At 37.3% G+C, this 144,179-nt stretch overlaps 1 protein-coding gene across 2 annotated transcripts; it reads left to right on the top strand.

Annotated features, from left to right (window-relative positions):
* Positions 1-28,804: 28,804 nt before the first annotated feature.
* On the top strand, positions 28,805-128,277 carry CUL3 (cullin 3). 2 transcript variants are annotated; one of them, XM_081242231.1, is made up of 16 exons: positions 28,806-29,011; positions 49,436-49,633; positions 72,661-72,774; positions 89,757-89,917; positions 90,939-91,053; positions 93,186-93,414; positions 97,713-97,858; positions 98,596-98,772; positions 100,191-100,361; positions 100,966-101,073; positions 105,663-105,787; positions 106,381-106,477; positions 107,963-108,097; positions 115,005-115,191; positions 124,932-125,077; positions 127,809-128,277. In XM_081242231.1, the coding sequence occupies exons 1-16, from the start codon at positions 28,946-28,948 to the stop codon at positions 127,938-127,940; spliced, it is 2,307 nt and encodes a 768-aa protein (XP_081098357.1). In that variant the 5' UTR covers positions 28,806-28,945; the 3' UTR covers positions 127,941-128,277. The 2 variants fall into 2 exon arrangements, with proteins under 2 accessions (XP_081098358.1, XP_081098357.1); XM_081242232.1 differs by lacking the exon at positions 49,436-49,633 and having other exon boundaries at positions 28,805-29,011.
* The last annotated feature ends 15,902 nt before the right edge of the window (positions 128,278-144,179 follow it).

Raw genomic sequence — 144,179 nt, 5'->3', positions numbered from 1 at the left:
TAATAGTGGTGAGAGTGGACAACCTTGTCTTGCTCCTGATCTTAGTGGAAATGGTTTCAGTTTTTCACCATTGAGAACAACTTTGGCTGTGGGTTTGTCATATATGGCCTTTATTATGCTTTGAGGTAAGTTCCCTCCATGCCTACTTTCTGGAGGTTTTTTATCACAAATGGGTGTTGAATTTTTTTGAAAGCTTTTTCTGCATCTATTGAGGTGATCATATGGTTTTTCTCCTTCAATCTGTTAATATGCTTTATCACATTGATTGATTTGCATATATTGAAGAATTCTTGCATCCCTGGGATAAACCCCACCTTATCATGATGTATGATCCTTTTAATGTGCTGTTGGATTCTGTTTGCTAGTGTTCTGTTGAGTAATTTTGCATCTATGTTCATCAGTGATATAGGCCTGTAAATTTCTTTCTTTGTGGCATCTTTGTCTGGTTTTGGTATCAGGGTGATGGTGGCCTCATAGATTGAGTTTGGGAGTGTTCCTTCCTCTGCAATTTTTTGGAAGAGTATGAGAAGGATAGGTGTTAGCTCTTCTCTAAATGTTTGATAGAATTCACCTGTGAAGCCAACTGGTCCTGGGCTTTTGTTTGTTGGAAAATTTTTAATCACAGTTTCAATTTCAGTGCTTGTGATTGGTCTGTTTATATTTTCTATTTCTTCCTGCTTCAGTCTCGGAAGGTTGTGCTTTTCTAAGAATTTGTCCATTTCTTCCAGGTTGTCCACTTTATTGGCGTATTGTTGCTAGTAGTAATCTCTCCTCATCCTTTTTATTTATGCAGTATCAGTTGTTACTTCTCCTTTTCCATTTCAAATTCTATTGATTTGAGTGTTCTCCCTTTTTTTCTTGATGAGTCTGGCTAGTGGTTTATCAATTTTTTTTATCTTCTCAAAGAACCAGCTTTTAGCTTTATTGATCTTTACTATCATTTCCTTCATTTCTTTTTCATTTATTTCTGACCTGATCTTCATGATTTCTTTCCTTCTGCTAACTTTTGTGTTTTTTTGTTCTTCTTTCCCTAATTGCTTTAATGTAAATTTAGGTTTTTTATTTGAGATGTTTCTTGTTTCTTGAGGTACGATTGTGTTGCTATAAACTTCCCTCTTAGAACTGTTTTGCTGCATCCCATAGGTTTTGGGTCGTCGTGTTTTCACTGTCTCTTGTTTCTAGGTATTTTTTGATTTCCTCTTTGGTTTCTGCAGTGATCTCTTGGTTATTTAGCAGTGTATTGTTAGCCTCCATGTGTTTGTATTTTTTACCATTTTTTCCTGTAATTGATATCTAGTCTCTTAGTGTTGTGGTAGGAAACGAAAATTGCTACAATTTCAATTATCTTAAATTTACCAAGGCTTGATTTTTGACCCAAGATATGGTCTATCCTGGAGAATGTTCCATGAGCACTTGAGAAGAAAGTGTAATCTGCTGTTTTTGGATGGAATGTCCTATAAACATCAGTTAAGTCCATCTTGTTTAATGTATCATTTAAAGCTTGTGTTTCCTTGTTTATTTTCATTTTGGATGATCTGTCCATTGGTGAAAGTGGGGTGTTAAAGTCCCCTACTATTATTGTGTTACTGTCAATTTAGCCTTTTCTGGCTGTTAGCATTTGCTAACAGCATTGAGGTGCTCCTATGTTGGGTGCATAAATATTTACAATTGTTGTATCTTGTTCTTAGATTGATCCCTTGATCATTATGTAGTGTCCTTTGTCTCTTCTAATAGTCTTTATTTTAAAGTCTATTTTGCCTGATATGAGAATTGCTACTCCAGCTTTCTTTTAATTTCCATTTGCATGGAATATCTCTTTTTATCCCCTCACTTTCAGTCTGTTTGTGTCCCTACATCTTAAGTGGGTCTCGTGTAGACAGCATATATATGGGTCCTGTTTTGTATCCATTCAGCCAGTCTATGTCTTTTGGTTGGAGCATTTAATCCATTTACATTTAAGGTAGTCATTAAAATATATGTTCCTATTACCATTTTCTTAACTGTTTTGGGTTTGTTACTGCAAGTCTTTTCCTTCTCTTGTGTTTCCTGCCTAGAGAAATTCCTTTAGCATTTGTTGTAAAGCTGGTTTGGTGGTGCTGAATTCTCTTAGGCTTTGCTGTCTGTAAAGGTTTTAATTTCTCCATTTACTCTGAATGAGATCCTTGCTGGGTAGAGTAATCTTGGTTGTAGTTTTTTCCCTTTCATCACTTTAAATATGTCCTGCCACTCCCTTCTGGCTTTCAGTGCTCTGCTGAAAGATCAGCTGTTAACCTTATGGGGATTCCCTTGTATGTTAACTGTTGCTTTTCCCTTGCTGCTTTTAATATTCTTTCTTTGTATTTAATTTTTGATAGTTTGATTAATATGTGTCTTGTCTTGTTTCTCCTTGGATTTATCCTGTATACAACTCTCTGCACTTCCTGGACTTGATAACCTATTTCCTTTCCCATATTAGGGAAGTTTTCAAGTATAATCTCTTCAAATATTTTCTCAGTCCCTTTTTTTTTCTCTTCCTCTTCTGGGACCCCTGTAATTGGAATGTTGGTGCATTTAATGTTGTCCCAGAGGTCTCTGTGATTGTCCTCAATTCTTTTCATTCTTTTTCCTTTTTCTGCTCTGCGGTAGTTATTTCCACTATTTTATCGTCCAGGTCACTTACCCTTTCTTCTGACTCAGTGATTCTGCTATTAGTTCCTTCTAGAGAATTTTTAACTTCACTTATTGTGTTGTTCATCATTGTTTGTTTGCTCTTTAGTTCTTGGTCCTTGTTAAATGTTTCTTGTATTTTCTCCATTCTATTTCCAGGATTTTGGATCATCTTTACTATCATTACTCTGAATTCCTTTTCAGGTAGACTGCCTATTTCCTCCTCATTTGTTAGGTCTGCTGGGTTTTTACCTTGCTCCTTCAGCTGCTGTGTGTTTTTTTGTCTTTTCATTTTGCTTAACTAACTGTGTTTGGGGTCTCCTTTTCACAGGCTGCAGGTTCGTAGTTCCCATTGTTTTTGGTGTCCGTCCCCAGTGGGTAAGGTTGTTTCAGTGGGTTGTGTAGGCTTCCTGGTGGAGGGGACTAGTGCCTGTGTTCTGGTGGATAAGGCTGGACCTTGTCTTTCTGGTGGGCAGGTCCACATCTGGTGGTGTGTTTTGGGGTGTCTGTGGACTTATTATGTTTTTAGGCAGCCTCTCTGCTAATGGGTGGAGTTGTGCTCCTGTCGTGCTAGTTGTTTGCCATAGGGTGTCCAGCATTGTAGCTTGCTGGTCGTTGAGTGGAGCTGGGTCTTAGCATTTAGATGGAGATGTCTGGGAGAGCTTTTGCCCCTTGATATTACATGGGGCCGGGAAGTCTCTAGTGGACCAGTGTCCTGAACTTGGCTCTGCCTCCTCAGAGGCTCAGCCCTGACACCTGGCCAGAGCACCAAGACTCTGTCAGCCACTTGGCTGAGAAGAAAAGGGAGAAAAGAAAAAGAAAGAAAAAAAATGAAATAAATAAATAAATAAATAAATAAAAATTATTAAAATAGAAAAAAATTGTTAAAAATTAAAAAGGAATATAAAAGAAGAGAGCAGCCAAACCAAAAATCAAATCCACCAATGATAACAAGCACTAAAAACTAAACTATAAAAAACCCCAAAAACAAAAATGGACAGTCAGAACCCTAGGACAAATGGCAAAAGCAAAGGTACACAGACAAAATCACACAAAGAAGCATCAACATACACACTCACAAAAAGCAAAAAAGGAAAAATATATGTGAAAAAAAGGAAGAGAGCAACCAAATCAATAAACAAATCTACCAATGATAATAAGCTCTAAATACTAAACTAAGATAAACATAAAACCAGAAACAAATTAGATGCAGAAAGCAAACCCCAAGTCTACAGTTGCTCCCAAAGTCTACCACCTCAATTTTGGGATGATTTGTTGTCTATTCCAGTATTCCACAGTTGCAAGGTACATCAAGTTGACTGTGGAGATTTAATCCGCTGCTCCTGAGGCTTCTGGGGGAGATTTCCCTTTCTCTTTTTTGTTTGCGCAGCTCCTGGGGTTCAGCTTTGGATTTGGACCCGCCTCTGCATGTAGGTCGCCTGAGGGTGTCTGTTCCCTGCCCAGAGAGGACAGGGTTAAAGTAGCAGCTGATTCAGGGGCTCTGGCTCACTCAGGCCAGGGGGAGAGATGGGTACAGAATGCAGGGTGAGCCTGAGGAGGCAGAGGCCAGTATGATGTTGCACCACCCTGAGGCACACAATGTGTTCCCCCCAGGGAAGTTGTCCCTGGATCACAGGACCCTGGCAGTGGCGGGCTGCACAGGCTCCCAGGAGGAGAGGTGTGCATAGTGACCTGTGCTTGCGCACAGGCTTCTTGCTGGTTGCAGTAGCAGCCTTAGCATTTCATGCCCATCTCTGGTGTCCCCACTGATAGCCACAGCTCATGCCCATCTCTGGAGCTGGTTTAGGCAGTGCTCTGAATCCCCTCTCCTCACGCACTCCAAAACAATGTTCTCTTGCCTCTTAGGTAGGTCCATTCTCTTTCCCGGACTCCCTCTTAGCTAGCTGTGGCACACTAACCCCCTTCAGGCTGTGTTCATGCAGCCAACCCAAGTCCTCTCCCTGGGGTCTGACTTCCAAAGCCGGAGCCTCAGCTCCCAGCGCCCACCCGCCCCGGCGGGTGAGCAGGCAAACCTCTCGGGCTGGTTAGTGCTGGTCAGTTCCAATCCTCTTTGCAGGAATCTCTCCACTTTGCCCTCTGCACCCCTGTTGCTGCATTGTTTTCCGTGGCTCTGAAGCTTCCCACCGGCCCACCCTCCATCTCCTCTGGCAAAGGGACTTCCTAGTGTGTGGAAACATTTCCTCCTTCACAGCTCCCTCCCACTGGTACACGTCCCATCCCTATTCTTTTGTCTATGTTTTTCCCTTTTTCTTTTGCCCTACCCAGGTACATGGGGAGTTTCTTGCCTTTTGGGAAGTCTGAGGTCTTCTGCCAGCGTTCAGTAGGTGTTCTGTAGGAGTTGTTCCACATGTAGATGTAGTTATGATGTATTTGTGGGGAGGAAGGTAATCTCCATGTCTTACTCCTCTGCCATCTTGAAGACGCCCCCTGGTAATTCTATTTTTAATTTTATAAGGTACTGCCATATTGTTTTCCACAGTTGTATACCATATTACATTCCCACCAACAGTGCACAAGTATTCCAATTTTTCCATATTCTCACCAACACTTGTTATTTTTTCTTTTTTTTTTCATAGTAGCCATCTTAATGGGTATGAGGTGGTGTCTCATGTACCTTTAATTTGCATTTACATAACTATTAGTGATGTTGAGCATCTTTCTGTGAACTGACTGGTTATTTGTATATCTTCCTTGGGAAAATGTCTATTTAAGTCCCTTTGTCTACTTTTTTTTTTAAGAGTTTTTTTGACGTGGACCATTTTTAAAGTCTTTATTGAATTTGTTACAATACTGCTTCAGTTTTATGTTTTTGTTTTTTGGATGCAAATCATGTGGGATCTTAGCTCCCTGACCAGGGATCGAACCTGAACCCACTGCTTTGCAAAGTGAAGTCTTAACCACTGGACCACCATGGAAGTCCCCCTTTGTCTACTTTTGAATTGAATTGTTTAGTATTTTTCTTTTTGGAATTCTCTATATAATCTCTATATTAATCGCTTATCATACATATAATTTGCAAATATTTTCTCCCTTTCTGTGGATTGCCTTTTAATCTGTTAATAACATCTTTTGATGCACAAAAGTTTTATTTTCATAAAGTCCAATTTGCCTATTTTCTTCTTTTATTGCCTGCACCTTTAGTGTCATACTCAAGGAATCACTGCTGGACTTCCCTGGTGGCGCAGTGGTTAAGAATCTGCCTGCCAATGCAGGGGACATGGGTTCGAGCCCTGGCCCAGGAAGATCCCACATGCGATGGAGCAACTAAGCCTGTGTGCCACAACGACTGAAGCCCACATATCTAGAGCCTGTGCTCTGCAAAAAGAGAAGCCACTGCAATGAGAAGCCTGCTCATTGCAACCAAGAGTAGCCCCTGCTCGCTGCAACTAGAGAGACCCTGCATGCAGCAACGGAGACCCAATGTAGCCAAAAATTAAATTAATTAATTAATTAAGAAAAGAAATCATTGCTAACTCTAATGTCATGAAGATTTGTCCCATGTTTTCTTCCAAGAATTTTGTAGTTTGTTCATATTTTCCTCTTGACTTATTATTTTTTTATTTTGTACATATTTTAATATAAGTGTAGATGAGCATTTCTTTTTTTAAAACAGATCTTTATTGGAGTATAATTGCTTCACAATACTGTGTTAGTTTCTGTTGTACACCAAAGTGAATCTCCCATATGCATACATATGTCCCCATATCCCCTCCCTCTTTAGCCTCCCTCCCATCCTCCCTATCCCACCCCTTTGGGTCATCACAAAACACCAAGCCGATCTCCCTGTGCTATGCTGCTGCTTCCCACCAGCCAACTATTTTACATTCGGTCGTGTATGTATGTTGATGCTACTCTCACTTTGCCCCACCTTCCCCCTCCCACTCCGTGTCCTCAAGTCCATTCTCAATATCTACATCTTTATTCCTGCCCTGCAACTAGGTTCATCAGTACCATTTTTTTTTTTTTTAGATTCCATATATATGCTTTAGCATACGGTGTTTTTTTTCCCTTTCTGACTTACTTCACTCTGTATGACAGACTCTAGGTCCATCCACCTTACTACAGATAACTCAATTTTGTTTCTTTTTATGGCTGAGTAATATTCCATCGTATATAAGTGCCACATCTTCTTTATCCATTCATCTGTCGGTGGACATTTAGGTTGGTTCCATGTCTTGGCTATTGTAAATAGTGCTACAATGAACATTGTAGTACACATCTCTTTCTGAATTATGGTTTTCTCAGGGTATATGTCCAGTAATGAGATTGCTGAGTCATAGGGTAGTCCTATTTTTAGTTTTTTAAGGAAACTCCATACTGTTTTCCATAGTGGTTGTATCAATTTACATTCCCACCAACAGTGCAGGAGGGTTCCCTTTTCAACACACCCTTTCCAGTATTTATTGTTTCTAGATTTTTTGATAATGGCCATTTTGACCAGTGTGAGATGATACCTCATTGTAGTTTTGATTTGCATTTTCAGCTTTATTTTTCCAGATAAAATCTGCAGCCTAAATATGCCCTGGGTAAAATATACACAGATGTGTTACTCATCTACAGAACCCAAAGGTAATTAGCTATTGTGTCTGCACTTGTGTGCACGAGTGTACTCAAGTACTTGCACATGTGTGTTAGGGTATCACTTGCTGCAAGAAATAACAAAAACATTTAACACTAGTACAGGAAAATACGGGCATATTAGATAGGGTAGGCTAATGGCTAAACAAATAAGCCAAAAATTTATAACTGTTCAAACAAGAAGTTTATTTTTTGTTTATGTAACATCCAAAGCAAATATTTTTGATTGATGGCAGTCTTTCCTCAAAGTCATCATTCAAAGACCCGTGCTCCTTCCTTCTTCCTTCTTGTGCCATCTTTGACAGGCTGCATGTCCATTTGCATCAAGCTGGTGAAAGTGGACAGAGAGTGAAGAAACCACGTCTGCTTCTTAACCACCTTGGTTTAGAAGTGACATACATAACTTCTATTCCCAAGCTTTTGGCAATACCTAGTTACTTGGCCCTTCCTAGATGCAAGGTAACTAGGAGATGAAGTCCCTGAGAGCATAGCTACTTTCCAGTGATTGCTCTATCTTTGCAATCCAATATGGTGGCCAGCAGCCACATGTGGCTATTGGGCACTGGGGATGTGGTTCATCCAAATTGAGATGTGCTGTAAGCATAAAGAGCACACCAGACTTTGATGACTTAGCATGAAAATAAGGATGTAGATATCTGATTGGTAATTTTTAGAGTGATTACAGGTTGAAATGGCAAGATTGTGGATAACTGGGTTAAATAAAATATATTATTAAAATTAATTTCACTTGTTTCTTTTTACTTTTTTACCAAGGCTACTAGAAAATTTTAAAGTACATATGTGACTTGCATACTTGTGTTCTATTTCTATTGGATAGCCTTGCAATGGAAACTACCCTTCTCCGTTACACAGGTTATCTCATAGGATTGAGATAGGGAGTATATCTGGGCCATTCACAGAATCAGAAGAAGAGGAATTGGAAAGCTCTCTGGAATCAAGGTGTGTGTGCTCTCTCTCTTTCTTTCTTTTCCCCTCAATGGAGTCACATGGTCACTGGTCTCTCTGTCTATACCTACTGACTTGACTCTTCTCTCTCTGTCTTTCTCTTTCTCCCTCTGTCTCTTTCATTCATGTTGCAATCAGCTGGGGTCAGGAGGCTGGGGTCAAATGGCTTGCCGCCCATTCACTAGAAGCAATGGAAACAGGTTCTCAGGGAAAGGGCACAAGTAGGTCAGACAAATTGACTGATGTGTTTGCTCAGTATGCAAATATGTAAAGGCTACATGGACTTGGCAGCTGTCAACATTCCCCAGTTTTTACACTTAAAAGACTATATTTACTCTGAGGCCTTTTGTAAGAACTCTGTGTTGAATAGATGATTAAATTTAATCTGAGAGTATACTATTTAACTCATGTCATCACTAATGAAAACATGTAACTAATCTTTATTTCTTGGGGTTGTACCAGTGCCCAGAAATAATCAACCTCATTGACAAGGCTTGAATTTCCAGCAGTGTACATTGGGCCCAATATATATTCATAGAATGTCAATTTAGCCCATAGGACCAGGCTCATTAAACCATATGCAGAAATTATGTGAGAGTACAAAGTTAATATATGGGTGATATACCCCCAAATATAACTCTCCTGTAGGGCTGGAACCTTTACATTTTAATGCCATTCTCTGGAGCTTAAGAAATATCACCAGCCCCTGTTAGAATATGTATATATGACCTAGAGAGATTACCAGATGTGTTTATATTCTCAGGAAGAATTTATATGTCAGACACCATCCTAAATCCACTAACAATTTATCAGAAATAGGTTTTTCAGATTATTATCTTCCACCTAGAAAAAAGGGGGTCCGTAAGGAATGGAATTAACTTTTGTTAAAACGGGATTTGGTTAGCTTCAAAATATGTCCAGGGGTCCTACAGAAGTTGGATGGCCAGTATGTGCACTAGGATCTTAGCCATCAGGGAGGGAAAAGGAGGTAGGGGATGGTGATGAAAGAGGGGACACAAATGTCACCAAACACACATTTTACCTTCTTTATTTTCCTGATGAAACTAGAGCTTTGACAATGGTAGTCCTTTTGCAGGTGCAATTTCACAGCCCTGTTTTGAGGCTATGACCTTCAAAGTTGGTAGGAATCTCCTAAGCCTCTGAGGTTCTTTTGGACTTGTCTTAGTTAGTGGATGAACTTCCAGAAATGAGCTGACATTTCCTGTGGCATTTTTAAGATTCTGAGTGGGACTGGCTGTAAGCTGAGCTGTTGAGGATACATGCTTTGCCTTTTTCTCTCCTGCAAAGCTTATTCCGAGTCCATTGGGGGTGTAGGTCTGCCAGGAGATGGCCTCTACTCCACCAGTGTACTGAGCTGAATCTACCGTTTCCCACTGACATAATGACCTACCTCCCAAGAAGCCTAGCATATTCCTAAGGGGGATTCTCTTACCCTTTCACTAAGAGGAGATGGGGTACAGTTGCCAGCTGTACTCCTCTCTCAGCTTGGAAACTAGACAGATTCTAGAGGGGTAATTTTCCAGGAAGTGGGAAGTAGTAATGCAAAGAGCTTAGGTATCTTCCACAACTTGTGGATGGCTTTGAGGGCTACCCATAAATCTTGATGGAATCACTGGTCTTGTAATTTATATAATGGATAATAGTTCTTAGCTTGTGTTCTTTCTAGTACACGTTCCTGAAATTAAACACATATCTTAAGAATGTTCATAACGTTTGACTACTAGAGTTAGATTATTAGTTCTATGAAGGCAGGGACCACTTCCGTCTTTATTGTCTTGTTTTTCCTAGTGTCCTTAGAGCTAAACACTGATTTAATGAAGGAATGAATGAATCAACAATGAATTTACTTATACTCTTGGTGTTATGTTATTTGTTGATTGTGCATCTTTGTTATAGTCATTCTTTTAGGGAAGAAAAAGATGTTTTAGTTTATTCTGTGTCTTGGAGACAGCTTTATCAGGGAACCACCTACTAAAAATTATTTGCTAATAAACAACTGGACAAGAACATTTAAAAAATTTTATCCATAGAGAACAAGTAATCCTTTTCTTTAAAGCATGGACTTCTTTTTTCCACTTCCTATGTGAAAATAAAAAATAATGGAGGCCACAGAGAGATAATAAATAGTATCTGCCCCAAACTCTATCACGTGGAAAAAAACCCACTTTCACATACTCTGTTTCATTTTATTCTTAGAGCAATCTTCTCAGAAATAGAACTGACAGTATAATCTGTTTTATTAATAAAAGAGTAATTAAGATCCAGATAGTTGTAGTGTGTAGCTCCAAAAAAAACTAGAAGAGTTGGGGTCAATAATTATAACACGTGGCTTACTTTAACTTTGAAATCTGGACACAGAATTCTGTATATTGACTCTTAGGTTAAAATCGTTATTTTATGTCTGATTCTTACACATCCCTCAGATCTCAATTCAAAGGGATGAATTGAGATTCATTTCTCTTCCTCAAGAAAGTCCTCTCTGTATTCCCCAGGCTGGGTCTGGTCTCCCTAGAAATGCTCTCATAGTGCCTGGTAACTTCTGTACATGTACTTATCATACTTGTCTGTTATTGGCTGTTTTGGTGGCTGTATTTGATTACTATATTTTCTCCTTAACCAGGAAGCATGCTGTTTTACCATGGTATTCCTGGAGCTTAGCACACAGTAAGCATTCAGTAAATACCATAGCATTAATAAGTAAAGGAACAAGGACCTACTGTATAGCACAGGGATCTATACTCAATATTTTGTAATAACCTATAAGGGAAAAGAATATGAAAAAGAATATTTATATTCTGTGTTATACACCTGACACTAACATGACATTATAAATCAACTATACTTCAATTTAAGGGAAAAAAAGAAAGAAAAAAAATAAGTAAAGGAACAAATAAATGTTGACTTTTTTAAATGGAGTTTAAAGTCCTAGGAGGAATTCAAAGAGAAAGTAAGAATTGAAATTCATTTTCAGAGGATTTGAATTGATGTTTACATTTCAGAAGAATTCAGAATAATTTAAAAAATTTAAATAAATGTAATAGCAAAGAGATATTTCAATCAGTTATTACTAAGATACATTATTTTTATAATTATGTATATGCACTAAGACTATTTAAATCATTCAAAATAACTTCTAAACATCCATAAATCTGTAATACAATTTGAACTGATTTTTTAACCTGACCTATTTTATGCTTTCTTTATAAGACCATAGCTTAAATCATTAATTTTGTTAATTTTTCCTCCTTAATGGTCTGTTTTTAAGATAAAAACATTTGATTCATATTATCTATAACAATATATTTTATTAAAATGATGCTTAGTGAGGAAGAAAATGGCTAGAAAATGTCAAGAAACAAAAATAATGTCGTAGTATGTATGAATTAAATTTATAGGAAACTTTATCCTACCTCCTATTTAGAAAAGTTTTATAGGGCAGTAAGACATCAAAAAGTTTAAAAAAAGAAAAGTTTACTAATGGAAGAAAAGAAAGTTTACAGGTTTTTCTAACTTTTCCTGGTCTATAATGAAAATAAGCACCATTCAATAGAATTCAAATGTAAGACATTTAAATGTGGAGAAAAACAGTAGCTAAAAATAAAACATGTCTTATTAAAACTGTCAAAATTTTAGTGTGAAAAAGTATGGTTAATTTTCTTTCAGTCTAAACACTAATAAGATATTTATAGAAAGATTATAATTTTAACCTTTTTCATATTCACATATATGCACATATATGTTGCATTAAGATATCCTCAGATTTAGACAAAGAAAATAATACCTAAATTAGCAACTGCAAAAATGAAAAAAGGATTTTGGGGAAAACTCTTGAGACAATTTCCTTAATATAGAGATTTAATATAAAAACATATGTCTTAATATAAAGATGTATAAATACACATATAAAGGTGAGTGAGTTCTCTAAGTAAGAGATTAAAAGTCAAATCAGAGCAAGCCAAGAGGACTGCCTGGGAAGACTAAAAGGGAATGGAGGTTGGAGATTTTATTAGAGTAGGAAATAGGCAAATCTATAGACCTTTGAAGAGCTGGTTTCCATAAATATGTCACTTCCTTGGTAAACTGTAATTTCTACTCGTGTGTTTAGCTTAATAGCAGAATTTTACCTTAATCATAAGTTAAGTAGGCTTACTAAAATGCTTGAGTGTTTTGTTTTCATGAATTCCATAGTTACTGTGACACTGACTCACAGGAGTCTAACATAAATGATACATAATGCTAGAAAATTGAGTTTAAAATACACTTCTCTTTTATATTCTCATTCCCATAATAGAAGAAGAGAAAACTAAGTTTAAAGCTGCTGTGTTACTGACACTTCAAATAAGATTTAATTAGTTTCTCTGACAAAGCAGTAAATCTTTAAATTAAAGAGTTCAGGAGTGCTTAGCCCCATAAATTCTCTAAGGAAATTTAAACAGGAATAATAAATTTTAAACACATCTTTCCTGATGCTTCCCATGAAGCAACCAGTGTTGGCCCTTGACAAATGGCAAATATAAAAATACCTTGAATCTATAAAAGTCCATCACAGGCATTTACTAAAATAAGACTTCTTGATGTTCAGGAATTAGAAGCCGACCTCCAGAATACCAGAGAATGATATAGATGAAATATTAATCAATCAATAAATTCATCTTTTTCTATAACAATAGCCAACATTTACTAAGTGCTTATGAAATGTTATGGCCTACTTTAAGTATTTTACATGGATTGAATCTTTACTCCTTCTCTCAGTCCTATGTGGTTGAAGTTATTATTATTTCCATCTTATAGAGGAGGAAACTAGATCTTAAACAAGATGAGTGACTTCCTAGGAATATACTGATAGAGGATGTCTGTAGCAAAGGCTGTGGGTGTGCCAACTATATTCCCTTGGCCTTATCAATGTAGTGCACACCCAGGCCTTACTTCTAACTGCCAGGGCCTGCTGCAGGCCACTTTGTGTATGTTTTGCTGTATGCAAGACAGACCAGAAAAGCCAGAGTTAGAATCTGCCCCAACCTCCTCCCAGGAGCCCTCAATCAATGACAGATGGGCTTTGGTATAAAATATCTCAGGTCCCTCACCCCTCAGGTAGGGTAGCTTAGAGGCACATGTTCTATATTGCCTACTAAGAGTTCCCAAGTGGGATTAAACTTTTGTTACTCACAGTTATAACTTACTTAAGAATTCGTCATTTATTGGCTGCCTTCCCTTGCCTTTCTTATTTCCTTAGTCTTTACCAATGATTTCTGAGATTACCTCCCAAAATAAACTGTCTTCTCTCATATCCTTATCTTAGAGTTTGTTTCTAGAGAAACCCAAACCAGAAAGAGACCTAGACATGATTAGAACCCAGACAGTCTGGCCACAGAGTCTAAGTATTTAATTCCTACAATATGCTGTCCATTCTCCCCAAAAGAGGACATATATTTTGTAAAAATGGTCTCAAGAGATGATAGGAGGAAGAATTTTTGTCTCTATTTTACATCCCACCTTCTTGTCAAGAACTGTGAAGGGTCTGAGATTTTACTCTTCTTGCCAACAAAGAAATTAGCTTGCTTTGAAGGCTGGTAGACGACATGAGACTCCTGGGTCAGAGACGAGAGACTCTATTATAAACAGCAGTAGCAGTAGCTAAAGAACCTACATTTGTACCAGCTGCCCAAGGCCCATTTCTAGGATGACACAGACAAGCCCAGATGAATAACTACACATGCAGTGGATTGTGTTATGGGAAAGAAACCCTGAGGTTAGGGAACCCAAAACGTTCATACAGGACAATAAACATGCCTGCTCTTTGCTCCAGAGAGAGACACTATCTCTGTATTTCAAGGCTGTTAGCTATACCAAAATTTTTGAAAAGATAGTCCATAATAAAGGCAATCAGTGCCTCACCTGAAAGGTGTGCAGCTATGCAAGACACCCATGGAGAATTGTCTTCTATGTTCTGAAATCAAGAAATATGTTCATAGTTTCATCACACTGTGGAAACATAATTATGCCTTACAGAAAATGGCAAAAACGAACAAATGGCAAAATTTAATCATTGTTTATTGTGTTGTTCTTAGTTTTTATGTTTTTGTTGTTTTGTTTTCAAAGCATAAACACATTTTCCTTTGATGCCCACAGTAATCCTGTCAGGCAAGTATTTTATGGCTGATGGAAAAATGACTCAGAAGATAAGGAGCTTCACTATACTCATCTAGTGAGTGGTGGACCCAAAAGTTAAATCCAGGACGTCTTAGCCCAAAGCCACCAAACATTTGACCAATAGCGCTAGAGAAGATGGACAACTGCTCAGAACTTAAAACCTAAAAGCTTTAGTGGGTTTCTTCATTTCTTCGATGCTGCCACACTCCCAGGTCAGAATTTTGGGAGCAGAACTGAAGACATAAGCTGGAGGGTGCAAAAGGGGGAAAGGGCATAAATATGCCCTCTTTGTTTGTTGATGTTCCACTTCTATGTTCATTTTTGTTTTAGGTGGTTTGCACTGTGTAAATCAGTCACTGCTTAAAAAAAAAAATCCCAGAAAGTCATGGGTTTGGAACTGAGCTGTGAAAAAAACTCCACAATCAGCAGAATTACAGCATTTTCACTCAAATGGATGCAATACATATTTATTTCAGAATTTCGTGTGTTTTTCCCACCAGGGAAATATGCACAATTTCAGTGCATTCAAAAACTCAAGCTAATGCTACACTTTTGGACATACTGTTTATAGCATCAGGGTGCCATTGTTTATGATATACGATACCTGAAAAAAGTATATAGATCAAAGTCTGCTATATCACATTATGGTTGAAGTACATTACGGAAATGTTACTTAGAGGAATCCTATAGTGAATCCATTTTGTAGAAAACAACTGTAGTTAGAGAGATATTATGACTAGTGGCAAAAGCCTTGACCAAAGAGTAAAAATTCTGGGATTCTAGTGCTACTGCTCCTTTGTGTCATTTGTACTAAAGGAGGGGGAAACTCGATAATCTCTAAATGCCTCTAATTTAAATTTCCCTTTCCTGGAGTGTAGTGACTGACGTGGTTTGACTCTCAGCTGTGCCACTTACTGGATACACACTTTCCTGCAAGTTATGTAAGCTTTTCATAACTTTTCCTAACTTGTGAAGTAAGGATAATAATATATACTTCAAACAATACTTGTGAGTATTACATTAAATTAGATAACACTTATTAAGCAGTTTGTACAAAGACTGGCACATACTAAGTACTAAATAAGTTGCAGTCCATATCATTAATTCTACATTTTCATGTATCAAGTTCACTTACTGTGAGACTTCCTATAATACATGCACATTCTGGACTCTTCAATTAAATATGACTGTAAGTAATTTAATCCATACATTCATGCTTTTTTTCTAACATTTTATTGAAAAATTTCAAACCTGGTATAAAGTTGAAAGAACTATGCAATGAATACCCATCTACCTACCACCTAGATCCTACAATTAACATTTCCCTAGATTTGTGTTAACATATGTCTGTCTACTCACTCCGATATCCATTCAGCAAGCCTTCTTTCTTTCTTTCTTTCTTTTTTTTTTTTTGCGGTATGCGGGCCTCTCACTGCTGTGGCCATTCCCATTGCGGAGCACAGGCTCCAGACGCGCAGACTCAGCGGTCATGGCTCACAGGCCCAGCTGCTCCGGGGCATGTGGGATCTTCCCAGACCGGGGCACGAACCTGTGTCCCCTGCATCAGCAGGCAGACTCTCAACGACTGCGCCACCAGGGAAGCCCAAGCCTTCTTTCTTGATGTATTTCAAATTTAATGGAAAATGTCAGCACACCTTTCCTAAACATATCAGCCTGCTTATTGTTAAATAGAATCCAGAATTTGTTTGGAAGCCTTTTTTTTCCCATTTGAGGTAAAACTTTACATACAAGAAAACCATGCATTTATTTTTATATTCTGGGGTGATTTAAATATTTCAAATTGATTCTTTTGTAGTGACTTAAATATTCAAAATTAAATCACCAATTATGTTTGCTATAACCTGTAACGTAATGCATTGAAATGCCTTTAAAATCCTGGCGTCAAAGAGCAATCTTACCTTATAGGTCAGCTAAACCATATCAAGTTTCTCTTTGGTGGTTGTTTTATTTGGGCACATTCAATTTGACCTTGGTGTCATATATCCAAATCCATTTGGATATCCATTTGTAAACTATATAAAAAGATGTTCCACGGCAGAAAAAAAATTTGTAACTATGTGTGGTAATGGGTGTTAACTAGACTTATTGTGGTGATCATTTCATAATATATACGTATATTGAATCATCATGTCAGACACCAGAAACAAATAGAATGTTATATGTCAATTATATCTCAATTTTTTAAAAAGAGGAAAAGTAAATAAATCTATAAGTATGTAATAAGACTTCAAAAAATAAAAAGAAAATGAATACTGCAAGTCAATAAAATTAGAATGACATTCTAATTCACATTCTGGTTTTCCAGCTTTTGTTTGATTCTACCATGTTGAAGCACTTAAACTCAATAGTTCCCACATGTAACCCTAAGGGGAAGATGCCTGAAGAGATCCCCTACCTTAGGAAGGGCTTTGGCAATTTTAGTATTATTGGAGATACTCCAAGAAAAAGGATTTCAACAAAATTATCCCCTAAAGTATACCTGTTCATCTTGTTTTATAATTCACACCTACTCCCTTCCCACTTCTCATAATGTATGTATCTGATGTACAAAGTAAACCCTGGACAGAAAAATAAATTCCACTGCAGTTACTGAAAAAAAAGCAACAATTAATCATAGCTGGGACCCTCAGATATATCTGCATGTTCTGGTGAACTAAAGAAATTCATTTAGCTCCAAAACCTCTGTGGAAACTTTAGTTCCTTTCTCTAATGTGTGAGAAGAACAAACTCAGCAAAACTCATTTTTTCCTAGCTAATTTATGTCTTAAAGTATATAGAGATGGTCTTCATGAGTAAAGATCACAGTAACATGGATAGAATATTATCACATTGTCAGGCCATCACTCAAAATGGCAGCAAAATACAGTCATCCCTCAGTATCCAAAGGGGATTGGCTCCAGGACCCCCATGGATACCAAACTCCGTAGGTGCTCAAGTCCCTTATGTAAAATGGTGAAGTATTTGCATATAACCTATGCACATCCTCCTGCATACTTCAAATTATCTCTAGATTATTTATGATACCTAATACAATGTAAAAATATTTGCAATGTGTGGCAAATTCAAGTTTTGCTTTTTGGAACTTTCTGGAAAAAAATTTTTTTAAATTAATTTATTTATTTTTGCTGTGTTGGGTCTTCATTTCTGTGCGAGGGCTTTCTCTAGTTGTGGCAAGCGGGGGCCACTCTTCATCGTGGTGCGCGGGTCTCTCCCTATCGCAGCCTCTCTTGTTGTGGAGCACAGGTTCCAAACGCGCAGGCTCAGTAGTTGTGGCTCCCGGGCCTAGTTGCTCCGTGGCATGCGGGATCTTCCCAGACCAGGGCTCGAACCCGTGTCCCCTGCATTAGCAGGCAGATTCTCAACCACTGCGCCACCAGGGAAGCCCTGGAATTTTTTTAGCCAAATATTTTCAACCCTCAGTTGGTTGAATCCCCAGATGCAGAACTCATGGATACACAGGACCAACTGTAGTTTGTCAGGGTCTTAGGCATAGACTATCCGTCTATTGGTCATTCAGCAACATCCACTTTTTGCCCTTTAAGTGCAGAGCTCTCAGGAGGATACCAAAAAATTATTTTTGATCTCCAACTTTTGGGGAACTTTGTCCTATTATTCTGTGTGGAATAGAGTATTTGAAATAGACATTCAGCAGAAATATGACATACTTGTTAAACAGGCAGTCTGTAGAATTGGATAGACCTGAAACTAGATAAAAGCCTTTAAATCCCTCTCTCATGATTTATTAATGTAGTGACCTTAGGCAAATAAGCTCTCTCAGATATGACAAGTTACTTAATATCTTTGATATACAATTTTCTGATCTACAAATTAAGAAAAATAATAAAAGAGCAGATATTTATTAAGTGCTTATTATTTGTAAGGTGCTGGACTAAGAGCACTGAAGGTTCCTTAACTCATTTAATCTCATAACAATCTCATGAGGTAGGTACTGTTATTATCTCCTTCTTATATGGGAGCACCCAGGTCGTTCAGCTCATGAGTACAGTGCCTGAACTTGAACCCAGAGCTCTTCATCATGATGCTAGTGATACTGAACTGCACAGGATTGGTTTCAAGAGAAGTGAGCAAAGTTGAGGCATGAAAGACATGTAGTAGATATTCAATCAATGCTAACCTCCTCTCCTTAGCAATAGTGTACCTAACTAAGAACACCCAGAACCTACACTTCAGATATTTCCTTTATTTATTTATTTATTTATTTATTTATTTATTTATTTATTTATTTTAAAGAAATGTTATTTGTTGAGTTTTTATTTATTATTTATTTTATATATTTATTTTGACTGCTCTGGGTCTTAGCTGCAGCACATGGGACCTTCATGGCAGCATGTGGGATCTTTAGCTGAAGCATGTGGACTCCTTAGTTGCGTCATATGGACTCTTAGTTGTGGCATGCATGTAGGATCTAGTTCCCTGACCAGGGATGGAACCTGGGCCCCCTGCACTGGGACTGAGGAGTCTTACCCACTGGACCAACAAAGAAGTCCCTTTATTTTTTATTGAAGTATAATTGACATACAATATTATATGTTACAGTTGTACAATACAGTGATTCATAATTTTTAAAGGTTAGATATTTTCTTATTTTTAGGAAGTTAGTGAATGTAAAACAAACAAAACAACAATAAATTAAGAATCGATTTGACGTAAATAAAAAAGATACTAACTTCTATTCCCAAAGGAAAATTTCTTTGTTATACCAGTTCTTTACATCTTTGGGAGACACCTTTGCTACCAAAGAGCAAAGACAGGATCAAAAGCTGAAGGGTTTCAGAACGATTAATAAACGTTTTGGCATCAATCAAGTATAAATATTTCTGAACTAAACATCCCAATACAAGATTTTCACATACCTACTCACTCCCTTAGAAAGGTTTAAAATGAACCCAAGGTCATACTTCATTCTTGGGAGATGTCTTGATTAATTTCCATTGTAATGTGGAAAGGAGCCAATCGCTCACCAACAAACAGGAAGTGGAGTGAAGAACACAATTCCAGGATTCCCCTCAGGAGCCAAGGCAGGAAAAGGGGAGCTCCCAGAGGGCCACAGGCCCCTCTCCTGAGACTCTTAGTCCCCAGTTTCTTCCTCATACATTGGCTCAAGTAGGGCACATGTTTGAATCTCATTATCACATTATTTTCCTATGTGTTTTACACAGATATGTTTGTCTATTGGAAATCTAAGCAAACGGATAAAGAAGTTGCTTCTCCCTTTTTAAAGATCCTGCCCATCTTGGGAATTCGCTTGTTTCCAGGTACACTTAGTTTCTATGATGTAGCAATTAACTCTAAGCTGTTGGTGGCTTAATGTAGCCTTCTTCCCATAAGCACTTACTTTTGAAAAAACGTTAGACATGCTTTATCCAATAGTGGAACTTGATGACTTGGAGCTCAGAGTGGGGTGCTATGGGGTTTGGAGAGACAGCACAGAACCTTCCACCCTCTATCCCATAGGTAACTATCCTGTCTACCTAAGCAGATGGCTAGTTAGGTCTCTCTGTGTTTTTGTGCATTCGGTTTGCTTTGTTTTGTTTTTAAAGGGGAGCATTTTGGAGGGTAAAGAGGCCTCTTCATCACCTGTCAAGTTGCTCTGTGTGGGCACCCACCGTGTCCTCATTTGCCTGTGGAGGTCCTGGTCTATAGAGCCCACAAAAGCAGGGAGCAGAGAATAAGATTTCTCCAGCACCTCTGAGACAGAAGACTGTGACCCCTGAGAGAAGTGTGCAGCTGTCTGTGCATGCCCACAGTATCTTTTTTTTTTTTTTTTTTTTGCGGTACGTGGGCCTCTCACTGTTGTGGCCTCTCCCATTGTGGAGCACAGGCTCCGGACGCGCAGGCTCAGCAGCCATGGCTCACGGGCCCAGCCCCTCCGCGGCATGTGGGATCTTCCCGGACCGGGGCACGAACCCGTGTCCCCTGCATTGGCAGGCAGGCTCTCAACCACTGCGCCACCAGGGAAGCCCCACAGTATCTTTTTGAAACAAGCTGCACCTTTCTGTGGGTCCCTGGCTGTGATGCACTTCTCTTTGATCTCCTTACCTGTGTTTGAGAGCTATCCTTTCATTGTAGTTTGGGGCCTGAGATCATGCCCCTTCATTAGTCAAAAAACCTATTTTTCACACACATACACACACATACACATACACACACACACACACACACACACACACTTCCCTTTCCCTCAAACTTAATCTCCACGTAAAATCTCTTCAGAGATAAATAAATGTGCTCTGTACTAACTATTGACACCCCAAATCTATTCTACCCCAATGATAGCATAAACTATGGTCACTCCCCTTACTACTGAATGGGTTAAAATAGACACATAACCTAGTCTTGGTCAATAAGCCACAAGAGTCTCCTGCTTCTGGGAACAGCTTCCTAGCTCATTACACAGAGCCATAAGAAAGAGACAGTCTCTCTCCTTCCTTTAGTCTGGACTTTGTTGTGTCTGCAAGTGATACCTATAGTGTCTGCAGCCACCTTGCCATCAGCCCAAGGCCAGGGCCAGGAAGACTGTCACAAAGCTGGGCTGGAGCCTTGATGTACCATGTCTGGAAAACCACACTAACTTTGGACTTCCTATTAGGTAAGATAATAGATTTGATTGTTGCATATGCCAGTTTGAGTTGGGTTTTCTGTTACTTGCAACAAAACTTAATTTAGCTGATTCATAAAAATACTATTTTTATGGACAACCTTAATTGTTCTATTGCTTTGATATAACCACTTGATAACTGCTAATATTCTTTGAGTTCAGACCATATGCCAGATATTTATGTAAAGGAGAGTCTGCTGGCTTGTTTTTAAAAGTGATATTGCTTATAATCAGTTCATTTGTAATCCTTCTCCATCCCTACCCATGGTCACTTGTTACCACACTGGTTAGTATAACATTAGATGGTAGATGTGTAAATTCACCAAAAACTGATGGTGAATGAGTTGATCAAACTAGAGCCACGTGAACCATTTCTTTTACTCCTAAAAGTCTGGACACAATTATGGAAAGAACTGCCTCCTTAATCAATAGATACAAAAAATACTTTAGATGATATAGCATCATGCTTTCAATCAAAATCTTAAGGATGAATTTAATTTGCCATGTACTTAACACTGACATGAGACTCCTAATTTTTCAGTTGTTGTAATGATGTAAGGTCCAGCCTTGCTGCCTTCTTGTGCATGACAAAGGTGACATGACAGTGGGGAGAGGAAAGCAGAAGTGGAAATGATAATGAATTGCACCACAGGTAATTTACATATCCAAAGTTTATACTTTGTATGTTTTGGAAAGAAAGAACACAGCCTAAGACAGATCATGAGAAGGGACATTCGGGTTACATTGCTTCGCATGCTTATTTTCTAAAGTCCATTGTGGAACCTTAAAGCAAGCATCATAGATTTAAAGTTTTAATCCTAAAATTGTGGTACAACCCAATCTTAAACTACAGAGAGGATATCCTGACAATTCAAAGGCTGTTGAAGATTTTGATGCGGCTTGAAAATCAAAGCAGAGTTCCCATCACTGTTTCTTCTTTTTTAGTCTTTTTTAGGAGGCTTGCTGCTCCTGAGTCTCCCTGGAAGGATAGATAACTTGGGAGCATCCTCCACAGATAACAGATGGCTAGGATGTAAGCCTAGAGAAGCGAATGTTGCAGGGAAAATGAATGCTGACTGGAAAGTGATGTGATCGAGAGGATGATGGAAGTATAGGTATCAGATACAGATGACAGGGAGGCCACTGTGTAAGGGGTGGTGGGACTGGGCAGTGGGGAAGAGATTAAGCACACAGGATGTTGTGGTGGCTGCAGGAATGGAAGTCAAAAAACGGTATTGGAAATTGACCATAAAACAATTGTTCATGTTCTTGGAGTTCAAACTGCATGCCAGGTGTTGTGCTAAATGCTTTATCTCTACCGTTTCATCTAATCCTCACACTAGCCTTGTGAAGTCGGCATTATTGTTAACCTAATTTCACTGATGAGAGTAAATGGCACATTTTTCGATACACTGCAGAACTCAGATGAGAATCCAGGTAGTCTGATTCCAGAGCTGGCATGCTTAACCAGATGCTATATTATTTCATAGTTTAAAATATTAGTGCATGGGTGACATACAGCCACTGCTGGTCTATATGGTAGTTTTAATGCAAATTAGAAAAGACCAAAGGGCCCTGCCCACCACCCAGTGAAGTCCAGCCCCCTAGCTGCACAGTTTAGAGGGCAGTTGGCATCTCTGATCAAGGAAACACGTGCTCCATCCTTCAGGTAAGTACAGCCCTTGCCTTGGATATCAGCCTCTATTGACCTTCTCAGCAAGGCACCTCCTTACAGCGCACAGACTTTACAACTATACGAGGGGGCTTTAAAAAAAGAAAAAAAGAATGTATACGTATATTTTAGTTTTATCAGTCAAGTCTCATTCGCAAGCACTCTACACAGATATTCCCTGTTCCCTCTCCAGATCTATTCTCTACCCTTCTCCATTCTGCTCTGTGTTCTGAAAGGCTGACCCTTATGGGCTCCACCAATGGGCTTCCTTGCCTTCTGGCTTCCAGGTAGTTTCATCCAATGGGAGGCACGAGCCAGAAGTCCGAGGGAAGGAGAAGAGTGAGGCTGGGGTATTTTGTCCCCTGGCTGCCTCCCTATTGAGCCAGGAGCTTGGGTCCTCTCCTAAGGTCTCAGCTTGTCAGGCAGCCCTGTTCCACAGCTACAGAGAGAATTCTCTCTCCAGGTTCCGGTGGCACTTCACCTCATAGCCCTTCTAGCCTAGAAGTGGTATAAGGCTTCCTGCTGTTGCTAGTCTTGAGGTGCTTCATCATCCCTTGGTCACTCCCTAACTCTACTCACACTTCTGTAAATAGTCCCTGAATTAAAGTCCCCTCAATTTCCCTGTTTGAGTGAGCCAACTGTTTCCTGCCAGGACCCTCTCTGATACACAGCGGAAACAAACTTTGACCATTTTAAGCAAAAATGGAATTTAGGGAAGGCATTTTAGGAAGCACAGAAATGAAGGAAGATGGGAGGACCAGGGTTGGAGAACAAGCAGGAGCCCAGGGACCTCTGGAAAGCTGAAGAGCAGGAATGACAGCTAAAGTCATTCAGTGGGAGGAGGGCCACCCACTGCCACTGTCCCCATGCCCACCAACTGTCCCTGTGTCCTTCAGCCACCTGCTCAAGAGTGTCGAGGAGAAGGTCCGCTTGCCTGAGTCTACATCATACATCCCCAGGCTGAGCTGGGGAGTAGAGATGGGGGGAATCAGGTCCCTCTGGCTATTGTGATAGGAATGGACACCACTACCCACCAAGACCACACCCAATGGGTGAATTCTTTAAAACAAGAAATCAGGATGCTAATAGGAAGCACCACTCCCCAAACAAGGACAAACATAGCTGTAAAAATTAATAAAATAATGTGAGTCTGCCTTAACAATCCAATCCAAGCATCTGAAGTAACTTTTCCCAAAAGACGAAGGTTCATGCAAAGACAGGCACTTCTCAACAAGGATTCCAGTAGCAGAGAAGTACCATATCTAAAGGTCTTATAAATGAAAAGTCTTTATAAGGTTTTAAACTGGGTTAGGTATAAAGATGCTGGTTTCATCTTAACAAGATGCCATGTTGTTCCTTTCTTAGAACCACCCATTCAATGGGTCTTCTGCCCAATAACCAGACACTCAAGAACTAGAATATTCAGATACCAATAACTTGAAACCAACTTATTGCTAGGAATTAATTGATTATATCAACTTGGGGCTAGAAACTGGCCCCAACATTTTTTTTTTTAAATCTGTTAGTCTCTTAAAGGTTATTCTTCTTCTCTACCATCACCCCTTTGCTTTATGCAGATGTTGATTTTTACTAGTTGAAGATGTAAGAATAAAGAATACAGGTTTACTGTGAACTAAAGACAAGCAGCTTATTGAAGAAGTTTAAAGATAATACTATTTTATTATATTTGTTGACTGTTGTATTTATAATTCACACAATTACTAAATCTAGCATAAAATTTAGACTATTTACTTTTATAGCTCTCTGGAACCATGCTTTATCTCATCTCCAAAATTAACTTACTTCACAAAGACAGAGCTGATGAGTTATAAATTTCAACATATGCTTTACTTGTCACGAATGAAAGCAATACATATTCATAATTGTCCCCCAGAGGTTTCTTCATATAGTTACTGTTACCAGAAAGAGGAAATTATTTTTCTACAAAATAAAATTACATGAATGCAATGCCTATAATTTTTAATTGAGACTATGTATTCTGGTAAATTAGGTTTGTTGGTTGTATATATAGATATTTTTATTTCCAAAATATTAATTTATTGGATAAATGTGGAGTAAACAGAACACTGTCCAGGCCAACTAGAAGGTTTCCAGAGCTGCCAGTGAGATGCTTTTGTTTAGCATGACAATGTGATAAAAAATTGAGGTGGGTTTTTATGATACAATGGGCGTTTAAGATTTTCTTTAATTCAAGATGTAACTTGTCGCATATGCTCATAGGTCTTATAAACTTCTTGTCTTGATGACGTACATTTAAAAAAATAGTAAGAACAAAGTAGAAAAGATCTACAGTTTTTATATATGTAATTGTCTGTGGTTATGTTCTCAATCAAATACTCCTATAATATGTCATCTTATAAAGCAAATATGAATGCTACTGCTCTAAATATGTACAAATTTAATGGCCTACAATACTTGCTAGTTGCCTAGTGGAGACAAGGAAGAAAGTAGATCTAACCCTTCTTTTCAAGGAAGTGATAATATCTATAAATCTCCCTCTTCCAATTTCAAAAACATGCATCTTTCCCTAACGGTCTTTGTTGTTCAAAGCCATTGACCAGATCTTTCTAAATGAATTGGGAGGCTGTCAGCAGTTTTAATAACCAATATCTGCACAATCAAATCACCAGGTACGATACAGTAATTAATGTGGCTTGGTATCCTGGATACCTAGAAATTCATGGCCAAGAAGAAGCTATTGCCTTTCACTGGCTTCTCACAGTCTGTACTGCCCATTTCTAAACTGGGATGTAGAAAAGAGGCTGGTCCACTCAGCCTCCTGACTTCTCTGACTGCACGTGCACCATGCAAATAAATGGAAATGGGGCCACTGTTCTCCTGTGTCAGGACAAGGTCAGCGTAAGTAGGAATACCAACTGGCAGGCATGTAACATCTAGTGAGTTCCTAGTCCAGAGCTGCTTTCTCTGCTAGATCAGGTGGCAGGTGACAGGTGGCAGAAAAAGAAATATCCTGAAAGTTCATTTGCTATTTGCAAGTCAGGGAATACTACTGGACTAGAAGAATGCTCTACTGCTGCTTTAGAGAGTATTTCATAGACATTTTGAGGATGCTGATTTCCTAGAAAGGAAAAGCTCTGAGTTCTGTACTGCAGTATGTAAAAAGTTATTGCCAAATTCAACCTGGGTCTGTGGTTTACAAATTTTTTTTTGTGGGGAGCGGTGGGGAGGAAGAACTACATATTCTGTGATTGCAGGTCTCATCTGCAATCTGTGAATAAGGTGAATAAGACAGATGACATATAGCAACCATTAAATAAATGTTTCTTAAATAAATGAAAAAGTAAATGAGCAGTAGATTTTTTTTTTTATGGCAGTGGCAGACAAATTCATTTTGAAGAATTTTTCTGGGTCTTTGTGGTTAAAAGCCTAAAGGAAGACCGTTGAAAGTGATTCTTTTAAATGCAGCTAAATTTTGCTTAAGCAAAACCAAAATATGAAAATCTGGGTTCACAAAACAAATTAATTAAAAGGTGATTATATGCTTCACAATTACATGGGAATATGACTTAATGCAGGGTATTCCTAAATGCTGGCCCATGGTGTTTTCTCAGGTTCACGCTGACAGGAGAAAAATCAGCTCAGTGTATTGTTCTAAAGAACTGTCCTCTGTTCACAAATTGACCTTCCTCCATTTCTGTGGTTAAAATACTTAACAACAACAACAACAACAAGATAATGAAACTAGTCTCTACTTCCAGTTAATTATTCCTTTTTAATGCTCTTAAACTTGCCAAAATAAAGTTGCCAACCCTAAATTGGTTCCCCAGCTTTTTGAAAAATACTTCATTCGTTTGTGAAATCCAAATAAGATTCATTTTATAAAAGCATACAGCATTTTTAAAGAAACCTACATATTGAATAAAGAAGGATAGTGTAACCTGGGCCTTAATTACCCATGATAATAACAGCCAACAAGTTTTGAGTTGGTGCTGAGTACTGTTCTCAGGCCTTTTAAAAATGGTGTTAATCATCTAACTTTCACAGTAGCCCAAGGAGAAAATATTATTTTTATCCCCATCTTACAGATGAGGAACTCTAGACACAAACAGTCCAGTCCTTGCCCCAAAAGACAGAAAATACAGCCAGTAAAATGGTAGAGATGGCCCCATATATTCTTAAATTACAAAGAAACTGAGCCATGTGACACTACAACCAATACAAAAACATTCGTTGTTAATATAGTCTAATGATTATAGAAATGGAGTTTCAGCCAGCATACAGATTATAAACTCCTATCCAAGACGCACAGTATTTTATATTTAAATCAGAATCCTCCCAATCTTACCTTATCAACAAAATTCTTGACCTATTTTTAGCTTCAGTACACAGATACTGCTTCAAGCAACATCCTTGTTTCTTAAGCTCTGTTCTATTAGCAAATACCAGAAAACAAAACAAGAAAATATGATGTTTCTAATGGGGCATTTCAACCAAGTCGGGGGTAAAAACACAACACTGGTAAATCTAGCTATCAGGATTAAGCTAATTTAGGGAAAATTCAACCTTATAGCGAACAAATCAAAAGGTATATTTCAGTCCACTTATTTTTTAAAAAAGTATAAAAAACCCAGTTTCCAAATGCTACAAAAGTATTACACTCCATATTTTTTTAAAGGCTTTAAAAAATAAATTTAAAAAGTATTACTACCCTAGATTCCAAATGTAGGGTCTTATTTAAAATGAGATCACAAACTTTAGTGGGAACTCACATATTCCTCTGCAGAGTCAGAAATCCAAATATAACATCAATTGGGCAAAGAGGTAAATTAGTAAGTATAATCCATAATAAATGAAAAGCAAAACTAGACTTTTTGATCACAAGGCCAAAACATTTTTTTCCCAAGTTATCCACAAACTGGAATCAAAGACAAAAATTTTGGCTTTCAACGTCTATCATACTCTTGTAATGGTATAAATGATTTGGCAGGTTAAGGATAGGTTTCTAATCATCCTATCTTCTACTTAACACCATCTACCAAAATACTGCACTGCGTTAAGGGAGTTATCTCAATGGCCACGAAAAAGAGATCTTAACACTAATAACTTCTGGGTCCCTCCGAAAATATCAGTGAATCTAGAGCTTATGCAGTTTAAGGAAATTTTGTGGATTTCTACCCCTCAATCGTGACAGCTGGGGTGTGCACATCCGATCTGAATACTTTGTTAGGCATACAGGAACCGAATTTCTGACACTGCAGGTAACTCCTGCACAAACTCTTCTTTCAACTTCTGGCATCTGGTCAAGTACCCATCCCTAGTCCACATGCCCTAGAAAAACACAGGAACCAGTTCTAGGACGTGGTTATCCACCTAGCACCCCACGCTCCGCCCCGAGACTACTCGCCTCTCGCCCTAGCTCAGCCCACCCCGGCCTGCCCAGCCCAGCGGAGCCGGACCCAGCCTACTACAGTCCTACTGCTCCGGTTCTCCGAACTTCCCCCGCCCACTCCGTCCACGAGAACAGGACCCCGTCCCTCCCGCGCCGCGCTCCACCAATCAGCAGCCACCTCGCCCAGGATCCGGTCTCCAACGATACCCTTTCAAAAAGTCAGCTTACACCTCCCGCCTCAGTCCCGCCCCTTTCCTACCTCCCCGCCCCTCTGGCCCCTCCCACCTCCCCAACTACCGGTTCCCCTCCTCCCCTCCCGCTGCCCCCTCCCGCTCCCAGGCTTCGCCCCGCCCCACCCGGGACAGAGCACTCGCTCTCTTCTCGCGAGATCTGAGCGTCCCCGGCAGCGGCCGCTCGCTTCCCCTTCTCGTCCTCCCACCCCCCTCCTCCCAATCTCTCCACTCTCCGGCTCTCTTCCCTCCCTCCTCCCCCCTCCACCCTCTGGGCCGGATCTCGTCTCGCTGAGGCGGAGGAGGAGAAGGAGGAGGAGGAGGACGTTCGGCCTGCGCAGTGAGATGTTTGTCCGTCGCCGCCGCCGCCGCCATCGCGGAGGAGCGCGATAAAGGGAGCCGAGCCGGGCGTGAGGGGCATCCCGTGGAGCCGCCGCGCCAGCGCAGCCCCCCAGCCAAGCACGAGCCGCCGGAACCCGAGCCGCCGCCGCCACTGCCGCGGCCGCCCAGGGGCCGGCCAGGTCCCCAGCCCAGCCCGGGGGCCGCGCCGCCGACACCAGCGTCGCCCCTCGCTTGCCCGCCCGCCTTAAATGTGACACCGGCGCCTCGGAGTGCGACCCGAAGCCGCCGCCGGGGAGGGGACGAGCACCATGTCGAATCTGAGCAAAGGCACGGGCAGCCGGAAGGACACCAAGATGCGGATCCGGGCCTTTCCGGTGAGTCTCTTCTCGGCGCCTGGGACCCCGGGTTGGGGGCCCGGCCGAGAGCCGCACGCGAGGCCCGGGCTGAACTCCCCCAACAGGCCGCAGGCCCGGCCTCCCCTCCCCCACGCCGCCGGCCGCGGGGCGCTAGCCTTCCCGGCAACTGGGCGGCGCGGGGCCCCGGCGCGGCCGCCCTCCCGGGCCGTTCCCCGCGCCCGTCGCCCGAGTCTGGCGCCGCTCCCCCGCCCCGGAGCTGCGCCTCCGGTCGCCCTGCAGGCGTCGGCTGCGGCCGGGGCCCCCTTCGCTGGTCCCAGAACCTCCCCACGCTCCTGGGGTGTAGGCCCAACCCCTAGTACTCCGCTCCCGCTCGGTTCCCGGGACTCCCAGCCCTGCAGGGATGGGGACTGTCCAAGTCCTCCTTGTATGGGGCGTGTGTGTAACTTCTCACGTGGGGTTTCGCTGCGGTTGAAAAAATCACCCAGCCTAAAAGATGACCAGCCCAACGATGAAGGGGACTGTCCTCTCCCGTTCTTCCCCTCCTCAGGAAGGGCTGTGCCATCCACCTGCTCCCCACGCAGTGACAGTGGTTCCACGTAATGCCCCATACTAATATACCAACAACGTCCTGTGTGTTTACAGCATCTTTTATCCACAAGCTTCCAAAGCACTTTACAAACTCTCTTGTGCAGGAATTGCCTTGCCAATCAAGGGGAAATAAGAGAAAACAAATTGGACGATTGGTTCTCCATTTCTTAGCCATGGAATCCCAAAAGAATGAGTAGTCACCACCCTGAGTTGCTTTACTCTTAGGGACAGCAAACGTAGTCTGTTTAGAAACTTTTTCTTTTTTAGCATTACGTTGAGTCATACTCTTGCAGTGTTTAGTATATAGGGTATAACTTTGGATGTCATATCTGATTCAGATAGCCAATGGCAAACAATTAAAGTGTACTGTTGGAACAGAGGAACTGGACATACTTGCTCATGTCGCTACAGTAACAGGTATCTGTCAAGATTGACAAACTAGCAATGGAACAGAAGATTTTAAAACAGTAAAACTAGAGAAAGATCTTGGGTTTCCTTTCTTAGAATCACAAACACAGTATATCATGCGAGGAGGGAAAAGAGGGTTTGTATTCACTTCATGAAGCATGCGTTTTCTAAAGTGTAGTTTGCACTTTAGAGGGAAGACTTATTAATATAATTGTCCTAGTTGAGTGAGAAAGCGACCCAGAGAACTTGAGGACCTCTCTGAATTCTTAAAATGTAGAAGGAAATACACCTTATGCAGAACTCTGAAGTTGTAATAACATAAATATTAATATCAATGTGAAGAGTCTTCAGGCTTTATGTAAATAAATGTAGGATATACTCAGGAGAATTAAATGTTTTGATGCTCATTAAAGGGATATTATATTTTTGAAGTTTTTATTCCTAAGTAATCATGAGAAAGTACAAAGAAAGTGAGAAATGTTGACAGAAGAGAACTGATGAACTTCATGTGCACGTTTTTCCTTATAATGAAACAATGAACTGGGTTTATGAATTTGTGAGTAATGTTAGTACTCCTGCTAAACCAGTGCTGAATATTTTTAGCAGAATCTAGAATTACTCAGAATTTTAAATAGTTTAATACAAGAATTTTTAAAGAAAAATTAGCCATTCTTAAAGTCTGAGTTCTTCGAATTCACATTATTACTAAAATGTGGAGTAGTTCACATCTGACATCAGCTTACTTACGTGGATATTCTGATTAACCAGTTGTACCTTTATGTGTAGTCAACTCTTTGATCTCTTGGTTTTGCCTGTTCCTACCTGTTCTTCCATTCCTTCATTCATTCAACAAATATTACTGACGACTGTGTGCCAGGCACTGTCCTAGGATCTTGGGATATATCGGTATAGTTTGAAAGACCAGTATCCCTCCTTTCTGGATCTTGTATTGTTGGGAGGAAGTGGTTGGAGAGAATTTCATTATTCCTTTAGCTGAAGAGTATAATAGTATGTGACAGGTTACCACATACTACTGAAACTGATTTTTTTTTTAAGCAGCATTATGTTCATGAGCTAATTTAGACCCTTTCTGTCTATAACTTGTTGCCCTCTATGTTTTTCTAAAATCCTTAAATGAAGTTTGTTAAGTGGCTAGTGTTTGATATTCAGTACTTAATATCTGCTAATTTTTAAAAGCATTAAGATGTTTTTTTATTTCTTAAGTATTAACATCACTCATAAGTAGTTCCTACTGAAAAGAACCATTATATTTTTTAATGTATAAATTTTGAAGTCATAGTTCTTTGAACCTTCATTAAGGATGGATACATACCTCAGTGGTGTGGTATTTCACTGATTAATTTGGTAACTGAGTGCTTCTAGAACTTCAGAATTTTTTTTTTCTTCCAGGTTAGAAGTCTTTTACAGAACTATAGTCTGCATGGATTGCTAGTCAGAAGTAGTAAATGCATATTATTCCATAAAGAAAATAATGTGTTTATATGTACTCTTGTGTGCATACTTAAAACTATTGTATTTTACATTACCATTTGAGATAGACAGTTACTCTAAGGGAAGTTACAATGTAATCGAAAGCCTCAAGTGCTCTTTTCAGAGTGTGTTTTATAAAATTGATGTGTAAAAAGTATAAAAATATGTTTCGGGATTGTTTTGTTTTCATTGCAAAATAGTAAGTGAAGGTACAGGATATTTTGTAAATGTGTAAACCTACTCCAGCTATAGTCCCATCAGTAGAATCAGTTTCTGAGAAATTGGCTCTTTTTAAGGTGGGAAACAATGAAGAGCTTTCTGTACTTACAGATGGGTGATGGAGGAAATATTTATTCCAGTTTGTAAACTTCCCTGCAGTGGACAAAATACATATCATTTCACATCCTTTGGGGGTTTTTAGTACTCAAAGTAACAGCAAGGGCCACAAAACTTTTTTAAGGAAGAAGTCTGTGGTTGGGAAACTTCTGGAAACGATATGGATTTGGACCAAAGAATGCTGCCCCCAGAAGTTCCTAGTCCTCTTTCCTTGCTGTTGCCGTGTGTCTCACTCCTGAGCTTTTATTCCACTATGTAGGATTAGTTGCTGTCAGGTGAACCTTTTGTCCTTATCTTTGAAAAGCCATTACTCACCATCTGTACTGTACACTGTTTGTCCACATGGGCTTGAAAAGCCTGATTGGTTTGGAGGGGATATGGTTGAATGGAAATACTGGTCTCCTCTGATTTGCCTTCTTGGCTGAGCCTTCAGAGTTTAGGAGACGTGTTATGAAAGTGATTGTCTTTAGAGTGTGATCTGGAAATGGTTTCAATCATTGGTTTATAGAAGCATGCTAAATCATGATAATGAATCTCTGGTTGTGATGTCCACTCCATAGTTCTAGATGAGCTTCACAGAGCACCACCTGTGTGGCGTGAACAGTTGCTGATGTAGAAGTTATTGTTAGATGGAACCCGCAAAATGACTGAGATTAGAAAGAGATGAATTTTAAGATCATTTGTGATGTACTTAAATACTTAAGAGCACAAGAATTTAACGACACATGGGGACAGTTAATGTTTTTTTTCTTTTTCCTGGCTATAGTGATATTTGCTAGATATGGGGGAACAGCTTTGATCTTCAAAATAGGTTTCTCTTACTTAGGGAAAGTAGTTGTTGCCTAGAACTAGCTGGACTGTACACATAGAGAAAGGCTGAATAATAGTTTTGGAAATCACACAGGGCGGGGAATTAACTATAAGTTTGTTTTTCATTCTGGTATTTTGTTACAGAGATGTTATGGAGTAAGATATAACATTCATTAAAGTGTTGCTTTCACTTAGACTGATTTTGTTCTATTTAATGGTTTTAGGACAGTCAGCTGTGTTGTAGCTGTTAGAACCTCTCAAGCTTTAGAAGTTTAAAAATAAAAAGATAAAGTAGTTACCTATGAAAGTGTTTATTTTGCGTTATCTCCCTAGAAAGTTCACAGGAGCCAAGAAAATTATTACTGCCAAATTATTAGTACTAAAGTGACTGAATTTGAAACACTTTTAGCAGTATAGAATATAATGTGAGAATTTGGCCTTTTAAATAATACACTAGTCACAAAGTCAGTTCTTTCAAACAAAATAGAGAAAGTGTCATTTGTGTGTACATCATTCATTCATTAAATGTAGCTAAGTAATAATAGCATTTCTCTATTTCAACAAGAATATATAATTAAGACTAGAAAAAGTAGTATTTCTTCCCTTTGTGTTATAAATTGGGAAACCTTAGAGATAATTTTTTGCTGTTATCTTTATTCAAGAGTATCTGGGTGTTAACAGTTTTGTTAGATTTTTATAAAAGTTATTGGACAATTTGTAGTTTTAAATAATGGAACTTTGAAAATAGTTCTTGTTTGTCCATTGTAAAGTCAGCAAAAAAAGTAAAAGTGCTACTAATAAGAAATCACTGAGATAAAACATGAAGTACAGTTAGTGTCTTTATTGTGGAAACTATTCAGTAGTAGTCTGTCAAAGCTATGAATTCATTTTAGTAGCTTTTCTAATTAGAAAAGTGATGCATATTCATGATAGAAAATTTAATAAATATCTAAACTTATAAGTAAGGAAATAAATATCACCTGTAACCCTACCACTTGGAAATAAACCATATTAACATTTTGATGTGTTTCCTTTTAATCTTTCATAAATGTGTAAGCACACCGTAAAATTGAGGTACGACCTTTTCATATGCTGCGTTTTAAAAAATATATAGTATCTCACTGTACATTCATTTCCGTGTTAAATATATTGAAAACATGATTTTGAATGACTGGGTAATACTCTCCAGTACCTTGGCTTATACATTTCCCTACTGACAGGTATTTTGATTGATTCCAGTGAATTCGTATTTTCTCTATTATAAAGAATGCAACTGTGACTATTTAGGCACATAAATATTTGAGCCCATCCATGATTATGGAATTACTGGGCTCGACATAATCGATACATATTACCAAATGGACCTCCAGAAAGGTAGGAGTAATAATAATACCACTCACCGAATGCTTATCATATACCATACACTTGTTCTCTGTACTTTGCATGTATAAACTAATTTCATTTGCACAACTCTATAGAATACTACTATTATCATCTTTCTTACCTAAGAGCCCTTGAGAGGTTAAGTAGTTTGCTTAAGATCCCTTTGCTTGTAAGTGGCAGAACTAGGGTTCTTTCTAACCTAGGCAGTCTGGCTCTAAAGTGAATGCTTTAAGAATTAATTACATCTCTCAGGCTTGTATCAGTAATGTCTACCATGTAGCAGTGTCTTAGCTAACATAACTTTAATTTTATAGGTGAAAAAAATTGTACTTCAATGCTTTATTTTGCATTTCTTTGCCTACTTGAAAGAGTAAAACTATGGATAGTCTGTAGGGAATTTTCATTTAGTTTTACAGTAGAGTATTCAACATATGTTTTAGAAGTATGACTAAAAAGTAAAGAGACTGAGAGCATAATAGTTAAGAGGGTGGGCTCTGGACTGTCAGAGTTTGAATGTCAGCTCCACCTCTTTCTTGTTGTGTTATCTTTAACAAGTTACTTAACACTTCTAGCCTCAGTTTTCTCCTCTGTAAAATTAGAATATTTATAAGACCTATCTTACAGGGCTGTTGTGAGATTTAAAAAAAAAGTATTAGAACAGGACCTAGCACACAATTAATTAACTATTGTTATACCAACATTTAGCCATGATTATGCCACAATTTATATATTAAAATTGAATGTTATTTTTGTAACTTTATTTACTGTACAGTTATTTTAGTGATGCCGCCATTTTTTGGTGCTTACATTTTTAGAACTTAGATTCTGAAAAGCTTACAGAATCAATCTGTGAACCACATTAAGAACTCAGTGTCAGAGGATATAGGTTTGGTACCACTGGGGTGCTTCGAAAGAATGCCACTGGCTCTTGGGTGGGGGGTAGATTCAAAAGAGAAGATCCAATAGTGATTATCACATAATCATTAGAATAAGTATGTAATCTTTCTGGGGTAACTTTACTGAAGGAGTAAACACTCATTGGTGTGTACATTCTAATATGTACATTAAGTTTTTATCTAAAAATACATTTTGTTTTTATTTCCTTCCTTTTTTTCTTCCACCCTCTTTTTTGTTTCACTCATGAACTAGGCTGTGCTCCCTGCCCAAAGCTTATACCAGACACCCTTTTGAACCTCGAAGTACTTAGCATAGTATTAGACACAGTGTGGGTGGTTAGTGAATGATCGATTAAATGAGAAACTAGTCCTTTAAGACAAACCATAGAAATTCATTACTTAGGTAAATCGATGCAGGTAGTACTCCAAAATGTTTGAACTCTTTTCAGCTGTAAGTGAAGTCTTAATTTGTAGGTCATTAATGATCATGTGGCTCTTCCCTTAAAGGTTAGTCAGCCTAATCTCCTGAAACTGTAATGACTTGAAAGTAAAGGTAGTATGTACTGGCAGTAACCTTGGATTTGCGTGTCAGAAGACTTAATCTCTGGCCTAGTCTTTTCTGTTCACTAGCTGTACTCTACATTTTATTCCTTCCACCATGACACCTTCCTCCCAGCCTGTTAACTATACATGGTGATCCCCTACTTCCACTGCAGGTTGACTACCCTGTATCATCAGCCTGTTCTGTGAATTCTTTTCATCTGAAATTTACCTTTGCCCTGAGGATACAGGCTTATATTCTTGAATTGAGGTGTCTTTTTTCCTTATAATCCTTGAATCACTGGGCCCAGATGCCAGTTATTGCCACATTTATGATCCTCTTGTGTCTTGGGCGCTTGTGAACTATTCTTTGAGTGCTTCTTGTGACCATCTCCTAAGTTCGTACACGTGCTCCCTCAGTCACTGAAGACTTCAATACCTTATTCACAGACATTCTCTCTAGCTTAACTTGTAACTTTATCCAATGCATGTGGGCAGAGTCATTCTTTTATTCATTCTAAAGTGTATTTATTGCGTGTTCCTACTAGAGGTCTGGCACGAAATATACAGTGATGATCAAACAGATCTGGCCTCTTTTGTATTACAGTGATCTTCACTTTGTGTTGGAGCTTGTCATCCCGCTACTTTAGAAATCTTAAACTTCAATATGACATTGTATACTAGCTCCTTCATTTATTAGATGTAGGACTTGAACAAGTCACTTAACTTCTGCCTGTTTTGTTTTCTCTTTTGTAAAAGGGAGAAAACAATATAGTACCTACCTCATAAGATGGTTGTAAGGATAGAGTTAATACATATAAAGCTCTTAAGTGTCAGGCACATAGTAAGCATTATAAATAAACACAAGCTGTTATTATTTAATTACTCTATCCTACTTGTTGCTTGTTTCCTTCTCACATTAAATGTGCTCTTGGATTTCAAGGAGACCACTTTCATTCTCCCAGGCTGTGGCGCCTGTTGCTAGTTGCCCCTTCTTTCCTACTGCCTCCCCAGAGCAAGGCCAGAAACATCAGCAAAAAGCATCTTGAACCATTCCCTTCATCTCCCTTCACTGCTCATATTTTTTAGACTATTGTGCACTCCCGGAGAAAATTCCAAGACTGTGGTCTCTAAGCTAGCTGGACTCTCAGTGCCTCTGGGCGATATTTTTGTGTCCCTGGTAAACTCCCTCTCCCCTTTCCTGCATGAGCTATTTCAGACTTTCATCACTGTCCTTAAGCTCTTTATTGAGAATTCTCTTATCTCTCTTTTTCAGGAAACTTAACTACTAAAGTTATCTTGTGTAAGTTCCTTCAGCTTGCTTCTCTTTCAGTTATATTCATTAACCTGTATCTTTACTCATTCTCAACTCCTTCCCTTGGGTCTCAGAGAAGGAAGATGTTCCTTTTTCTGTCTTCCCTACCATGGTAACTACCATACCATCTCCCTTCATAGCCAAAATTCTTCAAATAGTCAGTATCTCCTTTATTAGAACCTGATTTTCTTTAGAGGAAGCAGCAGGTCTTTTTGTATTGATCTTTGTCAGTGCTGCACAGTAGTAGCCAACAATGTTGAATGAATAAACTGACCAGACTCTGGTTTGTTTTCTCATCCTTAAGATGGGAACTATGGCAGTCTTTCTCACAGGTTAATTGTGAGGGTTAAAAGAAATAATGTCAGAAAGTGCTTGCTAATAAACAGTGGCATCATTGAGACAGTTAAAATGATTTTCTAATCATAAAGTTAGTATTTTCAAGTAAAAGTAATCTGTTTCATGTAGGACATTTATTTTCAAACTTGTATAGAGTCTCCAGGACCCAGGAGGCCTAGGAGGAGTGGAGTAGGTATCTTCAGAAGTTTCCCTCTCTAGTCATCTAGAACAGTTTGTACATTGTTCTATGTGTAGAAGATTTCTTTTTAAGAAAGTTCTCTATTGCTTTAAAATCAGTCATTAGTCCAGCCTTTTTAAAGTTGAGGAGAGTCCTACTTTCCCATGTTGGTAACATTAACCAACTGGGAAATTGAGAACTGATCCTGTAGTTGTTGTAACCACTAATCCAGAGCTTTTGCTACTATAAGAGCTTTTGCTCTTTATTTTTTTAAGTCAATTTTAAAGTTGAAAATTAAGTAAAATTTCTTAATTTGACTTCCATTTATCTAGTGATCATTGAGAAAGGAATGGACCTGAATTTGCTCTTTAAATGAGAAAGGTTACTGCTAAGCAAATGAATAAAGACTTCAAAGGGATATCTTTTACCTACTTTAAGAAAATACAAGATTCCTTAGAGACGGTTTTCTGTAAAAGCAAGCCGTCATTGCTAAGAGGAATGCTTTAACGTACTGATTGCAAGTCATCCTTATCTAAAGCAGCTCTTAACGGAGCAACACTTAGCCTCTTCTGTTTGCCCTGTCCTCTTGAAAGTAATCATGAAAAATTCTTTTTCTCCTTCCCTTTTCAATTTATTTAATAGTATGAGAAGTTGCTTTATAAGATGAGTAACTACAACTTGTTCAGTGTCTACCTCGTGTTAGGCTCTTTGAACTATAATTATCTCAAATTCTCAGAACACTCTTTAGATGTTACTTCTGTTTTAAATCTATCCTGGGGCTCAGAGAGACATAGTAAAATATGTGTATTACATATATACCTATGGAAGGACAGAGCTGGAATTCAGATCCCAGGTGTATCTGTCTCAAAAATTCATGTTCTTTTCATTACACCACACTGCCTTAATTATATTCCGTTAAGAATTTGCTAGATTCTGAAATATTTACTTTCATAATAGGAATATATTGGAAAGTTAATTTTAAGCTTGCCATTTAAATGATTACCCAGGGGCAGATCCAGGGCCCCTGAAGCTTATACACTGCAGTACTCTTTATAAAAAGGATTCAAAATTAGTTTCCAGATCTTGGAAGGAGCTTTTGCAAGCTTTAAACCTCACTAGATTCAAAGTATATGCACCTCTCATAAGAGAATACAAGTTATAAAAACTTTGAATCGATGGATGCCTATGTTGTTCAGTAAAATTTGAATATATAAATTGCTTAAGGGGGTCATAGTGTGTACTGACTTGAATAAAGCAGTCAGAATCATAATCAATAGGAAAGATATATTAGTTGATGTATTTCTAAGTTAACAGTTCCCTTTTTAAGTTAAAGACTGATAGCACACATTTTTTAACTTTTTTCAGTTAGAAATTTATCTTGTTAAATATATGTTTAGGGCCTCCCTGGTGGTGCAGTGGTTGAGAGTCCGCCTGCCGATGCAGGGGACACGGGTTTGTGCCCCGGTCTGGTCTGGGAAGATCCCACATGCCGCAGAGCGGCTGGGCCCGTGAACCATGGCCGCTGATCCCCCGTGTCCGGAGCGGGGGAGGCCACAACAGTGAGAGGCCCGCATACCGCAAAAAAAAAAAAAAAAAAAAAAAAAGTGTATATATATATATATATATATATATATATATATATATGTTTAGAAAAAAGTGATTTTATGTCTTTCAGAATGTATTAAGAAGTAGTATATTCAACAATGAAATGAATTTTGAAGTACAAAGATCAGGTAGTTTAAAATAAGCAAATGAGACACGAAAGAAGTGTATTATTTTTGATGAATGTTATCATTAGCCAAAAAAGCAAGTAATTTATTTGCTCCTATTTGTTTTCCTATTTAATTTTTAAAAGCCAGAAAGGACTTTAGAGAGAATATGTTCTAATCTTATTTAATACATGGGGAAGTGGAGAACTCCAGAGGGTGATTTTACCCAAAGGATACTTACGGCTTGAATTTATGGAAGAACACGACTAGAAGCCTGATTTCTGGTTAAAAGCTCTCTCCTCTAGACCAAACTGAAATAAGCGTATAGCCTTAATAATTCAGTGTTAATATTAGCCTGTTAATTATAAATTGATTTTGTAATATCAGACACTCAGGTGATTTGAGTTGACATGGTGTAACGGAAGGGTCCTTAGCTCAGGACACATGGATTCCTTCATTGCTCTAACTAGCTGAGTGATCTTGGATAAGCTCCTTAGCTTCAGTTTCTTCATTTGTAAAAGGAAGAGATTTTAATTTGGGGTTTTCTTAGACTCATTTCCACTCTTAAAATTTCAGTCTAGAAAGCGAATGCTGGTGTGTTCTCCTTTGCTCTAAAACATTTTGTGATGTTGCCAATGTCACCTATCTTTAAAGCCTTAGAATTTTCTTTAGAATAAGAATGGTATATTTCAGTGGTGATGATTAAATGCTAATATGAAGCAGTGGAAAAGTTAGCTGTGTTCTTACATGCTTCTTTTTGTGTAAGTTGGTAGTTTTAGAGAAATTCTGAGATTTGATATCAGATTTTTGTAATAATTTCACGTTATAGGCCTTTTGCTGTCATATCACATTTAGTTTATGGTGAGGTTCCTTCAAAGACAGAGCAGTTGGTGGCAATTTGTATTGTTTTACATGTTTTTTTCTCTTTGGAGTGTGTGTAGCTGATTCTGGTATAAACTACTTTGTTACTGTCCAACAGTTCTATACATCTTTACACTTTATCATAGCTTCAGAAAAACTGGGTTTATCCATTTCAAAAAAAAAAAAAACCACAGCGATGTAAGCTAAATAGAAGAAAGTATTGTCATTTTTTATTAAAATTCATAGTTTTAGATTGTAGGATAGAAATATGGAACTCAAACATGCACTTAGATATGAAGTATTTTTTGTCTGTAGCATTACTACTACTACTTTGAGATTCCATCCAAAAATATATGATTCTTGCTTTTCTGTTATTTTTGTTTTCCAGATGAATGTTTAAGAGCTAGTTTATACACGAGCCCTTACTATTATTGGGATTTAATAGTATATTGAGAAATACAGCAAATGTTTTTATAATTTTAAAGTGTTGATCTTAGAGACATAATAACTAATCTTCATAATAGGGAGAGTCTCTATGTTTGAAGAGTTCTAGTCAAGATGATTATTGTATTCTCTGGATCAAACGTGTTTCAGGGTGCCAATAGCATCTCTTCATATCAGCGAAAATAGCACCAATAGGACAGTGACAAACTTCTTGACTCAGAGAGAATACTTACGACTGCATATTTTTTGTGGTCATCATCAGACTATGAAATGTTACATATACATTTTTTCACATATGTAAAGATCATTCACAGAGATATAGTTGAAAGAATATTGTTAGTACTCTTTTTTTTTTTTTTTTTTTTTTTATTGCGGTACACGGGCCTCTCACTGTTGTGGCCTCTCCCGTTGCGGAGCACAGGCTCCGGACGTGCAGGCTCAGCGGCCATGGCTCACGGGCCCAGCTGCTCCGCGGCATGTGGGATCTTCCTGGACCGGGGCACGAACCTGTGTCCCCTGCATCGGCAGGCGGACTCTCAACCACTGCGCCACCAGGGAAGCCCTATTGTTAGTACTCTTAAGTCAGTTGTGACTTAACTGGACTTTAACAGGCTAATGTGAAAGCTTGAACTTAGTTTGTCTTTGAAAGAAATTGTTCCAAATTTTTAAATTGATTTTTGAACAGCCTACTCATGTTGAGAACTGAAATGCAGATTATAATTGAACCGTCTATTGATGATTTAACTTTCTCATTGTAAATGTTACTGTTCTGTAATTTAGTGATATCAGAGGCCAGTTGAGTGTAGCTCATCCTTAATTTGTGATTTCATAGCATTTTCCCAGGCTACTCTGCTTTTCTAATTGATAATTGTCATTATCAGTCATTACTTTTGGCAGCACAATTCCAGCACAGAAGGCTGTATGTTTCTTCCTTGTAGTAAAGAAAAAGAAATTTATTGAGCAAGTGATGTGTGTTGGATGCTTTCACAAACTTTCTTAATTGCCACACAATACACCATCTTCTCCCATTTCTCTTGTTACAAGCAGATGAGGAAAGTGAAGTTTGGAAAGTTAAATAACTTGCCCAAAATCAGAATGTGTCCCACTGGGCTGTTTCCTCAAAGCTTGGATCTTTGGCTGTCTTTTGATGGTTGAGGATGTTTAAAGATTAACTGATGAATAAATGGGATTATTGGAGACCTCATAAGTCATTGTGTAGCCTTTGGTCATCAGATAGGTTCATCATCATTACTAACTCTAACGGGACTGCATTCAAAATCATCTAAGAATCATAACATGTATTAAAGAGGATACAATAAAATTAGGGAACAGAGACTTGATATCAGTCTAAGGTGCTTATAACCTGGGAGGGAACTTCCTTACAAAATTTATGGCTTAGTTGTATTTATCTAGAATACTGCCATTCCTCAGATACTTGTGCCAAAGCAACTATTTTGAGGCTGAAGCTCAAAATTAAGATCAAGCATTTTTCCTTGTTTATTTTTTTCTAGCTGTGTCATTCTGAATTGCCTGGAATTTCAAATTCTCACCCTTTTCCCCCACCCACCCTGTTCTAAATTTCTTGTAGAAAATTATTCACAGGGGACTAAAGACTTTTTGTCCTTTGTATGTAGTGGATGTGAAGAGTACAGTTCTCTTCCTTTTAGTTTTAATTGGCTCATGCTGTAGTTCTCCAGCTCTCAGTAATTACAGAACCTTCAAGATGTGTAAGTGTATAATAGACTGACATCCTTTTAAATGCAGCATTTTGAAGGTTTATGTTTTTGTATCTTTTAAAGTAATGTAGATGAAAAACCAGAGGTGTTTGTGAAAGAAAATAAAGATTGTTAGTGTTATTTTTGTTATTGATACTTACTAACGAGGGGATTATAATCCTGGATTGGGGACAGGGAAGTGGGCAAAAGTCACTTTTAAAAAATAAAGTCTTGATTTGGTTTCTGAGAGGTCTCACTAAACCATGGACATTTAAGAATACTCAATTATATCTTTCCTTTGAAAAAGAGCTTTTGTTTCTTTTCTTGCTAAATGAATTTACTTTGCTGAACACTTTGTAACTTGAGCTTGTTGGGGAAAGATGCAGTATATATTTAAAATAAGCAGACATTAAATGTTTGTGTATATATGTAAGTGTGCATTTTATCATTTTATTGTTTTGCTGAAGCATTGTTGCCAGATCCATTCCTGAGTGTATTTGTAGTTATTGCAACCTGAGTAAGTCAGTTTCATCAATGGGATTAAAATCCTGCTCAAATACTTTGGAATATTACTTTAAAGTGTTAGGGCTTTTTTTTTTTTTTTTTTTTTTTTTTTTTGCGGTATGTGGGCCTCTCACTGTTGTGGCCTCTCCCGTTGCGGAGCACAGGCTCCGGACGTGCAGCCCCAGCGGCCATGGCTCACGGGCCCAGCCGCTCCGCGGCATGTGGGATCCTCCCAGACCGGGGCACGAACCCGCGTCCCCTGCATCGGCAGGCGGACTCTCAACCACTGCGCCACCAGGGAAGCCCTAAAGTGTTAGGGCTTTTAAATGACTCTGAGTGAAGTCTAGACTGATGTTCTTAATGGTTAACATTGATGACATTAGAGTTTATCATCTAGTCCTTTTAACTTTCATTGACAGTTAATGTTGTATTCTGTATCAAGGATGGGTGAGAAATTCACCCATCAATTCATCAGTAATGTAATTATTTTGCCACTGTTGTTAACATGTTCATTTGATGCCAGGACCAAAGCGGGTATGTAGCAATATGTACTTGAAGCCTGTTTCCTTGGGTGTATGGTTTTTGGACTTATTTGATTTAGGGAAAGACTGTAACTTGTAGATCTCCTCCTGAATGGCCTTTTTTTATCTACTATTATCCTCCTAGTTAACATTTAGTAATAAAGTTAATGATTAAGCCGCCTTTTGAAGCATTTAGTTAGGTGAATGTGAAAATACTACTTGATATATGAAATTTGAGAGTCTTTTGCTTGTACATTATTGTACTTTATTTTTGTTTGGAAAATATATTTTTATTTTAAAATTACATTAATCGTTATATAAACACATTAAATTATTTTTCAGTATCATTGTGCTTAGTAATTCAAATGTTCATGTTTTCAAAATTGCATTGGTATAACATAGGTAAAACAACATTCCCCAGACATTTGTTTATGGCCTTCTAAGTAACATTGAAGAAAAATGCACAATGCCTCGACTATCTCATAGTCTAATGGAGGAAAAAGATTCACAAACAGATAATTATGCAGCAGTATGGTAGTGTAGTGATAGATATAACCTGAGTATTGTGAAAGAGCGGAGAAAGAGTTGTTAGCTTTGCTTGAGTAGGTCAGGGAAGGATTTTTGGAGGATGTGACACCTGAGCTGTGTTCAGAAGCTATGTAAAGAATCAAAGAGGCAGAAGAGGGGTGTATAAAGAAGACATGAGAGGGTGGTGTGTGGAGGGGAGGTGTGACAGTGGACAGGAATAACCACTGGTTTAATGTTGCCAGGAAGTGAATGTAAGATAGGTAGTAGTTAGTGAAAGATGAAGTTAGAGAAGTAGGCATAGACCGACTAGATCATGAAGTGTTATGTTCCCTTTTAAAGCGCACCCCCCCCAGTTGCTAATGAGAGGTAGGTTTTGAACAGGGGCGTGATGCTGATGTGGTTATTTTAATGATTTTGAGGAAGATGGATTCCAAGAGGTTATTAGAGTTCATGGTGGCTGGAAGGCTGTTGCAGTAATCTAGATGAAAGTTTTAGGGCAACAGTATTCAGGATGAAAGATTGGGAGCATATTTGAGAAATCTCTTGGGCCTGATGTTGGTAGCACTTGATGATTGGATGAGAAAGGGATGAGAGAGAGGAAAGAAGAAAAGTTAAGGCTTACGCTTCTAGCTTGTATAACTAGGTGGTTTGTGTTGCCGCTACTGAATTAGAGAATACAGAAAAAAGATTTGGGTGTGTTTGGAGAGTGAGTTTACCAGAAATTTTGGACATGATAAGTTTGATATGTGTCTGGAAAATTTGGTTGGGCATATCCAGCAGGTGGTTGAATACAGTAGTTAAGGCTTTGGGGAACTTCTGGGCTGGCAGTATAGATTTGGGAGCAATTAACATGTAAGCCACTAATTTATCTTCTTTGAGATGAGGACCAAACTTCTTGGGAAATCTGATAAGAGCTAGTGACCCACCATCTAGAAAAGAAGTGCATACACATTATATTTGCAAAATTTTACATGCAGTTTTAGGAGGCTCCAGAATCCCTTGCCAATCTAGAGCCTTGTAAATTTTAGAACCCTAGAAGTATATATAGTAGTTGTAACTCTGATAATGAATGGAAATGCAGCCAGTGTAGAGTGAAAAGAAGAACCAAGGACAGAGCTCTGGGGATTAAAATGATTTAAATGACACTGGAAGAATAGGAGATATGAAGTAGGGGAATATTGTTTCTGAAGGAAGGCTACATTTTACTGACTTTCATTTAGCATAGTTGTCCTCTTAAGGTACTTTTGTTTTAGCTGTTTATTTGCTAAGCCTAAAAACTGTATTTTTTTTCCTGACATTTGATGCCCAGAGATGAGAGTTCAAGAGATTCTGTCACTGTTATTCAGCCTGTGAGGGATTATACCGTAGTCCCTCGGGATCCGTGGGGGATTGGTTATAGGGCCTCTTCAGATACCAAGATCTGAGGATGCTCCAGTCCCTTACATAAAATGGCACAGTACAGTCAACCCTGTATCTGCGAGGTCCATGGATATGGAGGGCTGACTGTACTGTGCCCTAGGCTGGGCTGAATTCTACTGACATTTGCATTTAATCCTCATGATAGTCTTTTGAGATAGGTATTGTTATTAAACCCACTCTTTTTACAAGTGAGGAAATAAATGTTTAGAAGAATTAAGTAATTTGCCCAAGGTTGCGTGGCTTATGAATTTAGCAGAGCCGTGATGCAAATCCAGGCCTGTCAGACAGCAAAATCTATATTCTCTACTAATATACTGTACTGTGTTTACCAAGATAATCAGTGATTATACTCTAATATTACTTTACCCTATTAGCACGGTGGGATGGGAGGTGAGTTCAGTGGTTTGTACTGGATTTGAGAATATGAATTCCGATTCCAGCTCTGTGATTTTGGGTAAGTCATTTAATCTCTCTCGGTCTATTTTGTTCTCCTTTGTTTGAATATTTTTATACCTGAGCAATCACCAGAAGAAACATTTTTGCTCTCTGTCTTCATTTCTATCTATAAAGCACAAATACTGAGGAAAATACTACATACCATTTTGGATTTTAAAATAACCCTTGATTTATATATGTGAGAAATGATTGTTTTATTACAGTGTAAGAGTATTTGTACAATATTTGAAGCCTCTTAGTTTATATCTTTAAAATACTTTAGTTTCTAATAGAAAATTTAGTAATTCATGCTGAAGAGAGACTTTTTTTATGTTTTCTAGCTTTCATGGGATCTTATGTTACAGAGCCTGAAAAGATCATTTTAAGTTCTTGGTCAACTATTAGCAGTATAGTTATCTCTGGAGTTTTTAGTCAGCATTAACTTTACTCTTTTTTGAAATTGGTTTGAACGTTCTGCTTTATATGTTCGTTATTTAACCGCAGGGATGGTGTCTTAGCCTGCTTTGTTGTAACCTCTACATATGCTGTCAGCAAACTAAAACCACATTGCACATACATGGAGTATTTGAAGCCATCATTATCACGTTGTCTTGTGGGCTTTATTTGTGAAAAGTTGTAAATAGCTACGTCTTATTTATATTTTATATGGATGGCATCCTCTGTATGAGAATATCTGATAAAAATAGGTAGTAGTTTAGATGTAAGGGTAAATTCTCTTAAGGCCATTTCAGAGAAGTCTCTGATAGACCTGGATTTGAATAATATTTGAGTAACAGGAAAGAATTTGTTTTCTGAAGAGTTCCTTTTTAAGCTCTCCAGAAAAGATTAGAATAATAAGACTCAGTTTGAGTCACCTGCTTAAGAATCCTCTTGATTGGGAGTTGAGCTTGTTTGACTGAATGAACTGTTTTGCCTACCTACGTCTTCCTCTTTCACATTCATACTCATTGTACAGGACTTGGAGAGGATTCTTTTTTTTTTTTTTTAACCACTTTATTGAGGTAAGCTGTACATATTTAATGTACGCAACTTGACGAGTTTGGAGGTAAGTATTCATTTGTGAAGCCATCACAATCTATGCAATAAACATATCCATCACCTCCAAAACTTTCTAGCTGGAGAGGATTTTTTTAGCTCAGTATCTTTTATCCATTTCAGGTCAGATGATGAGTAATTGATGCATTGTTTCCCTGGTTGTGAACTTGGAACGTGTAGGTTTTCTGAGCATGAAGAGGGCTGCTTAGTCAGAGATTAGAAGAAAATCAATCAGCAGGTGTAAGTGCTTGTTATATGCCAGGTATTGTTTTGGTGGCTGAGGTTATTCAGCAGTGAAGAAAATCCCTGCCTTCATGGAGCTGACATTTGACTGGAAGGAGAGAGGCCAGGAAAAGAAATAATGTGAGGTTGGAATTTGAGGGTCACTAGTAGGAGGAGGCTGCTGTTGTAAATAGAGTAGCTAGTTAAAGCTTTATTTTAAGGCGACAGTTGAGCAGAGTTTTGAGGTTGATCAGTGAATGAGCCACTTAGATATCTTGGGGAAGAGCATTCCAGACAGAGTGAGTAGCAAATACCAACTTGAAGTGAACTTGTTTGCCATATTCCAAGGAGTAAAAAGGAGGCTGGTAGGGCTGGAGCAGAGAGAGCAAGGAGGAAGAATAGATGAAGTCAGAGAGATTATCAGGTCGAATAAGGCTTTGTAGAATAGCATAAGGACTCTGACTTTAACTCCAAGAGAAATGAGAAGTCACCGAGGGTTGTGAGCTGCTGAGTGACATGCTTTGGTATATGTTTTCAGAAGGTCACTCTGATTGCTCTATGATATTGGGCCAAGAGCAGAAACAAAGACCAGTTAGGAGGCTGTTGTAATAATCTGAGAGATAATTGTGGTTTAGGAGCAGTGGAAGAAATGAGGAATTAGGTTCTGGGTACATTTTGAAGGTAGAGACAACAGAATTGCCTTTTGCTTTACAAGTGAGGTGAGAGAGACTATAGAGGACTTGATTACAAACTTTTTGGCCTTAGCAACTGGAAGGGTGGAGTGGCTATCTGCTCAGTTGGAGAAGATTGCAGGGGAAGCCAACTTAGGGGAAAAGATTAGGTTTTCTGTTCTAGACTTGATTGAGATGCCTAGCAGATTTTCAAGTAGAAATATCGAGTAGGTAGCTGAACATAAGACTGTGGTACTAAGGTGGTGAGGGCTCCAAACAGGGTATATAATTTTGAGGTTAACTTAAAGCCATGAGACCAGGTGAGTTAACTTCACCTAAAAGCCGAGTGTGGATAGGTAAGAGGTTCAGACAAGAGGTTGGAGGTTGTGGTGATGAGTTAGAAGCAGTAAGCAGGCTGACAAATAGGAGCAAGTGGAATAGGAAGAAAAACAAGAGATTGTAGTGCTTGGAGGGCAAGTGAGGAATCTGTATCAAGTGGTAGGAGTGATCAGCTCTTTGAATTACTGCCAGAAAGGTCAAGTAAGATGAGAAGTGAGACTTTGTTAGATTTAGCAGTGAGGAAGTCACTGGTGACCTTCTCAAGAGTAGTTTCTGTGAAATGGTAGAGATGAAAGCCTTATTGGAGTGGATTCAAGATACAACGGGAAAAATGTGACTTGGAGACAGTGAATATAGAAGTCTCCTCCATAGCCCTGTGATTTTGTTGTAAGTGAAAAGGAGAAAAATTAGGTGGTGCTGGAGTAATATGTGGGGTTGTGAGGATTTGTTTGTTTGTTTTCAGGATGGGAAACTGAGGATATTAAATGCAGGTGGAAATTACCTAGCAGGGAGAAAAATTTTGATGATGCTGGGAAGGGAGATTGCTAACGGGAGGTCCTTGAATAGGTGAGTTGGGATGGAACTAGAGCAATACTTGTTAAACTTCATTTTGTATAGGTATCACCTGGGGTTCTTGTTAAAATGCAGGTATGGTTCTGTAGGTCTGGGATGGGGCCTGAAATTCTGCATTTCTAACAAGTCCCTAGATGATGTCTGTGTTTCTGGTCCCTGTGCTATAATTTGAGTATAAGAACTTGGCACTTCGAGCACAAGAACTAGCAGGTTATATTGGTATACAATCAAATAGGTTAGTGGATATGGCCAGAGTTTGTGCAGTGTCTCATCAGGTTATTTCTGTTTTTTCAGTGGAACAGGAAGCAATTCATTATCCTAGAGTGGACGGAGGAGATGGTGTAAAATCATCTAGGAAAGTAGAGTCCGTCTAGAAAAGTAGGATTGTGGGGTTGTACTAAGGGCCGACTTGTGGTTAGTGGTTATGAATTTAAATTCAGATGGATTGAATATGGTTGTATGTGTGTTATTCTGTAGTTGCTTTCAGCTGTGTGGGTGCATGTGAGGCGTAGGTGGGCAGTTGGTGTTTAGAATGGCAAGTATTTTGGAGGGGGGAAGGGGGCAAGTTATTTATGGGTGTATACAAGGTGCTTAGAAATGACGGACCATGGAATCTAAAGTGGGGAAGGAGGAAAATGAGAGAATGCTAGGTTAAACAAAGAAAATGTGTGGTTTTATTGTTTTTTAATTACAGATCTTCTCCTCATCTTTAATTTGCTAAGGAGCTCTGCACATCTTCAGGAGAGGAAAATAGTGTTCATGTTCCCAATTTTGTTTCATCAAGGAACCCTTTCTGTCTCTCTGAGCTTGTATTCTACTAAATGAACAGGGAAAATATGTCTTACACTTTTTGGCTAAAGCAAGTATTAGCATCAGGGATTATGATTTTATTTAAAGTGGAGGGTTGTGCTGCAGATAAGAAAGGAGGGAGGTGTTAAAAGGATTTGTTAAAAATTGCTTCTATCAGCTCTAAGAACTATTTTAAAATGTATCCCTTTATTTCTGTTAAAATAGATTGTTAACATCCTTGTAAGTCATGCAGATTTATGATCATAGCCATATAATAAAATATTTACTATATGGATAAATACAGAAAGATTTTCAACCATTGGTTTTTTTTTTTTTTTTTTTTTTTTGTCTCTTTCTCTCTTTTGGATATTACAGATGACCATGGATGAAAAATATGTAAACAGCATTTGGGACCTTCTGAAAAATGCAATTCAAGAAATCCAGCGTAAGAATAACAGTGGTCTTAGTTTTGAGGAGCTCTATAGAAATGCATATACAATGGTTTTGCATAAACATGGAGAAAAGCTCTACACTGGACTAAGAGAAGTTGTTACCGAACATCTCATAAATAAGGTATCCAACTTTAAAGGACTGTTGCTAACTATATTGAATCTAGAAGTATTATTTTTAAAGGTTCCTGGAAGCCTATAGAAATAATAATCAATTAGTAGCTATATTATGAAACGTCACTTAAAACTTATAATCAGCTAAACCAGAATTTTTGATAATTGAGAGAAGGTGAAGTTTGTGATCTTTGATAGATATAATCTTGGAAGCAAACTTTTAATTTACATATGCTTGTTTATTAATATGTTAATTACAGATCATTATTTCTTTCTTTAAAATGCTTAATCAGACCATTTTAGCTTTCTCTTCTTTATATATTTGAAAATAATAAGACTACATTGTTTAAAAAATATTGTCTAAGTCTTTTCACCAAATGAAATTAACTTTATATAAAATTTTTAAGATAAATTAGTGTTGGACTATTAACATTATAAAATGGTTCTTTGGTTCCAAAAAGATGTATTTGTTTTTTTAGAGCAAATGTTTTTATAAAGCAGACTCTTCCACTGAAAGTATGTCTTGCTTTAAGATTGTCAGATAAGATGTAAAATACCACAGATAAATAAAAACTTCTCTAAGTTTTTGTGTGGTATTAAGGTATTTGTTTTTTAAATTTTATTTTGAAAAAAATGGAAAGTTGCATCAATAGTACAGTGATTTACCAGTTGTCAACATTTTGCCACATTTTAGCCAGTCTTTCTATTGGTACTTGTTATTACTGTTACTGGTATTATTATTATTGCTGGACAGTTAAGAGAATAAGTTTAAGATTCATTTACTCTTAAATACTTTGGAATGTTTCTCCTAAGAACAAGGAAATTCTCTCACTTAACCAAAGAACAATGTTCAAAATCAGGCAGTTTAACATTAATATAAAACTGTTATCTAATATGGTCCACATTCAAATTCACCAGTTGTCCTGTGTGGAGGTGATGTCATTTATAGCAGTTTGTTTTCGGATCCAGGATCTAATCCAGGATCACACACTCAATTCCTCAGCCTTTCTTTGTCTTTCAGCACATTGACATTTTTGAAGAGTATAGGTCAGTTGTTTTGTAGATTGTCCCTCAGTTTTTGGTTTGTCTGATTGTTTCCTCATGACTAGTTTCAGGTTATGCATTTTTGGCAGGAATAATACATAAGTGATGTTGTGTCATCAGTGCATCACATCAGGAGGCACATGATGTCAGTTTATCCCATTATTGGTGATGTTAACTTTGATCACTTGGTGTCCGCCAGATTTCTCCACTGTGAAGGTACCTTTTTTCCCTTTGTAATTCATAAGTAATTTGTTCAGATATATTTTGAGACTGTATAAATATCCTGTTCCCCAAGAAACTTTCATGTGATGGTTTTAGCATCCATTGATGATTCTTGCATGAATCATTATTGCTACGATGGTTACAAAATAGTCACTTTCTATTTCTACTCTTCCTTCTGTAATTCTTTTCTCTTAAACGGGATTACATGAGCAGGTAGCTAGTATCTCATGAAGCAAGGTGATTATGTTCTTCATGCATTCAACAGTTTTTTGTTAAGTGCCTGCCATGTACAGCTTTCTAAGAAAATCTAGTAGATGCAAAGAGATATAATGCTGTCCCTTCCTAGGTTTGTTTTTGCTTTTATTCTGATGGAGAGATGATACACACATTTAGGTAACAGTGTCAGGCATTATATAATTCAATGGCAAATGAGTTGTATAGGCAATAAATGGCTTAGGAATTCAAATGAGGAGAGATTACCCTGGGCTGTAAGATTTCACGGGAAAGGATGAAATTGAACTGAGCCATGAAAAATTTGGGATATAAGTGAACAATGTGGAAGGTGTTCCAGGATGGCAGATGTCACATGATTATACAGAAATAAACTTGGGTGATAAGTAGAGTTTGACTGAGGTGTATAATAATTTATGGGGATTAGTGGGGTATAGTGTTGCAAAGTTGGTTTGGGCGCAGATTGGAGAACTTCAATGCCAAGCTAAGGAATTTGGACTTTACAGTGGAGGTTTATTGGAGGTTTTTAAGTGGATGATAATGTGACAAAATATTTTAAGAAGATTAAGATGAGAATGATATAAATGTAGAATGGGGGGGATGTGTGCTCTAAACAGGAGAAGACCTTGAAAACTCTGCGTTAAGGTGATAGGCTAGAAATGAGTGGATGATGTCAGAAATTCTGAAGACCAGGTAGAATTTGGTTACTAGGAGAATTATGGTGCCACCAATAGAATTATTGTGAACTTATAGTGGAAAACTTATTTGGAATGCGTAGAGGAGATGACAGATTCTGTTTTAGGTTATGTTGGAAATTTTTATGGTTAGAAAGCACCTTAAAAATCATTTTACATGTGATAAAATTTGAGTGTGAGATTGTAATAAGATGTCCAAGTAAAAATATGATGTGTTTGGAGATATACAGGCTCAGAGCTTGGGCAGGAACTCAGAACTGGAGATCAAGATCTGACATTTGGTAGCATGTACTGAGGAATATGTGTTGGAGTGCAGAAAATGAAAATCCCAGAGCCAAGGGATGTCATCTTCAAAAGCAAACTATGGTAAATAGGTGTGGGAAATGAAGACTAATTTAAGAAACTTGACATCAAAAGAAGGAAGAGAAGTAGAGTGGGGGAGTTTTGCTTAAAGCTGTTGAAGAGGAGAAGATTGGAGCAACTGAATTTTGGGGTATGGAGAGAGTGTGGAATTGAACAGTGGAGAAGTGAAGGTAGAAGAGGGGCATGTTCTCATTTGCCAGAGGTTCTATAGGGTGTGATAATAATATCCTCAGCTAACTCTTATTTAGCATTTACTATGTGCTAGGTCCACTTCTAGTGCTTTTACATGTGTTCACTTGCATAATGGTCACAACCCAATGAGCCAGATACTACTATTATCTCTATTTAAAAGTGAAGAAACAGAGGGCACAGAATTGGTGATTTGTCCAGATGCATGTAGCTAGTAAGCGGCCTAGCTGGAACAATATTGAAGCAGTGCGGCTTCAGGCTGAGTCCTTAACCTTTCTATAAATCTGCTCCTGAGGCATAATAATGAATGGATCAAGATACAGTAAATATATGCTGAAATTGAGGGTGCATGTGGGGTTTTAGGGAAATCGGTTCAGTTTTTGTAAAGCTATAGTCCTTGAAACTTTAGTTCTTGGTTTATTTATAATTAAAATGAAGGAGTTGGCAGTAATATCTTTGAGATGCTTTAGTTCTAAGACTACCATGAATCTAATAATTAAGCAGTGCAAGTTCTGAAAATGAGATGAAGAGACTTGGAGTAGCTCCTGTGGGGAATATACTAAGGAACTGGCAAGTGAGGAAAGAGATGGCTCAGTAGGAGTTGGCCTGAATGTGTGATTTATCGTGTTTTTGTTTTTTTTTTTAAGCAGTGCTTTGCAGCTTGGGCACAGATGCAGAAACAAACATTTGTAGTTATTTGGTTTGGTTGAGAGTTGGCTCTTTCAAAAAGTGAAGAGTGGAGGGGAAGCCAGAGTGTGAGGTGTGTTGGTGTGATTGATATTTGGACTCAAACATGGTTAGGTAGAAATTGAAGTCATGTGAACAATAACTCCATGGTAACTGTAAGAGCTTCAGCATTTTGTAAGTCTCTTAAAGTGGTCCCATATCTAAGATTAACTATCATTTCAAAATATAGGCATTTCCCTATAATATATTCCAGAGAACATGTATTCAAGTTGGTTATGCTAAAGAATTACAAAGTGTATATGCTAAACTTTTATTTCTCTTACAGATGTTAATGATATATCAACAGCATCTGAAAATATTCTTTAATTTTCTTTTTCTTTCACAAATACTCATTTGACCACCTTAAGCTAGTCAATTTCTGACTAGGGGATGTACCATTGTCAGCATATCTAATGATTGATTTCTTTATTTAAATTGAATTGAACCTCTGCTAGTATCTATGCTTTCATTTTTTGTGTTTTCCATTGATCTTATTTCATTTTTACTCTTATAAGACACTTTAAAAAGTCATACAAATACGGTACTGTCTGAAAGGGACAATGTTAAAGGAAGTCTGTTAACTGACAGGGCCATCAAACAGTAGACCAAAATGTTTGTCCCCTGATGTCGGAAGTCTCCATTTGTTTACCAGATGGGACTTAGGGATGTTTTTGATCTAATGTGCAGAAATATAGTTTGCATGGAAATCAATATTGCCTGTCTCTACATTGCACCTTCTGACTGGAAGGTAAGAGAATGGTTTAGGGTTCTGTGGTATCAAAGTAACTGTCTCAGTCTCACAAAATATATCCCTTTTTATGGTCCTGAAAGCATTCCTGCATGGTCCACTCCTCATTTTTTTGTTTACTATGCTTTTAGCAGTTAGCTGAACTGCCTAAGTAATAATAATATATTTTTTAAAGCAACGTTATTTTCCACTGAAGTGAACCTTTTAGTGCTATGGTATATACAGACAGCCAGGACCTATCTTTTCACATTGAAGAATTCAGAGGAAATACAATTTTTTCATGCAATCAGAGTTTGTTGGTACTCCGATTTCAAGATGAGAATAGTGAACATTTTGAGGAACATTTTTGGTAAAGCAGAGTGGTATAAACTATAAGAGGGCGGCTGATGGGAGGATAGTTCTTTGTAATGAAAGTAGCTGATTATTGGCTTTGGAAATAAATTTACAGAATTGAAGCAGGCATAGAAAAGCTAAATGCTGTTTCTCTTTCTTAGTAGTATATTCTTCCTATCTCTAGAAGAATGTTTCCCCAAGAAACTGAGACCCAAAGGAATTGAGTAAATTTCTCAAGACCACAAAGCAAAACTTAGGGTGTGATGTGGCCTTTGTGCCTTGTCATTAAAAAAAAATTCTTGTCTTATTTAGTAAATATGAAGACATTTCAGAATTCACAGGGATTGTTTTCTTCTAAGTAAAATACCTTTAAAAGTATGGTTATGTTGGAGAAGAAAAGTTCTGCTACTTTCCAGTTTTACGGATTTTTAAATTACAGGTCATTTTGTCAGAGCCTCAAAAGTATCCCTGTAAGATTTATCATCACAGAATTTAACATTCAAAAGTATTTATTATCTGCTAGGCTGTAGCTCGGGTGTAAGAAATATATTGGTAAATAGGTTGCATCTGATCCCTGCATTCATGGAACAGATAAACAAGTAAGCAGGTGTTTAGTTATAAAAAGTAATGAAGAAAACAGGATACAGTGATAGGGAAAAATGATGAGAGCAACTGCATAGGCCAGGGTAGGGTTGTTTGAGAAGGTGGTGATGTTTAAACTGGGACTTGAAGGATGAGAAGGTGCTCATGAGAAAAGTGGGTTGAAGAGCATTGTAGGCAAAGGGAATGGTTATGGAACATTTTTTTCTATAAAGGGCCAGATAGCCAGTATTTCCAGCTTTCTGAGCCATACGTTCTCGGTCGCAGCTCCTCAACCCCTCTGTTGTAGCGTGAGAGCAGCAATAGACTACGCACAATGAACAGGCACAGCTGTATTTCGATACAGCTTTATTTTTAAAAGACAGAAGGACTTCCTTTGCCAGTACCTGGACTAGAGAAATTTGGAGGGGTGGGGGGGGGCATGTCGTGAACAGGGAATTAAGAGTTGGCAGGGAAGAATGGAACAAGATGAGTTGGGAGAGAAAAGCGGAAGCTGCATCATGCCAGGCCTTGAAGCCATGCTATAAGGGGGTCATACTTATTATATGTACTGTAGGTAGCCATTGAAGATTTTAAGCAAGACAGTGATATGATCTGATGTAGATTTTTTTTTTTTTTTTGGCAGTACGCAGGCCTCTCACTGTTGTGGCCTCTCCTGTCGTGGAGCACAGGCTCCGGACGCGCAGGCTCAGCAGCCATGGCTCATGGGCCCAGCCGCTCTGCGGCATGTGGGATCTTCCCGGACCAGGGCACGAACCCGTGTCCCCTGCATCGGCAGGCGGACTCTCAGCCACTGCGCCACCAGGGATGCCCTGATGTAGATTTTTTAAATATTACTCTGGTCGCTATGTGGTGAATAAGCTACAGGGCCCAAGAGTTGAAGTGGGGGCAATAGGATAGAATAATCCAGTAATTCAGATGAAGGATAGTGGCGATTTATACCAGTCTAGTGACACTGGGGATAGAGAAAAGTTTTCAGATTCAAGATTTATTTTGGATGTAGAAAGCTTGTTAACTGTGGTTAGGTTGATTGTATGGAATGAGGAAGAGGGAAGAATCCAAGATGACTTCTAGGATTTTGGCTTTTGAACAACTAGGAGTTTCCGTTTTTTGGTATAGATTTGGGGTAGAAAAAGAAGCTTCATTTGGCAGGTTAATTTTAAGATGCCAATGAAATGAGATATGTAAATCTAGTTCTCTTGAGAAGTTTGGACTGGAAGTGTAAATTTGGGGATTGTGAGCATATAGATGATACTTAAAGCCCTGGAAGTAGATGAAATCACACAGGAAAAAAAAAAAGAAGAGGGCCCTAGGTTGAACCCTGAGGAACTTAAACATTTCAGATAGATTGAGGATTGCAGTGGAGACTGAAAAATGGCCAGAGTTAGTGGTACTTTAAGACTCAGCTCTAACCTTAAATTATAAAATAATTTAATTTTGACCTTTATTTAGCAGGGTTGTGGTTTTCACAGTGTGTGTGTGCGTGTGTGTGTTAAAAGACAATTTTAAATTCAAAAATAGTGCTAATCAGGGACTTCGCTGGCAGTCCGGTGCTTAAGACTTCGTCTTCCAGTGCAGGGTTGTGGGTTCAATCCCTGGTTAGGGAGCTAAGCTGTCATACACCTCGTGGCCAAAAACCAAAAAAACATAAAACAGAAGCATTATTGTAACAAATTCAATAAAGACTTTAAAAATGGTCCACATTTTAAAAAAAATCTTCAAAAATAGTGCTGATCAGTTCTGTTACTTGAAGGCAGGGTTAGGTTAGGGTGGAGCCATCTTTTTTTATGTCCCCCCCCCCAGCTTTATTGAGATATAACTGACCAAATTGTCAGATATTTAAAGTGTTTTGTTTGTTTTTTTGGAGTCATCTCCTTTTAGAAGGTTCCTATTTGGGATTCAAACTTAATAGAAATTCTCTAAGCTCACAGTAAAGTAACGGGAGGACTTGTCTTTTTTTCCTACACACTGCTAAGTACTCCATAATAATAAGAAATAATAATATCAATAGAAGTAATAATAGGAGTTTAATAATAAAGAAGTTAGAAGTAGATGCAGTGGAAGAAGTACCTGATAGAAAGTAGGGAGAGTTAGGCTTTAGGCCTGATTCTACCACTAACAATCTTGAACAGATTACTAGATTTTTCTGGACTTCAGTTTATTAATGTATAAAATGAGATAGGGATTGGTTTTGTTAGCCTCAGTGGGCATTAAAATTGTATAATGACTAAGACTTAGGAAAATCATGGTTTTTGCAGTTTACCATTGTCCTTTCATGTGCCATAATATGTGTTCAGAAGTTTTTTCATTTTTAATTGTTTCTTAAAGTCAGGGGAGAAACTTTCTTTGGTTTTAACGTGGCAAGAACTTTGTTATCCCAATTTTGTGATGATTAACAGGTTTCTTAGATTTGACTGGTGCTTAATTTCCCCTTTTCTTTCAAATTATTAGTCTATAGGAATAACTAAATAATGTGGCAGTCTCATAAGTGAGCTTATAAAAGCTAATTCCTGTACTTTGAAAGTTTGTTCCCCTCTTAGAAAAATAGCTGGACAAAAAAGATGTTGACTTCTTAACTCTAGTAGAAACAGTTTATTATTGCTAAAAAGAATATTTATTCCAGTGGTTTTCAAAGTCTTTCTTTCCATCTTGTTCTTCAAGTAACATCTTACTTTGAATGTGAGGAAGGCAGAATAAGAGGAGCTTCATCCTCCTCACTTTACGTTCATTCAGAAAATGGCCTATTGAGGACCTGTTACGTGCCAGGCACTAGGCTAGTAAGCATTTGTGTTACATCAAAGATCCCTGCCTTTCTGGAACTTATATTACGGACTTACATACTTGAATCTGTGCCTTGTAATCCTGATCAGTTCTCAGCACTTTGCTTTCCAGGTAGGAAAAATGAAGACTTGAAGGGGAATTTCAATTTTTAAGTGACTTTCTTGTTGAGTATTTTTTTGGTAAAGTCTCCTTGTAGAATAACATCCTACCATTTGTATTTTGTATGTAGGGTCAATGATGTTTCTATGTAAACTACTTGTTCAGTATATTAATTTTTCTCCCCATTTTTAGAGGGAGAATGGGAAGAACCAGAGTTTTAAGTATTATGCTTATTCATAGTTATATTTAGATGTTTCTGTGGTAGTACTAATTGCCTGAGGGAATGAAGTCGGTAATTTTATGGTAAGCTCTGGACTATTTTGTAGACCAGTTATTTAAACAGATTGAGCTTTTATAATAAAGCTTTTTTAGTGCTTTTCCTTTCTTTCTAGGGAAATGTGAATGAATGTAGAGACTTTTAAAATGGCATTTATGTACAACACATAACATAAATACAGTGATTGCAGTTAATTACGAAGGACCTTGATAGAAACACTAAGGACTAAGATTTTCATTAGCAAAGACAGATTCACTTCAGAAGCCCACAGATACTGAGTCTCTCCTGTGTTTTATCCACCAAAAAATAATTAAGACACCATGTGCCTATCAGCAAGAAACCTCCCGATTTTAGTGAGGGAATCAGATTTGAAGGGGAATTACTTTGCCTGAAGAATTCAGGACAAAGTAGAAAGAGGAGGTCACTTTTGATGAGCCTTAAAGGGTTATGAAAGATTCATCCTGTAAACAAAGGCAAAAGATAGTCTCAGTAGGGAAAATCGCATGAGTAAAAAAGGCAGGTAGGTATGAGCATTGTGTGGTGGACCAGTATAAGTGTAAATGGAACATAAAGGACTTCACATGCATTTGTAGGAAACGAGAATGGTAAAGTTAGTTGGACTAACATTGTAGGGGATTAGGCTTTTATTCTGTGGGTGGTAGGAGCTGTTGTGCTTTAATTTTAAAAAAGAGACGGATTGAAACGGAAAAGATGGAGTAAAAGGTTTAGTAGGAGTGCCATTTTCAGTGCTTCTTGCTACTTATCTTTCATTCTCCTGCCATCTTGTCTTGTCCTTTTTCCTAATTTAAAGTTGTTGGAAGAAACTAAGAACCCATTACATTGAATATTGGAGCAGCTTAAGGTGATGACAGGAGTCAGAAAGAAGACGGAGGCTCTCAGCTAGGTATACAAACCCTTAAGGAATATGATTTGGAAGAGTAACTTGAATATAAATAGGATAATCCCAAAAGAGAAAGAGATTGTTAGGGATAAGGTGAGGAAAAAGGGCTATTAGAGAGTCAGAAAGATGGCAATCATAGAATATGAGGGGCTTAGGAAATTGAGTAGTTTCTGCTTTGAAAAGATGGAAAGAGAAATGATGTTGGGGAAGAGCCAAGTTTAGAGTGTTATTTAGCAAGTTCACCCATGTTCAATACCAGCTGTTCCCACTTAAATTGTGGAATAGACTGTAAGCACTGTGAGAGCAGGTACTGCTCTCTATTTAGTATCTAGTGATGTTCTTTTAACATTTATTAAGCTGAGAGCTGTTTCATTCATTTTTGTGTCTCCTGCTCTTCATATTTGCTCTCCGTAATTGTCTATTGAAATGAATCTCTAAGAATAATACAGTCAAGTGGAAACCATCATGGTTTATATCCATGAACTGCCGAGATCTGTTTTGTCTTCTGTATGTGGGGTAATACTTCTGCCTACCCAAGTTAATTACTCCTGGATCTAACCACTTTAAGCAGAGTGTGTTTCACCATTTAAAAGCACAGTGTAGTTTTGGGGCTGTATACCTCTGATTTCTTGAGGCTGGAGCCTGTCGGTCTGTTAGGAACCAGATTGTGTGATCTTGTGGAACTGAGTTCCCTCCATGGTATTCAGGAGAACAAAAAGACTAGTTGCCATATTGCCATGCTTTGTATATATTTTACTGTTCATTATGTCAGTGTCCCTGTTGTTCAGAGTTTAACTATGGTATTAATGCTATAGTGTACTTGATGATTTTTTTTTTTTTTTTTTTTTTTTTTTGGCGGTACGTGGGCCTCTCACTGTTGTGGCCTCTCCTGTTGCGGAGCACAGGCTCCGGACGTGCAGGCTCAGCGGCCATGGCTCACGGGCCCAGCCGCTCCGCGGCATGTGGGATCTTCCCGGACCGGGGCACGAATCCGTGTCCCCTGCATCGGCAGGTGGACTCCCAACCACTGCGCCACCAGGGAAGCCCTACTTGATGCTTTTAATGTATATCTTGTCTTAACCATTGGGAATGAAGTACTTTACAAATGATTATCATATTGTCCTTCTGTGGTATACTGCTTTTTTATTTCTGTTTTCCTTTCCAACCATTAGGTAAAAAGCTACCATTTTTCATGATACTACTTTGTCCTTAAATCCTGATTTTCCAAGTTGTGTTACTTTTTTAAGAAGTTCAAAAGAATATTTGAACTAAGAATGTATTTTTTAAAATCCCAAATTTGGATGTTTTTATTTTCTTTAACATGTAGCACATTTTCTTTATGAAACTATGAAAATCCATTGTCCTAATTGCCATCATGGGCCCCTGCTTTGAACCTCACAACTTCTTTAGTACTGTTCATTGGATTTCACTTTGTGTTGAGGCCATATGAATGCCAATATTAGGCTCCTGTTTCCTCCCCTGCTTTATACAGATGGTAAAGTGACCGCATTTTGTATTCCCCATGGTGCCTAGCACCCTGCTTCACTTTTTGGAAGTAATCATTAAATATTTGAACTGTCAGTTCAGGGAGAGACGTTTATGTATCCTTTTGAATTAAGAGCTTCGTTTTGGACACTTTGTGAAATTCTTAAACCTGTGTCACTAACTATGTATACATTAGTAAACGTATTTATAGAAGAATCTTCTGACAGCAGTCAAGAAAAACGTTTTCCCTGTAGTGGCTATCCTTAGTTTTGTTAATGATACTGGTATGACTCCTTTGATCAAGATGGCCACCTTCATTCTAAAAATTAGCGAAAGTAATGAAAACAGTACTGTCAATGTAAAACATATGAAGAGGGCAGTGAATTTTATTCCATTCAGGAATCTCTTGTCATTAGTGAATTCTTAGAAAGTTTAAAATATCTACAAAAGTTAAGGTGAGCTCTCCTAACCTTTAGTAGGAGTTTGCTTTGAAATACAAAAATCTTAAGGTTGTTATATGTATTACGAGATAGCAACATCTATTCACCAAACTTAATGGAGGTTGGCTCCATTACGAACTTCTCAAAGTATGAAGTAAAAGAATTCCTTCTAGTTGTGGAGAAATTTCTGTTCTTTAGAGGAAGGAAAGCAAGAATCAAGTGGAAATTGAGAGTTTAGAAAATACTGTATAAAATATGTGAATATATAGGTATACGTGTTTTATTTATGTTGCTTGTTTCAGAAAATTTAAGGCACTTATGAATTGTCTGAGTATCTTGTTAAAATGCAGATTATGATTCAGTGGGTCCAGCTCACCAATGATGATGATGATGATGATGATGATGATGATATTGACCATTATTCTGCTCTGTGCATACCACACTCTGAGTAGCAAGATTCAAATATGTGTATGAATAATTTTATGAATATGTAATACAAGTAATATTATAATAGAAGCAAATGCTTATATAGCATTTACTGTGGGCTAGGCACTGTTCTAAGTATTTTGTGTGTACTAATTTTATCCACACAACAGCTCCTTGAAGTAGGTGCTATTTCTGTTTTTATAAAAACTGATACATAGAGAAATTAAGTAAGTTGCTCAAGGTCACACATCTGCTAAATGTGTGTCTGTGATTTGAATCAGGCAGATGGGCTTTTTAGCATCTGTATTCCTGTGCTGCCACTATTCACCATGTAATCTTTTAAATCAAGAATTCTCCGCATAACGGGAAGAGCTGTGGAGCTTTTTTCAAAGGATGTGTCGGATTAGGAGACATATCCTCTACACTCCATGGCTTGGCTTCCATTGAGATTTACTTATACAGTAAGCCACTTTTATTGATAGATTTATGTCACATCACTTTGGTGTGATGAAGTGAAAAATATTTTGAGATCTTCAGGAATTATTCTTTAATGGCATTTCTAGGAAAAACAGGGTTTATATAACTGGTAAAATTTGTAAAGTGACAAGTCCCCAGATCACATATGCAGGGCTCTGAAAAATTCAAATGTTGTGAGAACTTACATGCTATTTTTGATCATGGTAAATGTTGCATATTTATGTAAATACTCTGGTTTCATCAGGTGCGACAAGCAGTATGTTTTAGAATTTAGAGCCAAGAACCATACTTAGCAAGTATCCAGTGGCTGTCTCAATTACAGCCACACCTTGTTGTGTTTAGCTTTACTGCACTTAGCAGGTAACTTCTTTTTTTTTTTTTTCCCACAAATTGAAGGTTTGTGGCAACCCCCTGTTGAGCAAGTAGGTCAGGCACCATTTTTTCAACAGCATTTGCTCACTTCATGTGTCTGTCACATTTTGGTAATTTTTGCAGTATTTCATACTTTTTCATTATTATTATATTTGTTTTGGTGATCTGTGATCGGTGATCTTTGATGTTGCTGTTATAGTTTTGGGGTGGGAGGCACAAACTGTGCCCAAATAATATGGCGAACTTAATTAATAAATGTTGTGTGTGTTCTGACTGCTCCACTGACCAGCTGCTCCCCTGTCTCTTTCCCTCTCCTTGGGCCTCTATTCCCTGAGACGTAACAGTATTGAAATTAGGCAGGGCTTCCCTGGTGTCGCAGTTGTTGAGAGTCCGCCTGCCAATGCAGGGGACACGGGTTCGTGCCCCGGTCCGGGAAGATCCCACATGCTGCGGAGCGGCTGGGCCTGTGAGCCATGGCCGCTGAGCCTGCGCGTCCGGAGCCTGTGCTCCACAACGGGAGAGGCCACAGCAGTGAGAGGCACGTGTACCGCAAAAAAAAAAAAAAGAGGCAAATTAATAACCCTAATAATGGCCTCAAGTATTCAAGTGAATGGAAGAATGGCATGTCTCACTTTAAATCAAAAGCTAGAAGTGATTAAGCTTTAGTGATGAAGGCATGTTGAAAGTTGAAATAGGCTGAAAGCTAGGCCTCTTGTACCAAACAGCCAAGTTGTAGATGCAAAGGAAAAGTTCTTGAAGGAAATTAAAAGTGCTTCTCCAGTGAACACATGAATGATAGGAAAGTGAAATAGCCTTATTGCTGATACGGAGAATGTTTGAGTGGTCTGGATCGAAGATCACACCACAAACAACAGCATTCCTCTAAACCAAAGCCTAATCCTGAGCTAGGCCCTAACTCTCTTCAGTTCTGTGAAGGCTGTGAGAGGTGAGGAAGCTGCAGAAGAAAAGTTGAAGGCCAGCAGAGGTGGGTTTGGAGGTTTACGGAAGGGAGCTGTCTCCGTAACATACAAGTGCAAGGTGAAGCAGCAAGTGCTGATGTACAGACTATCAAGTAATCCAGAAGATTTTCAGTGTAGACAGAACAGCTTTCTATTTGAAGAACATGTCATCTAGGACTTCCATAGCTAGAGAGGAGAAGTCAGCACCTATCTTCAAAGTTTCAAAGGATTGGCTGACTCTTGTTAGGGTTTAATGCAGCTGGTGACTTTAAGTTGAAGCCAGCACTCATTTACCATTCTGAAAACCCTAAGCCCCTTAAGAACTATGCTAAATCTACTCTGCCTGTGCTCTATAAATGGAACAACACAGCTTGGATGTCAGTATGTCTGTTTACAGCGTGGTTTACTGAATATTTTAAACCCACTGTTGAGACCTACTGCTCAGAAAAGAAAGATTCCTTTCAAAGTATTATTGTTCCTTGACAGTGCACCTGGTCACCCAAGAGCTCTGATGGTGATCTACAGACGATTAATGTTGTTTTCATGCCTGCTAACACAACATCCATTCTGCAGTCCATGGATCCAAGGAGTAATTTCAACTTTCAAGTCTATTTATTTAAGAAACACATTTCATAAGGCTATAGCTGCCATGGATAGTGATTTCTCTGATGGATCTGGGCAAAGTCAAATGAAAACCTCCTGCAAAGGATTCACCATTCTAGATGTCATTAAGAACATTCATGATTTGTGGAAAGAGGTCAAAATATCCATGCTGACAGGACTTTGGGAGAAGTTGATTCCAGCCCTCACGGATGACTTTGAGGGGCTCAAAGAGTGGAAGAGGTAACTTCAGATGTGGTGGAAGTAGCAGAAGAACTAAAATTAGAAGTGGAACCTGAAGATGTGACTGAATTGCTGTAATCTCTAAACAAAATATTAATGGATGAAGAGTTGTTTCTTATGGATGAGGAAAGAAAGTGGTTTCTTAAGATGGAATGTACTCCTGGTAAAGATGCTGTGAAGGTTGTTAATGTGACAACAAAGGATTTAGACTATTACGTAAACTTAGTTGATAAAGTAGTAGCAGGGTTTGAAAGGACTGACTCCACTTTTGAAAGAAGTTCTACTGTTGGTAAAATGCTGTGAACAGCATTGCATGCTACAGAGAAATCATTCTTGAAACAAGGAAGAGTCTCGATTGATGCAGCAACTTCATTGTCATCTTATTTGAAGAAATTGCCACGGCCCCCCCCGCCAGCCTTCATCAAAACCACCACCCTGGGCTTCCCTGGTGGCGCAGTGGTTGAGAGTCCGCCTGCCGATGCAGGGGACACGGGTTCGTGCCCCGGTCCGGGAAGATCCCACATGCCGTGGAGCGGCTGGGCCCGTGAGCCATGGCCGTTGAGCCTGCGCGTCCGGAGCCTGTGCTCCGCAATGGGAGAGGCCACAACAGCGCGAGGCCCACATACCGAAAAAAAAAAAAAAAACCACCACCCTGATCAGTCAGCAGCCGTCAACACCAAGGCGAGATCTTCCACCAGCAAAAGATTATGACTCCCTGAAGGCTCAGGTGATGGTTAGCATTTCTTAGCAACAAAGTATTTTTAAATTAAGATATGCACATTATTTATTTAGACATTTATTTAGTCTATTGCACACTTAATAGACTACTGTATAATGTAAACATAACTTTTATATGCACTGGGAAGCCGAAAAATTCATGTGACTTGCTTTATTGTGATATTCGCGTTATTGCAGTGGTTTGGAACCAAACCCACAGCATCTTCGAGGTGTGCCTGTATTTTTAAAATAGTGGAAAACCCCACTTTTAAAATCACACAAAACCAATATAAATCATATTTAATCAGGGGAAACAGTGCCCACCCTGGAGTGGTACTGAGACATCTTAGTGGAGCATTGCATGAGTGCCATCGGATCTAATCAACCCCAGCCATATTACAGGGAAGAGGAGCTGCAGACTGTATAAGTCAAAGTCAAAAGTCCTAATTAGTAACTGCCCTTGGTAACTGTCTGCAAATACTAATTTTTTTAACGTCTTTATTGGAGTATAATTGCTTTACAATGGTGTGTTAGTTTCTGCTTTATAACAAGGTGAATCAGCTATACATATACATACATCCCCATATCTCCTCCTTCTTGCATCTCCCTCCCTCCTACCCTCCCTATCCCACCCCTCTAGGTGGTCACAAAGCACTGAGCTGATCTCCCTGTGCTATGTGGCTGCTTCCCAGTAGCTATCTATTTTACATTTGGTAGTGTATATATGTCCGTGCCACTCTCTCACTTTGTCCCAGCTTACCCTTCCCCCTCCCGTGTCCTCAAGTCCATTTGCAAATAGTAATTTGATTGTTTTAGCTCCTGAGTAAACATTACAATACTACAGATTTCTAAGAGGTTGCACCTCTTAACATTATATCAGTAGTATCTCTGTGATTCTTTTAAATGTTCTTTTTTTAGCACGTGTGCTAGATTATGCACCATTTTATGTTTTTAATACATGGTGTATATTTAAGTGCAAAATAATGCTAAATACAAATATCTGTATTTACAGAGATTTATCTGTGTTGGAATTAAGTACTGTCCTGAGTTTTAAGACTTTCTAAGAAGGAAGTCCGTATCATCATTAATTATATGGCTCAGTTCTGGTTTCAGTAAACTTTAGAATTAAAATCTTTATAATTAGTTTTAGCTGATAAATTTCTTTGTGTTACCTAGATATTAGGATTGGCTTGCTGGGACTTTGCCCCAGGCATTTAAATTTAGGTGAAAAAATTTTAATTAACGATTAAAAATAAATGTGTGTATGTTAGAGGGTGGGGGGATACTGTGTAGATTATTAATATCCTTCAACTCTCCATCCAGCCAAGAGCTGCTGCCCCAAGGTCAGCCTCCTTGTCGTCATCCTGGTAGCTCCCAGTCATGCTCATGGCTGCTGGCCTCTCCTGTCATCCCCTTTCCCATCCTTCTCGCCCTCCCTTTGCCAGAGTAATTTGATTGATTTGAGGATGTATTTCTTGCAACTTGGATGTTAATTTATCAGTGAACAGGTGTTATTACTGATACAACATTGAAAAATAAAGGTGGTTTTTTTTTGATTTAGTAATCTACTTTAATCTTTGCTAAATGTGCAATAAAAAGGACAGGGAAAGCTCTATTCACAGAAATGGAGGATGTAGTATGTCAATTTGAATTATTACAGAGGCCTTTGTAAGGTTGGTATACTCAAAATAATTAACAATTCTTCATTGTTTGGCACTCAGGTTGCTTTTATGAATAAAAATTGTGGCATCATAGCTTACATTTATAATATAAAACAGGACCCAATTTGAGAATCACAATTACTGCAAATTTTAAAAAGTCAATATACAATAAAATTAGCCTTTCATGTACAGGTCTATGAATTTTAGCACATTTATAGATTTATGTAACTGCTATCACAGTCAATATAGAACATCCTTCACCCCAGAAAATTTGTTTTCCCTTTATAGTGACATCCTTCTCCCACCCCAATACCTGGCAATAACTGATCTCTTCTGTCACTATAGTTTTGTTTCCTCAAGGATGTCCTATAAGTGGAATCATACAGTTTGTAGCCTTTGAGACTAACTTCTTTCATTCACATAATTATTTTGCAATTGAGCCAATCTGTTGTATATATCAATAGTTTGTTCCTTGTTATTGCTGAGTGATATTCTGATATATAAATGTATCAGTTTGCTTATCCATTTACCTGTTTACTTGTTGCAAGACATTTGGGTTGTATACAGTTTCTTCTGGTTATGAATAGAGTTACTATGAACACTTGTGTACAGCTTTTTGTGTGAATATAAGTTTTCATTTCTCTAGGATAAATTCCTAGGAGTGGGATTGCTGGGTCACGTGTAAGTGTATGTTTTACTTCATAACATACTGCCAAACTGTTTTCTGGTAGGGCTGTACCATTTTGCATTCCCACCAGCAATGTATGAGAGTTCTAGTTGCTCAGAATCTTCACTTGGTATTGTCAGTATATTTTATTTTAGCCATTCTAATGGGTGTGTGTAGTGGTGTCTCATCACGGTTTTAATTTGCATTTCCTTAATGGCTGATGTTGGTGAACATATTTTCAGGTGTAGAATTGTCTGTTCGAGTCTTTTTTTTTTTTTTTTTTCTTTTTGCGGTATGCGGGCCTCTCACTCTTGTGGCCTCTCCCGTTGCGGAGCACAGGCTCCGGATGCGCAGGCCCAGCGGCCATGGCTCACGGGCCCAGCCGCTCCGCGGCATATGGGATCCTCCCAGACCGGGGCACGAACCCGTATCCCCTGCATCGGCAGGCGGACTCTCAACCACTGCGCCACCAGGGAGGCCCTGTTCGAGTCTTTTGCCCATTTTAAAATTCTGTTGTTTGCTTTCTTTACTGAGTTGTGAGAGTTTTTTTGTTGTTTGTTTGTTTGTTTTTATTCTGGGTACAAGTCATTTAATATTTTCTCCCAGTCTGTAGTTTGTCTTTTTATTGTTTTAACAGTACCTGCAGAACAAAAGCTTTTAATTTTGATGGAGCCCAGTTTATCATTTTTTTCTTTTATAGTTCATGCTTTGTGGGTGTTAGGTTGGAAATTGCTTAAATCTCAGATGACATTGTATCTTTCTTATATTTCATTCTGCTATACACTTTTTCTTTGAATTATTACAGTGCTTTGGAAATGAAATGATATATCTAGAAACTTTTCTCCTAAAGTAAAGTTTAATGTTGAATGTTAATGGATGGCTTAAAAATATCAGGACTCAGAACCACATCAGTATGATTATTATTATAACTATATAAAAACATATTCATATTGAGGAAATTCTGCAAAGGGAAGGAACAGAAATGGCTAATGTGGTTCTTTTAAGTCAGTGGTTTCCTAATCCTGGCTATTGTATCAGAATAATTGGGGTAGCTTTAAAAAGAAAAATACCCAGATTCTCTTTCTTTTGATCAGTTTTTTTTTAGATCAGTAAATTGGTGGGCCCCCCAATTTTTTTTTTAATAGACTTTATTTTTAGAGCAGTTTTTGATTCACAGCAAAATTGAGCAGAAGGTACAGCGATTTCCTGTATGCCCCCTGACACATGTACAGCCTCCCCTACTATAAGCATCCCATACCAGAGTGGCGCATTTGTTAAAATAATGAACCTACACTGACATATCATTATCACCCAAAGTCCACAGTTTACATTAGAGGGTCATTCTTGGTGGTGTTTATTCTATGCATTTTGACAAATGTGTAATGAAATACCATTATAGTACCACACAGAATATTTTCACTGCCGTAAAAATCTGTGCTCTGCCTGTTCATTTATTTATTTATTTATTTATTTATTTTGTGGTACGCGGGCCTCTCACTGTTGTGGCCTCTCCCATTGTGGAGCACAGGCTCAGCGGCCATGGCTCACGGGCCCAGCTGCTCCGCGGCATGTGGGATCTTCCCGGACCGGGGCACGAACCCGTGTCCCCTGCATCGGCAGGCGGACTCTCAACCACTGCACCACCAGGGAGCCCTCTGCCTGTTCATTTCTGTTCCACCCTAATCCCTAGCAACCACTGATCTTTTTTAGTTTCTTTAGTTTTTCCTTTTCAGGAATGTCATGGTTGGAATCATATGGTACGCAGCCTTTTCAGATTGTCTGCTTTCACTTTGTAATATGTACTTAAGGTTCCTGTGTGTCTTTTCATGGCTTGATATCTTATTTCTTTCTAGTGCTGAATGATACTCCATTGTCTGGATGTACCACAGTTTATTTGTTCACCTACTAAAGGACATCTTGGTTGCTTCTAAGTTTTGGCAGTTATGAATAAAGCTGCTGTAAACATCAGTGTGGGGGTTTTATGTGGACATAAATTGTCAACTCCTTTGGTATTTATTCCAGGGAGCATAATTTTCTGTATCATATAGTAAGAGTATGTCTGGTTTTGTAAGAAGCTGCCAAACTCTCTTCCAAAATGACTTAGCATTTTGCATTCCTACCAACAGTGGCTGAGGGTGCCTCTTGCTCTGCATCCTCACCAGATTTGGTGATGTCCTTGTTTTGGGTTTTGGCCATTCTAATAGATGTGTCGTGGTATCCCATTGTTATTTTAATCTGCAGTTCCTTACCGGTCAGATGTTGGACATCTTTTTATATGCTTATTTGCCATCTGGATATCTTTTTGGTGAGGTGTCCAGGTCTTCTGCCAGTTTTTAAAAATTGGGTTGTTTGTTTTCTTATGGTCGAGTTTTATCAATTCTTTGTGTATTTTGGATAACAGTCCTTTTTCAGATTTGTGTGTCTTTTGTAAATATTTTCTCCCATTCTGTGTCTTATCTTCTTATTCTCTTGATTGAAATCTATTAGTCTCCATGGGATTCTATTTATTTACCAAGTTTGTGATCTACTGTTTTAAATTACCGTGTCTTGCTTTATCCTTTGCAAGGCTAGATGTCTTGCATAGCCATCAGTTTTCAGCTACTCGTTTATCCTCTTTGTCACAGCTGGTCCATCCTGCTCTCAACTTCCATGGTTCTTCCTCGTTTCACTCTTCAAATTCCAGCTCTTCATCTGGATAATCTTCATGTAGATTTTCTAAAGTAATGATGCTGGTCGTACTTGATCTGCAGGTCCCTTTGGTTCTGGTACCACCTCTCATCAGGGTTGCCTTTGCTGGTGCAAAGATTAATCATGTTACAACACACAGTTCCCACTTCCTATTTCAAGTTTTCTGTATTTTTATGTTAATAATTTGTAAAATAAAGGTTAAATCTTTTTTTCACTTTATGTGTATTTTGCTTTATATGTGAACTTAATCTTCTTTTGAAAAGCCTGTTTTGATCTTCATAAAGATTGAATTTTCACCTCATTCCTACCATTTTGTTGTATATGTTTGAACAAATATGCATTCACTTTTCATGTATCAGCGTATGAAGATATTTTTCTGGGGCAGTTTTAGAGGAACAGTTTTTTGCTCATAAAGTGATCTGAATAATTAAGAGATGATTGCAGCAAGTGTGCCTAAGGGTATTTATCTTTCATCTTTTAGTCCTGTCCGTGTGTGTAATCTTTCAAAAATAAATATAGCAAAATTAACAGTTTATAGCGGCTTATTTTCTGCTAAGTAAAATTCACTGTTACTGATTTGTCAGCATAATTTTTTGAAGTATAATGCAAATAAAGCAATTTTATCATTTATGACATGTGCTAGTTGATCGCATTTTAATTTTGTTGAAAGGCAGGTATCCTATACTTGTTGCTCTGTTGTAGTGTATAAATCATTGATTTTAGAAAATATGCCTTATTTTATAACTTTTAAAATTTAATTGGTAAATTTTTCATTTATCCAACAAATATACCAAGCATATTCTTGCATTCCAAAATCAGGGTGACTTTAATACAGTTAACATATAACTTGATTTTATAACAAAGGGGGTATATAGGAGTTCACTTAAGTCCTTACAAATAATTAATTCCTAGATATGGCGTTTGGAATATATAATTTAATTTTTGTTATGTGGTACAGTTTCTCTAGTATTGTCATGATTTTGATTTAATTCCTACTCAAAGTTGATTGGTTCAGTGAAAGAATATGAAGGTTGAAGAATTTTGTAAGTAGGTACATTTTCAACTTGCTGTGTTTTTGTTTTTGTTTTTAGTGTTAGCTACCTTGGGAACTTGCATATGATGAGTGGTAGACTTAATGAGTTGAAATAATTGGTATATTACCACTTGGCATGAAAGTGTTTGTTTAACACAGTGCTGTCAACTAACTGACATGGGTGTTTATCACTTTTGATGTAGTCAGCATATTTATGGAGTAACCTCTGGGTGATATATTTGAAGTCAAGGAGCTGAGTCTGTGAACAAAAGATTATATAATAAAATTCTAAATTATGTGGTATAGGCTAGTGGTTTTCATACTGTATGCTTAGTAGAATAGATTTATTGTCCCATCACTAAAATCTCTCACTGACTTCTTTTCCTCTATAAATAAGAAAATACATAGTTTTCTCAACTTCAACTTACTCTCCCAAGTGTTGAGAGTAATGTGTTACGTGTATTTTTTTTTTAATCTTTGGCACTTCGAACCACTTTATTCTAGTTCTAATACACAGTGACATTTTATTTACATGTATTTATAATTTGGGTTTACAGGTGTCTATATATCTCAACACACATGTTAAATAATTTGTTTCTCAGAGAACACCATGACTTCAGATTCTCCCCAACCTGGAAAAGTTGAACCACTACTGCAGATTATCTATAGTAAAGAATGTTTAGAGATAGAAGATGTCTCTTTAAGCCGGAGTTATTGAGAGTTGAGCTAGACCATGGAGGATTGGTTGGATTTGAATAACTGCATAGGTTGGCAGTATAGTCCCAAAGTGTTGTAGGAACTTAGAGGACAAACACACTACTTTTTCATGACAAAGCTAGAACCAGAGTCTAGATTCTATTTCCTAGTCAAATAATCTTTCAGTTGGACTGATAACATAGCAGGAAAAAGTAGTGGTCAGTAACCTCATATTGGAGAAGGTGTCAATATGCTTGTGGACTGTGAAATTCCTGAGTTCTTATCAGGATTGCATTAGGAAGGCATTTCAGACTGAAAGGAACTTTATGTGCAAAGGCAGATATCCTGAAAGAGCTTACCTTGTTGGAGGTGGATCACGGTATTGGAGGGTGGGGATGAAATAAAGGGTCTTTTATATGCCAGGCACTGTTCTAGATGTGGAAGGTACACATGGAAAAGACAGACTCCCTGCTACTGTGGAGCTTACATTTTAGTAGGAGAAATCATAAACATAAATATGTAATATACTAGTAATTAGTGATGAGTACTTGAGGAAAAATAAAGTGTAGGGTAAAGGAATAGAGATAGACGTTATTGAAATAGGGTGTCAGGGAAGACCTTTTTGTGGAGGTGAAACTTGAGCAGAAGGCGCAGGGAGTGAGGTATGTGAACCAGCGCAGAGGAGAGGGCAGAGCACATTTGCTGTATGCAGCTCCATGGTAGCTGGAGTGCATTAAGTTAATAGTTTATGCTCACTGAGTGTTAGTACTGAGTGCCAGACCCTGTTCTACCTGTATTACTAGTGGTAATTCAATCCTTAAAACAATCCTATAAAATGGACACTATTTCACATTTGAGGAAACTGAAGCACAGAGATTAAATACTTTACCCAAGGTTGCACAGCTAGTCGGCGAGCTGGGATTCAAGCCCAGGTAGTTTGACTCCAAAATTAGTGTTTTCGACCATTCTTCAAAGATGGGGGAGGGGAAGTGTAGTAGGAAATTTAATTGGAGCAATAGCCTGGGGCCAGTTCTGTGGGGCCTTTGTGGTTCCTTTACAAAGTATTTAGGATTTTATGCTGACGGTGAGGTTAAGTCATTGGCGGGTTGAGAAATGCCCAAGAGGTTGCTTTATGATTCTGCAGGTCAAGAGATGGGTCTGGACTATACAAAACACATTTGTTAGTTATCTGTATATAGGTTGTATTATAGCTTAAAGTATTTCTACTGGTCTATAACATGTTTCTTTGATCTAAAATCGAAGATTCCACTTCATTATTTTGTTGAACAGATATGTGCATGTATATACGTATGAGTGCGCGCGTGCTTGTGTAGAAACAAACTAATGAAATTTTCTGTTAATAGGTGCGAGAAGATGTACTAAATTCATTGAATAACAACTTTCTTCAAACGCTAAATCAAGCTTGGAACGATCATCAGACAGCTATGGTGATGATTAGAGACATACTAATGTATATGGTAAGTAGAGCTTTGTTTTTCCTTTAAGTTAAGCATTTCAAAACACAGTGTCTTTTTCTGTCACATTTATTTGGATAGTACAACTCAGTGTGGAAAGCTTTTTTTCTTTTCTTTTTTTTTTAATACTATTTCCTTCATAAGGGCCAACCTTAGCTTATATGAGTAAAATCTTAGTTGCTCCTGTACTTAATGATTAGAATGGAAAACTGAAAGGGAAAGATTTAATATTTTTCTAAATATCTAGCACTTTTGCTTCAATATGTGAAATACTGAAAAGGCCATTTCTTCTTGATTAAGGGTGATTGAGTGACAGCATGAGAGATGAAAGCTGAATATTCATTCCCCTGCAAGTTTTTAAACCCTAATGTCCTTATATCTTCAGTTACAGGGGATGTCATATTAATACAAATATATTTGTAATAGCTGCCATCTATCACTCCTAATAATAAATCTCTCCCAATCTTACAAGGACTGTAAGTCCTTGCAGTATATATATAAATTCTTCAGATATGTATTGCCTTTTTCACCTAGTATTACTGTTTTTTAATCATTCAAGAAAAATATCTTGTTCATCAAAACAATTTGGAAAACATGGACCTGAGGTAGGCTGTTTAATAGCTTTCAAGGAGATTAAACTCTCAGGTTTTTTTTAACTTTAGTATGATTATTAAGATTCATCAAGCTTAATTATTGTGTCTGCGAAATCATCAAGCCCAATAACTTGTTACTTCATTGTTTATGTTTGAGAATTGGACATAATGATTTTCTTCTAAGATTTTACTCTCTGCTTTTCGAATTTTTATTTTCGGTTTCTTTAGTTTTGATTATTAGTTGTAATGGTGAGAGCGTGTCCTGGTTTCTTTTACTTGGTAGAATAAAGCAGTGTTTGGAAAGAATTTCCAATGAGAGCAAACAGCTGTAAAGTTTTTTGTTCTGCTGAGTGAATTCAATCAGACCTATTACCCCAGGTTTTATAGGGCTTAGTGGCAAGAGGGTCAAGGAGAAGCTACTTCATTTCTCAGGGTTTTGATGAAACGTTTAACAAATTATTTAGCCTTTCTGAGCTTCATTTTCCTCTTCAGGATATAGATTCATTTTATGTTGACATTTTGAGGTAAATGTGATAGCATGTGAAAACATATAATGTCTGGGATGTAAATGTGAAATAAGTTAACTTACTGCTGTCCTCTTTTAAGTTTTGGATTTGGCGAGTCTTTAAATTCCAACACAAACCCTGAGATAGAAAATTACTTGAGATTTCATGGTCCATCACTTTATTGATAAAAGGAGTATTTTAAAATTATTTATATACTTTTTATACCATGCTGTTTTTAAAATTTCTGTTTTATTTCAGCACACACACGTACCACTTTTTTTGTTGGCTTGGGGGGCAAATGAAATCTCAGACCTTGAATCCTGGCTGTTACGTGACCATAGTCAAGGAACTAATTATCATTCCTCAGCTTCCTCATTTATAAAATGAAAATAATATTGTGCTGATTGGGTAGAGTAGCCATGAGGCTTAAAGGAGCCGCTCCTTTCATATGAAGCACCTATATGGCCTGGACTATAGTAATGTGCTCAGTAAAAATTAACTAGTATTAATATTTCCCATGATCTTTTCATCAAACCCAGCTGGTAGTACCACAACCCTAGATAAACCCAGCAACTTGCCTTTCCTGGGCTTCTGCTGGTAGAAACCCCACTTGGGAAACCTCACACAGGGTAGCTCAGTACCACTATTTGTCCATTTTCGCAAACCTCTAGTCAGCCCTCCACACTGCTCAGTAGTCTCATTCTTTCTCTATTCAGCTCATTCCACCACTTTGAAAGAGTTATTTCTCTTCAAACCTCCAGCTATCCTGCTGGTCCCCTTACTCTTACAGTCTTGCCTTCTGCCTCTCAGAGAGAAGGAGAAAGCATCACGTGGAAGCTGGGTTCATCTCTTGCCTCTGAATCTACAGGTTTCCCTATATTTTCTCCCCTTTTGTTTTTCTCTTTTTCCCTCCCATTTTAATGGAGGGCAGTGTTTCCTCACCTATCAAATGCCATTTCTTCACCTGTGCTAAGAATCTCATTTCTTTCTGCTTTGTCAAAAAACAGAATTATTTTCAGGTTCTGCCTTTTTACTGGTCTTACTCATCAGCATTAGACACATTCAGGTCACTGGCATCCTCAGAATAAAATCCTACTACATTTTCGGTTGGACCCCTGCACTGCTTCCCAGGGTCTCTCATTGCCATGCACAGCTAAATGTCTCATAGGAAATGTTGACACTTGCTATCTCTTTTTTCTCATCTTTTATTCATCTTGAATATGTTTTAGTCACGCTTCTATCTCAACTCTTCTATTCATTCCTGCTCTTACTAGGATCACCGAGTCTACGCATCTCTGAAAGCAAAGCTCACTGCTAATCCTCATGCTCCTTGACTTTTCCAGCAGCATTGGCACAGTTGACTACCTTTTCGTCTTCTAACACGTTGGGTTCTTAATTTCTGTGACCAAACACTCCCTTGGTATGCCTCCTGCATTTCTGTTTCTTCTCAGTCACTCTTCCTTCTCCTCTGCCCTTTAAAAGAGAGGCATTCTTGGGGCTTAGTCCTAGGCTTCCTTCTCCTGGTACCTGTTATTTGCTTACCTTAGCTCTCTGTTGTGCCTCTGTGGAGGTGATTCCCACATTATGTCTCCAGCCTCATTTTCTGAGCTTCAGACTCGTAAATTCATTTATCCAGTTGGTGGCTCCCTTCATTGTCTGAGAGGTACTTCAAACTTGGCATTTCCAAATGAGCTCATAATCGGTGTCATTCCATCTGATCATGACAGAAACCTGGGAATTATTCTTGTCAGTTTCTCCTCCCTCTCTCCCTACATCATGTATTTCTAGAACCTGACATTTCTCTGTTTTCATATCTACTACCTCAGACCAAAGCACCTTCATTTCTTAGTAACTAGTCATATAACCTTCACTGTGCTCCCCTCTATCCTCTTTTTTATATTGCTCTAGAATTATTACTTTAAAGCACATGATTCTGTTACTGCCCTGCTGAAGTCCTTCTCTCTCATCTCGGAATTTTCACACGTCTTCTGTCTGGATATGTTTCCAGAATGTTTCCTCCCTTTATGTGATTTTTTTTCCTACTTATCCTTTAAGTCTTAGCTTAGATTTCTGGTAAGCTTTCCCTGACTCATGCTGTGTACTGCACACTGGCACCAGCTGCTCTCACTGTACTCGGTACTACTCCTTTTGTAGCATTTATCATTATTAACAACTGTTTAGTGCCTCGTTTCCTCACTAGACTGAACTTTATTGGGGCGGGGATGTCTGTGTCACCACTGTGTCTCCAACACCTAGCACAACTCCCTGCACAAACAAGGCACTCACATACATCTTTGAATTAATATACACATTCTTTTTTAATATATCATGCTTTTTTCAAAATGCTTATTAAAATATGCAGTTATAGATTCAGAAAGAAATTTAAATGTTGATAAGGTATCTTCATGTTCTATAAGGTAGACTTCTTTCATCCTTCATTCTCTTTATTTTTCCTTTTTATGTGTAGTATTCTGGGCTTAGTTAAATAAGTGCTTTTAAAAATTAAGGTAAAATTTATATACATTGAAATGTGCAAAACTGAAGTATATAAAGTTATTTTTGACACATGTGTGCTCCTTTGTAACCAGTACTTCAGTCAAGATAAATAAATGCTTTTAATTTTCCAAAGATCAAAAAAAATTTTTCTGTTGACATCTGCATTATTTTCTGTGAAGATTTTTACCATCAATTCAGACTTATCAGATCACTTTACCTGCTAGATAAGACATGCACCTGAGGTGTGCAGGTTTCTAGACAGATTTCTCTTTCCTATGAATTCTGACTCTAACTGTTGGAATTTTAGATCTCAGGCTCAGAGGGAGGAGAGAAGATGCTACACTGTCTTCCCACCTCCCTCCTACTCAGCTAGTTGACTTTTTCTCTAACAAGGAGGCGTCTGTATCTAAAATGCCCTGCGTGAGCCTCAGTGTATATAGATAGCATGGGACACACTGACTCTTGAAAGTGGAAATGGAATCAATCACAGGTTACGTGGAGGCAGCCATTGGTCACAATTTGTCCCCACTCACTTTGTTGTTGGCAGGTTCAGCATTCCAGAAAGAAAAGTGTACATGTCTCTAGATGGAACATGTGATCTATACCCCTTTCTGACATTTGAGACTTGCATTATGTATTTTGCCCCTGAAGGTGCTGGAGTTTGTAATCTCTGCTTTGTTTGTTTCTTATTTTTAATTCATTCTTTTCTTTAAGAAAAGTTAACATGTTAAACTTTTAAGATTGGTTTGAGCCTACTTAGTATAAGTTTCCTTTTCAATTTTTTTTTTTTTTTAAGAAGATGTTGGGGGTAGGAGTTTATTAATTAATTAATTAATTAATTATTTTTGCTGTATTGGGTCTTCGTTTCTGTGCGAGGGCTTTCTCTAGTTGTGGCAAGCGGGGGCCACTCTTCATCGCGGTGCGCAGGCCCCTCACTATCGCGGCCTCTCTTGTTGCGGAGCACAGGCTCCAGACGTGCAGGCTCAGTAGCTGTGGCCCACGGGCCCAGCCGCTCCACGGCATGTGGGATCCTCCCAGACCAGGGCTCGAACCCGTGTCCCCTGCATTAGCAGGCAGACTCTCAACCACTGTGCCACCAGGGAAGCCCTCCTTTTCAATTTTTTAATTGTTTAAAAGATTAATGATTGGGGAAAGATCTGATTATTTTATGGAGAAAATGTGTTATAGGTTATATAATAGCTTTAATTATCAGAATAATCCACAGGTATATTAATATTCAGTTCATTTCCCTCCCCCCCTTAAACTATAAAATGAATACAGTATCAAGGGCTAGTTAAATTTATGGATGGTATTCTGTAGGTTACTTTTGAGCAATTAGAATTAATGTCAAAAGATACAGGAAAGCATTTCCTATTGTGATATGTAGGCTAATAGAAGGTTAATAGAGGAATTTTCTGCATAAAACTGGTTATTTTCAAAGATATTTTCATGTTTTTACTTGAATTTATCTATATTCCCAGTCATTTTCACAAATAACAAAGATATAGTACGATTGCAGGTTATCCTTAAAGACTAGAGGCTATAAATTCAAAGTCCTGGGGTGGAGAGTTGACCCAGGAAAGGAGGGTCACCTCTTCTTTGAGCTCTATGGGAAGTCATCAAGGATGGTGGGTGAAGAGGTGAAGTGGGATGTAGCAGCAACTTTGTGATGAGGAAAGAAGCTGAGGAACTCTTCTGATGCTCTTGGTCTCCTTAATAAAGTAGAAGGTGGGACCATCAGTTATGGGTGACAGAAGCATGTCAGGTGTTGAGGAGTGTGGTAGACTGAGTAATGGGCCCCCAGATATGCCCATGACTAACCTCTGGAACCTAGGGATTGTTACCTTATATGGCAAAAGGAACTTTGCAGATGTGATTAGGTTGAGGATCATGAGATGATGTTTTCCTAGGTTATCCTGGTGGGCCCAGTAGAAGTGCAGGGTCTTTATAAGAGGGTTGCAGGAGGGTCAGAGTAAGAGAAGTCAGTATGATGACAGAGGCAGAGATTGGAGTGATAACGCTTTGAAGATGGAAAAGGGGCTATAGCCAGGGAATACAGGTGGTTACTGGAAGCTGAAAAAGACAAGGAAGTGGATTCCCCCCTCAGAGCCTCCAGAAGGAACCAGCCCTGTCGACATCTTGATTTATCCTAGTGAAACTGTTTTCAGTCTTCTCAACTGTAGAACTGTTAGAGAATAAGTAAGGTACTAAAGTTGCGGTAATTTCTTCAGCAATGATAGGAAACTAACACATGGGGGAAGTTTGGAATATCCCCTGTGCTGGGGTCAACTATCTATAAATAAATAAGTGGATCATCTGTAATTGTGAGGGGATAATTTAGGGTAAGTTGGCACAAATTTTGTATAGCGGAGGCAGTCAGCAGCATTTGTACTTTTTTCGGAGGTACTTAAGCAGTCTCAGAGAAGAATATTCAAAAACTAAGGAAAACCTACTGATATAATTTGGCTTATTCGGTATGGGGAAGAATTCTAAGATAGTAGCATTGTTAAAATTGTTGATCGTGGATCTGTGCTGTTTAATAAGCAGGCAAGTGAATCGCAAGGTCCCAGGAAACAGAAGTATTAGGTGTCAGGTATCAGTAGACCTGGAGGTCCAGTTAGAATGCGGAGCAGTTGAAGGGTAACCGAGGAGAGGCAGGAGGAAAGAGGGTCTGTAATACCAGGGACACTTGATGTCTTCTATGATGAGTCTCAAGGTTTGTCCATATCAATATGTGGGTAAAGGGAATCGTGATAAGATGGGAGATGAAAATTTAGGCGTCTGTAAGGAGTGTGTCAGATTGGTCATTATTATGAAAGTTGCAGTTACCAAAGGTAATAGATGTCAAGGAGTAGAGTTGAGAGAAATAATGTAAGCTGTTTGCTGAAGCTACCAAGGATTTGTATGTCCTTGGAGATCAGAAGACAGGATGCGAACGTGGAGATGACAGAATTTGTGAGTCTGTTTTTTCTCTCGTAGATGTTGATACTTTTAGTTCCAAAAAATACTTCTTTACTGTATTCTAGATTGCACGTTGAGAAAAGTTTGAAAATAGCTGTATTCTGGAAGAACATAGGTAGGTTGCTTAAGAGTCTTCTTGGTACCTTCTCTGTTTTCAAAATAACATCTTAAAAGAAAATAGGATCCAGTGGCTTTGGGACTGTTAAGCTTCACACTTGTTCAATATATTTACTTACTGCTTTTGCAAGAAAGGTCTGTGCAAGACAGGTTCCCCATATGTGCTCTAGTGTTTGCATTTGTGACTGACAGTATAATACCTTGGCATCTTTTTATGGTTAGGTCAAAAGCCAGGTACTAGCCCTTTATGTAAAAATAAAACTAGGGCAACATCATAAATACTGTAAAGGTTAAGAGTATTGTGCTTGATAATTAGGATTTCTTCCTTGCCATCCATTTTAGCTCCTCTTTCAAACAAATTAATAGAGCCATAAACACCTTGATTACTATGCCCTATGAACTGTTTCTGTGTACTGATTATGTAGCAGTCTATGACTGAGTTTAGGGAGGCAAGTATTAATTCAGCCAGAGGTAGGCCCTGTGGTGGTGCAGTCATATCTTGCTGTAGGAAAGGAAATGAAACTTTTGTCCGTAAAGGGGACTGGTCCCCATATATATACGTGTGTGTGTGTGTGTGTGTATGATAATTTTGTGTAATATCATATATATATATATATGCTAATTTATTTACACAGAGTTGAGCCAACGTTCATTCACCTTTGTGCTTATGTGGATAAATTCATTCATTCAGCAGGTACACAGTGACTGTGTATTATGTATCAGACACTATATTCTAAACAACTGTGTTCATTTTTCCAGTTTCTTCTATCACTGGGCAGTTTTATGATGTGGACATCCCATTTGGGCAGATAATCCTGGTTTCCCAAGCCTAATTTAAGAACAGTGATTTTATCAATGATCCAGATGTAAGCTATCAAGGCATATTAGAACTCTTTAGTATTGTTTCTTTTCTCATTTTCTATTTTGAATTTGATAATAAAATTCTCATTGAAGAAGTGACTTTCTAAGGCTTTAGATACCTAATTGTCATCAGAAGTTATTTAAAACCATCATTATTAGAACACTTAGAAACTCAGCAAAAATATTAGATACTGTAGCAATTATTCTAACCACTTGATAGTATATTAGCCTTAAACTAATTTGAAAGTCCTCTTCAATTTTTTTAGAAACACTTTTGTTGATATATAACATAAGTTAAACTACACAAATTTTTTTTGCCCATTTTTTTTTAAATGTGGGTTTTCTGGGGTTTGTTTTTTTTAGTAATTTGTGAGAGTTCTTTACATGTTCTGGACAAATGTTCTTTGTCAAATAATACATGTATTGTGAGGTAGTGTCTTCCATTTTGGGCTTGCCTTTTCTCTTAGTGGTGTCTTTGAAGAGAAGTTTTTAATTTCAGTTAATTTCAGTTTTTCAATCTGCAGTTGTTGGATAAAGTGTTGTAAACATACCAGTTAGTCAGATTTACTAATCAAGTTCAGATCTTCCATGTCTTTACTAAACTTTTTGTCTGCTTGTTCTATCAACTACCAAGAAATATTAAAATCTTCAGATTTGATTTGTTTGTTTATTGTTTTAGTTTATATATTTTGAGGTTTTGTTACAAAGTGAATATCAGTTTAGGGTTTTATCTTACTATTGAATTGACTTTTTTATTTTTCTGAAATATCCTTCTTTATCACTAGTAATACTTCTTGCTTAAAGACTACTTTGTCTAGTGTTACTATATGAGCTTTCTTACAATTAATGTTTGCATGGCAAACTTCATCTCATCCTTTTCTTTCCACCTTTTTGTGTCCTTATATTTAAGGTGTGTCACTTGTAAGTACCATGTAATAACATGCTTTGTAACCTATCTGATAATCTTTGTTTTTAAATTGAAGCATATAATTCATTTACATTTAATGTGATTACTGATGTATTTGGGTTTATATTTCCCATCCTACTGTTTTGTTTTTTTCCTGTTTGTCTTATCTGTTCTTTTGATTTTTTTCAGCTTTCTTTCCTCCTTTTAGGTGAATCAAGTATGCTTTATTATCCTATCCCCTTCCCCCACTACCTGTTATTTATATATACTTTTATTATTATTATTTTAAGGATTACCTTAGAGATTACAACATAGATCCTTGACTTATAGTTTACCTTATATTAGTTTTTTTTTTTTTAAACCACTTTTGGATAGTATCAGAGTCTTAGAATACTTTGACTTCCTGGGGCTTTTCCCCCTTAGTTTTTAGACATTTGATCCTGGGGTGCTTGTTTTGTTTTGATACGGGGACAGGCCTGGTAATTTTTCCAACATTGTGTATGAAAAATTGTGGAGGCCCTGGATGATGATGTTTTCCTTCATAGGATCAAAGATCACCGTGATCTAGTTGAAGCTGGCTTTTAGGCTTTGTTAAGGTTGATCTATTTTAGTTTGCCTTTTTTTCCAGGGCATGTTTTTACACACAAGAAATAACCCCTTCTGGGGTCTCAGTTAAAAGCCTGAGTTGTTTACTGGTTCACTCTACACAGTTACTGTCCCTTGAGATACCAGCTTTTGTCTCTCTCTACTGCAAGTCTGCCAGCAGTCTCTGTTCAGCTCTTTAGTCTCCCAGTGCTGCTTTCTATTTGGTATTCTGGTGTCTCATCCACGCTTAGGTGATGTGTCAGTAAACATCTCAGTGAAAATTGCTTGCAGAATTTCTGGCTCTTCTTTACATTTCTCTCTTCTTCAGACTTTTGCCTCGTAAGTCTTAGCTGCTTGATAGCCAGCCCACCTGTGACTTTCTGCTTGGCCTCTTTCCAGTCCTCCAAATACAGCAAATGACCCAAGGGAATGAGTGAAGGTGAACATAGGGCTCCTCTCAGTATACTTGTCTTTTCTCCAGAATCCGGGCCCCGCAAGTCCAGGTTGCTTTTGGTGCTCTTTGATGCTTTTAAACAGTATTTGTTCGTTTGTTTTAATTGTTGTAAAATGCACATAACATAAAATTTATTATCTTAATCATTTTAAAGTGTACAGTTAGTTCAGTGGTGTTAAGTACATTTATACTGTTGCACAGCCATCACCTCCATTCATTTCCAGAATTTTCATCTTGCAAAACTAAAACTTGATACCCTCTAAATGATAACTCCCCATTCCTCACTCCCTGGTCACCACCATTGTACTTTCTGTATGAATTAAACCACTCTAGCTACCTCATATAAGTGGAATCATAGAGTATCTGTCCTTTTGCAACTCAAGTTTCATCCATGTTGTAGCCTGAGTCTGAATTCCCTTCCTTAACAGATTCGTGGTTACCAGAGGGAAAAGGAGATGGGGGCAGGGCAAGGTGGGTAAAAGGGGGGGTTGGCTGTATGATGACAGAAACTAAACATTTGGTGGTGAGCACGTTGTAGTGTATACAGAAGTCATAATATAATGTTGTACACATGAAATGTATGTAATGTTATAAACCAATGTTGCATCAATTTTTAAAATTGCCCTTCTTTTTCAGGCTGAATAATATTCAGTTGTATGGCTATACCACATTTGCTTATCCATTCATCTGTCAGTGGTCACTTGGCTTGTTTCCATCCTTTGGCTATTTTGAATAATGCTGCTATGAACATGGGTGTATGAATATTTCTTTAAGACCCTTCTTTTGACTCTTTTGAGTATAAACCTAGATGGTAGAATTGGTAGATCATATGGTAATTCTGTTTTTATTTATATTTATTTATTTACCCTTTTTATTTAAATTTTTTTTTAATTTTTAAAAAATTTATTTAATTATTTTATTTATTTGGTTGTGCCGGGTCTTAGTTGCAGCATGCGGGCTCCTGCCGCTTTTCTATTCTCTTTTTTTTAAAAAAAGATAAACGAAAACAGTTATAGATCTTCTTGCCTTGAGGACAAGAAAGTGAAAGAAGAATTATTTAAGTTTAATTAAGCTCCTTGACAGTGTGCTTCATAAACCAACTTTCAGAGCTATTCACTTCAATTTAAAAAGTGGTCTTTGCCTAAATAAATAGCTACCATTGGTCATAAGTGGGATCAAGGAGGGAAGTGTAGATAAAGGAGTACTAATCCATAACTGCCCTTAGTTCATTAGTGGTGTTATTAAAAGTACTGAACTGCTGGTATTTGAAGCAAAAATTTTATAACAAACTCCCTCAAAAAATAATTGAGACAAAGGACTATTGTATTTATATTTGTAGTACTGAGTGTTCAGAGTTGAATGTAACCCAAAGGTTAGTTTTAGAATTTGCTTCCCAAATACCTATTTAATCTTACAAGAAAACATTGTTCAAATGAGACACTAGATATGAGTGATATTGATGAAAGAGCTTATAATTTGTCCTTTCCTTGGGTGCATCATTGATTCCTATGCCCAGTACACATTTATCCTAGTTTGCTTTTTCGTGATACAGTGACTGTTGGTTAAAAATATTTCCCGAACCATTTCTTGTGGATAAAGTAGTAAGAGTTATTTTTTGAGGTTCATTATCAAATTTTTGTTGTGTTATTTTTATTTAAATACCACTCCCTGAGTCATGAAGCTTTTTAGCCCACTTACACAGTCATTCCTTGACTTTGTACAGGTTTAGCTTTCATAAAATCTATATTTTCTCATAGTGTGTCTTGACACACCTAAGAATACTTTTGCATGCTGAGTTTGATCTCTCATATATTAGTTAAATATTTATGTATCTTGGTGGATTAGGTGTCTTGGTGAAGCCATCAGTTAAGGGGAAAAGGTTTGCTTTGCCTAGGAATAGCATCTCCCAAGAGGGAACCATAAACAGAGATTTTTTTTTTTTTTTTTTTTTTCCATTTTTTTTTAAGTTTATTTATTCATTTTTTTAATTAGTTTCTGCTTTATAACAAAGTGAATCAGTCATACATATACATCTGTTCCCACATCCCTTCCCTCATGCATCTCCCTCCCTCCCACCCTCCCCATCCCACCCCTCCAGGCGGTCACAAAGCACCGAGCTGATCTCCCTGTGCTCTGCGGCTGCTTCCCACTATCTATCTACCTGACGTTTGGTAGTGTATACACGTCCATGCCTCTCTTTCGCCTTGTCACAGCCCACCCTTCCCCCTCCCCATATCCTCAAGTCCATTCTCAAGTAGGTCTGCGTCTTCATTCCCGTTTTGCCCCTAGGTTCTTCATGACATTTTTTTTTTAAATTCCGTATATATGTGTTAGCATACGGTATTTGTCTTTCTCTTTCTGACTAACTTCACTCTGTATGACAGACTCTAGGTCTATCCACCTCATTACAAATAGCTCAGTTTCGTTTCTTTTTATGGCTGAGCAATATTCCATTGTATATATGTGCCACATCTTCTTTATCCATTCATCGGATGATGGACACTTAGGTTGTTTCTATCTCCGGGCTATTGTGAATAGAGCTGCAATGAACATTTTGGTACATGTCTCTCTTTGAATTATGATTTCCTCAGGGTATATGCCTAGTAGTGGGACTGCTGGGTCATATGGTAGTTCTATTTGTAGTTTTTTAAGGAACCTCCATACTGTTCTCCATAGCGGCTGTACCAATTCACATTCCCACCAGCAGTGCAAGAGTGTTCCCTTTTCTCCACACCCTCTCCAGCATTTATTGTTTCTAAACAGAGATTTTAAATGTAATTTTATCTCTGTAGTTAGGAAACTCACATCCCTTTAGTAAAGCTAATGTTTGATCCAGACGTGAGGCTTTCAAATGGATTTTTCAGAACATTTTATATTTAAAATGCCTGTATTTTGGCTTTCAAAAGGCAAATAGAAGCAACTACCAACTTTCTATCTCTGCTGAGTTCTCTTCAATAGTTAAATGACTAATGTTGGACTCATACAAACTACCTTCTGGTCAAATTAAATATTCACATAGAAAGGTATATAAAATAAAAAGTTCTCCAGTGATTTAAATGATTAGAGCTAAATTGATATTGTATTACATAAAATTAACCACTTATTTTTTTAACAAAGAGAGATTCCTCTTAGAATCTATTATGAAAGGCTGTTGTGTACCCACAGGCTGAATTCCTTCTGGTAGTGCTGATAAGCAGTAAACAGAAGATTTAGCATGTTCATTCAGCAAATATTTTAATAATCACCTGCAGATCACAAGTTTATTGTGAATGTGTGCCTGCATTAGTTTAATGTACGCACACATAAACACTCAGATGTATGTATGTATAGCTTTTATTTTACTTGATGGTAATTAATCATATGTACCAAACAATATAAATGACTATTTGGTATTACTCATTTAAGTAGCTATACTCATGTTTGCAGGTTTTCCCTTCTCTATTTATTAGCTCTCTGGTATCTATAATCATATTTCAGGGTTAACAGCTTTTCTTAATATTATGTCATTTAATTATAATCATTATACACCCTGACAGTCTCACATTAAAAGACAAGGGTTTGGCTTTTATCCTGCAACATCTGTACTTCCCTTATCTCCAGTCATCCTCCATGGATGTAAATTTTCTATGCTTTGCTCAGATACTCCAACCATGTGTTCCCATCATACCTGGCTTCTTTTACTCTGAAACATTGTTCTCTCCCGTATGCATTATGTCTGCAGAACTCATCAGCTGCACCTGGCTCTCTTTCTGTCTTTTTGCCACAGGGCTTAAGATAGCAGATATTATAGGCCAATACGGTTATAGACTCACCTGCTTTGGTAGTGATAGCATCACTGTGTTTAGGATTGAGAAGAGAGTAACCCAGGCCAGGGGAGACTGATAACAGAAAGGGAAGGAGTAATATTGAAATGTGTCTTGATCCCTAGTGTATGTTAATTTTTTTTTTTTTTTTTTTTTTTTTTTGTGGTACGCGGGCCTCTCACTGTTGTGGCCTCTCCCGTTGCGGAGCACAGGCTCTGGACGCGCAGGCTCAGCAGCCATGGCTCACGGGCCCATCCGCTCCGCGGCACGTGGGATCTTCCCGGACCGGGGCACAAACCCGTGTCCCCTGCATCGGCAGGCGGACTCTCAGCCACTGTGCCACCAGGGAAGCCCTTATTTTTGATCAGAGAGTTTAGCTTCAAAGGAAATCAGAGTTTTAGAGACTGTCTTTACCAGCCCTTTATGTTACCCGGAACTGGAGTGGGTAAATGATTTACTCAGGGTCACACCACCAGTTAATGGTAGAGCCGGAGATAATCCGAAAAATTCTGTAACTGACACGTCCACTTTAGAAAACAAACAATTTGGCAATTTTCATATAGCTCAATAGTACTTCTACTCATAGAAATCCATCCAAGAGAAATGAAAGCATACGTCCAACAAGAAGATTGTACCCAAGTGTTCATAGCAACATTACTCATAGTAGACTGGAAACGGCCAGTAAACTGGAAACAGCCCCAAATATCCATCAACTGATAAATGTATAAGCTAAATGTGGCATATCCAATACAATGGAATACTTCAGCCCAAGAAAGGAATGAAATACTAATATATGTTATATTAATGAGCCTTAGCAACTTTACGCTTGATGAAAAATCAGACACAAAAGATTACATGTTCTGTGATTCCACTTATGTGAAATGTCCAGGAAAGGAAATGTATAGAAAGAGTAAGCAGAGGCGCTGGAAGTGAAGATTGACTGCGGAAGGGCTGGAGGGATTTTTTTCTTTTTCTTTTTTCCTTTTTCTTTCTTTTTTTGAGTGATGGAAGTATATTCTAGAACTGGATTGTGGCAGTGACTACACAATATAGAAATTTACTGTAAATTATTGAACCATGCTCTTAAAATGAGTGAATTTTACAGCATATAACTGCAATAAAGCCAAAAGGGGAAAACGTTAAACATTTTTCACTTTAACACTCCTAGTTTACTCTGAAGATTACGTTGCATGTGTCTTTTGTTCTGTAATTCTTAAAAGCAGTTGCCTTTCACCAAAAACAATAAAATCTGACTTGGTTCTTTGACATTTCTCTTAGCCTAAATTAAGAACATTTGGTTTCCTAAGAAAGAGGTTAGTGTCTTAGTAGACATATGTTAAGTTGGCTTATATCATATGTATGTGATGTTATATATCCCCCACAAGATGTGCTGAATGTCACAGAGGCATATCGTACAGTTGAAACTTAACAGTACCTGCCCGAATTAACAGTACTTTCTGTTCTAGCTGTGAAACAGCGTGATTGATGCAAAGTTCTCTCAGTGCTGTTCCACTACTTTTCAGTGTATCTTCTCTGTTTTGCCCTTGTCAGTTGAGCTTTGCTTACTGAGAGTCAGTTGTATTTGTTTTCAAGCCTGTTTATGCTAGTTGTACTTCTTGTTATTACATCATTTTATATTGTGTAAGTCAATAGAAGTACAAAAAACAAATTTGTTATTTGGCAAACTAGATTGAATGTTTTGCAAAGACTTGACAAAGGCAAATCACTAAATATTGGGTAATTTGGTAATTTAAAAGACTGGAGTGGAAATTGTAAAAATCTAGAAGGCCATTTACATTGCTTCACAGTTGTCTCTGGTCATTAGCCATCTTAATGAAACTGAACGTAGACAGGCTAGACATTTATGATGTATGGGTATATGTGAGAAAGACAGCGTTGACTTCTAATCACAGGACTCATGATCAAAGAAAAAGTCTCTATCTCAGTGAATGCTTATATGTTTTAAATTAAAATGTTTAAGGTGCTGGTGGTGTGTGTGTGTGTGTGTTTAATAGTTTTCCTCTTTTACCACTTTAGCTAGCTTGTTACTGGTTTTGATTGCATTGGGTAAGAGTGATTCTGTATTCGGTACAGAATCTGTACCATAGAAACTTATAATCAAAATTGTAAAAATCAAATTTATAAATAATTTACTCAGTAATTGGAGTGATTATTTTCTCATTGCTTTATAAATTATTAGATTTATGCCAGTTTTTATTGAATGTGTTTTGCTTTATGCTGAAAAGTAAGCCAGAATCAGGATGGTAGTGGAGGGTGGGGAGTGTTGGACCTGAAGGTCATGAGAGTAAAGAGTAGCTTCAGTACATAGAAAACAGTGAGGCCATCAAAAAGGAGGAGGGATGCGGTCAGGGCAAAACTCAGAATTTAAGATCTTGAGGAAGGAAGTGTGAAATTCAAGAATTTATTGAAGAAGTCATCAATGAAAATTTTGAACTTAACTGAAGTTGCTGTCAGGATTTGAAAAATGTGATATAAAATGTAGAAAGTGAGCACCAACAATGCTAATAAAAGAGCAGCTTTCCTTGTAGCCATTAGGTGTGTACCATTGTGTGAGATGAATGAAAGTTGGAGGATAGTGTCTGTGAAGAGAGTGCTCCTCATGGAGAATTTAGTAAAAATTGACTAGAAAGGTGATCAGGACCATTTAATACTAATATGGTAGAACTTCTGTTCATGTTTACCTTGTATTTTATTTGGTGTTGCTTGTATTAACAGTGTTCCTTTAAAAGTTCAGAGATCACAGTTTGCAGTGAGTCTTACTCTTTTTGGATTACAAATGCCTTTAAGAATCTGGTGAAAGCTACGGACTCTTTCCAGAATACTTACGTATGAACAAACACACAATAATTTAAAAATTTTGGGAAGTTCACAGACCAGCCAAAGCCCGGAGAGGTCCTGGTTAAGAACAGAAAGGAATTCTGTTACTAATCCTTTTGTGAATTAAGAACAGTAGTTTTATTTCAGTGTATTTTGGTGTAAATACAGATTTTAAAATATTTCACAAAATAGGACTTTTATGGCCAGTAATTCTGGATTATCTGTACTCTATTAAGTGAGACACCAGTATTCATGTTGGTAAGAACTTGAAAGTTAGATGACTACCAGTAAATAATCTGAAATGGCAGTAGCTAGGGGTGTTTTAATTATGTAATACTGAATGCTGCTCTGTTATAAGCATTAGAACCTTTTAACGTTTACCAGTACACAGTCAGCTTAAGTCACATGCATCTGTATTTCATTCAGCTCTCAATTTTACTTAAAGAATATGGTCTTCAGGTACAGTATTTAAGAAAATAAGAACCATATTTGTGCATGGTATGGCTTTGGGAGAAAGGAAGTTCTGCCTGCCTTGCTGTCTACCTTTCTCCTCTGCTTTCTGCTGACTTGCCTCTCTCCCTGGGTGGGGTGCTTGCTTTTTTCCTCCCTTTTTCTTAGGGTAAATGGGCAACCGCCTATAGCCATTGTTTCAGTAGCAATTGTAAATTGTAAGGACTTACTATATATAACTTTTATATAACTTGGGAGGTACTAGAAAATTCCATGTTGCTTGAAGTGTTTCTCACCTGCAAAATTGACCACTTTTGGAATTTTATTTCCTTTATTATTGTAACTCAAAAGGATTATTTTTATGTTCGCAAGAGTTATACTAATGTTTATATTATGATTTTGCTTTAACTGCAGGACCGTGTGTACGTACAACAAAATAATGTGGAGAATGTCTACAATTTGGGATTAATTATTTTTCGAGATCAAGTTGTACGTTACGGGTGTATTAGGGATCACCTACGACAAACGCTATTGGATATGATTGCCAGAGAGCGGAAAGGAGAAGTTGTAGACCGGTATAATAATCTTTTTACTCTTTGGGTTTTGGTTTTTAGTGGTTATATCTTGAGAACCGATTCACTGTCTTAATTTTATTAAAGTAAATTAAAGTTTGATTGTCCAGCATATTATGAAAATACTCAAAAACCTTATATCACAGTTAACAAAGTTAGCTAGATTGTAACTAAAAAGCACACATTTATTTTTAGAAGAAACCATCCTAAGCTTTTATTGAGTATACTTTTAAAAAGCAAATCAGCCATTAGTCTTCTTTTTGATTTTTTATGTATTTTTTTTTTATGCTGGCTTTTTTTTTTTTTTTTTTTTTTTGCTATTTGATAATATATTTTTTTCTTCTTTAAAAGGGCTTTTGGCTAGCATTTATTTTTAAGGTCTTTGAAGAAAAAAATGTTGAACATAGTCTAAAATGACTAAGAACTCTTGTACTCCTTTTGTTAAGTCATATTCCACCCCCCCAAACATTGTCGCAGTGCCATTTTTGTGACACTGCAGCCAGAGTGGCTCGAAACATGCAAGACTGCTCTCTTTGCTGCTTTGTATTCAAAGCAGCTGTTAGAGGAAGACTTGTAAAGTTCTTTTTATTTCAGCTTTGGTGCTTGGTCAGGGTTGCCCAAAAGCCATTTGGTGCAAAAAAATTATATTGCCTAGGAGTAACAACGTTGTACCCATGTCAAGTGCTGTAGACTCCCTCTCTCCTCCCTGCTTCCTGATAGGCTGTTTATTCTTTTTGTGCTTTTAAATACACAGGAATATTTAGTCATTTTAAACATATTTTATTCAAAAATCCTAAGTTACAACAGCATGAGAACAACTTGAGATAAATAGCTGTGCAGTCAAGATATGCTTTCCAATTAAAATTACTCTAAATCCTTATGTTATAAATTAGTTGCTTATGGGAGGTTGGTCACTTTGGTTAAAAAAACGAGCTCTGGAAGTCTTTCTAGCTACTTCTGCTGCATCTTTTACATGAATCTTTAATGTGTTTTTATTATCAAGTGGTTTAACTTCTTTTGACAGAGGCGCAATAAGAAATGCTTGCCAGATGTTAATGATTTTAGGTCTCGAAGGACGATCAGTCTATGAAGAAGATTTTGAGGCTCCTTTTTTGGAAATGTCTGCAGAGTTTTTTCAGGTAATCAGTGAAGATATAAATAAATACTCTTTTAAGATGTTCTTAAAATTACCGAATATAGTTAGTAATTTAAGCATTTTGACCTTTTTGTACTGAGGCCTTTTGGGGAAGAGGGTGCAAATTACACCCTTCAGCACACCTACCCCACAGTCTCACATTCCAGTGAAGGAACTGTCTGAAAATAAGTCGAAGAGGTTGGACTTACACACGTGATTTTTTAAAAATTATATGTATAAAACATATAAACTTAGAAATAACCTTAAATTTTATTATATTTATATGTTACTAATTATTTACCATAGAGTCACAGGCAGTACATCACCAATGAAGTTTCACTATTCAGGCTTTTTGGTAATATAAGTTACTAGTAAAATAAATATAGATATATGCATGATCCCATAAGGCATATATATGTCTTAAGAGCTGTTGATTATGAAATTAAAAGTCAGTAAGTACAGTTGATAAAAATTTGCAGCAGTATATACAACCCCAAATCAACTACTTTGCTGAAAGTAAAGCTAAACTGGTACTATTTTGTAATGAAATGATAATAACAATGACTGAGTACTATGACAAATGATAAGACAATATTTATAAGGTCATGATAATAGGGCATTCTTCCTGAAAGCCTCAGCTATCTGAGCAATTTATAGTAGGAGCTTTGTAGTGTTGCTAAAGTAGACTTTACTGGTCAACTTTAGTAATAACCTTTTAAAGAACTAAATGAACGTTACAATAGCTCTACAGTACATCATTTGTAGAAGCCATTGGATGAGTATAGAAGTAGACTCGGTGGGTTTCGGTGTCTTTTGGATTGGCGTAACCCCCAGGCCACTTTTCAAAAATCAGCCTGTAGCCATCAGGAAGTTTTGTGTGGCCTGTACTGGTGAGCCTGGACCATACTTCATGAACTATTAATTTTATAATGTAGGAAACAGGCTTTATTTTCTGGTAACACAGCAACTACTTCTAGATATTTTTGGCAACGTTTTTGACGTTTGCATTTGTTTTAATTAGCTTCATTACAGTATAGAAATACCAGTAGATGATTAATTGTCAGGATCCCAAAGTGTGTTGCAGTGGCATATGTATACATCTGTGTGTATATATAAAATACAGTTTTAACAGTGAAGTGACGGTCTCACCAAGACTTTTGTTTGGTGTGTTAATGTTTATTCTTAGAAACTTGATTATTTTAAACTGCTTTTTTTTTTAACATCTTTATTGGAGTATAATTGCTTTACAATGTTGTGTTAGTTTCTGTTGTACAACAAAGTGAATCAGCTATACGTATACATATATCCCCATATCCCCTCCCTCTTGAGCCTGCCTCCTACCCTCCCTGACCCACCCCTCTAGGTGGTCACGGAGCATCGAGCTGAGCTCCCTGTGCTATGCGGCAGCTTCCCACTAGCCATCCATTGTACATTTGGTATAAGCTACTTTTTATTAAGAGAATGGGAAATGTTATTAAATTTTGTACATAATTTATATTAATACATCGTCTATTATGTAATTCTTAGATATATTTGTTAATTTTACTATGAGATTGAAGTCAATTGAGCCAACATTTAAAATTTACTGGAATTTCTCTAAGGCTGGTGTTAGAAGACAAGATTAATAGTTACTCAAAAGCTCTATTTCTCAAACTTTATATATATTCCTTTGAGAGCGGGAGTGGGGTGGCAGGAGGACTTTAGTAACTACCAGTATGCCAGCAAAACTGTATGATAAACATGATGAATCTTTTTAGGCATAATTTTACAATAAAACAAATCAAAGAAGAATTTCCCACTCTCACTTGGGGTCAGATGCTTCATTCTATACTTTTGATCTTCACTGGCGTGTGCTTACTTTTTCTGCTATTTGGAATACACTGGCAAAGTCTGAAAAACGCTGCTTAAGGATAATGTATTAATTAATTCTTATGTAAGTAATGCTTTAAAGGGTATAATTCAGACTATATGAATATATATATATATATATATAATAAGACAGTATATAAAATGTTAATAGTGCTTGGGATATTTAGTTTGGTTTATGAGAAACTGTAGAAACCCAGTTAAAAGCAGAAGCACATTTTGCTTCTGTGTTTTTTTTTAAAAAAAAAAAATCATGCTTCTTATTTGCAGATGGAAAGCCAGAAATTTTTAGCAGAAAACAGTGCTTCAGTATATATAAAGAAAGTAGAAGCTAGAATTAATGAAGAAATAGAACGAGTGATGCACTGCCTTGACAAATCAACTGAAGAGCCAATTGTAAAGGTGGTTGAGAGGGAACTCATTTCCAAGCACATGAAAACTATAGTAGAAATGGAGAATTCGGGGCTAGTACATATGTTGAAAAACGGAAAGACAGAAGGTAAGTGTTAGCAGTTGAAAAATAATTAAATTCTTACAGTTCTTCCAGGTTCTCAGTATTTTTTTTCCTATTGTAGTTTATGAATGTCAGTTTTCAAGAAGTTGTGGTGTTTGTCATTAATTTATCACTGTTGTTACTTTATACATATTAATGAGGATTTTAGATATTCCTAGTGAATCAAGTGGCTTTTTTTCTTCTTTCATCTTAAGTCTCCTCACTTTTTGTTTTTCTTAACCCAAAAGGTAAGTTTAGGGACTTCCCTGGCGGTCCAGTGGTTAAGACCCCGTGCTTCTACTGCAGAGGGCACAGGTTCGATCCCTGGTTGGAGAACTAAGATCCCACAAGCCACACGGCGCACCAAAGGGGGAAAAAAATAGAGTAGAGGAGAAAATAAAAGAGCTTAAAAAAAAGAAGAAGATTAATATTATTTATAAGGTCAATGATTTCCTCACCTATTCCTGTACTTTATATTTCTATATCAGGGTGTTTAGACTCTTCTTTCCCACACACTCTCCTGTAGTTTTTGTGATTCTTTTATAATCTGAAGTTCCAATCTTAAAATTTTTGTAAGCATTTCTTGGGGAGTTAGTTGTGGTAAGGGTACCAAAAATGCAAAAATATGTGTCTCCATGTTGACATATTTAGATAAATTAGTAGATTGGATATCTTGTTATAGAGTGAAAGAGGAGAAAGGAGAATTGCTTAAAAGTAAACATGTTGGAGATAACTGTAACATTTACTCTTCATGGCTATTTACCTGATTTTCCTAAAATGTTATTTTGTAACAAGTACTCAGGAGAAATTGTAAAGAATAGTCATGTTGTCCTCCTCCTTAATTTCTGAAGGTTTTCTTTAAAACTATGACTGGATAAGTCACTGATATGGTATTAAAAAATAAACAAATTTGGTGCTCTTAGATGAAGTCTTAGCAATATTTTAGCCATGTATTTCTTATAAAATAAATACATATTGCCTGTTGGGTCATGACATAGGTAGGGAATGGAAAAAAATTTTTTTTAGGTTAATAATTTAAAAGAGAGGAGGATGTAAGAGAAGGGAAAACAAAGATGGTAGGCAGAGAGGGTGTTCCATTCTTTCTCTAGTGGAATCTTTGCCTTGTGTTTTCAAATGGTTATATTTCTATATATGTGCTAAGTTCCTAAAAAGTTGTATGTAAATTTGTTGTTTTTATTAAACTAGAGAAAGTTACTTTTTAAAAGACCCTTCTGGTAAACCTTTTTTTATAAAAGCAAAAAGCAAAACAAAAATGATTTTTAAAGATGTTTATCATGTTTTCTAAAATAAGCTGCTCCTGGATGCCTATGGTCTGTCAGGGATTGGCAAGCTTTTTTTGTAAAAGGCCAGATAATAAATATTTTAGTTGTTTGGATCAGACAGTAAGGTACTCATCTCTGCTGTAATAGTGAGAAAGTAAGCATAGAAAGTAACACAAACGAATTAAACTTGACTGTGTTCCTGTAAAACTTTGATTTTTATTTTTCAAACATTTAAAAATGTGAAAACCATTCTTAGTTTGTGAGGTATACAAAAACAAGCAGCAGGCTGTAGTTAGTCCATGGGCTGTAGTTGGTCCATGGGCTATAGTTTGATGACCCTGATCATGATCCCTGGCAGATAGGACTTTATGAAAAGCATTTTCCTTTACTTAAAATGAGAATCTATCCTTTTTTTTTTTAAATAAATTTATTTTTGTCTGAATTGGGTCTTCGTTGCTGTGTGCAGGCTTTCTCTCGTCGTGGTGAGTGGGGGCTACTCTTCATTGCGGTGCGCAGGCTTCTCATTGCGGTGGCTTCTCTTGATGCGGAGCCCGGGCTCTAGGCTCGCGGGCTCAGTAGTTTTGACCCGCGGGCTCTAGAGCGCAGGCTCAGTAGTTGTGGCGCATGGCCTTAGTTGCTCCACGGCATGTGGGATCTTCCCGGACCAGAGCTCGAACCCGTGTCCCCTGCACTGGCAGGCGGATTCTTAACCACTGCACCACCAGGGAAGCCCTCAGTTTTCTAATGTACTGTTCAGTTATTGAGTTAATGCTTTCTTAGTCACCTTGGGTGGGGGTTGTTGAGGAGGGGAGATGAAATGGGCTTGGAGTTTAGAGGCTAGGAAGTGTTTGGTGGGGAGGTTGTTGAGCATACCTGAATTGTAGTAACTGTAACCTGCATGGAGACTTGTGTGAAAGGCATTAAGTATACCTAACACATGACAAGTGCTTAATAAGTGCATAAATAATGGAGTGTCAGAATAGCCACTTACCATAGTTTCTATTTAGTACTTAACGTTCCCCACAAGTAAGCAGCTTTCTGTGATTCTAAATTAAATTTTAAAATCATGGCTTCAGTTTTCCTGGCTTTCCACTAGAAACCTAATTGCAGAATATCTTTAATTATGCTAGGCCCTGCTCGTGAGCAGTATGTCAAGAATATGTCAGAGACACAGCTTCACCATTATGAAGCCAAATATCTCATAAATCAGAAAGTGAAAAAGTTTTTTCCCACCATGAATGGAGGATGAGTTGGATTGATAATTAAATGCAGATAACATTATGAAATTAAGTTTGAATGGTATCATTGTATTGTTTCATGAAGTGTATATAGAAATAATGATATCTAATTTTTGAATGATGCATATTTTTCATTTTCTCTTTCACATTCTCCACTAAGCCATACATTTATATACAGTGAATTACATATAATGAAATTGTATTAACTTACATACTGTTAAATATACATGTGACTAAGCAAAACTGTAACAACATAGGAACAAAGTAGACAAAGTTGGGAACTATTTGATATGCCAAGTTTACTGTAGTATATATGTTCATAAATTATTGTGTTTGTAATATTTGTTTTTAACATGGGAAACTTGGTTGTAATTTATAACAAATGTGAGAAACTATAAGATTTGCTGTGTGTAGATTATTTTGGACATATATTATTGATGAAAGCACTTTTTAATGAAATTTGCTTTTGAAAGTCATTGAAACAAATTTTGAAGCCCTTTTTGTAAAACTTGTGTCCAGGTATCTTTAAAATACATACAACTTCAGTTTTAAGATCTAAGTTGCTCTTATAAATGTAGACCAGGGTGGGCAAATTATAGCCTGTCTGCCAAATCTGGCCCACTATCAGTTTGTTTGAAAAAAAAAAAATCAAAAGAGTAATATTTCATTACACATGAAAATTATATAAATTTTAGATCTCAGTGTCCATAAATCAACTTTTATTGGAACACAGTCATGCCCATTCATTTATGTATTATCTGCAGCTTCTTTATGGCTACAGTGGCAAAATCGAGTAGTTGTAAATGAGACCATATGGTCCACAAGTTTAAAATATTTGCTCTCTGGTGCTTTACAGAAAACAGTTTTCCAGCCACTGATCTAGAAACTGCTGTACTAACTCCATATTTAAAAGTTCTCAATCATAAAGCCTTTTTATTATCATTGTAAAGTTTTGACACTATAGCCTCCCAGTAAATTCTTATTTCATAGATAAATTAGACGTATGGAAAAGCAGTATTTTAACTCCACATTTTAATCTTGTAAAGTAGAGTCCAGAGTTTTCCTTCTAAATAAAAACGATGTAGTGAGATAAACCAATTTTTAAAATATACATATTGGCTTAGGTCAACACCTGGGAAATATTAGGGATTGCTCTGAGGAAAATATTAAATAATAAGAATTCATGCTGTAAATTTCACATGAAATTTTACCATGATGTATAATGAAATAAATCCTAGTATATTTAATTTTATTTTGTTGTCATGGTTGTCATTTGAACTTCTGAGATAGATATACTTAAAAATTATCTGTAAGACTTTAATTGGTTTTTAAATTTCTTCCTTATTATATTAACTGCCAATTATACCACAGTTAAAGTTATCCTTTTGATAGTTGTTTTGCAGTATTAACTAGATTCTAGATTAGAATTATATAGGCTAAATTATGTAGGAACTCAAAACTTCAGTTTTCATTTTTTGTGACTATTATGCTGTTTGGACATCTCTTCTATGTAAACTAAAATTTGCTATGACATGTTACTGATGCTTTTAAAGTATCTCATCTGTAAGACGTATCTTGTAAATTGCAATAATAACCATTAACTAGCTTTTTTTCCCCTGTTTTCCTGGGTTGTTTTTTTTTTTAATAGTTTTTCATGTGGTCAGCAAATGATCATAATGGAGAAATAAGCTTCTTTAAGTATCGCAAATCAGCATGAACAGAGATTCAAATTTATTTTCTTAATTTTTAATGTAGCCAATTTGTGTGTTCGTTCTGATTGCAGACCTTGCTTGCATGTACAAGTTATTTAGTCGTGTGCCAAATGGTTTGAAAACGATGTGTGAGTGTATGAGTTCCTACTTGAGGGAACAAGGTAAAGCCCTTGTTTCTGAGGAAGGAGAAGGAAAGAATCCTGTTGACTATATCCAGGTAAGTAAATACAGAAGATTCTCTTTATCATAAAGTAATTTTGACAAGTGCTAAAAAGTTCACTTTTACAAAGCTATGTAGTATGTATTTCTGACTTAATTTTTCCAATGGTAAATTAATACGTAATTATCCTAAATATTTTAGAATTTTGGAAAGCATGTACATTTATATCAGGGATACAAACTCAGCCACTTTTTTTCATTTATTAGCTTGTCTGATGCAGACGTCTTTATTTAAATAGTCTCAAAAATGAAAGTTCTTTCTACTTTTTTGTATGCTTTAGTGTTCATATACTACCTTAGTGTGTTCAAGAAAAAATAACTGTGTTTTAGTGACTTTTTGGTTCAAGATATTTTGCTTTCAAGCAGTACAACAAATACATTATGCACTCAAGTTTTTCATATTTTAATAAGCTTTCTCTATGTATTTTTAAAGCTAATTTTCTCTCAGGCTCACCCATTCAGTCAAGATAGAGGAAGGTGGGGAGAAAAAGTGAGGAGAATCTTTGGTTCATCTTTATTAGAATAATACATAAATGGAAGGTAGGGTACTCTCTCTCCACTGACATTTTTAACAGGCTTAGATACAGGCTTGAAAATAGCAATATAGAATCTGTAAGTTTAACACTGAATGCGTACATTTATTACCAGCAGAGTTAAACATGTGTAGTTACACATGTATTGTTTATAGAAAAGTTATTATAATGTATCCTAAGTTTCTTTGTTTTTATTTGGAAGGGCTTATTGGATCTGAAGAGTAGGTTTGATCGCTTCCTCCAGGAATCGTTTAATAACGACCGGCTCTTTAAACAAACTATTGCGGGTGACTTTGAGTATTTTCTCAACCTCAACTCCAGGTCCCCTGAATACCTCTCATTATTTATTGATGATAAGCTGAAAAAGGGAGTCAAAGGGGTAAGTATTAATGCATTTGAAAATATCTTGTTTTATTTGTAGATATAAAATTAGGAAATAAAATATAAAATAAGGGAATTTTGTACATATAAAATTAAACAGTCTTCCTTTGCTGTGCTTAAACGTGCACTGTGATATTTGAAAGGATTGTTTCAAGTATTTGAAATGGTTAAAAGTACTTTGACATTTCATTGAATGTAACTGGCATCAAAAACAACTACACATCCATAGACTTGAGATTGTGAGGGTTAGATATGCTATAGAGATAATAAGGAACTAGAAAACAGCTATCCATGTGGCACATAGAATGTTGCTTGCTGTCACCTGGTTCTGGGGGTTATGTATCAAACAATACTTGAGTGCCAAAAATTTGAAGGCACAGACTAGAATAGGTATCAGAAAAAAGTTTGAAAGCATATATGGAAGCTCAGTTTCAAGCCTTTATAATATATCTGGGATCTTGGAAGCTCACTACAGCACAGAAAATCAAAATAAGCAGATTGTGATCATAAGTAAATTGGTCTTCTTGACTTTGTCTTGGGATTTGTGAGACAGAAGGGCAAAGCAACAAATAGGTAGCTATAACAAAGAGACAAATAAGAGGAAGATTACTAAGGGCACCAAATAGAAAATACACAGCTGAGTAGTCTACCATAGTTTTTTTTTGGGTTTTTTTTTCTGTATGCGGGCTTCTCACTGTTGTGGCCTCTCCCGCTGCGAAGCACAGGCTCCGGATGCGCGGGCTCAGCGGCCATGGCTCCCGGGCCCAGCCGCTCCTCGGCGTGTGGGATCCTCCCGGACCGGGGCACGAACCCATGTCCCCTGCATCGGCAGGTGGACTCCCAACCACTGTGCTACCAGGGAAGCCCCATAGTTTTTAATATAAACTTAATGCAACCTACCACAGTATCACCTTGCCCTTATTTAAAAGATTAGGGGCAAGAGGCCTTTTTACTTTTGGAATTATAACAAATTATTACCGTTCTGGTTGCACAATTTAGATTTTGAATGAGCATATATAAAAATACCTGTCTTTTGGCCATGTAAGTTTCTGCCTAGATACTATGCAAGGGCATGGTAAAATTCTTTTATGTGATTAAAATTTCATTTCTTCTGTTCTCAGTCATCCTTTAATCCAGCCGTGTATCACTTCATGCCTCCCTTTCAGAGGTAGCCCACTAGGGAGTGGAACTCCATTCCAGCCCCTGGTTAATGCTGCACTAGATGAGGATTTAAGAGTCTGCTACTAGATAAAGTAGGAGGCACTTCCTCTCACTAGATCCCTCCTTCTGACATATCTCAACCAGATGTTTATGTTTGTTATCAAACAGTGTTTTTAAACTATTGATGAACTGTGATGCTGTTTTTGTAGAACTAAAATTGTGTAATTGTTAAATTGTCTTTTCAATGGTTTGCAGCTAACAGAACAAGAAGTAGAAACAATATTGGATAAGGCAATGGTCCTTTTTAGGTTTATGCAAGAAAAAGATGTATTTGAACGTTACTATAAACAACACTTGGCAAGGAGACTTCTCACAAATAAAAGTGTTTCTGATGACTCTGAAAAAAATATGATTTCTAAGTTAAAGGTAAGGTGTATTTAAGATGGAATAGAGTGCACGTAACTAACGATTATCACATAATTGAGCACCAGCAACATGTGACTGGGCAATACTTAATTGATTTAAAATACTTATTTCTATAAATTAATAAAACTAGATTTTTTTTTTTTTGAGCAGGCTGTACTTAGATTTGTTCAAGTTCTGGGACATTCACAGTGTGCTGGAATTTCTCTTGGTGTGGCAGATACATTCATTCATGGAGATCTGGGGGAGGATTAGTACAAGGGAAACAATAAAGGGAATATCACCATATAGTTTTGTTTCACAAAGTGTGGTCCACAGACTACTTGTACCCATATCACCTGATATGGGTGTTTCTTGCTGAAAACATAAGAGTTCTGAGCAGAAACTTCAGTGAGGTTTATGGGAATCTCAGAGAGAGTCTGGGAATTTGTATTTTAAAATAAAATTCCTGGATTAATCTTAATCATACTGAAGTTGGTATCCACAGACATAGAACAACTGTTGGAAAGATTTAGGAAGGATGACAGTAACATGGAAGAGTTTCTTTGTACATTTTCTAATAGTAAAATCCATAATTTATTTGTATATATTTGTTTTTCTTCCACAGACTGAATGTGGATGTCAATTCACATCAAAACTGGAAGGAATGTTCAGGGATATGAGCATCTCAAACACAACTATGGATGAGTTCAGGCAACATCTACAGGCCACTGGGGTAAGATTCTTCATTAATTTCTACTTATATAAATGTGTTTATGGAAGTCTTTTGTAGTGGGCATTTTCATCCAATCAGATACTGAATTGCTGATGTTATTTCTTTATTTTTTTTAAAACTTTTATTGGAGTCTAGTTGATTTACAATGTTATATTAGTTTCAGGTGTACAGCAAAGTGAATCAGTTGTACATACCGTATATCCACTCTTTTTTTTTAGATTCTTTTCCCATATAGGCCATTACAGAGTACTGAGTAGAGTTCCCTGTGCTATGCAGCAGATTCTTCTTAGTTATCTATTTTATATACAGTAGTGTGTATATGTCAATCTCAATCTCTCACTTTATCCATCCCCCCACCCCATGTCATTTCTTTAAATGCCATTAGTGACAACATATGTATTGTCTGTGAGTGCTTTAAAAATTATTTCTCCCATATAACCTCTTTTTCTAACTATTAATCTTAAAATATTTTTTCTTATAAAACTTAGTTTGTCTTCCCCACTTGAAGGAATATACTAAAAATTTAATAAATAGTGATTCTGCTGTTATAACCATTTTTAGGTTAGGGAAAGAATACCAGGCTTAGGCAAGCTTACTGAGTTTTAATGCTCTTCCTTTTACTTTACCCCAGGATGGTGCTATCTTAGAATTGTTACCTGATTTTCCTGTACGTCAGTATTCTTATTCATCTGAAATGTCAGGATAAATGGGCCTGACATCCTCAGGGTCGGTGGAGGGTGAACTGAGTATAAAAACACTGATGCTAGTGTGTTATAAATGTGGTTTTGTATTGTGATTCCCAGAAGGCAGTAAGCTGCAACGTATAGGGCCTTGGAGTCCAGTGGGGTTTTGTGAAGATTCAGTGGGGTTTAATGAAGTTCAGAATTTTCCCTTCTCTCTTCTTTTTTTAAACTGTTTTTCAACTGTAACTTTAAGTTTAGAGAACTCCACATTTTTTCTTTAATGTTTTCTCTCTCAACTGACCGTGTACTACTTCATAATTAAGACATGTCACAACCATTAAAAAAAAATTGGAGGTCTTTTCTTTGATATTTAAATATAAGATCATCACCTCTACTGGTCCCATAGGTCTCATCACAAACAAAATACGTGAAAATACCTAGTTCTGTAGAAATGGACATTTATATATACTAAGACATTCTGACTCAGAGGGACTTCAGTTTCCTCTTTGTTATAAATAGTTGTGTGATTTGCCTCGGGTGTTTACAGTGGAGAAAGGCTGAGAGCAGGAAAGATAGACTCTGTGATAAATAGAAATTTGAGTGGGCAGGGACTGAATAATGTGATAGATGTTTTTCTCTCTTAGATTGTTCATGGATTTGTGCTTCATTCTGTCTAATGCATTGATAAAATCATATTTTCATATGGTACATTTTTTGTTTTGTTTTTCTTCCACTAGTGTTACACATATTAAGAGCTATAAGGAGATAACCTGGTCTGAATAAATGCTGTATTGAAACCATGTAAAGGAATGTTCCTGGATGGGTCCAGAACCCTTACTATTTTTTTAGCTAACTACCTTATCTGTGGTAGTTGAAGGCCTTTTGATAAGAAAATTACGGCCTTTATTGACTCTCGACCACTCTGTTGCACTTATTTCATTTAAAAAAGAGGGAATGGGCCTCCCTGGTGGCGCAGTGGTTGAGAGTCCGCCTGCCGATGCAGGGGATACGGGTTCGTGCCCCGGTCTGGGAGGATCCCATATGCCGCGGAGCGGCTGGGCCCGTGAGCCATGGCCGCTGGGCCTGCGCATCCGGAGCCTGTGCTCCGCAACGGGAGAGGCCACAACAGTGAGAGGCCCGCATACCGCAAAAAGGAAAAAAAAAATAAATAAATAAAAAAGAGGGAATGATTGTTCAACATGATCATTTTATCAGGTTGTTTGCTTTTGTTATTTTCTGTTGTTATGAAGTTTGTGCACTTTGTATTCTTTTATTTTGATGATTCAGATATATCCTGCACTTTATGGTGGAATATTTGTTTCATAATTTGTTAACCCAGTAAGTAGAGTACTTATCAAGATGCTCAGAGTTATATATCTGCTAATCTGGTTGCAGCTTTCACTTTGTAAGGCCATTATTTGCATGCAATTATTGGCTATTTTGTAATTGTTTAAACTAAGGATCTTAAGCTTTTATGTCTCCTAAGCCTTAATCTTCATGAGAAAGATTTGATGAAAAGTGACAGAGGAATCAAAACACATCTTGAACTTTCTGAAATCTTAGAACCCTTTTAAAACATCATCAATCCGCAGATAATTCTCTTGTAACTTTCTTAAAGGTTCTTGGCCTGTTGAAATATACCAAGAGAATGACTCTTCTGTTTCCTTTCAGAAGTCATATTAACAAGTACTTTTCTTGAAATGCTAAATACTTGTGGTATTTTATATTTAGATAAGTCATATTTATTATGCTGAGGGAAATTTAAGTGTTTGTGCATTTTTTCCTGTGTTTTACTTTTTTAATGGGGATAGGAACAGGAAAACCACCTTGCTATCATATTTCTGTTTATTTATATCAGCAAATCATATCACATCCAGACAGACATTTCTGGTACCTCTGTTTCTGTGTACTTGTCCCTGTCATGTGCTATCTTGGAAAATAAGCTGAATGGCTTAAAAATATTACTAAGAGGGGCTTCCCTGGTGGTGTAGTGGTTGAGAGTCCGCCTGCCAATGCAGGGGACACAGGTTCGTGCCCCAGTCTGGGAAGATCCCACATGCCGCGGAGCAGCTGGGCCCGTGAGCCATGGCCGCTGAGCCTGCGGGTCCGGAGCCTGTGCTCCGCAACGGGGGAGGCCACAACAGTGAGAGGCCCACGTACCGCAAAATATATATATATATATATATATATATATATATATATATATATATATATTACTAAGAGAGCTAGAAAGAAAAGGTCCAAACCATTAGAGTAATAGTTCCTTGAGGTTCTTTTTCTTTTTCCTTTTTTTAAAAAATAAATTTATTTATTTTATTTATTTATTTTTGTCTGTATTGGGTCTTCGTTGCTGTGCGCGGGCTTCCTCTAGTTGTGGTGAGCCAGGGGCTCCTCTTCGTTGCAGTGCGCAGGCTTCTCATTGCGGTGGCTTCTCTTGTTGCGGAGCACAGGCTCTAGAGCGCAGGCTCAGTAGTTGTGGCGCACGGACTTAGTTGGTCCGCAACATGTGGGATCTTCCCGGCCCAGGGCTCGCACCCGTGCCCCCTGCATTGGCAGGCGGATTCTTAACCACTGTGCCACCAGGGAAGCCCTCTTTTTCTTAATTTAACAAATAACTCATTGTTTCTGTGCCAAGCGTTGTTCTAGGCACTGGTTATACGGCAGAGAATAGACAAAAATCCCTGACATGTTGGAGCTTACTTTCCAATCTGGGAGACAGATGATCAACAAGATAAGTAATTACATAGCACCTTAGCTGGTGATAGGAGATATAGAGGAAATCTGTAGCAAGGAAGAGTGGTCGAGGAAGGCCTCCTTTAAAAAATGACATTTTGAGGAAAGACTTGAAGATTAAGGAGCAAGACTTGTGGAGATATGGGAAAAGAGATGAAAGACTTCATTGTCTTGGGTGGATTGAACCAAGTTGTGACCCCCCTTCCAATTACAAGTGTACAAAGAGTTCTCAGCCCCTTCTCCATTCATCATCTAAGTAAGAGTCTACTGTGATCATCTCTCCTATGTGTCATGTAAGATTTCTGGATTCAATTTCTTTAAAATAGAGTAAATCATTTATTAGATATTTATGAAGAAATCTGAGTGTGGAATACTTCTTGATATTTATAAACTCATTTTTCTCTTTAAAGAATTTCTATCACTAAATCATCCAGGTTACATAAAAATTGAATAATGGTTTAAAACAAGCTGTGAATATTAAAAATAAAGATAATATTTCCCCCTTTAGAATTTCTGTTGATGTGTTTTATTTTTGTTTTCTTAAAATTGTAATTTATTTAAAAAGAAGAAATATCTAATTGTGATGGTAATGCTAGCATATATTTTGTAGAGGTAGTCAAACATTATGCAAATGCTTATAGAGCATCTGCTGTGTAGAACTGGGTCTAGTGTCCTATGCAGAGGTTGTTAGAATGTGAGCTACATGTGAAAACTTGGAGGTTTTGGTCAGTATAGTTGAAATGTGACTGGGATATTAGAAATGTGTTGTTGCTGTGTTAAGATGGTAAGAATGTTTAAAAGCTGAGATGAAAGGTATTATTCTAGAATTTTCCCTAAAATGATACTGATAATGGCCCCTTGACATTTTATCTGAAAAAAATCTTGAGGGCCAAAAACTCTGTACTTTTCAATGACACCAGTAAGACTTTGTTCATATGCTAGGAACTTTGATCAGTATTGTAAATTCAGCATCTTAAGCAATAATTATAAATATGCCAGGATAGTTAAAATTAGGAAAACATTGGATGAGTGTAACTTTTAAGAAGATTTGTTTTATTTGCTGGATGTTGGATATGGAGATAACTACTTTGATAACTCTAACACAGTGTCTGTATGGAACAGATAACACATCCTAACTAATTAGGGGGGAACATTTTCTTCTCTTTTTCACAGGTATCTTTAGGTGGTGTTGATCTCACAGTTCGGGTGCTCACAACAGGTTATTGGCCCACTCAGTCAGCCACACCAAAGTGCAACATCCCACCAGCACCAAGACATGCTTTTGAGATATTCAGAAGGTAAATGTAGATCAAATTTTATATTTCTAAGTACAGATTGTCCAGAATTTAGATAAATTTGAGCATTCAGTAGTGTCCCCAATTGAAGGGGAATATACTCTATTTTTTAAATCCCATGTTATCCTTTATGCATTTAATATGTAAGGATGAATTGCATAAACTTTTCAGAGGAATATCAGTGTGCTTTCTTCAGCATTAGTGCATGGTTAGGAGTATATTTTGTATTGTTGATGTCTGATACTAGCTTGGGGTGACTTGCTTATTGGGTTCCCTATGGAGAAAGGTGGTCATATAAACAGCGGTGGCTGAGCAGCAGCCAGGGGCAAATAAATGTACTGGTAGAAAGTACTTAGTGTACTACCTTTATCACTTAATATCTAGCTAAGTTTCTTAGGTCTGTTTCCCACCCAGCCACCCCCACCCCTTATTTAGGGTTTCTTTTCTGTAAAAAAAATTGGAACGGAACTTGATTCCTAAGGTTTTGTTTAGCTTTTGAAGTCTCCCTTACATATATGTTTGTTAAGGGTTGGTAGTTTATAATTTCAAATATATAAATTACATGATTCTCAAAAACCTGGTTTGATTTGCTGAAGGTTTTACTTAGCCAAACACAGTGGTCGACAGCTCACACTCCAACATCATATGGGTTCTGCAGATCTCAATGCCACCTTTTATGGACCAGTTAAAAAGGTAAATATTAATAGTTTGAAGGTATTTTTATTAAGTAACTTAAAATTAGTCTACAGAAGTGATTTGTGATTTTTGTTGACTTGGATAAATTATTTCTTTTATTTCCTTACCTGTTTCAAATATTAAAAAGAGGGAAACTTCGGCTTTGATTCATTGATTTCTGTTCCCTTAGTTGCTAACTTCATTTGACAATATGAAGACTATACCAGTAGCCTTCCTTGTGGAATAAATAATATAATTACATGTTTTATTTATAAGATTAGATTTGAGATAATATTGCATAAAATAATGGATTTGAGGGCATAAAAAGCCATGAGTCCCTTTTTAAAACTCTCAGTCTCCTATAATCCTTATTTCCAATAAATTGAAACCGGGAAAGCTAACACTTAAGATTTGTGAAAATGTACAAAATGTTGCTAAAGTGATTATTTAAAAATTAACAATACACTAGAGAAGTGCCTTCATTTAAAGAAGTAATTGCCTTTTTATATGTAAAATTGTGAGGTTTAGAGTAATAATTTACTTTCATTGCTTGGTATAAATCAAATCAGGGTCATTTGGCTTCAAATGGCAAAATAATAAAAAGCTTCTAAAAAAACATTAAGAATACCTAAGTTGTCATCTTGGCAGCAAATAACAGTTTCATTCAATATTTTAATTAAAATCTTATTTGTCACTGTAACACCAAAGTTTTTTTTTTAATATTGTTGAAGATGTCTATATACATGTTCTAATTTTTATACTTAATTGAAGTGGGAAATAGTCGTTAGAGTTCAGTTAGTTGAATAATGTTTGACACTATTATATATTTAACTGTAAGTGGGAAGGTCAAGGATACATACTAAAGAACTCAGCTTTTAATTATTGCTTTCTTGTTTCTGTTTTAAAGGAGAGATTTTTTTCCCTAAATAATCATGTTATCTTTTGAGGTTTTATTAAACAGATCAGTAGGTTTTAAAAACATAATTCATATGTTAATTATTGAGGACTGAATTTCTACTTTGTACTTCTAAATCATAGAGCAGGAATAGGCTTTAAGGATGGCAGAGGTTTTTTCTCCCCATCCTATGCTATTATTTGAACTCTTACCATGATCAGACCACACGGAAAGAAACCTAATACTATTTTAGGGTAGTAGTATAATGGCAGTAGCATCTTTATAAGTCCATTATTATCCCATTGTGTACTGTTAACATAATTCTAATTATAAATATAAGGAATTACTCATTACTTGCTCAGATACATTAAAATGTTCATAATGGAAAAAAATGGGACAGTCCTAAATAAAGACTTGGTGTGCATGTATACACACATATTTACACGTACACTTTTAAAATAACATTTCCTTTTTATACAGGAATGAGTTTATATCATTTTGTTAAGGAGAGGTTGGGCATTACAGAACTTATTTTTCAAATATACTGTTAAAGTTACTAGGGGATAATTATATCTTGTTTCTATTTTTATATTTAAAAAATTAAACAGGAAGATGGATCTGAAGTTGGTGTTGGAGGGGCACAAGTAACTGGCTCTAATACGCGGAAGCATATATTGCAAGTCTCCACTTTCCAGATGACCATATTAATGCTCTTCAATAATAGAGAAAAATACACATTTGAGGTATGGGCTGGTTATGTGAATTTTAACCAATTGTGTTGTTTCAGATTCTCACCTGGCATTTGGGTTGTTCTCAGATTTAGACTGTAGTGAATAGAGCTGTATGTTTAACTTTTTAAAGAAGTTGCCAAACTGCATCCCGAAGTGATTTTTACCATTTTACATTCCTGCCAGCAGTGTAGGAGAGTTCTAGTTGCCCCACATCCTCTCCAAAATTTAGTATTGTCAGTCTTTTAAATTTTAGCTATTTTAGCTGGTGTGTAATTGTACCTATACATTGTGGATTTAATTTCTTTCCTTGACTAATAATAATGACATTGAGCATTTTTTATTTGTTCATACGCCACTTCTATGTCTTGTTTGGTGAATTCTTTGTTCATATCTTTATCAGGTTTTTTAAAAGTTCTTTACAAATTCTGGATACAAATCCGTCGTCAAATCTATGTTCTGTGAATATTTTCTCACAGTCTGTCACTTGCCTTTTCATTTTCTTAATGTTATATTCTGAAAGAGCAGAACTTTTTAATATTGATGAAGTCCAGTGGCCACTTCTTTATGTTTATGGTTCATGCTTTTGATATCCTATCTAAAATTATTGGCTATCCCAAGTTTGCAAAGATTTTCTAAGTGATTTATAGTTTTAGCTTTTACATTTAGTCCTATGATCAATTTCAAGTTAATTTTTTTGGTATGGTTAGAGGTAAGGATTATTTCCTCCCCACACATAGGTATTCAGTTGTTCATTTCAGCATCATTTGTCAAAAGCACTAGTCTTTTCCCTTTGAATTACTTTGAGCCCTTTATTAAAAAAAAAAAAAATTCAGTTGACCATATATATGTGGGTCTATTTCTGCACACTCTGATCTATTTCATTAATTTCTATGTCTATCCTTATGCTAATTTTACACTATTTTGATAGTGTCAACTTTCTTTTTTTTTCTAAGAGTAACTGTATATATATTATAATATACTTCTTATTTCTCCCATTAAGTCATGATTTGGTTGAATTAAATTCATTTAGTCTTTTCCCATACCTTTGATGAGTAGGTTGGAGTTGAAATGAAGATCGTGTGATTTTTAATAAGTTTAAATTAAAGATAAAGAATATTTTAAAAAGCTGTAGAATTATAGCCGTATTTATACTTAACTGAAAATCAATTTTCAGACATAGGTGAATGAACATAGGAAGAAAGAAGTTTAAGTTTGAAATGAAGAGCAAGATTAAATTCTAGGCCTGTTTTAATACTCATCTCCATATTCCCTTTTTGTGATGATGATATAGTTAAGGGATGACTGTTTTTATGTGATTCACCTCAAGGAAAGATTTTGAAACGTAAGTGTTTTATTTTTAGGTTAGTGGCTAAGGCAAGAGGTTTTGCTCTCATAAATTTCCAGGCGTGTTTTTACCTAGGGAATAACTTGAATTTTCAAGCACAAGTTAAATGTGATTGAGTTCTAAAGAATATTGATTAAGTAAGTATTGAGTACCTTACCCAAACATTGTAAGCCTTTTCAGACAGGTGGAATTGAATTATCTTTAACAGCTTGGATGTTTTAATCTGCTGTTCTCATGGATAATATATTTGAAACAAAATAAGCTACTTGATAAATGCTGCAGTTGGTTTTCAGAGTCCTACTTTATAAAGAGCTGGCAAAAATAATGGGATAAACAAAAACATAAATTGATCTTCTTAAGCCATTATTGGAATTGCTAGTAATTTTAATGGTTCAAGCTTTCTTTTCTCGTCCCAGTCAGCTTGCAATCACTGAGGCTAGTGAGCAGTGATTTAGGTAGAAGGTAAAATTAAGTAGAAAATTCCTGTAATATTTTAAATTTTAGCTAAGTCACAAACCAGAAGCCTGAGCGTAAGTAAGTAAAATGCCATTCCTATGGCTCCAGAACCTTCTGACTGTTTGCATCTCAAACCGGGGAATAGTGAAAAGGCACATGAAGTTTTTTGTCTTTACTCACACTATGGGCTTATAGTCAGTCGCTGCATAAGTTTTATTAGACATCTCTTTTACAGAAATCGCCACAAATTAGAGGAGACAGTTAAAAGTATTTAACTATAGTAATTACTAAAGGAAGCTGACCTCTTATCTTTGAATATTCTTTCTTTCTAAGTTCAGTAAGATGGTGTATTCATTATTTAATGCTACACAACAGGTCTCAAATTCATGTTTTAAAACAACCACTAACAGCTTATTATCTTTCGTGGTATTTGTGGGTTGGGGATTCAGGAGGGGCTTTCTGGGTGGTTCTGGCTTGGACTCATTCGTGAGGTTACATTAAGATGTCAGCTGGGGCTTCAGTTGTCTAATGTTTGTCTAGGGCTGGAAAATGCTATTGGTATGTGCCTTCTTCCACGTGGCTGGCAAGTTTGTTTTGGCTGTTGGTAAGAGGTCTTAGTTTCTCTCCACATAGGCTTTACCAAACATGGCTGTTTGATTGTCCTTGCCTCCTGGTGGCTAACTTTCCCTAGAGCAAGCGATCCAAGAGACCCAGGCAGAACCTGCAGTGCCTTTATGACCCAGCCTTGGACGTCACATATCGTCACTTCCTTATTTTGTGGGTCACTCAAGTCAGCCCTGATGCAGTGAGGGGACCACACAAGGTTAAAACATACCAGGATCATTGTGGGCCATCTTGGAAACTGCCTACAAAAGGTGACATTTATTGTAGTGTCACATTTAATCTGTAGTAGTCAGGCTGCTCACGCTTTTTCCTCTTCTTATATAGTTTTTGGAATGAAGTCCGTATTGTGACTTAGAACAGCTAAAATACAGAAATACATATAGTGGTAATCTGTACCTTGGATTTTTAATAATAGCATTTAATTTTTGAAAGAGGTATGGATATTAATACATATTTTTCTGAATGTTCTTTATTATACTTTTCAAAAATTTCTGAGAATGAGTCTGAAATATAAAAGCTAATTGTAGACAGTAGCAAAATTAATGTCAGACAGAATTTGAATAGAATACCATTAAACAACAGTGGTAATTGATATTTCATCGAGAGCTTATGACATTAATGTGACATAACAATATATGAAGGAAAATGGTTGGAAGTACAAGGGGAAATAGATAATTCCACAGTTACAGAAATCCCTCACAAATGTACTGATTGACTATACTATAAAAAAGAGGGATATAGAAGATTTGAATAACACAATTAGCAAATTAAAATTCAAAGCTATACAGGGAACTTTGAACTCAGAAAGCAAAATACACAAATTGTTCTTGGGAAATATCTGAGGCTGGCATAACCTTATTACTAAACTGAACAAGGAAAATACAAAAAAGGAAGGAAAGCTATAGATTATTCAAAATAAATACACAAATCTTAAGTAAAATATTACTAGCAAGTTATATTCAGTCTATTGAAATAATAATCCACTCTGTCCAAACAGGGTTTACTCCTGGAATACAGAGAAGGAATTTGTTAACAGATAGTTACTGAGATTTTAAAGTAATAATAATAATTAACTGATCACCTGCTATATTACCAGACATCATTTCAAGGAGAAAGTCAATGATTTCCACAAATGTGCAAAAAGCACACAAGAAAAGTCAGTCCCCACTTCTTATTTCCAGATGGGGGACTCTTAGCCACCTAAGAATAGAATGAAATGCCTAATGGCTTATGGGTGTATCTAATGAGAGACCTAAGCTTTAAATAAGAAACCTGAGCAAACAGTAATTAGTAGTAAAATGTTAGACACCTTCCCATTAAGGTTAGGAACAATTTAGGATACCTGCCTTTACTGCTACTATCCAGCCTTGTTCTGCAGGTCCTAATTAACACACTAGAAAAGAAAAAGGAATGAAATTTATAAATATCAGGAGTTGACAAAGTTTGTAGACAGTATGATTGTCAGCTATAATAATAACTGAGAAATGAGTTTGGTTGAAAAGTTTTTCTATAAATCATACTTACTATGAGTCAGCTTTTCTCTACATCAGAATTAATCTGAAAATGACATGAGGAAAAGGATGTTTTAATAGGAATCATAATCTTTCTAGGAATCATCCTAACACAAAAAGTAGAAGACTTACACGAAAAAGGCAATAAAAGAATATGGAAGGGTAAATGTACCGGAAAGGGAAAGCTATGTGTTATAAAGGAGTTTTGTTTTTTTTTTTTAAGTCACCTATAAATTCAGTGAAATGTCAGTCCAAATCTGCGGAAGATTTCTTTTCTGTGAAACTTGACAGGCTGATCCCAGAATTCACCCGGGCAAGAAAATGCACAAGAATAGGCAAAGAGGGGCAGGGATTTGGGAGATGGGAAGGCCCAGTAAGAGGGAAAGGAGTATGTCTTAATACCCAGACATACCTCAAAGTTACAATTGTTTTTAACATGTGTAGACAAATAGGTCACTTGAACAAAATAGGGAGTCCAGAAACAGATTAGTATATACAGAGGTGTTTGGAATGCGATATATTTACCATTTCTAATAAACTAAATTAAAATAACTGCTACTTCATTTGTGGGAATGGAAAAGTAATAAAACATGTAAATGATGAAATAAGTTAAAAGAGAAGATAAAGAGTCTAGGAGAAATTTACAGCAAGTAAGAGTATTGAAAACTGTAATACGTAAAGAGCACCAGTAAATCAATACAAAAACAGTTGAATAGAAAAACGTGGAAGAAATACAAATAGATAAAGCACAGAAGAGTTACAGATACCTTGTAAACATAAAAAGATATTTTTTTCTCCTATTGGTTATAGAAGTACAAATTAAAATAATGAGATACCATTTTTAGCCCAATAGATGGGCAAAAGAAAAAGACAGTTCTGTGTTTGAGGTAGAGAGAATGAATACTTATAACTGCTGTGAAGTTAAATAGTTAAGAAACTTGAAAGGCAGTTTGTCACTGTCTGTCAAATATAAAATCTTTATAACTCTGAGGAAACAAGTACATTTCTAGAAATATGCTTCAGAAACCTAGCTCTTGTACTCAGGCAGAAATGCATGCTCCATCACAAAATTGGATACAATCTCAATCTCCATATTGTGAGAGAACAGTACTATGGAGTTCCCTGTAGCTTTAACGTCATTATGCAAACATGCAAAATCATCAATGGAAGAATTCATATGGTGTGATCCTGTTTATATTTAACACTAATACTAGTGTATAGGTAAGTTTATTAATGTACATACATGCATATGTGTATTTGTATTCATGTGTGTGTGTGTGTATATATATATACGTAGATGTATTTTAAAAAATGGCATAGAAGGATGAACATTGAATTGCAGTACAGACAGTTCCTGACTTATGGTGGTTTGACTTAAGTTTTTTCAACTTTATGATGGCACAAAGCAGTATGCATTCGGTTGAGGCTGTACTTTGAATTTTGATCTTTTCCCAGGCTGGGATCAGCAAGCTGCAGCTCTCAGCTAGGTGATCACAAGAGTAAACAACTGATACACTTACCACCATTCTGTACCCATACAACCATTCTGCTTTTTACTTTTAGTACAATATTCAATAATTACGTGAGATATTCAACACTATTATAAAAAATAGGCTTTGTGTTAGATGATTTTGCCCAACTATAGGCTAAGGTACGTGTTCTGAGCATGTTTAAGGCGAGCTAGGCTCAGCTAGGATGTTCAGTAGGTTACACGCATTAGATGCATTTTCAGCTTATTCAGTGCTATGAGGTTATTAGGACATAACCCCGTTGTGATTTGAAGAAGATCTGTAGCTACCTCTAGGAATGATCTGTAGTTGTTAAAATACCACCTAAGAAGGTATTTCCGGTTCTTTGACTATGGTTAAACAATAATACATGTAAATAAATCACTTTTAGCATGTACATAGTAAATACAGTTAACATTCTAATTAATAGCACCTATTTAATTTGCTGGGATTAACATTTATATGTCTAAAGTATGTAGACATACTGAGATCATTTGAAGCAAGGGAATATGCATCATCATCACTAAAGGTCACATTTCTTTCAGTCTCACTGACCTGACAGTCCTTTAGAAAAGCCTAAACTGTTCCTCAGAGACTTGTGAAAGGGAGAACAACTCTTTCCAGATCAGTTACATACTCTGAATAACACCATCTTTATGCCCACTCTTCCTGAGCTCCTTTTGAGAAAAAAACAGCTTTATACAGTGAATCAAAATGATGTATCCTAATATGAAGATTTGCTGCACCATACAGTACCTGTAGATGTGAAGGGACTAAATCATATACATGTACAATTCTCTTACTGTCCCATTGACATAAAAAGAATATAATGAATTTAAAAGTTACAGATTCACTCTTTTCCTGAACTGCTTGTTTTTCCAGTATTACATTTTATTCATGCCATAATAATGTAGCAAAAATTACCACCACTTCAAAATATATTTCATATTGCTTTTCATATTTAGCATTAATTATCAAGTATTTAATTTTTTTTTAATTTGGTTATACAGGCAGTAAAAATGGTCAACTTGGATTGTAAATTTTGATACTATGATAGAAGACCTTAGGTCAGGCTTACTTTGCTTATTTCTAGGAAAGAAGTTGCTAAGCAAAAGAGTAATATGGATAAACTTGAGAGGAAGATTGTAGAGTATTTCTAAAATTAGCAATCATATGTTGATTAACACTTTGCTTTTTACCTAAATATTAAAGCAGGTCCCTTAATAATCTCTGCTGGATGACATTCTTAGACTATGCTTTATAACTCTGAAACAAAAAGTACATGTCTTTTCAGTATTTTGTAATTTGAACTACCTTTTTCTATAATTTGTTCAAATAAGAGATTTTAGAGTCATAATAGGAAGTTCTTTGTTGTAAATTATTTAATGGAATTACCTCTAATTACTGCTTGGTCAATTTTACTTACTAATTAATCTTTCAAAAAGTCTAATTATGTTAATCTGATGAAATTTCAGGAAATCCAACAAGAGACAGATATCCCTGAAAGAGAACTTGTTAGAGCCCTGCAGTCCCTCGCCTGTGGTAAACCAACACAGCGGGTTCTCACAAAGGAACCCAAGTCAAAGGAAATAGAAAATGGTCACATATTTACAGTTAATGATCAGTTCACATCCAAACTACACAGAGTCAAGATTCAAACAGGTATCTGGAATTATATTTCTCTCTCTCAAAAAATTATATGTATTTCTTCTTTCTAAAAAAATTCTTAATTGTTGGATTTCTATTTTTTAAAAAGTAGTGCTTTTCTGGTGCTGCATGACATACAGGCTTAAGAAATAAAGCACTTTTATTGATATGTGTTCCTGTCAAAATGCAGTTGAATCCAAGTACAGTAAGCATTTTAAAAAGTCATTCATAATGTGAACAAGTATTTATTTCCATATGGTTTTCAACAAGTGAAATATAATTTTATGAACATATTAGTACTTATAATTGTTTTTAACTGGTTTAACTAATAGTCATTGATGTCTATTTTAAAACATTTACAAATTTCTCAACACTGGGAGTTACCTACTTAAAATTTAATCTTTAAATGCAACTATTTATATTTGATAAATTCTAAGTTTCAAAATTTAAAAACCCATATTCTCTCTCTAACTGAAAACCAGTGATGACCCTGTTGTGAACAGATTTTGGTACAGCTTTTTTTTAGGTTGATGGTAAACGTCCTACTTGTTGTATATTTAGCAATGTAAGGTGTATATTTTCTATGCATTTAAGGAGTAAAAAAGGCACTTCACCTTTGCTGATTTTTAAAACTCTAATGTAGCTTGCTATCTGGTTTCAAAACTAGTATTAGGTAAGTTTCCCAGTGGTAGTTTATCCATTACAGCTAATATATCTGTACAGTAAGATTAACTTTTTAAATGACTACAATTTTCTGATTTGAAAATGGTTTTACATTATGTATTAATAAAAGATAAAGTCTTTTTAAAATTTTTTTATTTTTTTAAATTATTTAATGTTAAATATACAATTGATTGCCAGAATATATTGATTCAAGAACTTTTTATATACACTTTTGTTTTTCTTTTTGACCCTAATTGGATATTCTTTTCAAAGCAGGGTGGTCTCTCTTTACAATCTTGACTACTTTGTCCCATCATTGCAAACCTTATCATTGTATCTTATCTTCATCACCAAAATTGATCCATATCTTTGGGACACAGATGTATATTAAAAATAAAACAGAACTGTGCTAAGGAGGGTCATGGAATAAAATTTCTTCTCCTAGTACAAGACATATGACTTTATAGTTTTGGGCAGAAATGGGTTTTGGATATCAGGACTTACTTGAATCTCAGATTTGGAGGATATATGGTGATACATATCTGAAATACCTAGCCTCACCCTGCTTTATCCTAAATAAATAAGTGTCTTTGTAATGCAGGATTCCATCATGCCCTGCAAATATTGTCAGATATTATTGTGATTATCAAAAAAATAGTCTTCTTCATAGATTGTTAATTTTTGGTGTTATGTGTGTGTGTGTAGTATTTTAGATCTGATTAAAATAGGAATAGTTATACATGATGAAGAATTTGACTCGATGACCTTTTAAAGTTCTTTTCAGCTGTAAAATTCTGTGAAGAAAAATGTTTTTCATTTTGAAATGGTGTTTAGATTATCTCGGCTCTTACTGATATTTTGTAGAAGTTAAAATTTTCTCTCTAGTGATAAGTATTGTGACCACATAGTTTTTTTTAAAGTTGTCAAAATACATGTTTGCCTTTTTGAGAAAGTACTCAGGCTCGTAATCAAATATTCAGAGAGGCTGATCTTACCTACTTATGCTGCTTTTTACCGTGGTCAGTAATAGACATTCAAGCAAAAACTGAAAAGCATTTACTCAAATAACACAACCTTTGAAAAGAATTAGATTTGTTGTATTTTACAGTGATTTCTATAGTTGACAGCCTTCCCCACCACCAGCACTCACCTTCTCTGTCCCTTTCCTCCTAATACATCTAGATACTTAGGTACCCACCTACACAGCACATACCCTTGTTCTGCTCTTCTTAAATGCAGAGAGTATTGTGCTAGGCTCTGGGAGTGAGCTCCTGCCCTCACATTTTTAAAAACATCATAATTCAGTGTGTATCACCACAATCTTCCCATTTATCTGAGTATATTAATTTAGGTGACCAAATTTAGATGAACCAAGTGGATTGTTAAAAAGTTGTTTATTTCCCTCCACCATTTTATTTTATATATTTTCACATCTGCAGGAAAAGTGAAAAACGCTCTAATAGATAATCGTTAAAATTTTGCCACATTTGCTCAAGCACCCTTATTTCCACCCTCGTGCTCTCCCTCTCCTCCCTTCATATATGTATATATTTCCTACAGCATTTTTTAAAATAGCTCTTTATTGGAGTATAATTGCTTCACAATACTGTGTTAGTTTCTGTTGCACAAGAAAGTGAATTAGCCGTGTCCCCATATCCCCTCCCTTTTGAGCCTCCCTGCCATCCTCTCTATCCCACGTCTCTAGGTCATTGCAAAGCACTAAGCCCATCTCCCTGTGCTATGCAGCTGCTTCCCATCAGCCAACTATTTTACATTCGGTAGTGTATGTATGTCGATGCTACTCTCACTTTGCCCCAGTTTCGCCCTCCCACCCCATGTCCTCAAGTCCATTTTCTATGTCTACCTCTTTTTTATAGATTCCACATATATGTGTTAATATATGATATTTGTTTTTCTCTTTCTGATTTACTTCACTCTGTGTGACAGACTCTGGGTCCATCCACCTCACTACAAATAACTCCAGTTTTCTTTTTATGGCTGAGTAATATTCCATTGTATATAAGTGCCACATCTTTTTTATCCATTCATCTGTCATTGGACATATAGGTTGGTTCCATGTCCTGGCTATTGTAAATAGTGCTGCAGTGAACATTGTGGTACATGTCTCTTTCTGAATTATGGTTTTCCCAGGGTATATGCCCAGTGGGATTGTTGGGTCATATGGTAATTCTAGTTTTAGTTTTTTAAGGAACCTCCATACTGTTTTCCATAGTGGTTGTATCAGTTTACATTCCCACCAACAGTGCAGGAGAGTTCCCTTTTCACCACACCCTTTCCAGCATTTATTGTTTCTAGATTTCTTGATAACGGCCATTCTGACCAACATGAGGTTATACCTCATTGTAGCTTTGATTTGCATTTCTCTAATAATTAGTGATATTGAGCATCTTTTCATGTGCCTCTTGGCCATCTGTGTGTCTTCCTTTGTGAAGTGTCTATTTAGGTCTTCCACCCATTTTTAAACTGGATTGTTTGTTTTTTTGATATTGAGCTCCATGAGCTGTTTGTATATTTTGGAGATTAATCCTTTGTTGTTTCATTTGCAAATATTTTCTCCCATTCTGAGGGTTGTCTTTTTGTCTTGTTTATGGTTTCCGTTGCTGTGCAAAAGCTTTTAAGTTTAATTAAGTCCCATTTGTTTCTTTTTGCTTTTATTTCCCTTACTCTAGAAGGTAGGTCAAAAACGATCTTGCTGTGGTTTAAACGTCAAAGAGTGTTTTTCCTATGTTTTCCCCTAAGAGTTTTATAGTGTCTGGTCTTACATTTAAATCTTTAACCCATTTGGAGTTTATTTTTGTGTATGGTGTTAGGTAGTGTTCTAATTTAATACTTTTACATGTAGCTGTCCAGTTTTCCCAGCACCACTTATTGAAGAGGCTGTCTTTTCTCCATCGTATGTTCTTGCCTCCTTTGTCGTAAATTAGTTGACCATATGTGCGTGGGTTTATCTCTGGGCATTCTGTCCCGTACCATCGATCTGTATTTCTGTTTTTGTGCCACTACTGTACTGTCTTGATTACTGTAGCTTTGTGGTGTAGTTTGAAGTCGGGGAGCCTGATTCCTCCAACTCCATTTTTCTTTCTCAAGATGCTTTGGCTATTCGGGGTCTTTTGTGTTTCCATACGAATTGTAAACTTCTTTGTTCTAATTCCGTGAAGAATGCCATTGGTAGTTTGATAGGGATTGCATTGAATCTGTAGATTGCTTTGGGTAGTATAGTCATTTTCACAGTATTGATTCTTCCAACCCAAGAACATGATATATTTCTCCATCTGTTTATGTCATCTTTGATTTCTTTCATAAGTGTTTTATAGTTTTCTGAGTACAAGTCTTTTGCCTCCTTAGGCAGGTTTATTCCTAGGTATTTTATTCTTTTTGTTGCAGTGGTAAATGGGAGTGTTTCCTTAATTTCTCTTTCTGATTTTTCATTGTTGGTGTATAGGAATGCCAGAGATGTCTGTGTGTTAATTAATGTTGTATCCTGCAACCTTACCAAATTCATTGATTAGTTCTAGTAGTTTTCTGGTGGCGTCTTTAGGATTTTCTATGTATAAATAATATCATGTCATTGGCCAACAGTGACACTTTTACTTCTTGTTTTCCAATTTGTATTCCTTCTATTTCTTTTTCTTCTCTGATTGCTGTGGCTAGGACTTCCAAAACTGTGTTGAATAGTAGTGGCGAGAGTGAACATCCTTGCCGTGTTCCTGATCTTAGTGGAAATGCTTTCAGGTTTTCATCATTGAGTATGATGCTTGCTGTGGGTTTCTCATATATGGCCTTGATTATGTTGAGGTAGGTACCCTCTATGCCCATTTTCTGGAGACTTTTTGTCATAAATGGGTGTTGAATTTTGTCACAAGCTTTTTCTGCATCTATTGAGATGATCATATGGTTCTTATTCCTTAATTTGCTAATGTGGTGTATCACATTGATTAATTGCATATATTGAAGAATCCTTGCATCCCTGGGAGAATTCCCACTTAATCATGGCGTATGGTCCTTTTAATGTGCTTTTCGATTCTGTTTGCTAGTATTTTGTTGAGGTTTTTTCCATCTGTGTTCATCAGTGATATTGGTCTATAATTTTCCTTTTTTGTGATATCTTTTTCTGGTTTTGGTATCAGGATGATGGTGGCTTCGTAGAATAAATTTGGGAGCGTTTCTCCCTATGCAATTTTTTGGAAGAGTTTGAGAAGGATGGGTGTTAGCTCTCCTCTAAATGTTTGATAGAATTGGCCTGTGAAGCCATCTGGTCCTGGACTTTTGTTTGTTGGAAGATTTTTAATTATGGTTTCAATTTCATTACTTGTGATACATCTGTTTATATTTTCTAATTCTTCCTGGTTCAGTCTTGGAAAATTGTACCTTTCCAAGAATTTGTCCATTTCTTCATGGTTGTCCATTTTATTGGCATATAGTTGTTTGCAGTAGTCTCTTATAATTCTTTGTATTTCTGCAGTGTCAGTTGTGATTTCTCCTTTTTCATTTCTAATTTTATTGATCTGTGTCCTCTCCCTTTTTTTCTTGATGAGTTTGGCTAAAGGTTTATCAGTTTTGTTTATCTTCTCAATGAACCAGCTTTTACTTTTATTGATCTTTGCTATTGTTTTCTTTGTTTGTATTTCATTTATTTCTGCTTTGATCTTTATGATTTCTTTCCTTCTACTGACTTTGGGTTTTCTTTGTTCTTCTTTCTCTAGTTGTTTTAAGTGTAGGGTTAGATTGTTTATTTGAAATTTTTCTTGTTTCTTGAGGTGAGATTGTATTGCTATAAACTTCCCTCTCAGAACTGCTTTTGCTGAATCCCATAGGTTTTGGGGTCGTCGTGTTTTCATTGTCATTTGTTTTAGGTATTTTTTGATCTCTTTGATTTCTTCAGCGATCTCTTGGTTATTTAGTAGTGCACTGTTTAGCCTCCATGTATTTGTTTTTTACAGTTTTTTTCCTGTAATTGATTTCCAGTCTCATAGCATTGTGGTCAGAAAAGATGCTTGATACAATTTCAATATTCTTATGTTTTTCAAGGCTTTATTTGTGACCCAAGATGTGATCTATCCTGGAGAATGTTTCTTGTGCACTTGAGAAGAAAGTGTATTCTGCCACTTTTGGGTAGAATGTTCTATAAATATCGATTAGATCTATCTGGTCTCTTGTGTCATTTAAAGGTTGTGTTTCCTTTTTTATTCTCTGTTTGGATGATCTGTCCATTGGTATAAATGAGGTGTTAAAGTCCCCTACTATTAACTGTGTTTTTGTCAATTTCTCCTTTCATGGTTGTTAGCATTTGCCTTATGTATTGAGGTGCTACTGTGTTGGTGCCTAAACATTTATAATTGTTGTGTCTTCTTCTTGGATTGATCCTTTGATCATTATGTAGTGTCCCTCCTTATCTCTTATAACAGTCTTTATTTTAAAGTCTATTTTATCTGATACAAGTATTGCAACTTCAGCTTTCTTTCCATTTGCATGGAATATCTTTTTCCATTCCTTCAGTTTCAGTCTGTATGTGTCCCTATGTCTGAAATGGGTCTCTTCTAGACAGCATTTTTTGTATCCATTCAGCAAGTCTGTGTCTTTTGGTTGGAGCATTTAATCCATTCACGTTGAAGGTAATAATCAATATGTATGTTCCTATTACCATTTTCTTAATTGTTTTGGGTTTGTTTTTGTGGGTCTTTTTCTTCTCTTGTGTTTCCCCCTTAGAGAAGTTTCTTGAGCGTTTGTTGTAAAGCTGGTTTGGTGGTGCTGAATTCTCTTAGCTTTTGCTTGTCTGAAAAGCTTTTGACTTCTCCATCGAATCTTAATGACATCCTTGCTGGGTAGAGTAATCTTGGTTGTAGGTTTTTCTCTTTCATCACTTTAAGTGCCACTCCCTTGTGGCCTGCAGAGTTTCCACTGAAAAATCAGCTGATAACCTTATGGGGATTCCTTTGTATGTTATTTCTTGTTTTCCCTTGCTGCTTTTAATATTTTTTCTTTGAATTTAATTTTTTTTACTTTGATTAATATGTGTCTTGGTGTGTTTTTCCTAGGGTTTATCTTGTATGGGACTCTGTGCTTCCTGGACTTGGGTGACTATTTCCTTTCCCATGTTAGGGAAGTTTTCAATTATAATCTGTTCAAATATTTTCTCAGACCCTTTCTTTTTCTCTTCTTTTTCTGGGACCCCTCTAATTTGAATGTTGGTGCGTTTAGTGTTGTCCCGGTGGTCTCTGAGATTGTCTTCAATTCTTTTCACTCTTTTTTCTTTATTCTGCTCCTCGGCAGTTATTTCCACCATTTTGACTTCCAGCTCACTGATTTGTTCTTCTGCCTCAGTTATTCTGTTATTGTTTCCTTCTAGTGTAATTTTCATTTCAGTTATTATGTTGTTCATCTCTGTTTGTTCTTTAGTTCTTCTAGATCTTTGTTAAATATTTCTTGTTTGTTCTCAATCTGTACCTCCATTCTGTTTCTGAGATTCTGGATCATCTTTGCTATCATTATTCTGAATTCTTTTTCAGGTAGATTGCCTATTTCCTCTTAATTTATTTGGCCTTGTAGGTTTCTACCTTACTCCTTCATCCATGACATGTTTTTTGCTATCTCTCTCTTTTTTTTTTTTTTTTTTTAATGAGCGGGATTGTGTTCCTACCTTACTGGTTGTTTGTCTTGAAGCTTCCAGCACTGGAGTTTGTAGGCTTATTGGGTAGAGCTGGATCTTCGTGCTGAGCTGAGGACCTCTGTGAGTCCTCATTCTGATGAATATTCCCTGGGGTCTGAGGTTCTCTGTTAGTCCAGTGGTTTGGACTTGGAGTTCCTACCGCAGGAGCTTCCGCCCAACCCCAGGCTCATGAACCAAGATCCTGCAAGCCGCCTGGGGCAGCAAAAAAAAAAGAACAGTAACAAAGTAAAAAATAAAATTAGATTAGAAAACTAACAGATATGTTAGGAAGAATATAAAAATATAGATGAATCAACAACCAGAGGGTACATCAGATCAGTACCACAATAGTAAAAAAAAAAAAAAAGAAAGAAAGAAAAAAAAGAAAAAGAAAAGAAAAAGGGAGAGGGGCCTTGGCTGTGGAGGGGGTGCTTAAGCAAAGGAGAGGTTTGGGTGGTGGGCGGGGCCTATGCACAGGACCCACAGGGCTGGAAAAGGCCCTGGGGCTGTGGAGGGTGGAGCTTAGGCTCAAGGAACAGAAGGGGCCCAGGCGTGCCCCCCACCCCTGGTCTCAGAGGGCAGGGGACCTCACCTAGGGGCTCAGCAGGCTTCCTGGGCTCGAGTGGTGGGGCAGATGCCTTCCTCTCCTCTCCTGCGCCTCTGGTCTAGGAGGGCCCCTCCTGATCTCCTGGGCCTCCCTCCTGTGCCCCCAAGGACCTATGTGGCCTGGAGGGGACTTTGCAGGGCAGGGGACTGGCCTGGGAGCTCAGCAGGCTCCTTTCCCACTCTTCCTGGTGAGTCCCTCCTGCCTGTGTCTCCTGATCTACCCAGCCTCAGGGGTGCCCATCCTGTCTGGCCTCCACTTCTCCACCCGTCTCAGTCCCCCTGTGTCCTACCAGTTCACTTTGCAGTTCCTCCCGTCTCCTTGGGCATGAGAGTCACCCACCAGCAGCCGGCAGGTGCCCTAGTTGTGGGGAGATGCTAACTCTGCATCTTTCCACACTGCCATCTTGACTCCACCTCCTTTCCTACAGCCTTTTAACTTAATTTGCAAACATTATAACACTTCCCACTTAAATACTTGAGCATATACCTACCTCAGAATTATATCACACCCCAAAAAATTAATAATTCCAAACATCTATATATCACCCATATTTACATTCCACAGTTGTCTCAAAAATGCCTTTCATATCTTATTTTTTGGATCCAGGATTCAGTCAAGGGTTCCACATTACATTGATTTTAATGTTTCTTTAGTTCTATTTTAGTTCTGTTCAATCTAATCCAGTGTCTCTTTTTTTTCCCCATATGACATTGAATTTTTGAAGAAAAGCATTTTTCTTCTTTAGTTGAGCATTTTATTCTAATTTTACTCTTTTTTATTAAGGTATTGATTAACTTGGGAGAAGACACTGAAAGCAGAATTCTTAACCAAGGGATTCTAATTAGAAACAGCTGAATGAATATGCACACCAAAATGATCTTCTAAATTGTACAGTCTGCTATCTCCTGGTTGTGCCCAGGCCTAAGTCAGCAATGTTGCATATGGTTCTTTGTAATTTTACAGTTTCTCCTTCCAGAAACTTCACATCTATCTCCTATTGATGACCAAATAAACAAAAAAAATCTTTCTCTGCTGCTTCAATTAGAGCAAAGTTATAAGAGAAAGGGACTTTTATACTTAATTCTTTAGCAGTTGCCTTGAAGACTATAGGGAATAACATAAGACTTCTAAAGAGTGGAATATCACTAGTTTCCATTAGTGATATTGAGATTATGACATTTAATAATTACTAAGATACATGACAAGAAATTGTTGAATAATTGATGAGAGGTACAAAAGAATTGTTATGGAGTTTGGTTAAGTGACATTCTAGTGGTACTTTAAATTTTTTACCTAGCTAACTAAATCTTGGCAATACATGTTCTTTCCTCCTCTTAAAGTCCCCACATTTCTCCTGTTTGAGATGCTTTTGGTGAGGTTTAACTTGGAGTCATGGTGGTAAAATACTAGTTAACCTCTGGAAGTCACAAGCAATGAAAAATATTTACTGATAATTTTACTGCTAAATATATCCAGCTAGTGTTCTTCTAGGAAAGGAATCATTGAATTCTATAAAAATAAAATTGGTTTTATTAACTCTGTAAAATTAAACTCCTAATATTTAAAAAGAATAATTTAGAATTGAAGAATTTTTATATCACTACTTGTTAATTATTTAAATATTTATTAAAGTAAACGTTGAATTAGGCACTTTTTGAGTGTTTAATTAATAAGTATGTGTGTGGTGTATATTCAGAGGTTGACATTGATTTCTCTCTTGATAATAGTAAATTATATTAAGTTTGCTTATAAACATTTTTCCTTACCTTTGAAATTTACATCATAATCACATGGTAAATGTCTTTATTTCTCTTTTAGTTGCTGCCAAACAAGGTGAATCTGACCCAGAAAGGAAAGAAACAAGGCAGAAAGTAGATGACGACAGAAAACATGAGATAGAAGCTGCTATAGTGCGGATAATGAAATCTAGGAAGAAGATGCAGCACAATGTGTTAGTAGCAGAGGTGAGGACACTTCCAGACTGGATTAATGTAGAAAAGACAAAATTACTTTTAACTATTTAAATTTAGGAAAGTACTGTATTCAGCTAATTTAAAATACAATCTTAAAATTAGAAAACTGTAGTCAAATAACACATTATTAAAAGCATGGTACTTGCTTGATAGTTAAACATAGCAAGGCATCAAAATATGTGCACACTTTAAGAACTAATATGTTTGTAATGAAGATAATAATAGAATATTGTCACATGAAGAATAAAGAAAAAACTTTTCACTGCTATTTAGTACTTTGATGTAAAACAAACTACCTGTACTTCTAAAAATTAATGGCTTATTTATTGAGTACATACATACTAAAAGTTAGGAAACTAAGGAGGGGAAGACCATTGTGAAGCCATTGAAATAGTGAGGAACGAGGTGATTAGGGCTAAATAAAGTATTGGTTGAAGATAGCTGAATGAAGTCACATAGGAAGTGAAATTGACAGCATTTATTGACTGATCATGGGAAATGAGAGGGAGGAGTGGAGGATGACTCTGAGGTCCTTAGCTTGCTTGGCTAGATAGAGGTTGGTTTCTTTAACTGAAAAGGGAGGGGCAGTGTGCTGCTGTGTTCCACAGGTCAGCTAATATCACTTTTTATAAGTTGACTTCATATCACAAGGCAGAGGAAGAGAATTGTAGGTGAGTGGTCAGTCAGTAATTTAAGAAATCATTAAAAAACCAAAACAAACCTTTAAGACATGTTGGCAATTAGGTGACTGGTTAGTTTTCCCATTTTCATTGGACTGGTAAGAATAGACATTTGATGGCAGTGCCTTGAGAAGTAAATGGAGGTGAAACCACGAAGTGAGTGGTTTCTCCTTTGAGGTGTTGGCTTGTGGGAAGGGCACAGAGAGCAATACTAGAGGATTAAGTGTTGAGTTGAGGGCTTCTGGGTACTGTTTTTCTAGATGGGAAGACATTGAGTTATATTTATATTCTAAGGATAGGAAGAGATGCTTAAAAACAAAAGGGAAGAAAAATGAGATGAGGGGATACTTGATGTACTCAAGTCTAGAAAAAGAAAGGCAAGAGGGTTGTATAGAGAACACAGGTAGGTGGTAGATGTGTTAACAGGGATGCTACCAAATACCTTTCCTGAGAACCCAGGGCTGGGTGCAGGGGTGGTTTGAATGAAGCATGGAAACAAGCATGGACAAATGGATAAATGTAAGTTGTGGGAGTTTGAGGAATTTCAAACTGAAATGGCCTCTTCTCTTATGTAAAACAGGATGTGAGGTTATGGTGCTTGAGAACTTGCTGACCTTGAATGCTGTAAATTTGTGTTATCAGCCTAAACCAGAGATTGGCAACCTTTTTTTAAATGCCCAGTTGCAGCATGAAAGCACCCGTAGATAACAAGTGAGTGTGCTGTGTTCCAGGAGGGATTACAACAGGCAGCAGGCTGTATTTGCCTGTGGACCCCAGGTCTACACAAAAGGTGTAAAAACGACAACTTTACTCAGTAAAGAACCGAGTAGTGGATTTGGGGTGGTGTAGTAAATGTAGAATGGGTGCTTATGGAACAGAACCAAAGGAGTCAGGGAGTTGAAGGTACTGTTGGGGGTGCAGCTCAGGTGATCTTTTATGAAGGAAGGAGGTGAGGTCAGAAGAAGTTATTGATAGCTTAGAAGAAAGGGCCAGAGGATTGATTCAGGGTCTCCGGTGGGTTAAGAACAAATTTGTTGATACTGGAGTGATAATATTAGAAGAGTGATAGATTTTAGTTGGTGAGTGGAGTGCTGACGTTTCCGATTTTGAAGTGTTAATAATCCATTGTAGCCTTCGAAATGAACTGATCCAACACGAGTAAAAGAAAAGCTGTCTTATGGCTAGATGAGTGATCTGCAGGATCACTAAGTGGATTAGTGAGAAAAGCATGGGCTTCAGGGGCAGGAGGATGTAGATTCTCATCTCTTCTGGCCCTGTCTACTACTTGTTCATATCATTTTTCCTTTCTGGCTTATTTTCCTCATTTGTAAAACGAGACAACCTACTTTGCAGGGTTAAGAGCATTAAATAAATAAATATAAACAAAACTGACTGATACATAGTGCATAGTCAGATTTCGGCTACTGCTGTAGTTACTGTTTTATTATTATTACCGATGTCACAATACCTAAAAGCCTGACGGCTGTTGGAGAAAAGAATACTAACAGTAGCACTTAACTATGGACTGGGCATTATTCTAAAGCATCACATCTGTTAACTCGTTTAATATACACAACAACTTCATGAGGTTAAGTAACTTTCCCAAGGGCCCAGAGCTAGTAAGTCGGAGAGCTGGGATTTGAATCCAGGCAAGTCTGAGTCCCGAGTTTGTGCTTTTAAACACATTATGCTACCCAAATTCTGTGAATTGGGAGAGTAACCCAGAAGTCATTAGATTATAGCTTCAAAATGGGTTAAACTGTACGGTGGTATAAATTCATACTAGTATATTTCAACTAATTCATCTACTAATCCACTTTAGCATTCACATTCTGATGTGAGGAGGTATGTTCTAGCCATACATTGCATTTTCAAATAGAATCCTTTTTAATTAATCAAATTAGTAAAGTTTGAGCTGAGTCTTAAAATGACATATCAGTTCTGCTCAAAGATAAGAATTTTTGTGTGTTTATATAGAAATGTTTTTTTTTTTAATTTTCTGGCAGGAATTAGTGTTGTTTTTTTTTAACCTTCTCTTTTAGGTAACTCAGCAGTTGAAGGCTCGATTCTTACCAAGTCCAGTTGTTATTAAAAAACGTATCGAAGGACTCATTGAGAGAGAATATTTGGCACGAACACCTGAGGATCGCAAAGTATACACATATGTAGCATAAAATGCATTCAGAAACTTGATTTATTATTGGACTGTACTCTTCGCATGGACTGGGAAGTTCTTTTAAATCATTAAATATTAAGACGACCATCTCTTCTATTAAATTACAGTACATGTTTTAGACCATTCAGATCAAGCCTTTACTCCCTTTGAGAGTTTTCAACATCAGTTGATTGAGCTTCAGGCTTTACAACGTTTATCCCTGTAGAGATCATCTTTACAGTTCCTCGGGAAAATGTGAATGTGCCGCGTTTTGTTTTCAATACTGTATGAAAGCAGGAAAAAATAAAACAGAATTTAGAAAATACAGCTCATTAAAATAAAATTGTTGGATTTCATTTCCCCAGGTCTTCAGTGTTCATGTAAATGTGTTTTTGTAGTGTTGCTTAGCACTTTGCACATTGTATAAGTTGGGTAACAAAAATGGTAAAAGAAATGACACAATTCCCAATTATCTCGCTCTGCTTAAGGCATTTCTTTAGCTCGTCTTGTTTAATTCAAAGGTTTGATAAATATACAGAGACCCAAGCATAAAATTTGAGCATGCTTTATTCTACCACTTGCACTTACTAATCTAATAGCCTAATGACCAGGAACCTTTGTTTTGGGCTCAGTATACACCCTGGTTTGATTTTTCCCTACTGTAATTTGAGATGTCGCAAATTCTTACAATGATTAGGTTTTGTTCTGCATTATCTCTAGAGAAAGAAAATATTTTAGTATGTATAAATTGTACAATAATTTTTTGCTGTTGTACTCACTGCTAATAGTGGATTGTATAGGGCAGTGTTTTTATTTCATTTACTGTAGACAAAAATAAATTAGTATACACATACTCACTAATTCAGGTGTGTCAGAGCACAAAGTTGGCAGCTGGTTGTATTTAATTCAGCCCCTCTGAAAAGCACATACAGTCTACACTTTGTTTCTAAATATCTTAGGTTCACCCTCTCTTAAATATATATTTTGGTGAAGCTGGGATGCACTGTTAATTTTCTGTTTCAAAATGCATTCTAAAGATGCAATAAATATGATTACCTTAATATTTTTTAATAAGATCTTTAGTTCTTGCAGCTGCGTTTTGGAAAGTGATTAAGCAATATTTTTCAAACCTGATGATTCTTGGATCATTCTTAGCTGTTGTCCTCCAAAGAGTCATCGTTTCATGTTTTCAAAAGATGTGCTTTGTGCTGAAGATTCATGTCAGTTATCCTGTGCTTCCAACTTTCACCAATATTTTTTACCTGATTGATCTGCCAAGGATTATAGTTTGCTTTATTTTAACTTCAGAGTATTTTTATCTTCAGTTTTATTTAATTTTGTTTCATTTTGTTTTCATAAGACAATGTTTCAGATATGTAATTGGGGCAAACCACTATAGATTTCTGTTGATAGAAAAATGACATGTTACTAATAAGTTCAAGTAACCAACTGACTATGATACTGTTGATACATTTATTAGAATGTATGTGTCTCAGAAGATGGTATCTGTTTAAATTTATGGTCAAGTTACAACTGAATTCTAATATGGATTAAAAACTCCACATAAATATTTTTCCCCATGCGTCTTGGGTTATAATTTTCCTTTAAGACTTGCAAATATGCTCTTCCTACATTTAATTTTGTCTCCATCTGTCCTGTAGAATTATAAGCCTTATGCTCTTAATCTCTGTTTTCTACTTTTACGTGATGCAATTAAGATACAAATGAAAAGTATAATGAACATTATTCTCAGGATACTTTCACCATACTTGAGTGATAGTAGGTCAGGTGTAACAAGGAAAGCTGAAGGGTTTCCCTTTCTGATTTTACACAATTGGAATTTCTTTAATGACAGGGTGTTTACCTACAGGAAAATACTGGTTATTTCATGTTTCATAATTTGTTTATTAACTTGACAATTCTGTTTCCCAAAGTGTCGTATATATCATTTAATTGGTATACATATAACACTTCGGGAAATAGAACACTCAGATTGTCAAGTTAATAAATATGAAAGATGTAAAAACTTCCATTTGAAATCTAAGTGAGACATTAAAACAAAAATTTAAGTGCTGGTTTGAACTATTAAAAATCAGTCAAGTTAAATTTATGTCATTGTCTCAAGGGTGGATGTACAAATCACATCTAGAATTCAGAGACATACTTGTTAGTCTTGGAGAACAGGTTTGATATTTATGCTTCTAAATGCTTGTAAATATATTAAAACATTTCTGAATTGCAGTTGTATGGTGGGCGAAGGCAACCATTCGCATTCAATTGCATTTCAGTCAGTTGCAGTTGAGTAAGTGGTCGCAAAATGATGCTGCATTGAAAAACAAAATTGGATCACCTAACATGTTTTATATGTTTAAGCGCATGTAGCACATTTCATTTTAGCTCATTAAGCTCATAGTGATACATTTTGACCTTGCTTTCTTTTCAACAAGAGATCATTCATGCCGTTATTCTTCATTTTTTAATGTCTTAATCTCAAAGAATAATGCATCCTAACCATTCATTTAATCCTGTTGATGTGAATAGATTTTGGTGATTTACTTTAAGAATTTTAAAGAGGATGGATGCATAGTTTTCCAACTGCAAAAATGATGTACTCTTTGTTCACTTGTTAAATTTTAATTCTCTGCTATCATTTTTGAATCCAGGACAGTGTTTATTTTGAATTGTTATATAGTTATATTATTTAAAGATTGAGAATTTATTGCAATTAGGGAACACACAGCCTCACAAAATAAACTGTGGTTGTGATTGTAAGGTTCTTTATGTCAATGAGTTTTAAAAGGGGATGGGGAAGGGGTGCATGTCTTGCTAAAGGATATGTTAGAATCATGTGTGTAGCACTGTAAATATAGACATGTACCACCCCCAAACTCCAAGATGCTGGTACACTTTCTTGACAAAGAACTTGTCATAGTGAAGCGCTGTTGACGTTCCATCCCTCAGTGTGTATGTTGGGTAGCAAGAAAGGCTTAGGTGGCAACCAAGTGATCTTACAATTATGCCTCCATCCCTAGGAGACGAGTTGGCATGATCTCAGCCTTCTAAATATTTAGTTCCTAATTTTGGAAAATAACTGTAGTGTGTTAAATCCAGATAATGCTGGGGGGTTTTTTGTTTACAGTTTTAAATACTCATTTTGAATAAGTATTAGAGGGTTATATCTACCTGCTTACTGTAACTTAAGACTCAATTTTTATAGCCTTGTTTTTCACATGGTATCTGATGAATACTATTAGTTTGTTTCAGTCTGGGGAGGAAAGCTGTCACCTATCAAAATTGTAGATCGTGTATTCTATATGGTGCATATAGTCAGTCAATAAGTGTTTTGTACTCTTGATAAGAATGTTAAAACATTTCAGGTTAGCAAAATAACATAAATCATTTCTATTCCCAAAAGCAGAAACAATAGAAATGTTAAACAGTGACAACATACGTACTTATTATCATGTGCCAGACACTGTTTCTGAGTGCTTTTTATGTGTATTTCATTTAGTCGTCACATGGGCTCTATGAGATGAGAACTGTTAATTATACCAGCGTTGCCCAAGGTTGCTACTAGGAAATGGCAGAGCCAGGAGCTGGACCTAGGTTTGATCGTATGGCTCCTAGCTTATCTTCCATATTGCAGATTGGCATCATTTTCTATTTATAAATTTATCATTTACTTTGTATCTCATTCACATGAAAAAGAACTTATGGCAAGCTAAAGTTAAAGATAATACACGAAGCATCTCAGTATGGAACTTAAGACATTTTTATTGCCTTTATATTACTTGCTGATCACAGTTTTTAGTGGGAAGGGATACAGGGAAGGTAAAGGCCACTATTCTGGAGTCTTAGTGAATGTCTTACATACTTTAATGGGTAACATGGATAGATGCTTTATTTAAATTCAAATCTTGGATTTTAAGAAACAGTTTACTTACTGCATGCCTTTCCTATACCACATCATTTATTTAGCCAGAAGTAAGAGAAGACCTAAGAATGACTGAATTTAACAAGTAATGATACAGAGATTGGTCATGAAGCTAACTTAGGGAAACATGAATAGCTAGAACAACTTGAAAGCCCATTTAATAATTTTAGAAATAGCAAATTTGTAAATGGGTCATTTAAGTGATTTGATCCTTAGCATTAGGGTCTAAGGTGAACCTCCAGTAAGCCATGCCAGGATAACTCTGCGTGTGAGGAGCTCACAGTAATCTTAGGAACATTTTAGTCACGACGAAATTGTCAAAGTTCAGTATTCAGGTAAAGTACAGTTCAAATAATACACGAAACTTTAGGAATTTTTACAGTGTGGGAAAATTAAAATTCTAAGTCTTAAAATTCTTTCTGCAGTTGTGATTCTTGAATAAATGCCTCAGCACAATGTTTGGCATGTGGTGGGTGTAGGCACTCAGTAAATCTCAGATGAATGTGCTTAACGATCACGAAGTGATTTGGAAGAAAGTCTTAAAAAAATTGAACTTCATAAATTAAAATTTGTACTGCGTTATCAGGAGTATGACAATATTCATGGAGTAAGGATTATATTTTTTGAGTTTTATAAATGGAAATCACTTGATGTTCGGTTTTTAACTAGGTAAAAAGTGGGAAGTGTAGACCAACTGCTGGGTTGTTCCAGATGGTATTAAGTGCTGATTTTAAAGCCCTCTTGACTCACAGCATCACATGGAAAAACTCAGACTAGTGATATAAAAATTCATGATCCCACTTAGAGCTAATGGGGTACAGGAATTTGGGCACAGGTCTGTGTGATTCCAAAACCTGTGCTTCTCTAATTAGTGTTAATGTGTCCCCAGTTGTTTCGGCAGATGATTGGCAAAACTTTCTGAACTGAATTTGGATCTGAAAGGTGATTTTCTTGGTGAGTATTACGGTGAAAGTTTGTGTTGATTTTTTTTTTAGAAAGTGTTCTTTGGAGAATTTGATACTGTGAAACTTGTGTAGAACCTGCACAAGAGAAAAATTGGCAATATTAGCTGTGCATATCACTGTATGTAGTATATATATGTGAATTATTTTGTTTATAGTAAGTTTATAGAACTGATGTCAGATAACAGTATCTGTAGAATTAATCTTTTATTTCCTACATGATGCTATCCTCTGTATTAAAAAAAATAACCAGTAGACTGATTTTTTTTTAATGGAATGCAATTGTAAGCAGAAAGAGACAAAACTTACCTAAAGGGCATGGAATCACGTGAGGAGAAGGATGAAATCTGCATTTTGTTCCAGTGTGTAGCTCTAGCAATAGGCAACCAGTGTATGTAACTATGAAATAGACTCTGTCAAAAGCCTGTTGCAACTTCTACATCTGAATGAAGGGGGTGGGGTGGGAGGAGAATGCCCTTAAGTAAGAAAGTCTATACATATTGGGTTGGCCAGAAAGTTTGTTCAGATTTTTCCGTAAGATGTTACAGTACTATGTTTATAGTATCACTTTAAAAAAAATTCCCCCTCTTAGGTTTGGCTGCAATGGTGTTTTGCAGTACTCCTAAGAAAAGCAAAGTTACTATCTTCTGGCGGAAATTAGTATTATCCAAATTTGTAGTAAGGCATCTAATCCACCTAACTGACTTGAGCTGATTAGAAAATAATGCAATCCATTCTCAAAGGAGTGACAGGTTGCAGTAGCTTTTAAAAGCTGTTCCAAAAGAGAAGTGACAAGTGCTTTGGTGTTTTAAAACCTAGAAGTATACCAGAATTTCTTAAGGAAGCTTTAAAACCAAACAAAAACATAATGCCTCTTGTAGATTATGATTTAGTAGGTCTGAGCTGATTCTTCTGTGCAGCTAAATTCGGGAACCATTGCTTTAGATTACATGTGTTATAATAAAGCATATAAGTTCCCAGTTTTCCTAATTGAAGAGAACATTCATTTGATACGGTGTGCAAGTTATGAGATGCTCTTACACATCTTACATGCACTTACTAAACCTCAGCTAGTTATGGCAACATGTTGGTCAAGTCAAGTGGTTTACCAAGTGGACCAGTTAAGTTCAAGCTATTCATGGTCACAGATCACAGTATTAATCACAACCAATCAGTTGTCATTAGTGGATCCTCCTAAGTGCAGTGGGGTGGGGGGGTGGGGGGTGGCTGGATCAGTAATATTGTCCTCATAGTCAAAGGGAAACCTGTGGTCTTAGAATTTTAATTAGGCATTTCCACTGGGAGGAATTAAATTTAGAAACCAAGTGTTCAAGGCCCAGTGACCTCCATCCCATTAGTATGAGTTTAGATAGCAACGTAAAAGAGTGATTCTAAGAAAAAAGTCAGTGCCCACTGAACTGATTTGGTTTTTTCTCCCATAAAGAACCATTGGTTTTGAATCAATTTAATGAGATCTGGGTGACAAAAAAATCGGTATGTTTGTTGCCAGCCTTGTAAGATCATAAACAAGTGTAAACCATAGTTTTGGCCATTATCAGTGTAATCCAAATGGTGCAAAGTATTTGCAGGGAGAGTTAGTCTGGTTTGAGGATCATCCACTTAATCTGACAGGAGGTGACTCCCTTAAGGCCACAGTAATTGCTGCTTCAACCCAAGTATGGATACACAGCATATTAATGTTTACTTATCTTTCTAATGTTTACTTCTCCGTTGGCCTCAACCAGGAATCCAGTGGTAGAACTAGGTGACAAATGGCATTACTGCTCCTGAGGGAGATTTTTCTCTCTGTAGCTTTACTTAGAAAATTTGGAACTAGAATTTATCAAAGGAGCAGCTGCTGGCATGCTTTCACCATAATAGCTCTTAGCGTGATACCTGTCACTTAGTTTTCCAATGCTAACTTCATTCCACCCCTTAATAACAGCATTCACTTATGAGACAATGGGTAGGGTCCTCCCCGTTCTGTATAGTTAATAGCCCTGCTTATGAACCAAGGCTGCTGTATTAGCCTCATTATATCATGCTCTGATCAACTGAGCCCATTACCTAGAAACTTTGATTTATATACTAAGCCAGTTCATACTGTTCTCCCCTTGCTTTTGAACTAGTGTATCTTGAAATAAAAGGCTTAATTATCTATTATGAACTTCCTACAATCCTTCCTTAAAAGTCCCATATTTCCTACTTTACAATAAGACCGAAAAGTGAGTTGCTTAAACAGTTATGTACAATACAATCAAATTACTGAAATCCAGTTTTTCTTTAAATTGGAGTATAATTAGTTTACAATGTGTTAGTTTCAGGTGTACAGCAAAGTGAATCAGTTATATTTACGCATATATCTACTTTTTTTTAAGATTATTTTCCCATATAGGCCATTAGAGTATTGAGTAGTTTCCTGTGCTATACTATAGTTTCTTATTATGAAAGCCAGTTTTGTATAAATGTTTTTGCACATGTATATATGTATGTACAGTAGACCCTTGAGCAATGAGGAGTTTGGGGTGCTGATACCCTCTCCTACCCCACCCCACCCCCAGTCGAAAATCAGTGTATAACTTTAGTCGACCCCTTGTATCTGCAGTTCTGCATCAGAAGATTCAACCAACTATGGATCATGTACTGTAGTACATATTTATTGAAGGAAATTCTGTGTTTAAGTGGATCTGTGCAGCTTAAACCTGTGTTCAAAGGTCAACTGTAGGGCCTCCCTGGTGGCGCAGTGGTTGAGAGTCCGCCTGCCGATGCAGGGGATACGGGTTCGTGCCCCGGTCTGGGAGGATCCCATATGCCGCGGAGCGGCTGGGCCCGTGAGCCATGGCCTCTGGGCCTGCGCGTCCGGAGCCTGTGCTCCGCAACGGGAGAGGCCACAACAGTGAGAGGCCCGCATACCGCAAAAAGAAAAAAAAAAAAAAAAAAGGTCAACTGTATATATGTGTGTGTGTGTGTGTGTGTGTGCGTGCGTGCCCATGGGTTTGGGTATGCACATTTGTGTGTGTGTGTGCATGCACATGGATTTCGGTATATGTGTGTGTGTGCCCATGGGTTAGGGTGTGCACATTTGTGTGTGCATGATGAGTGACATTAGATCTTAAAATTAGGTATTGGGTAGATGGTAATTTGTTATAAATTACTAGATATATAATTTATCAAATGGCAAACCACATAGTAATAAAGTGAGTTTAGACCCAATTTACTTTACTACCTTTGCTAAGAAACAGTGTATTATTAAATATCAGTAAAATTCTGTTAGGCAAAAAATGTATGCATACATATAAGCCTGCATAGAAGGAACGCTAGGAAATTTGTTGACTGATATTAAAGTTGTATTCATATGAAGTTAACTTCACATGGTTAAGTGTGTATTATCAGATATTGTGATGTAAATAATTTCCTTCTTTGGTAAACTGTACATACTAGAAAAGCAAAAACAAAAAATGTCTACATATATACAAAAATGCTGCATTGGTCTAGCACACCCAAAGATTTACATGATTTATATTCTTTTTGTAATTTCTGGTGTCAGCTTTCTGCAACTGTGTTACACATGTATGCACCTTTTTTGAGAAGAGGTGAGTGAATATATAATATGATCTCATGATTCTGGGCATCAACTATAGTAAAGTTTTGTGCCTTTTGTCTGGGGCTTGTCTGTGGCCTCCCTCCAAGTCTGGCGGAGTCTGGCTGCAAGTTGCCTTCTTGTTCAGTATGCTTGCCTCTAACAGCCTCGTTGCTTCTCCTGTACTACAGACGGAAACAAAATAACTGCAGTGGTGAAACTGCTATTCAGAAGTAAAGGAGACTAAGACACAAGGAGGGAAGGAATAAAAGGGCCTGGCTTGGTGAGAGTTTGCAGGGCAACTTGGGTTTGGATTCTGAAGGGTAGGGGAAATCTAACCTCCAGAATAATGGCGTGTAATTTCATAATGTAAAATTGCCTCTACATTGACTTCTAGTTCTTCAAGTTTGTCAGTCCAGATTTACTAAAAACGAAACAAACTTTCTTGAAAAAGGAGTGAAGAAGTTAAAAGGGGACCGTGGAGGATTGGGTGACAATAGCAAATCCCATTACTGAATTCACTCAAGACAGAGTGTGTGCAGACAACTTATAAGATGTGCGTATTTTCGGAAGCTGCCAACATTAGCGATGGGAACTCCCATGATCCACAGGTGGAATTTGGGTGTTGCTGTTAAATGAACATTCCCAATCTGTTACCTAGTTTGTGTATCATATGTAACCTACTACATTTAAAGAATATGAATGTAATGAAATTTAGTTAACTTATATTGACTAATACAGTTTTGCATAGAATTCATTTGTTTATATTATGTATCTTTAAATATTAACCATACTTAGTATGTATCTTCACACCTGTTTAGGTATATATCTTCTCTGTGCCCTGTAGAGTTTTATTTAGGCACCGGCGACTCAGCAGTGAACAAAATAGACAAAAAACCTTGCCTTCAGGAAGAGTACACTGAGGAGAATTGCCAAATATAATGAATTATATAACATAAAAAATGTGACAAGAACTGTGAGGAAAAAATAAAAGCAGCTCAAGGGCACGAGGAGTGGCAGGGTGGAAGGTGGTTAGGTCCTAATTCTGGATCAGCATAAGTCTGTCTTATTTAGAAGGTCACGTTTGAGCTAGTAGGATTTGGAAGAAGTGAAGGAGCAAGCAAGCTGTGTCTGTGTCAAGAAAATGTCCCAGGCAGAGAAATAAGACAGTTGAAAGACCTGATTAAAGTGTTAAAGCAACAGAGATGGAGCTGACATTGCTAGTGCAGAGTCGGGGAGGGAGAGAGACAAGTGGGAGGTAAGAGGGGCCGGATGATGGTGGAGGACTCTGCAGGCCTTGGAGAAGACTGGCTTTTACTCCAAGTGGAATGGAGAACCATTGAGCGGGTTAAACAGAGGAATGACACCCTCTAACTCATCCTTTGGAAAGACCACTCTAGCGGCTGTGTTCTGTGGCTACTGCAATACCCCGAGGTGGGAGATGAGAGCTTGGACCAGGGTGGTGGAAGTGGATGCAGAAAAGTGATGAGATTCTGTATATATTTTACAAGCAGAATGTGATTGATAGGATGTGGGCAGTGAAAGAGATGATACCAAGACATTTGGTCTGAGAAACAGAAGACAGATTTGCCATTACCTAATAGGGGGAGAAGGTGAATAGAGTAGTTTTCTTTTTTCATTTTTTTAGATTTCTGACATTTATTATTTTTCATTAATAACCTTTATTTTTTAGAGCAGTTTTAAGTTCACAACAAAACTGATCATTTTATTTTCAGGGAGGGGTGAGTTGAGTTCAGTTTAGAGCCTGTTAAGTTTCAGTGTCTAGCAGACAACCAAGTGTATACATCGAGTAAGCGGTTAGATATACATCTGCAGTTCAGGGCAGGGCTGTGGGGGTGGAAATAATAAATTTCAAAGTTGTCAGTAGGTAGACGGTATTTAAAGCCATGAGACTGGAAGAACATACCAAGGACGTGTTCAGTTATCCACGTGATGCCTCTCAGCTCCAAATGCACCCTTCATCTGTGCAAATGGACCTGTGCCCTTTAAACAGTTCTCCTTTGCCCACTGACACGTTGTTAAACTCTGTCAGTAGAAGGTATTGATGGGACATTGCAGGGGAAAAAGTTTTCTGTCCTGGGTCTGGTGGTTCACGCACCAGGATCTGGGACAGGGCCCTTTTCTTCGGTCCACTGCTCAGTTTGCACTGTTTACCAGTGCTAGGTGCCCACAGGGTGTAGCTCTCTCGAGCATTTAGCCACCACCCTCAGTGCTTTCTTAAGCCCTTGACTCAGGCTTAGCAGCTTGGCTGGGAACCCCAGACAGTGTGGACCTGCACTGCAGCCAAGATCGCTATCCCTCACCCTCTCCTCAGGCCCCAACGCCCAAGCAGGCCAAGAGGCCTTAATAAACCAGCCATTTGACTTTCATCCCACGCAGCTTTCTAGCCATCTGGGCCAAGCCATGCACAGAAGTTCACAACGGCTCTCTAGCCCCTGGTTCCAGCAGTGCCTGCGGTGGGGCGCCAATGCCCTCTGCACACCCAGTTCCCTCTGTACAACCAGCGCCCTCTGTACAACCAACCCCTCTGTACAGCCAGCCCCCTCTGTACAACCAGCCCCTCTGTACAACCAGCCCCCTCTGCACAACCAACCCCTCTGTACAACCAACACCTCTGTACAGCCAGCCCCCTCTGTACAACCAACCCCTCTGTACAGCCAGCCCTCTCTGCACAACCAACTCCTCTGTACAGCCAGCCCCCTCTGCACAACCAATCCCTCTGTGCAACTAACCCCTCTGTACAGCCAGCCCCCTCTGTACAGCCAACCCCTCTGTGCAACCAACCCCTTTGTACAACCAACCCCTCTGTACAACCAACCCCTCTGTACAGCCAGCCCCCTCTGCACAACCAATCCCTCTGTGCAACTAACCCCTCTGTACAGCCAGCCCCCTCTGTACAACCAACCCCTCTGTACAACCAACCCCTTTGTACAACCAACCCCTCTGTACAGCCAGCCCCCTCTGCACAACCAACCCCTCTGTACAACCAACCCCCTCTGTACAACCAACCCCTTTGTACAACCAACCCCTCTGTACAACCAGCCCCCTCGGTACAACCAACCCCCTCTGTACAGCCAGCCCACCCTGCACAAACAGCCCCTCTGTACAACCAACCCCCTCTGTACAACCAACCCCTCTGTACAGCCAGCCCTCTCTGCACAACCAACTCCTCTGTACAGCCAGCCCCCTCTGCACAACCAATCCCTCTGTGCAACTAACCCCTCTGTACAGCCAGCCCCCTCTGTGCAACCAACCCCTCTGTACAACCAACCCCTTTGTACAACCAACCCCTCTGTACAACCAACCCCTCTGTACAGCCAGCCCCCTCAGTACAACCAACCCCCTCTGTACAACCAGCCCCCTCGGTACAACCAACCCCCTCTGTACAGCCAGCCCACCCTGCACAAACAGCCCCTCTGTACAACCAACCCCCTCTGTACAACCAACCCCTCTGCACAACCAGCACCCTCTGTACAACTAACCCCTCTGTACAACCAATTCCCTCTGATAACCCACTGAATCCTCTGCTCACCTACATCCTGGGTTTTGTTCCTCATGGCCTTTCCAGCATGGACACTGTCAATTCCGCAAGTCCTTGTACCTGCAGCCACACAACTCTCTCTGCACACCTGCCATCAGCCTTGGCTTGCCTGCCTCCCAGCGGGTTGTTGTTGCTTGCCGGGTGATGATGGGTCAGGAGATTCTCCTCCTTCCAGTGGACTGCACCTGCACCTTCTTCGATTGTCCTTCTAGCACTCTTCGTCAACCCTAGGTGCCCATTAGGTTCTCTTGCAATCTTCACAACTTTCCCCAAATAGCTTAATAATTCCTTATTTTAAACTTCCCCTGTTTAAATTACTGTGTGGTATCTGTCACCTGATTGTACTTGGACTGATACCAGAGTTAAGAGTAAAGAGAGAAGAGGTTTAAGGATTTGAGCTCTGAGTCACCTCACCATTAAGAAGTTGGGAAGAGGGTCTAGGAAATGAGAGTGTAAACAAGTGGCCAGGGAAGAAGAAAAGCCAAAAGAATATGTCATTGCATCATAGAAGCCAAGTAAAGAACATGTTTATAAAGGAAGAAATCATGTGGTATATATACAATAGAGTACTACTCAGCCACAAAAAAGAAGGAAATTTTGCCATTTGCAACAAAATGGATGGACTTTGGGGGTATTATGCTAAGTGAAACAAGTCAGAGAAAGATAAATACTGTATGATATCACTTATATGTGGAAGCTAAAAAATAAAACAAACTAGTGAATATAAGAAAAAAGAAGCAGACATTATATAGAGAACAAACTAGTGGTTACCAATGGAGAGAGGGAAGGGTGAAAGGGCTTTATAGGGGTAGAGGATTAAGAGGTACAAACTATTAGTTATAAAATAAGCTGCAAGGATATACTGTAAAACATGGGGAATATAGCCAATATTTTATAATAACTATAAATGGAGTATAACCTTTAAAATTGTGAATCACTATATTGTACACCTGTAACATATATAATATTGTACAGCAAATATAATTCAATACAAAAATTCTAAAAAAGGAAGTAATCAACAATTTTAAAAACAGCTGGTTATTCATGTGTGAGGAGAATTGAGAATAAAACACAGGATGTAGCAACATCCAGATCATCGGTAGCCTTCACAAAAAGCAGAAAACTTAGAATATAGAGTTCATCTACCAACCTCCTATCCAAAGCATCCTTGACAGATCTTTCACCCATACAGAACCTCGCAAGTTTTCTTGGAATATCATTATTTATTAAGTCATTGTATTTATGAACTTTAGGGCTTTATAGTATTTAAAAAATAATTAGAAGCATCAGTTACTGTAAGCATTGAAAGCATAGAATATTGAGACGTCTTCCCATACTTCTCCTTATGTATTAAGTTAATTAATATTTATTGAGCACATATTGTGTGGCAGGTATTGGTCTAGGAACTGGGATATGGCATTGAAATAGGGAAGCAAAGTGTTCTCCATTATGGAGCTTACATTTGGTGGGAGAAATAGATAATAAACTAGTAAACAAATACCTAAACTATGTTTCCAGAACCATATATGCAGTGGAAAAAAAATAGAGTGACAGGAATAGTAGGGAGTTACATTTGAATTATATCAGTGGTTAGAAAATTTCTCTCCAAAGAAATAGCATTTGAACTAAGACCTCAATACAGAGAGAGATGAACAACAATCTTGGAAAAAAGTATTTTAGGTGGAGTGTGTGGCAAATAAAAAGGATCAGAGAGAAGAAGCTTTATGGATTCAAGGGACAAGAGGAGAGCAAGTAACTGAAGCACAGTGTGAAATCTGGGAGAGAAGTAGAAGATAATGTAAAAAAGATAGGCAAGGCAAGGGGACTTCCAGTTTCAGGCATGATGGAGTAACAGTGATGAGATTTACACTCTAGCCCTAAATTCAGAGCTGTGATCCCTGAGAAAAGGGGAAAAACCCAAGGTAATCCCTACAATTGCACTAGGTTCTTATGGGGATACATTTTCCAGGCTGACGTATAGGGAGGGATCAACCCACTCAGCCTAGCAGCCTTTCTAAGTTGAAGAATCCAAGATCAGAGTTTAGGGAGGTAAAAGACTGGCTACAATTTGTGGGTCGTAGTCCAGAGAGAAGACAACTGCAGCAAGAGAGAGCCCTGGACACCGGCAGACGTGTCCTCTCAAGTCTTTGGCTGAGTATTGAGGTGAGCGTTCATGAGAGGAAATACCCACGGCCAAGGAAAGATCCACCAGAAAGGACAAGGCAGAACAGTCCTGAAGCCCATGCAGGACTGGGAATAATCTGTGCCCCCATCAGCCAAGTGGAAAAGTCTCACAAAACACAGGGCACTGGGTACAATCCTCAGAAGAGTATCAATGTAGTAGTGAAGCAAAATTAGCTGTAGACAAAGACCTACACCAACAAACATCAAAGCAAACCTCAAAAGAATCCAACTGAGTCCAAGTATCTTAACTGTGAACCAGTATTTAAAGGAATACAACAAAATCCTCCAGTCAACAAATAAAGTTCACAGCATCTGACATCCAATAAAAAGATTACGAGACATGCAAGGAGTGGAATGTGATCTATAAGTGGTAGAAAAATAAAAGAAACTGACCCACAGTGCAGAGATGATGTAACTAGGAGACAAGGACTTTAAAACAGCTATAATAAATGCACCCCACGTATTCAACAGTGAGAGAAAAACAAGATTGTAAAAGAGGAGAGAAGTGGAAGATGTAAAAAAGATTCTAATGGAGCTTTTAGAGATGAAAAATACAACGTTTGAAATAAAGAACATACTGGATGAGATTAAAGCAGATTAGTCACCAACTTGAAGACAGCAATAGACACTATCCAAAAAGAAACACAGAGAAACTAAAAACAAAAGAACAGCAAAAAATATAGCATCAACAACTTGTGGGACAATATTAAATGGTCTAACATATGTGTAATTGAAATCCCAGTGGGAGAGGAAGGGGAGAGGGAAAAATATTTGACCAAATAATGGACAAAATTTCCCATAATTCCATGAAGATTACAAATCAGTGGTTGGAAAACTATGACTCATGGACCAACTATGGCCTGGTGCCTACTTTTGTAAATAAGGTTTTGTTGGAACAGAACTGTGCTCATTTATGTGTCATTTATGTATTATGGCTGTCTTTAAGTAGTTGTGATGGAAAGTATGGGGTTCAAAGCCTAAAATATTTACTATCTAGCCCTTTACAGAAAAAAAAAATTGCCAGGGGATTGGGGGAGGAGATTAACTGTAAAATACCAGGAGGGAATTTTGAGGGTGATGGTATTGTTCTACATAATGAGTGTGGTGGTCGTTACATGACTGTATATGTTTGTCAAAACTCACTGAATTGGACCCTTAAAACAGGTAAATTTTATTGTATGTAAATTGTACTTCAATAAATCTAATTTTAAAAATATGATAGGTTAGAAATAGTTCAACATCTTTGTAGACCTTGAGAAGTTTGGCTTGCACTTTAAACATAATCGGTGGAAAGCCAGTGGAGATTTTTCATCAGAGGAGGGACAATTTGATTGAAAAGTTTTAAATAAATTGTTACTTTAGCAACACAGTGGTCACTGAGAGACAGGAGCCTGATTTAAAGGGTTTTGCAGCATGGGCATACCTCATTTTATTGCACTTCACAGATATTGCAGTTTTTACAGATTGAAGTTTTGTGACCACCCTGAGTTGTCAGAAGATAGTTAGCATTTTTAGCAATGAAGTATTTTTTAATGAAGGTATGTACATTGGGTTTTTTAGACATAATACTATTGCACACTTACTAGACTACAGTATTGTGTAAACACAATTTTTATATGCACTGGGAAACTAAAAAATTAATGTGACTTGCTTATTGCAGTAGTCTAGAACCAAACCTGAAATATCTCCAAGGTGTGCCTGTAATCTCCTTAAGAGATCATGGTAGCTTTTGAACAAGGATGATGAAAGTAAAGATTGAAAATGAGATGGATTGGGGATTTGTTTTTGAGGTAGAACCAACAATCCTGCTGATTGAGTGTGGAAGCTAAAGCTGGACCCAAACAGGACTTCAGGGTTTGGGCAGAAGTGTGGGTAGAGGTGCTCTTTACTGGGATGGGAAAGATGGGGAGGAAGGCAAAGCCCAGAATGAAAAAAACAACTCTTGTTTGACTCATCATGCATATTCCAGATAAACTGAACCATATGTTTTACATACACAATCTTTTTATGCTTACAGTTGAATTCAGGACTTACTT

Source organism: Mesoplodon bidens (assembly GCF_964165515.1).
Source record: "Mesoplodon bidens genome assembly, chromosome: 8".
Lineage (NCBI taxonomy): Eukaryota > Metazoa > Chordata > Mammalia > Artiodactyla > Ziphiidae > Mesoplodon > Mesoplodon bidens.
This window is presented reverse-complemented; position numbering and strand designations above follow the sequence as displayed.

Coding starts and splice junctions, on each gene's coding strand:
- CUL3 (XM_081242231.1), top strand. CDS start 28,946: ATGTCGAATCTGAGCAAAGGCACGGGCAGCCGGAAGGACACCAAGATG. Junction 49,634..72,660: donor CCGAACATCTCATAAATAAG/GTATCCAACTTT, acceptor TTCTGTTAATAG/GTGCGAGAAGATGTACTAAA. Junction 98,773..100,190: donor TGAAAAAGGGAGTCAAAGGG/GTAAGTATTAAT, acceptor AATGGTTTGCAG/CTAACAGAACAAGAAGTAGA.